Source organism: Prinia subflava, chromosome 8 (assembly GCF_021018805.1).
Source record: "Prinia subflava isolate CZ2003 ecotype Zambia chromosome 8, Cam_Psub_1.2, whole genome shotgun sequence".
NCBI classification, from domain to species: Eukaryota; Metazoa; Chordata; class Aves; order Passeriformes; family Cisticolidae; genus Prinia; species Prinia subflava.
Window position 1 is genome coordinate 22574351 of NC_086254.1, and position 108852 is coordinate 22683202.

General features: G+C 51.7%; 1 protein-coding gene across 1 annotated transcript; it reads right to left on the reverse strand.

Moving 5' to 3' along the window:
• Window positions 1-9627: 9627 nt before the first annotated feature.
• On the reverse strand, window positions 9628-95897 carry KCNB1 (potassium voltage-gated channel subfamily B member 1). The gene is made up of 3 exons (XM_063404144.1): window positions 95763-95897; window positions 94311-94964; window positions 9628-11662 (listed from the first exon to the last, which is right to left on the reverse strand). Exons 2-3 carry the CDS (start codon window positions 94875-94877, stop codon window positions 9641-9643), a joined length of 2589 nt encoding a protein of 862 aa, XP_063260214.1. The 5' UTR covers window positions 94878-94964; window positions 95763-95897; the 3' UTR covers window positions 9628-9640.
• Window positions 95898-108852: the final 12955 nt, after the last annotated feature.

Below are 108852 nucleotides of genomic sequence, written 5' to 3' on the forward strand. Positions count from 1 at the left end.
TTGTTCTTCTCATTTTTAATGGCCATAAGTCAAGGTCTCCATAAATCAGGGGGTTCACATTAGAACTTTGAAGACTCCAACAGAAATAGCATTCCAATATAAAACAGCATTTGATGTAATAAACTTAGAAAATATTCCTGAGCAGTTTGAACTATCCTTGCTCTGATGGCTTGCATAATTTAACCAACGCAGTCTAATGGAGCAGAAGCCCACGGCGGCTCTCTGAGAAAACCATTTCTGTCTCAAGCAGCAGCCGAAGCTGCCTGTTTGTCAGATCTTCACACCCAGAGCTCCTTGTCTCCAAACATCAGCTGCTCTCCCATCTGCATCTGGTTTTGCATCTGCACAATTGCGTGATCAGGACGCTGATCTCCTGGTACAGCGCGAGTGCCAGGGCACACGTGTGTGCCAGGGATTGTGTGTGTGTGAGGGAACAGGTGTGTGTGCCAGGGAACACGTGTGTGTGAGTGCCAGGGAACACGTGTGTGTGCCAGGGAACACGTGTGTGTGTGTGCCAGGGAACACGTGTGTGTGCCAGGGAACACGGGTGTGCGTGTGAGGGAACAGGTGTGTGTGCCAGGGAACACGTGTGTGTGCCAGGGAACACGTGTGTGCGCCAGGAAACATGTGTGTGTGTGCCAGGGAACACGTGTGTGTGCCAGGGAACACGTGTGTGTGAGTGCCAGGGAACACGTGTGTGTGCCAGGGAACACGTGTGTGTGTGTGCCAGGGAACACGTGTGTGTGAGTGCCAGGGAACAGGTGTGTGTGCCAGGGAACATGTGTGTGTGTGTGCCAGGGACTCTGTGTGTGTGTGCCAGGGAACAGGTGTGTGTGCCAGGGAACACATGTGTGTGTGCCAGGGAACACCTGTGTGTGTGTGTGCCAGGGACTCTGTGTGTGTGCCAGGGATTGTGCCCGTGCCCGGCCGGGGTCTCGGTGCCCAGCCGGGGTCTCCGTGCCCGGCCGGGGTCCCGGTGCCGGCAGGGGCTGCGGTCTGAGCGCTGCTTGTGCCGGGCTCCGGACAGGAGGGGTCGGGCTCGGCGCGGCTCTCCCGCCCCACAAGGGGCCGCAAGAGGCGCCTGAGCCTGCGGGAAGCTGCAGGGCTGAACTCGGGGCCCCCCAGCCGGAGCTGTATTTTAGTATGTGTGACCACGAAATAGAGCAATAAGGGCTTCAGGTTTTTCCATTCCTTTTTATTTATTTCTGTAGGCTGTAGTAAGGGACCATTGCTTTAAAACCCTTAGACATTTGGACATATTTTACAAGACAGTACAGTTTCTGAATGTCACACATTGATCACAGTTTCATACTATTACATGCATATAAAGACACGGATTTTTTTTTTTAATAATTTGTTTTACAGAAACAACTGGAGAGGTCAATAAACTTCAACGAAGAATGACTAAATCAAAGTTACAAAAAATGTAAGACTCTAAGTACGCTAGTATATGGCTAATGTTGCTGTAATCACCCCAAAGTGCCAGGGCATTGAAACATTTCTTAAAAGGGAAGAAAACATCTGCTGGTGCATTGGACCAATAGAATTGATGGATTGAGTGAATTCCAATATAACCCAATGGAGAGATTGTGCAAGACATGCAGGATCTGCTGGGCTATGGGGCACAAGCACTGCCCCTCCTCACAGACTGCCTGGACTGGGCTCCCCATTGATTCCCCATTGCAGTTTGAAGAGCAGCTCAGTGCGGGGCAATGGAAAAACCTGTCTGAGTCAGTCAGTCTCAGTTTCCAGCTATAAAAGCAATTGCAGCAGCAGAGCCACAGGAAGCACATTTTCCAGTTTTTATTTGTCGTTAAGTGTCACTTTTTTAAAACGACCCCCCCAGCTCTCCTGTCCCTCAGTGCCTGTGGGTGCCCTTGGGGTGTCCCTGGGGAGCCTTGGCCTGGTCGGGGGCTCTGCGGGCACGGGGACACCCCGGAGCAGCACTGGCAGATGCTTCCTCCCGTTTCTGAAACTGCTCACTGGCCTGAGAGAGAGCAGGATTCTGCTGCAGGAATCGGGGGTGCATTTTTAAATGCTAATCTAGCTGGAAAACAAGTTTGGTTGGTAGCTGTGGCTGGCCTTTCTGAGTACAGGATCATGGCTTCGAAATTCAAAGTAAAGTGGAGATGCTGCTCCCCCACCCTCCCCCCAGACACAGCAGTGGGGAATGGTTCAGTGCAAAAGCCACTTTCTGCACTGCCCACCAAAGAGCCAGAGAATGGGGAAAAAAGTGCTCCTCACAAGCCAACAAAACTGACATAAACAAAATAAATCCCAGGGGTTGCAGGAACCAACGTGTGGCAAATTGTATGTGGAGGCAATAAAACATAGCAGGAAGAAGAGTCATAAATGGCAGAGCTCCTAAATGAAAAACACAGAGTAGAGAAGAGCAGATGAATGGTGTTAAATGCAGGTGACCAACAGGAGCAGAGGTTCTGTGCCACGGTTCAGAGTAACCCACGGCCCATCTGCCAGCAGGGTCCTCCCGGCCTCTGCAGGCCCCTGGACCGAGGGCAGCGTTGAGCCCTGGGCTGGGGCTGGGTCCTGGGGCAGGGACAGTCCCCTGCCACTCTGGGGTGCTCTTGTGGCATCGGGAGGGAGCTGCCTGGGGGTGCTCGGTCAGGACTGTCACCCTCCTGCCCGAGGGGTTCGCCCTCTGCCAGGCTTCCACTCCCCGGCCTCTGCCTCCCTTCCCTCACCCCATGGATGTCCAGGGAGGTGCTGTGGGCAGACACCTCCAGCCCTGAGGCCATACAGAACCATTAATTTTCCATTAGCTTTTAGAGACGTGGGTCCAAATTCTTTACTGATCTAAAGGGGCACAGCTCCATTGGCCTCAATGGGCTTTAACTTACAGCAGCAAAGAATTCGGTATTTCATATAAATTTGGCTCCCTGGCTCTAGTTTTGAGGGGTCTTTGTAGGGACTTCAGCCTTATTATTAATTTTTGAAGGTAATGTCGCTGCAGTCTTAGAAAGCTCCCTTTAAAAATAAAGGTTAATCCTTGTTCAGTCCTACAGAGCATCAACAGTATTATTTCTAGTTAAAAGGAAGCAGGAAGGTTTTGCTTTCTCTTCTAAGCCTCTAAGACTGAAAACTTCTTGTGCAATGAAGCCAGAATCAAGCAAAGCAAAATTTGGAGTAGTATTTACAGATAGGAACACTTGTGGCACCCAACCATTGGTGTCAAAGGACACTTATTGTGGCTTAGGTAACACCAGCAATGCACGGGATACACGTCCTGGATGCAGACTTTCAGTTTTCCAAAGGTTTCCTTTGCCTGGCCCGGACAAAGTTTCAGTGCAAGAGCCTAAAGGTGATCAGCATGGGGTGTGAGATGCATGCTGGAAAATCAACATTTCTTCAAAGGGCTGGGTGGGTTTGGGCCATCCCTGTCCTGTGTGGGAGGGCAAAGTTAAGAGTGGTCTGCCTAGAAGCTTTCTGTGGTTCTATTGGTTATGCTCTAACGAGCTTGCTGAGGTGGAAGGTGCCTTTTGAAGGGATTTGTGTGATCACTGGCAATAGATATGGCAGCCTCTCACATTAATTGCTTCTTAAGAAAGAAAAATCCCACCCAGCTTTAATACCATCACTTGTGAAGAAGTCTTGCTGATAACCACATGCAAAACTGTGTCCACTGGTTATTCCTTTCACTCAAGGGGTACCTGGACTTTCTGAAACACACACCTTTCCAAATTACTTCTGTTTCAGGTTTATTGGCTATTATGGTGAGCATGTAAGAAAATCTCACAAACAAACGAGAGGAAATGGAACCAAAGCTGCATCTTTGGCAAAAGCATGGTCACTGACCACACTGCTGGCCGAATCAGGAGGAAACGCCCGTGCAGAGCTGGAGTGGCTCTGAAGCTCCTCCTGTGCTAAACCTCAACAGGCCATGAGAGCTTCAGGATGAACATTTGTCTCATGGGCTTCTTATTAAATTTCTGTGAATATAGCTGTGGGTACAGCTACAAAGGAGCAAAGAAGATCATGATGAAAGCAGGTACATGGAAGATTTTACCATAACTAAATCAAAATCTGGTTCCTTTCTAAATGTTTGTGTTTCTCATTCTCCCCAATTTTTTCTCATTTCCTGATTTTCTCTGGAACCAAAAGTAAAAATTCCAAAACCCAGTGGGAAATGAAAGTCTGGACATTCATGGTTTAATACAGGAAAAACTTCTCTGAAGGTGCCTGAGCATGGTCAGGTCACAGCCTTGAATGAGAGCCTAGATTTTGATGCTTATCCCAACTCCATCATGTCACTTTTAGGACAATTAGATTCAAAACCTGTCTCTTCTTTCTGTTCTCAGCTTACTCGATGTAGATCTGGAGAGATTGCAGCCCGGGGTGCTGGGTGACCTTCCCCCCGCTGCCACCAAGGCAGAGCCTGGCCTGCTCTGCGTTTGTCAGCAGGAACATCTCAGTTCCCACAGCCAGTCCCTGGTTAAGGTATCGCAAACAGGAAAATACGAAAACACGACAACATCAGACAAACCCCGTGACCTTTCACAGATGCACTTCCAGGAGGAATGTTGCAGGTGCTTATCGGAAAAAAAGAAAATAACAACAACAAAAAGGTTGGGGGATCAGCTGTGTAAATGAACACTGAGAGAGCATCTAATATATTATTCTGTAATACAAAAAGAAGAAATCTGACTTGATTGCCCTATTATAAATTTGCTAAAAATACAGATATATATTTATATTTTTTATATATATATAATTTTTTTTTAAATCTGAACAGAAAAATAGACTACTCTGGAATGCATGAAAGTCACATGACTTTTCCATACATCAGATACTTATAAAGCCAACACAATGGCAAGCAGGACGTACAGAGGTAACTAGAACATCTGTACTCTGTTCAAGAGCTGTTTAAAGCCATATTCTCCCCAGGTGGGGGATCCAAATGAACCCCAGGCCGGACTGCTCTGTGCAGAAGGGACTGCCCAGACACGGAGGGGCTGGGGGGAGCCCGGCTGGCTGCAGGAGGGCACCCAGGAGCTGCGGGTTTGCTTCAGAGCGAGCGGGAGCTCACCCACAGAGAGAACGTGGCTTTACAAACCTTGTCTTTGTGAGGAGTTTTACACAACCTTGTTATTTACTATAAACTGTACTGGTCATAGCTCTGTCCAGACATAAATATACAGTAGGTACAAATATTAACAATACATTACAATTTTACAGAAGAGAATACTGTTTTCCTTAGAAATGTGTATCTTATTAGCTGCAAGGGAAGAAAAGGCTACAGTTTATCACAGCCATAGTTGCCAAACAACCTGACCGCCTCAGATGCGTTTCTCATGACTCGCCCAGGCAGATATTCCCTGGCATTTGACACACGGCATGTTCAGGAGGGGAATGTGCGTTCCACGGATTGCTTTTCCTCTCTCTTGCTTTTGGGCTTTTTTTCCTTTCTTCTACCTTTTTTTTTGACTCTCAAACATTTCAGAAAAATGTGGATTTCACAGGAGACTCTTTTGTTTTGGGTTAGGTTTTTTTCCATAAGTGTGCTTAGATGAAGTTTTTAAGAAAAGGCACTGAGAAATCTACTGCAAAGTCACTGCTTTTTTCCTCTGTTCAAGGCTAAAACTCAAAGAATCTTTAGCCTCCTGGTTAAGAAAGCTGCACCCTCTCCTTCCACACACACATATATATGTATGTTCTATATATATATTTATAGGTATGAGTTAAAAGTGATGTTGATGGTGTAAGATACACACCAGTGCAGACATCACTCACGCAGAGCGGGTCCTTGCAGGTGTGATGTCTTCTGCAGCAGCAGGTCGGGCTCTGCCCGCTGGCTTCACACTTGGTGCACAGTAAATTTGCAGACCTGAATGCCAAATATCAGTGATTAAACTCCACGCTTCAGCTGACTGCAGGAGGTGTTGCTTGTTTTCCACAACCACTATGAGCTTTGGGAAACATGCATCAGACAGAAATTTAATTGTCTTTCTAGGATCTATAGGATCTGGTGAGCTTTATGTTTTCAAAGCCTTTCCTTTGCAATGAGTACAGATTCAGTCTACCATAGCTTTAGGTTAGAGTAGATTTCCCAGTGCTTACATTATATATATGTGTATTATGCACACGCACGCATATATAGATACATACTTTGTATTCAGACTTTATTTCATCAAAATTAATTAAACATACTTCCTTTTTAATTGGGCACAAAATGAGAGCTACATCTTTGTACACAAATAGGAAAGAAATGCTCTTCAAGCATATTATATGCTTAAATTTAAATTATTTGCTTTCTATAAGAAATAGGACTTTGGCTATTCAGACTTAGAAGGAAGATTTTTTAAATGATACTTTTGAATTTGGCTTTCAAAAGTGACTCAGTAAAATGCTACTTTAAAGGTAGGACTAAATAGATGACATAAGGTGTGTGTCATGAGCGACCACGCAAGGCAGACAGAGGGCCTTTGGTTACAAGGAGAGTTGCACCAGTTGACTGTCAGATAAAAAATGATAGGATTGTTGATTTATACATTTTTGTCAGTGCCATCTATAAACCAAATACATCAATTTGGATGAGAGCGTGGTAAATACTACACTATATGGCTATATTTAAATACGTTCAGTTTTGTGATATGTAAAATATGACTTTTTTTTTCCACATGAAAGCATCAGCTCTAAAAATATTTAACTTGGAAATCACTATTATTTTATTAAAAAAAATTCCCTGATTTTTTTTTCTTTTTACATTTGTGCTGATGGCAGACATGACTGATCACTGAAACACAGAGATTATATTAAAACTGTTCTCTTTAAGATTTCTTGTTGCCTGTCTGTGGCTTCAGAAAGCCACAGAATAAATCAGTATTTAAAGCTTATCTGCTGGAAAGTTGCTTTTGACTTTTTCGTGACGCCTCAATCCTAGCCAGTATCTCAGCAACACGTCGGATCCTCTAAGTACACTTGTATTGACTATGGCCAAATCCTACAGTCCTTCGCCAGGCAGAGCCACCGGAGGAGCGGCGGGAGCGGGAGCGGGAGAGAGCGAACCCCGGCAAGGGCCCCGGGAGCACCGGGGGGTTCGGGCACCGCTCCGTGCCCCGGGGAACACCCGGGGGGTTCGGGCACCGCTCCGTGCCCTGCCCCGGGAACACCCGGGGGTTCGGGCACCGCTCCGTGCCCCGGGGAACACCCGGGGGTTCGGGCACCGCTCCGTGCCCTGGGGAACACCCGGGGGTTCGGGCACCGCTCCGTGCCCTGCCCCGGGGGGTTCGGGCACCGCTCCGTGCCCTGCCCCGGGAATGCCCGGGGGTTCGGGCACCGCTCCGTGCCCCGGGGAACACCCGGGGGGTTCGGGCACCGCTCCGTGCCCTGGGGAACACCCGGGGGTTCGGGCACCGCTCCGTGCCCTGCCCCGGGGGGTTCGGGCACCGCTCCGTGCCCTGCCCCGGGAATGCCCGGGGGGTTCGGGCACCGCTCCGTGCCCCGGGGAACACCCGGGGGGTTCGGGCACCGCTCCGTGCCCTGGGGAACACCCGGGGGTTCGGGCACCGCTCCGTGCCCTGCCCCGGGGGGTTCGGGCACCGCTCCGTGCCCTGCCCCGGGAACACCCGGGGGGTTCGGGCACCGCTCCGTGCCCGGCCCCGCGGGGCTCTGGTGCCCCGGGCCCATCCCGGGCCGTGGCTCGGCTCCTCCCGGCCGTGCCCCGCCGGGCCCCGGGCGGCTCCGGGAGGGGCCCTGGGCCGTGTCCCAGCGCCGGGGCCGGGCCGGGTGAGCAGGGCAGAGTCACTGCGGCGCGGGCACAGCTCCGTGCCAGGGCACTGCTCAGTGCCAGGGCACAGCCCGCAGAGCCGTGCTCACAACCCACCCCAGCTCCTGAAACAGAAATGTGCTTATTGCTTTTGTCCGTACATGCTGCATTCACTATTACGGGTTACAGACAGTGCTGCACGGCCGGGACGGACACACGGCTACATTCAGGACTAACCAACACCTGGTTTTACAATAGGAAGGAACAAAATGCAGTGGACTCGAGCGGCTTCGGGGGGTCTTCCTCCCACGTGTGCCCTCTGCTCCCACGTCCCGTGTCTCAGCTCATCCCCGGACCTGCTGCCTGCAGATTGCTACACACCCGGCAGGACCTCAGGGACAGGTCAGGAAACGCCCAGTGACAGAGTTATTTACAACTCAGTTTTACAGTAGAAACAGAGAACAACATAAAATTACCATCACAGTTATCACAGGACAATTTGTGACTTGCTACAAGCGTGTAACAAATCACAGTCACAACAAGAGGCACAAATTAAAGTAGTGCTTGGTTAAAGTGCTTGATTGTTACACTCTGCTATCCTACTCCAGCATTGCAACAACGACAACAAAAAGTCAACGTAAAGTGCTTTTCCCCCCGAGATTAAAAACCAAACACAAATTATTTCCTACACAATTTGACATAACTTTATTGAAACAATATATTTTAAAAACCTAGGCTGGTGGCTGCTAGTTCTGTTCACTAAAATGGTAAGATCTTTTTTCTTTCCTCTTTCTTTATTTTCTTGTTTCATTTAAAAATGACTGGATGTTATTAAAACGTCAGGCCTGATTCTCCTGCCTCTTGCAGCTGCTTGGTGCCCTGCAGGAGCCTCTCCTGGCGAGAGGGAGCACAGCCAGGCCCGGGACGGGTCCCTAACGAATCCCTCTTTTTGCATATTTATGTAACACTTGCATATCTTTCACTGCGCTGCTCGGGCGCAAAAAGCTGCGGACCAAGCTGCCGCCGTGCTGCGGCCGGGCCGGGGAGCGGAGCCCGGGCCGGGCAGGGCCGGGCAGGGCCGGGCAGGGCCGGGCTGGGCTCCCCGGCAGGGCAGGGCAGGGCCAGAGCCGCGCTCCCCTCGCAGCCCTGCGCTCCCGGCCCGGCAGCCGCTTCTGCATGGCCCCTCCGAGCTCCCCCGGGGCAGGCACCGCCTGTTCGCAAAGGTAAGTGCGAGTCTCACTACGGTCTTAGGGCATGTTTGGAATTAGATACAAGTGGTGCAACTCACCCTGCTGATATTTCAAAAGAAAACATCAGGTCCTACAGGATATCAGATTGTTAAACACACAAAGAGCATTTTAAGAATTGGTTTCTCTAGACCATTATACGTTTCAAATGCTTTTCACTTGGCTTTTCCAATAATGCAAGTGTTCCCTGTTACCTTTAAACATAATATCCATCAGAGAAAGCTGTAGATGGGGAACAGCTGCCCTGAAGCAGTGAGCATTGTGTTTTTGAAAGCTTTATACCAACCCCAGCAATTTATTCCAGAGTTCAAATCTGGCTGCCTTGGCATCCTTTATGGAACTAATGCAATTCAGATGTTAGTGTTTCCAAAAGGAGCTCTAGCATTCAAGGGGAATGGATGGATATTTGGTCACATTGGCTTCACTGGACAACATGAAAGGAGATCAATGTGTGATCATGATTTGCAATCATTTTTTTGACTGATGTGGGCAATGTCTTTAGAGTTGTTTCAGAGAAGAACATTTTCACAAACCCACACTGGACCTCCCCCAGACTTTTAGAAACAGGTGGCTTGTTTCAGCCAAGTTCATGCCATGCAGAAGCTCTTTTGTTTGTGTTGACTGTGAAGATATTCCTTTAAACTCTCAGTAAGTTCTTTCAGACCCCACCTCAGATGCTTTGATCATGTGTGTTAGCATGTCCTCCGCTGCCTGGTAATACATGGACTTCTGGGGAAATGTGATTTTCTAGTCTGACAGTCTCCTGATTGCCCTGGGTTCTTCCGGTGATACCTTCCATAGAGTAAATGCAGTTCTGCCCTATTAGCTTAGGAGAGGTGGGTAAAGCAGCAGCTTCTAGATGGTTCTTCTCTGTTCTATAAACATGGTCCTTTTGCTTTAGATAGCCACTGTTTGCAACGCTGTACTTGGGGCTCACATTTCCAGGCGGACTCGAGTCATACATCAGCTGACCTTCGTCGTCAGTGTCAGCGTCTATGTATTTGTGTATGCCAGCATCGTGGAAGTTGAAAGCTATGGCTGCCTGGGGCTCCGGTGACTTTGGGGGGGTTCTCGCACTCGCGGTTGTGTAGATGGAGGCTTCTGGGCTCATGAGAGACCTGTCAGAGAGGAAGGAAGTATCTGTGGCCGCAGCAGTAGCTCCCCGGCCCTTGAGGGGGTCTGGGTATGTTCTCAGTACATTTGATGCTGGTACTAACGTGCTGGTGTCCTCTTCCATGAAGTTGACCTTCAGAGATCTCAGCTTTAACGGGTTACTGGCCTTTATGGAGCTTTTGGGACTGTCAATGAAGAAAGCAGAGCGGTGGGCGCTCTCGGAGCCGGGGTTGGCCTCGGCGTACCTGGCGGCGCTGCCGTCCTGCCTGCCCGGCTCCGGCAGGAGGCCGAGGCCGCCCTTGCAGGGCAGGGCGGTGAGCGGGCTGTGCGGGAAGCGCGCGCACTCGGGGAACTCGGCGGCGCAGCTGATGAAGCTGTCGATGCTGGACATGCTCCTCATGTCCACCACGCCGTCCGTGCGAGTCGCCAGCAGCGGCACCATGGGGCCGGGAAGGGTTTCCATTTCCAGCTCCTCCTTCGGCTTTCCAGCTTGACTCGACTCCTTAGTGTTAAGGTTTGGCTGGGACTGAGTCTTTGCCATTTTGTTGTACATGTCCTCGAGCTGTTGGACATTCAGGTGTTGGGGACTCGAAGATGACCTGGCTTTTTCCGGGGATCCTTGTTCCTTAGTTTCAAAAGATTTACTAGAACTAGTTTCAGAGAGGGTTCTCTTGGTCCATTTCCATTTGCTTGGAGATAAATGATTGTCCTGAACTTTATCCTTTTTGGCTATGCTTTCTCCATTCTTTTCAACCACGATGTCCATGAGTTCTATGCTACGGGCAAATGCATCCTTCATGTTCATGGAAACAATACTGCCATTTCTTTTTGCTCTTTCAAGAGCTTCCCTGCGCTTAATGGCTTTCTCCTGCCTCTTCTGCTCTTTGTAAAACTCGGAGAAGTTATTGACAATAATTGGGATGGGAAGAGCTATCACCAGCACACCAGCGATGCAGCACAGTCCTCCTACTATTTTACCCAACAGAGTTTTGGGGTAAATGTCTCCATAGCCTACTGTTGTCATGGTGATTGTTGCCCACCAGAAAGAAGCTGGGATGCTCTTGAATTTTGTATCATCCTCATCCTTTTCTGCAAAGAACACTAAACTGGAGAAAATCATAATGCCCATAGCCAGAAACAAGATGAGTAATCCAAGTTCGTTGTAACTCCTCCTCAGTGTAAACCCCAAGGACTGCAAACCCGTGGAGTGCCGGGCGAGTTTGAGAATGCGGAGTATCCTCATAATCCGAAATATTTGGACCACTCTTCGTACATTTTGGAACTGAAGTACACTTTTATTGGATTCTGTGAGGAAGATAGTAACATAGTAGGGTAAGATAGCCAGCAAATCTATGGCATTCAGCGGGCCTTTGAAAAACTTCCACTTCTTGGGGGAGGAGAGGAAGCGCAGGAGGTATTCCATGGTGAACCACGCGATGCACACCGCTTCCACGTGGGCCAGCTGCGGGTTGTCTGTGGTCTGCCCAAATTCATCCACGCCTTGTAGCTCAGGAAGCGTATTAAGGGACAAGGCAATTGTAGATAGTACAATAAACATGATGGAAATGATTGCCAAAATCTGGAAAGGAAAGAGAAAACAGTGAGTTAATCTCGGAATACACGACGCTGTCTCTCGCTGCTGTTAACCCCTGGCTGTATTTTCACTCACACGTTGCCAGACCCATCTTGCTCAGCACACAGAAGTTGGATAACCAATGCATCCTGAGCTGAGTTTATTTTGGAAGCTGGTTTAGTTATGGCAGATGCATAAAGGAGAGAAATCTACTTCTAATCCTGTGCTTTCATCTCCGTGCAGTCAAGGAACACGTGAGGAACAGCCAGGATTCCAGGAGGGCCGTGAAGCAGTTCACAGCAGGAGCTTTTGATTAACTACTAATTAGGTGCCCAGCAAGGCCCATCTGGACAACAAGCTCTGAAATTTAAGCAAGAAGGAATGCAATTGTGAATACCTGACTCGATCAGAGCGATGTCCTCCATTTAATGAACAGTTACTGCTGTAATTTGGGGTGCTGATGGCTAATTACAGAGATGTGTGTACAATTCTACTACATAAGCATACAAATAATATGCTCTTGTTTAATGACTCATCTCTAATTTGATTCTTGATGGTTGCGAAAAACATGAAAACTTCACCAAGCTTTCTAAGCCATTTTGAGTTTTCCAGAGGAGGGAGCAATCATCTGAGCAAACCAAATTAGACAACACTGACACAGCCAAGGCAGGGCAGGTCCAGTCACTGGAGGCCTCACACATTTCAAACTCGAGAGAATAAAATGTAAGCCAAGTGTCTCATGGTGAACTGTGGGGAAATTTAGACATTAATTACTTCTGCACGGTGGCGTGTTTCAAAAGAGCATTTCCTGGAGACCAGGTGCTAGCCCTGAGAAGCAGAGAGCCTGATTTGCTTTCCTAGAAGGCTCTTTTGGTGGTTTTGCTGTCATTTCTTTGTTTACAGCCCACCATTTCTGAAGGTGTTTGGGATGTTTTCAAGGGTAATTTCAATTAGTTTTGCTTGGCTTTATCTCTGCCCACTGTACACAGAAGGGCTTATTTGTAGGCTTAGATGTATGTACCTGTTGGGTTTTATCTCCTTCACTTTCAGTGCAAATATTAACACTCCATCTTTATTCAGTGAATGGAATCCAGCAGCAGTAATTGGTGTCAAACCTTCTGTTTCCTTTGATATACCTTCCTGCTTTGAAGATCAAGGCAATGCCAGATGAATATAAATAAACTGGGAGATCTAAGGGTAAAATTTGATTTTGGTTTAGGAGATTTAGTCACAAAGCTAAGCAATAAACAGAGACAGACATTTATCATTTCTCCCACAAATTGCAGCAAGATGTCACTTGTGCTCCCAAGACACAGATTTTCCCCCTTACTCATCTACTGCCACCACATATTTGAGAATTGTCTTAGGCTAAGAAAAACTTATAAATGTGAGTTGGTTGTCCTCAGTTATTCAAGGCACTTTTCAATTGGGAAGTACATAAAGCTGAGATGGAGCACCTCCAGCAGGGTTTAGAAGATCCTTCTCCTGTAAGGGATGCCTTGTCCTGGTGGCATCTACCATCCACTAAAAGCCACCCATGGAGCAGCTGTGCACAAAAACCTGGATCCAGCTGCTGCTGTCAGGCTTTAGCACTGTTCAGTTGCACAGGGCTCTGTCCCAAAGTATTTACAGTCTGGGATTTCAGATTATAGAAATCACCATCTGTCTCTCTAATAAGGTTTCTCATCTTGGCTGTACTGAACCCCTAGCTTGGCAGCTCTTGTACTTCCCACTGTCAGTAATGAGAGGCAGAAAGCTGAAGGGAAGACGTTTACACTCCCAGGGAGGCCTCTAGGAATGCTCTGCTTTGCAGGCAGCCTTTTCATTCCAGTCCTGGCCTTTCCTCTCCCTTTCCTCTTCCAGGTTCGTTTCTCTCTAACAAGAGAAGCCAATGGGACCAACCTGGACTTGAGCAGAAACTCCCTCTGCAGTGCATGAGGCTCCAGCTCTTATGAAACTGGAAATCTTTTTCCTAGTCCCAGTATGGGCAGGATTTCAGGAAAAAACATCTCCTCCACTGAATCAGCTGCTTCACAAAGGTTTTTGTGGAGTGAATCCCTGGATTGCTGCTATGGTTCCTTTGTGGAAGCTAAATAACCCAAGGACAGGCAGGGCAGGGTTTTGGATGAATTTAAAGCAGTTGTCTCAAAATGATTAGCATGATTGTACATACATGCTGGTTATTACACATGCAAATTAGACAAGTGAGCTGATTTTGGGAGCAAGTGCAGCCAGTGTGTGCAACTGCTGTTTCCTGAGGCAAGAAGGATGTGCCATGCTGGCAAGCCTTCAACCAAGCCTTCAACTCCTCCACAGCCCCCCAGACCAGGCAGCCCCCGGCAGCTTCCAGAAATAAACCCCGCCCTGGGCTGGCCCTGCTGCTGGGTGAGGGCGGCCCAGAGATTCCCCTTTGTGATGCCCCGGTCTGTGCTCATCCCGGGGGAAGAGGGCTCCCCCTGCCCAGCAGTTTCCCATCCCTGTCTCTGCAGCAGCAGTTTGTGTCCCCACCCCCGGGTGGCTCAGACAGGGGTGAGTTCTGGGCAGCAGGGACTGACCCAGCAGGGAGGTTCGGTGATATTTATTGCTTGGTTGTTTTCTTTGTGCTGCTAAAAACCCTAACAGAGATAAAGGCATAAGACAGGAGGCTTCCAAGGCCATTAAAATTTATGAGAACTGGCTGTCCCAATCCCATAGATGGCTCTAAAATCTCAGGGTAAGCAGCTGAGATCTCTCTGCTCGTGGCAACGTGCCCTATACTTTTTCTGTCTTGGTACTCGGTAATGAAGCTGATATAGCAGGGAGAAGGGGTGGTGTGTGGGAGAGAGTAGGAGGGTGTTTGAATATAGATTCGATATTCTTGGAAATACGATGAGGAAATTGTTATGTAATCAAGAAGTTCAATGATGGTTTTGTCTAATGTGGTTTTTAGCTCCATCAAGGCCTGCAGGATAAAGCTGGCATCAGGAGCAGGTTTCATTCATGTGCTCCATTTACTAAGGCATTTTTCCTGCAGCCCCTCTGCTTTCCCGAGCTACAATACACTTTGAGCCAGACTGTCCAGCTCCAGCCTGCCACGCCTATGCCAGCCTCTGTCTCCCCAGCTCTGAGAAAGAGAGCAGAGTGTATTTTGAGTGATATCCCACGTGCTGCCAGTGCAGAAACAGATGGAGAGTTCCTTAATCTCCTCCCCACTTGATTCTGCACAGGAATAACATCTCCTGCTCACAGCAGCTATACATGTCTCTGGTATTTATTGACAGAGACTTGTTTTAGGAAACATCTCTTCCCTAGAAAACGCCTGTTTATTCATAAACTGGAAGAGTTTGCAGAACACAGTCACTTCTGATGTCAGGATTCTGGCCACTGGACTTGCAGGATGATTCTTCTAGAAAATGCTGAAGCCACAGTGAAAGGGAGCACTTGTTTCTTGCATCATGGCAAGTTGAGGTAGAAGTGGGGGATATGGTTGCAAGGGAAGTACAGGAAACCTTTAATCCACTTTTTTCACGTGGAAGGATGTTAAGATGTAAGACCTCAAATCTCCAAACCCCTTAAGTCCCACTGGTTCCTGTGGAGTATAAACCTCTGCTTTGGGGTTTTCCCTGACCTGGCACTTTATTTGTCACTTCCAGGCGCTGCCCCCACAGGGTCCCTGGGCATCCTCTGCCCCAGGAGCTCTGGGGGGGCCCTGCACACCCAGCTCAGCTCCCTGCAGAGCCCGGGCACCGTGCACACAATCTGCAGGAAGGCAAACCCCTAAACTCCTCTGCAAGCCCTGCTGCACTCCATAACATCCATAAAAACAAAATCAAGATAAAGCCACTTACATTTTGCTTTGGAAACACATGAGATCTTAATTTTGACTTTTGCCTGGAAAAGCCAAGATTGAATAATGCTTAATTATTTGATTTCAATTATAGCTGTAATAAGTTTATCTGTTGAGAGAGTAAGTCTATTTGGTTTAAAAGAGGATGCAATACTTCTGCTGATTCTGTGTCAACGTTTCATTTGCCTACAGGCACCCAGAGAGCTGCAGCTACAACTGCTGCTGACTAAGGCAGAGTGGGCAGAGAGTCGCCTTCAGGCACAGCTGGCTGTAAACTCTTTAATACTCTTAAGAACATGTTTAGTTGTCAGAGAGCTATCAAACCCCATTAAATGATAAATGGTGTCAGTCTTCTTTCAGAGCAAAGCCCTGATGCAAATGGTGCGCTGGAGAAGAAAATGATAGATGAATGAAAATACTGAAAAGGCAAACTTGAAAGACGTACACTGCCTTTAGACATCAGTGCAGTGACAGCTCTCAGGAGAGGATGAGAGGGAAGCATGTCCTATTTCTGCTGCTGCTAGCATGGGGGAAATCAAAAAAGAAAACAAATGAATGGCACATGGAAGCTGAAGTTTCCCATTTTTCTCCCGGCCTTGCCTTGTGCCCAGGATGATGCAACCCCAGCAAGCAGCACTGCTGGGAGATCTCCACCTCACACTGGAGCTGCCTCCACCTCACACTGGTCCTGCCCTCCACCTCACACTGGTCCTGCCCTCCACCTCACACTGGTCCTGCCCTCCACCTCACACTGGAGCTGCTTGGGAACAGCTCTGCAAAGGGGCCTTTGGGATTTTACCCTGCACCAGGGAGAGACGATGCTTGTGATCAACTCCCACCATGGAAGCAGTCTGCTCAGCCTCAGACACTATTTACAGGGGATGCTGGGCTCACAGTGTTGCTGTTTGCAGGAGTAGTTGTGGGAGGGTTTTTTTTTAATGGTTAAATTCAATCAGGAATGTGCCAAGATAGCATGAAATCAACTAAATGTAATTAAGCAAAAACTATTAGCTTGATTGCTAAACCAGTCTTCCTCTCATGAATATGCATGAGAATAATTGATATTAATTCTTCTCAAATCTGAGGCAAATTAGTCCTGCATATTATAGTGTAGAATCTTTTGGAAGACTAAACCAGTTCCACTGCTGCTTTCTCACCAAAAGGCATAACGAGTCTTGCTGCAGGGAGATTCACCGAGTCATTGGTACCATCCTGAGTTGCTGCATGGAGAGGAAATTAGAACAGAGCTCAAGTGATGTTTTGTCTGCAAAAGACAACGACCTGTTTAACATTTCTTCCAGAAATGTGTTAGGAAAAGTGGCAAATCCATTTCCCAGCATCAGCCTCACTAATGACATTCTGAAGAGACAGGGAAGCCTGCAGGAGCAGCAAATCCCTGTGGACAGAAAGGCAATACCCTGTCCTGTTTAATGTGTTTGGTACCAGCATGGCCCTGCCAGCTGGGGGTCCAGGGGTCCCCAGGCTGCTCCCTGGGGCTGACTTCAGCTCCCTGGGGCTGCTGCAGGTCGTGGGGCTTCTTCACTGGGTTTCAGAGGGCATTTTTTTTAAAATGGATGCCTAGACTAAGGGTAAAAAGTTTAGGCTGAGGCATTTCTGCTGCCTCACGAGCTGTGCTTGGGGTGCAGCCTCCCAGCAGTGTTTGCCTGGACACACCCAGCCTGAGGTAAGGAGAGCTTTGGTGGCATCCCTTGCACGGATGGGAGAACCTCGGGCTCACACAGGGGATGGCAGCTGTTACCCTTGCAGTGCCCAGCAAAGAAACTGAATATTAACATTCTTCTTTTTTTTTCAGAAGAGACTTATGAAGCTTCTGCAGCTGGTGGGAAACAGAGTTGCAGGATCACTTCAAGCTCTCAGCACCTTCCCAGCTCTTCGTTCTTTCTTCTGCTAAAACCTTTTGCTTTCTTCTCAGCTTCTTGGCTCTCCACCATGCCCACACCCCTCCTCCTGTCTGGCAGGCAGAGCTTGTGTCAGACAAAGGACTTTGATGCAGGGACACTTCCACACAGGAGTCACCTCCCCAAGCCAGGGTTCCCAAGGCTTTTCTCTGGAGCAGAGCGTGGAACCCTCGCTGACAGCTTTGGCACAAAGTGAATGAAGTCTTTTAATCTCAAGCACAGATGGTTCTTCCCTTTATAAGCACCAAACACTGGATTAGATGTCACATATTTAATAAATAGCAACAACTGTATACAAACTGTTTACAAAAGCAGCTAACAAGTAATCCTTGGCAGCAAATCATTCATATTAGCATGAGGCTATAGCAAGTGGTAAGTGGAGCCAGTGGACAGCAAATCTGAGTGAACATAAAAGCAAAGGCAGCTCTACATCAGCAGTTCAATAAGAGAGTTTGATCTTGCCTCACTATGAGAGTTTTGGTGTATTCCAGCTATAAATATAGAGGATGAAACAGAGCTATGAAGATATGTATCTTTGTTGGGATTCTTCCCCCTTTTTTTCTGTTTGTTTATTGTTGTGTTGCTTTTGAGGTTTTTTTAAACTCAATTTGAGCTCAGAAAATGCTCAAACTGAAGTGTTTGCTGGCAGTCTGGGAATAATCACTCCATGCTCGCTGACTTCTGGACATTGACACGAGAACAAACCTTTCCAAAGCACAGGGGATGAACTCCTGCTTGGACAGCCCTCGGCTCTCCCACAGCTTTGCCAGCCCTTCCCACCTCCCTGCAGCCCCACGTGCTCCCAGCACGCACAGCCCAGGCAGCGCCTGCCTCACCCAGAGCAGCCCCTTCCTGCTCCAGCCCCCTGGAATTGCATTTACAGGAGGAAAGGGAACCAAGCCCCACTGGCCGCTTCGATGGGGAGCAGAGCTGGGGTTTGTTCTGTTTCCTGGAGGGGTTGGGCTGTTCGATTTTTAGTGGTTGGTTTATTGATATTTTGCACTTTCTCCTAATAAAAGTCACCTGAAACTGTTTGGAAGATGCAGGTGCTGCCTTCTAGTGAAGGTTTATTGGAGAGAGGGGAGAGGAAGATAAAGGCTTCCTGGAAGTGGCAGCTGAACAGTGCCAGGTGGTACATCCTATTTTAATCCAAGTGGAGAATTGCAAAGAGCAGCATTGAAAATTAAGGGAAATTATACACCTCACTGGGTTTTAGTGCATTTTTCAGTTACTTTTTTTTTTTTTTAATTTTTTTTAAATTTTTTTTTTAATTTGGGGTTTCTGTGTTAATATAGGATGGTCCCACACTGTACACTGGGTGTACAGTGGTACTGGGTGGTAGAAATTAATCTTGTCATGAATGTACTTCTCTGAAGGGCTGAGCCTTCCTGAGCACTTAATTTGAGCTGATTGGACTGGCTCATTAGCATAGCAGCAGATTTTGGAATAGCAAAGTCAGACCTTACTTGAACTTGTTGGCTACATTAACACTGTTTTTCTTTTTCACCCCCACCTCTGTCCATGAATAATAATACCCAGTACCCCCTTTTTTAAAAACCCTACCAACTGTCCTAGTAACTATCTGCCAAACAAACACACACTGACATTAAGAGAAGCACACTAAAGCGCCTGAGTTTTGTTTGGCAGAGACAGAACTTGTCATTCCAGGGAAACGTGCGGTTTTGATGTCCTGGGAAACTCGAGATCTTCTGTCAGGCACAGGGTCCTGTTATCTCACCCATGGAGCACACTGTGAGTGCAGCAGCTTTGGGGTTTGCAAACACACACAGCGCCTGGCCTGGGGCCAGGTCCCGGCTGCTCCGTGGTTCTGCTCTGGAATGCCAGAGCTCTGGAATGTCACTGCAGCTCAGCTGGACACCCTGGCCCGGCCTCGCTGCTCCTCTCAGAGCAGGGCTCTGCCTGACCCACCCTGTGGTTCAGGGCACTGCAGGGAAGCAGCCCGAGCGTGGTCTGGATGTTTCAGTTCTGGCTCTGCTTGGCCAGCAGAAAACCCCTCCCCGTTCCCCTGCACAGCCGGGAACAGGGGCTGGGACAGGTCCAGGTACCAGCGTGTGCAGGGCTGTGCATCCCCTGCAGGCTGGGACAGGTGCAGTGCATGCAGGGCCAGCGTGTGCGAGGCCAGCGTGTGCAAGGCCAGCGTGTGCGAGGCCAGCGTGTGCAAGGCCAGCGTGTGCAGGGCCAGCCTGTGCAGGGCCAGCGTGTGCAGGGTGTGCATCCCCCGCGGGCTGCGGGCACTGCAGGGGCAGAGGCTGCCCGGGAGAGCCCCTGCCCTGCCGGGCAAGGTCAGCACAGCCTCCGCCTCCCCCAGCGGCTGTGTCTGCCATCAGGCTGCATTATCCCTAACGAGCTGTGGCACACGCTCCGGCTCCCTGCTCTGCCATCAGGACGCGCTGCCGGGGCCGCTGCAGCGCTCCTGCGGCGGGGGAGCCTCCCCAGCCTCCCTGCGGGCAGCAGCGCTGCCGGGGCTCCGCAGCTCTGCCGTGCCCGCGACCCCAGCGGGGTTTGCAGACCATCCCCGCTCCGATGTCGCCGCTCAAACACGGCTCCCCCTGCCCGCAGTGCCAGCACCTCTCACTGGCAGCCTGTGACCCTCACTGCTGCCCGGTGCCACCTGCCCGTCCTGGCCAGGGGGAAGCTGCTCAGCAGGTTTGGAAATGGAACACAGGGAGAAACCTGCTGCTGAGGGGGAAAAACAAATCCAGTCCAGACTGGGAGCTGTTTAAAGAGGGCAAAATAATAAGGGAAAAAACACTCACGTGCCAGGGAAATGAGTTTATAAGAATTATCAAGGGATGTAGAATAACCTTTCAACGGTTGCAGTCTGGCACAGATGTGAATGAGCATCCCTGGCAGCTGAGGGCTCTCTCTCCATGTGTTCCATGGAATGAGCTGGCAATTCCCACGGCCGTCCTGAGCAGCCAGGCTGCTCAGAGCAGCTAATATTGGCTGATGGTTTTCCTTTATTTCTTGGAAAGAAAAAACAGTCCTAAGGGCAGTGACACTGGAGCCATGTGTCCCAATTAACCTGCTGCAGGTTGTGTCAATCTGCTCCCTGCTGCATCCCCTTTGTGGGGCACAAAGCGTGTCTGTTCCCATGGCCACTCTCCCCTGGGAAAGAGAGAGGAAGCAAAAAATGTGCTGCTTTCTATTTATGAATGTCCTGCCTTTCCTGCAGCCAGGATGAAGGGTCTGACTTCTTTTCACTCTCTCTCTCTTTCCCATTTCTCTGTCAATTGATTGCTCACTGCCAAAGGGCATTATTGGCTTCAAAAGCTTCATTTTCTGGTTCCTGAGCTGCTCATCCTCTCCTGGCTCATTGCTGTTACTGGAGGTCACATCCAAGCCCCAGAGTCTTTAGGCTGTTTTGGATTTGACCTTGAGAGCTTCTTTTGCTCACCCCATCACATGAAACAGTCCTTTGATCACTGTAGGCATATACTTAAAAAAAAATAAATCCAGTGGGCAGAGATTATTTAATTGTATCCGTGGTTAGTGGAAATAAGCTGGAACCAAAACATTCCCAGCCAGGTTTGAAGAACAGCAGTGCCAGGGGCACCCCTGCTCTCTGTGGGGTCAGGGTCTGTGGCACACACCAAAACTGGCTTCAGTTCTGTACCTGAGCAGCAACCGTGCAGGGCCGGAGAGGGAGGGATGGGTCCTGTTCAAAGAGGTCTTAATCAAATCCACCCCCTTCTACACCTCAAGGTTTTGCTCCGAAGTCGAGTTAAACCACAAAGCTACTAAAGATCCCAATTAGCAAAGGGAGGGATAATGAAGACACAAGGAGGAACATTAGTGGCAAAGCTGTGCTCCTGGATTGTTTCGGTACTCCACGGGGGAGCACTGAGTTCCTGACAATTTACCTTTCAAATCTCTCAAATAAACAACTCCTGGAAATTGCCAAAACATCATTAACACGAGCAGCAGCAAACAGCAGGGTGGCTTTGTCAGCCGCCAGCAGAGGCTGCTCTCCCCAGCCGCCGAGAGCAGAGGCTGAGGCCACGCCGGCCGCTTTGGCTCCTTGTGCAGGGGGCACGGCTGTGGGACCCCTCCCTGCACCCCCGGTGGGAGCCCACCACCCCCACTCACACCGGTGTGCCCCTGCTGCAGCCCGAGCACAACTCCAGCAGCCTAAACAGCATTTTGAAAGATCGGAGTACGGGCTGGAACGGGTCTCCCCTTAGAGCCACCTTCTGCAAAACCTCTTCTGTCTGCCCGAAAAAGGAATTCCCAAAGAAATGAGCTTGAAGCTAGTGTGGGACCACGGTCAGCCCCTGGAAAGGCAGCCTGGAAGAAGGGGTCTGGAGTGCATCTTGCAGGGCTCTCCCTTTCTCTTCCAAGACTTCTCCCTCCAGGTTTGGATGCTCAGCAGAATCTCACTTGGATCCTGTATCCCCTTCCAAACCTGCTGCTTACAGAAAACAATTGCAGCCAATTTTCTTTTATGCGAATATGGTGGAAGATGGAAAAGAAATGGGGGATTTGGAGGGGATTGGGCAGTTTCTCAAAGAAAAATATGTTACTGTTAAAAAATTCTTTTGAAGAAAAAGTAACAATCACCAAGTTACTGTGTTTGCAGTGCAGTGGCTGTGATGCCTAAAGATTTTTTAGCTTTTTAGATATTTTTCATATATTTGTAGCCTTGTAGGTTTTTAATCTACAGTTCCGTGGTTTCTAGTACTTTTCCTGCCTTTTCTCACAGTAAGCTAACCCTTACTAACACATTCTTGAAAATCTGTTTAGTCTTATTCTTAAGAAGATAATTTCTGACAAAATCTTGTTTTCTACCAGAACTTAAGAGACATAACAAGAAATGGGGCAAAGAAACCCCAGGACCAACTCCAAGGGGCTGACCCAAGGGTGGGTTACTGGGTCAGCTGATCTATTGGATGTACCTGCTAGATATACTAATTAATTAACCTTATAAAATTGTAGAAATCCTTTATCACGTGTGCGCAGAGCCATATTTGTGCACCTGAAAGCTTTCACCAAGGAGTTGCTTTTTATATTATCACTTTTAATACTGATTGGAAAGTTTGTGTGTTTTTATTCCAGGCAACAGCTGCTGCTTTGAAATCAGGCTCTGGCAGATGTTATTTTGGGGTATTTAAGCCAGGCTCTTGCTGTCACCATCTCAATGTTCTTGGCTTTGTTACTGTTTCTCTGTTTTATTATTCTGAAGAAAATAGCTCTGTCAGTGTTCTTTTTCTGGCGAGGAGGGGCCGAGCCGGCAGCACATGGACGGGCTCCGGCAGCGGTGCTCGATGCTGTCCCTGCCTCCTGCTGCCGCCAGGTGCCTCAACCCCGGGATCCCCTCCCGGGGCTCTGCGGTTCTGTGCCTCAACCCCGGGATCCCCTCCCGGGGCTCTGAGGGTCCGTGCCCCGTCCCCGGGATCCCCTCCCGGGGCTCCGCTGTCCGGTGCCCCTTCCCCGGATTCCCTCCCACGGCCCTGTGGGTCCGTGCCCCGTCCCCGGGATCCCGTCCCGGGGCTCCGCTGTCCGGTGCCCCCCGTGCCGCCTCCCGCAGCCCCCGGTCCGAGCCGCGGTCCCGCGGCCGAGCCCTGCCGGGGCTGCCCTGCCCGGCTGCGGAGCTCCAAAGTCGCGGCGCTCCAAGGTCCCGGTGCCCCCGCACGGGGCACGGCCCAGCCACGTTTTCACAGAGAACAGCTCCAGAAGAGCCGAGTGTGTCTGCCTGGGGGAGGTTCCTGGGCTGCTTCTCCTCCCAGTTCAGGCTGCTCCAAAAAGCAAACACAGAACCTGCTCTGCTCAACGTTTCCTGACACAAAGCCACTGCTCTGCTGTGTTGCTTGTGACAGTGCCACCACAAAGTGTCTGTTCCTTGTGCTCCCTATTCTGATATCCCAGCCTGAGGCTTAAAAGTTGGCTTATTCCCCCTTTCCCAGCCGTCTCCCACATCACCTCCTATGGGGCCAGGAGTACAAAAACACTAAGCCTTGTTGCTAATGGCCTAAAAAATGATTTGATCAGTGATGTAAAAGGAGTGACGAGCCTGCAGGATGGAAAAAATGCCAGATAGACAGTAAGACTAATGAGGCAATGCGTAAATCCAGGCATTTTCTAACAGACGGGACACGGCAGCGTTGACATGTATATTATTAAAAGGGACATTAAAACACAGACAAAACAATAGCCCGGGTTGGCCATAGCTTGATTTACGCAGTGGAAACATTTTTTCTTCTGAAGGCAAAGGCAAGAAACATAGAAAGCTACGCTTGGGAGTAAAGCCACAGCACGGTGAGCAGAGATGCTTGGCTGTATCCAAGCACAGCTGGCTCTGCAGCTCTGGGGCCAGGCTGCTCCTGCAGCGTTCCCTGGGCTCCACGAGATAAACCAGCACTGTGTCCCCACAGGGAAAGGGGAGCCAGATCCCTGAGACAGCTGGGGGACAGCTGGGGGGACAGTTCAGGGGACAGTTCAGGGGACAGCTGGGGGGACAGTTCAGGGGACAGCCCAGGGACAGCTCGGTTCGGTAGGCACGGGGGCTGTCGGCAGCAGCAGCCCTGGAGCGCAGGGCTGGGGAGGGGAGGAGAACTCCTGGACGGGAGCACGGCTCACTATGGGGTGTCTAATGTGACAAGTCTGTATTTTTGCCTGCCTGCTTTAACTGGAGAACCCCTTGGAAATTCCAGTGGTAAAGTGCAGAAAACCGTACAGCAAAAACCCTGAGTCATCTGTCTCAAACTGTCATAGCAGCTTCCCCTGTCAATCCACATGACCCACTCAATTCTCATCCATTTTCCTCCGTTTTGGGGGAGTTGTGAAAAATAACTACAACCATTCCAACTGATTGGTTATAACATATGCTCAAACTACAGTGATTTGGCCAAATTTTCCTAAGGCTGTGCCACATCTTAGGCTTTTTATAATCCAGACAAGAGCAGCAGACACAATCAGGGGACTTGGTCTGTGCCCAGGGCAGACAGGCCACAGCTCAGTGCTCTGCAGCAGCTCAGACAGGGGAAAATATAAAAAAAGAATGTAATTACTAATGTCATTTTCCATTGAGATAGCACATGAAATCAATCTATCATGCTAAATCTACAAGTTCCAATCTGTATACATAAGGTATATTAAGGGCTTTGGAAAGATTAAGACTAGCTCCTACGTGTCTGTGTGCGTATAAGCACCGATTGTTTTATCTGTGAATTACCTGCCTCTGCAGACAAGGCAAAGATAAGGAAAGCAGCCTTGTGGGGAGCAGCATCTGTGGGAGTGTTGGCTCAGAGCTGAGCTCTGCCTCTGCTGATGTAAAAACATCCAGAGCCAGGGGAGCCCAGAGCAGCTGCCCTCGGCCGTGTGCTCTGCCCCGAGCCTTGCTCCCTGCCCAGCCATGTCCCCAGCTAACCAAGGTGTTCCTGACACCTCTGCCGACTGCCTCCTCCTCAAAAAAATATCACTGATCATTTCCGTGTTAAAAAATACAGCGTTGATAAAATACAGCATTAAAATGCCGTAGTGACTGGGGCTGCTGGGAAGAAGCTCCTTCCTCAGAGCGGGAGGGGATCCCCCGTGGCCTTTCCAGGAGAAATTCCTTAAGGAGCACCTGGGACAGGCTGAATGAGAGCTCAGGACTCGGTGATTTTCACACTCCCTCTGGTTTGGGGGCTGCTCCCCTTGCCCCGACAGCCGCCGGGGTCTGTGGCTGCTCCCAGAGAGTGACTGGGGCTCAGCCGGGCTGTGGGCCCGGCTCTGGCAGGGCTCTGGCAGGGCTCTGGCAGGGCTCTGGCAGGGCTGTGGCTCTGGTGGGGCTCTGGCTCTGGCTGTGGCTCTGGCAGGGCTGTGGCAGGGCTCTGGCAGGGCTGTGGCTCTGGCAGGGCTGTGGCAGGGCTCTGGCAGGGCTGTGGCTCTGGCAGGTCTCTGGCTCTGGCTCTGGCAGGGCTGTGGCAGGGCTGTGGCAGGGCTGTGGCAGGGCTCTGGCAGGGCTCTGGCTGTGGCAGGGCTGTGGCAGGGCTCTGGCTCTGGCTCTGGCAGGGCTCTGGCTCTGGCTCTGGCTCTGGCTCTGGCTCTGGCTCTGGCTCTGGCTCTGGCTCTGGCTCTGGCTCTGGCTCTGGCTCTGGCAGGGCTCTGGCAGGGCTCTGGCACAGCCTGCCTGAGGGAACCCGTGCGGCTCCTCAGAGCTCACCTGGGCTGGCCCCAGCCCAGCAGAGCCCTCCCAGCACTCCCAGCCTGCGGGCCACCAACGCCACCCCTGAAAAGATTGTCGTGCTGGGTAAAGGCCCATTACCAGGACTTCCTGGCTTAGGCGGCTGTATATAGCAGCAGCAATCCTATTATGCTGATCCTAAACTGTCCTCCACCGAGCAGTGAAGTGAACTTTCAGAACACCAGAAGCCTAATTAAGCCTGCAAGCCCGCTGTGAGCAGCTCGATTCTGCCTGTGTGCAGCCGCGGGGTCAGGTTATGGCAGGAAACACAAACACCTGTACCACACACACGCCAGGGGCTGCTCCCTGTCCCCAGTCTGCTGCTTCGAGGAAATGCAGTGAGTTCTTTGTAGGAAGAGCTGTCCTACTAATTCTTTATGACAGAGAGCCCAAATCCATGCCCACATACCCGCGGCAATGACTCTGCCCTCGCAAATGGCTGTGCCAAGGCTGAAGGCTCACACGCTTCTGTATTTTTGTTGCACAGCTGTGAGATTAGAGAAACCTGGTACTGATCAGCGAGGCCCTGAGCCTGGCCTTTCTGCAGAGGCTGTGAAAAAAGCAATATTCTGCCTACACCAGTGCAGGGCAGCTGGGGTGCAGCAGCCCTGGTGCCTGAGCAGCTGCCTCAGGCTGTGCCACAGTGTCAAGGCAGATTGGAACGGCCTGGCTGCCTCAGCCTGGCTGCATCAGGCTGGGTGACAACATCCGTGTTTCTCCCAAACAGCTTTTCACACCTGACAGTCCTTGAATGCCTCCAGAAAAAGCTGAGTATGGAGGAGCATTCCTGGGCTCCAGAAAACCAAAGGGATGAGCAAGGGGGGAGCAGCTGCAGCTGGAAAGGGCTAAATGGATGATTATCCTAAAATTTTAACATTGCTAACTAATGTCTTAGAGATTGCGTTAGAAACCCCCGCACAGCTCTCAGTGCTGCACACAGCTCATCTCTCCCTGCTATGGCACTCTGTGAGGCATGGGCAGGAGCAGACCTGACCCCAGGGTGTCACAGCACATCTGAGCACAGCAAGAGGTGCTGGCATCACCCTGTGCACGGCCAGCACGGCTCAGCTGCTAACCACCACTAAACGTGGATTTCTGCAACTTTTTCAAAGCTTCCTTGTGCCTTTTCCTAATGGAGGGCACATTTAGCTCTAGAAATGAATATCTTCAAATGCTTGCTTTCTTGGTGTAACAGACTGAGACAGGCTAAATATTTGTGCTCTTGTCTTGCCTGGCTGGTAACCCAGATTCTATTAGTGAAGCACAACTGGGTCATGAGAATTAATATTAGCATCTGCGTTAGCTGTTTTATTTACAGCACTGTGGCTGTCAAAAGTTGTGGTAGCTCAGAAGGAACGTGGTTTATTCATGCTGACACCAGCAGTGCAAGAGCTGGATGAAGGCTGGCTGGCTCCTCAGGCCCAGGCTGGGCAAACGCCCTGTGAGCAGCCTGGGCAGTGTGGGGTGAGGGGGACAGCTCGTCCCAGTCCTCATGGGCCAGCAAAAGCCTTGGCTGGCAACAGCCCAACAGCATCCACTGTTCCTCTGTACTGCCCAAACCAGAGCCAGCGCTCCTGAAGAACAGGATGGAAGGACCCTTAGGTTATGGTTCAGTTATAAAAACTCTGATCACTGCTTCAATATAATTAAGGAATTAATTAACTTCCAGCTCAGTAATTATGGAAGCTCCAGCCCCATGAAGCAGCAGCGCATCCCACAGGTCCTGTGGGGCTGGCAGTGGCCAGCGGGGGGGACACCCCACAGGTCCTGCCTGGGGCAGAGGGGTGGGGCTGCAGCAGCCTGGCAGGAGCCGGGCACGCAGGGCTGGGGGGCAGCACCGCTCCTGTGCTCACCAAGGGCAGAAGATGCACTGGAGGGGGGCCCGTGGCTCCTCTCCCCACAATGCTGCAGCCAGAGCTGTGCATGCACTGCAGGGCCAGCCTGTGCCTCCCCCCTGCAGCCTGAGCTGTGGGGCTGCCAGCAGTGCAGCTGCAGCCCTGCAAGGTGGAGCTCCACTGCCGTCTCAGGCAGCTGCCACCTCCCTGCCATGCTCTGTCTCCTTTCCAAAAACACCAAGATTGATGACCAAGGGCCAACCATCCTGTAAACAAAGCCATGCTGGGTTTCAGCTTTATATGAACTGAGATAATACAAATTTCTGAGTAACTGAAGTCCCAGCAGGGAGGTCTTTAAATAACTATTGTCAGGGGGCTTTTTATCAGCAGAATTATTAGAAATATTTTATCTTATCAGACAAAACAGTATCAATTTATCATTCAGTCTGCTCAGAAAAATCATGAACAAAGAAAACTAGAAAACAGTTTCACAAACTGTCTTTACTAGGCAACAACACCGTCAATTCTCTGGTAGCTAAAAGTCATGTTAAACAGTATAAAACAGCAGAGCAGAGCTTGAGACAGCCGTGCCAGGCAGGAGAGGAGCTGGGCTGGGCTCTGCTGGTGCCCAGGGGAGCTGCCTTTGCCTTGTGCTCAGGCCAGGGATGGAACGAGCTTGGGAGCTCAGGGCAGGGCAGCACTGCACTGAAATTCTCCCTCAACCACGGTAACTGCACTGTCCTTTCACCACGGGGGCCAGGACATCGCCTCCTGCCCTGCCTCCTGCCCCTGCCTGCCTGCTGGGCAGCCCAGGGATCACTGAACTCACCAGAGCATCCTCCCACGTGGGCCACAGAAATTCTCACACTGCTCTCGTATTCCTGTCTCAGTTGTTGTATGGATAAATTCTTAAGCTATTATATCACAATAAAGGCAACATCTATTTTTTAAAATGAGGAATCTGGTGGTCCCAGAGCCAGAGGTATTGTTCCCTGTTGGATACATCAGCTGCTGAGTTTCTTTTTTCCTTCAGGACACACAATTAGCCATCTGGAAGCTTCATCAACACTCTGAAACAGCAGCTATAATTGTGCTTATCAAAGAAGAGCCTAAATCTGTCCCAGAGAAAGCAGAACTCTCCCTAGCACAGGAACCCCTGGCAAGTGTGACCTCCCGTAAGCAGCAGTAACTGGTGAGAAGAGAAGCTGTGCCTGAAGCAGGAGCTCTGGGGAGAGGGACGAGCCCCCTGCTCTCAGCTTTGCTGGGACCCACCGAAGCCTCCAGCCTGAGCACAAAAACCCCCAAACTGCAGAACCCAGCAGCACCAGTGACTGCCTCAGAGCGTGCTTTACGTGGCAAGAAAATGCCACTCCTTGGAATTCTACCGGCCTGCTTAGGCTGAGGATGAGCAGAAGAGAGGTGGGAGCACTGGGACCTTCCCCAGGGTGTGACTTTGTCCTCGGGAGCACCGCAGGGACAGCACAGCAGAGCCTGCACCTGGCTTGGCAAACACCCAGTCCAACCACGCCCTGCCTGTCCCACCACCTCACCCCTGCTCACTCTGCAGACCTAGATCCCAAAGATCCCACTGTGCACGTCAGTGGCAGAGATTTGTCCCTAGGGGTTCTGACCACGTGTGGTAGTGGGTAGCAGCTATTTGCATACAAACAAGTCTGGTTAACCTCGAGAATACATTACTGCCACTCAGCTCCCCAGGACCACCCCCAGCCTCCCCCCAGCCCTGCCTACAGCAGACTGAATTTCCTTGAACAAGAAAATTTCCAGAGACCAAGGTGATGCTTCACTGCACCCCCTCCCACAAGACCGGCAGATCCCACCTAAGGATTACACAGAATTCCTCCCAGCAGTAAAAGCTCCAGGAGCACAAAGTAAAAGCATTTGGAATACTTGAAAATACTAACAACTGCTGCTCCTGGATCTGAGGAATGAGCTGGAGCTGTTCTGTTGCTCTCTGCATTGCTGTTGGGGCCAAGAGATTGGTCCAGGGGCTGCTCTCCTCATCCAGAGGTTCATGGGAAGGAAATGCAGGGAGAACAGACAATATATGAAGAACTGGTGGAAAAAAAGAGTTGCTCTTTTCAGCTGGTTATTTCTGACAGAGAGCTCTAAGCTTCTGCTGGCTTTAGTTTTGCTAACTGTACTTTTTAATTCTGGCAAGGATGCCTGGAGCCCAGGAAAGGAATGTACTGTATATATAATTATAAATCAAAATATAATATAATACAATAAGTAAAATGAACACTGAAGAATACCACTCACTGGCTGCATATGACATCTACCTAATTGTTCCAAGCTGTGAGTCACCGCTTGAATTAAAGAGGCGCAGCGAGGCGGAGCGGGGCCAGCTCCGCACAGGGCTCGGGCTCCCCTGGCTCCCACCCCGTGTGGAAGTGAAATCCGAGCACTCAGCGTCCCCCCGGGCCTGAGCTCAGCCCTGCCTCACCTCGGACCCCGCAGAAACCCCAGCGCCAGGCTCTACCTCCTGCGATTTATAGGCAAGGGTTAAATGCCTGAGAAATGGGATCACGGACCTGAGACCAGCCCAGGCAGCCAAAGGAACCCCGGGCTGGGGCAGAGCTGAACATCACCGTAAAAGGCAGGCACTGGAACGTCCAGGGGATGGACACCTATCCCAGGGCAGTCCCTTCCCGCAGGAAAAGAGGGAGAAAGAGAGGTTGTTGCCATGCCCTGAGGGCTGGAGCACGTGTTTGTGACTAGAGGAGCCAGTCCAGACTCTAATCCCTGCTCTGCCAGGCTGGAGCAAACCCTGCAGGGAGGGAAACCATCTGACAGTGCTGCTGAGCTTTGGTGCTGGGTCATGGAGGCTGCGAGGAGCAGGAAAAGCTGGTGCAGTTGGTGTTTTTAAGTGGCCATTTAATCACAGAATATCCTGAGTTGGAAGGCACCCACACGGATCACTGAAGTGCAGCTCCTGCACAGGACAGCCCCAACAGTCCCTCCGTGTGTGATCAAGGATTTTGGGAATGGAAATGTGAGGGTGAGAGGGACAAGGATGCAAATTCAGCAGGTTTCTGCTGCTGACATTTATGCCCTGAACGAAAGATCAAATTTGCACAAAGGTAATGAGCAGGAGGATGGGTGTAAGAGGAAAACATCACCCCCTGTGCAGTAACACACTCCCAAAGACATCCGCACACGCAGACCTGCACCCCGAGCTGGAATGCCCCGGCCAAGCCACAGCCACAGGCAGGACCTTTCCTGAGCCCCCTTTCCTGCCTGTGGACTTCCAGAAACCAGCAGTGCAGAATAATTTAGTGCTGCTTCTCTGCAAGCTGTCAGGACCCCATAATGATAAGTCATGATGATTTCACAGCAACTTTAAGCCAGTTTCCATCCTGCTGTCAAAGCCATGAGTCCTTGGCTTTAAAATGCTTTCTCCCCACTGGAATTCAGCCACTCTGCACTGGACACACTGGGATTTTTTAATCCTGTAATTGACAGCATCAATCCTGGCCGCAGGGGCTTCCCTGGGAGCGAGGAACATGCTGCACCATCCTTCAGTTGTGTTTTCAGACAATCAAATATTTCCAGCAAGCTGTTAATCTTTGAGAAGAGAGCTGGGCTTTGGTCATCATTACCTAAATGGAGTGGATGGCAGAAGGTAGGTACCTGAAACCTCAATAAAAACCCCGGCCAAAAGGTGTGACTATTGCATTCCTCTGCTAGAGCAGCAGCTACAGGACATGACAGTGCTGATGGCTTGCTGCCTTGCAGCTCTGGCTGGCCAAAACGAGGCAAAAAAACCTTTATTACACATTTTTCTTTTCAGGATTCCAGAAAAGCTCCTGGTCTTTTTGAAACATCAGCAACAACCTGAGAAGGGCAGGAGTGTTTTCTTTGCAGGGTTTTAGTTCCTGACATACTCTGTGATGCTTGGGATGGGAATGACAACCATTAAAACCCGTACATGGAGGCTCCCAACACCTTGTGTGGTTTCAGTGGAGCAGATTTGTTTATGGCATATTAAGGGCACGGCGAGGTTTGAGCATTTTCCCAGCTGTTCCTTGTGGTTTTTTGGCAGCTCTCAGGATGTCATTGTCATCCCCAGCATATCCCAAGGTGGCCCTCAGGACCCCAGGGAATGGCAGCCGGGCACACTCCTGGAGGTTCCTGTGCCCTGCACACTCTGTGTCTTTGTGAAGGAAAATCCTTCTCACCAGAAGCTTCTGGCTTGCTGAGAGAAACAAAAAGATATTAACTGCAATGCTGACAGTAGAGCCCCTGTCCTCAGGCTGAACCTGGACAGGGACTCTCCAGAAGATCTCGCAGCACACCTGGTTTATGTGATTGTCCCTTACAGTCACTCTTTCTGATCTTTCGACCCACATCTGCTTTCCTCTGCAGGAAATTAACTGCTGTGCTTGGTGGCTGCTCCTTCATCTGCTGAGGGATGGATCTTTATGGTTCTCATAAGACCTTCAAGATATATAGGCTGTAATTTAGATATTTCCCTTTCTTGCCCATCAAATTAATTTTTGATTTTCTCCTGCTATAGAGATTTTTATGTGGTTTGTTAATGTATTTTCGTTCTTCATTACTAATGCTTCAGGTGACTGTGACACATTTACCTGTGAACTCCAGCAATACAGAGCACATTTTGTCCTGGGACGAGGCTCACCCACTTCTGCAAGGAATTAACTCAGATACTGCTGGTGCCCATGCTGATGCAGTACCTGCTCCTGACACTTTCAAACATGATTACAGACAAAAGGGCCCTTGGCCACCAGGATAACCAGAGACTGAAGGGCTTTACTGTGTTCACAGACCAAGCTTATCTCAGCCACAGTTTAGGCTGATGAAAATCAGTCCCACTATTTCACAGAACTTCACAGCTTTTAAGCCCCTGTCATTATTAAAGGTCAAAAAAAGCTGTAGTCTCTCATCTCTTCCCAATGCAAAACAGAGCACAAATGAGTACAAACCCGAGCCTCAACACAAGTGTGTAATTTTCATTTAGAGTGCTGAAGAGCTGAACTCAAACCTACCCTGAGGACACGAGTGTGCAGTGACACTGCTGAGCCAGAAGGGAGATGTGGGTATGACCAAGTGACAAAGGGCCTGGGCTGACAGGGCAGGAGGGGTGGAAAGCTGGGGAGAGCCAGCCCCAGCGAGGGGGAATAGCACTTGCTGTGGAGGCACACAGACTGCAGCTGGGCAGTCTGGGTCCTTTTCCCAATTACGGCATTCTGGATTTGTTCTATGACCTTGGGTAAATAATTTATTCTCTTTGTGCACAGTTTCCTCATCTCTCAGAGAAGGTTAATGGCTACTGCTCAGAAAGGTTGGCTTTTCCTGGCTTAGGTGAATGTGTGAGTCAGGGCAGACTTTGGCAGATGTGCTAAGAGACACCACAGAGGTAAAAAGTGCAAATCATTACTATTTCCTTCACAGGTAGGTGTTAATGACAGACGTGTCAATGATGTAGCACTGACCAGAGGAGCTGCCAGCCATGGGAGCAGGATGAGTTGCCAGGCCAAGAAGAATAACAGAATATTGCATTTTCTCTAGGTTTTCTCCAGCCTAACTGTAATGCACAGTAGATGTGCTCACTTAGGATCTTGTGAGCTGGCTGAGGGTGACACAAAAATCCCTCACATAGAGCAGTTTGGATGTGACCACGCTTTCAGTCCCTTTCCACAGCAGTTGTTGATCCTAGTGCACAACACTCCTCCCCTCAGAGCCTTCCTGTCTGCTTTCAGGACCTAAAATGGATTTTTGGGGTCCAAACCCGACCATTTTTACTGCACTCCAGAGTAACTGTGAGGAGTAACTCCAGAGTAACCACCACGCAGTGGGATGTGGATTAATCACACAACATTCAGTGACTTGATCAACACAGCAGCTGAAGGAGCTGACACATGGTCTGACCAAAGCACTGAATGCCTGTGAACAGCCACATTTGCACCAATGCACCCCAGCAGAGGATTTATCTCCCCACAGATAGAAACCCTCTAAAGTCAAGCTATAATGCTGATGGTCTGTGTAACTTCACATTCCCTTCTTGTTTCTGGCAGTGTTGGTGACGTACAGAGTCTCCTTCATGCCAAGTGCCCACAGAACACTACAAATTCACTGTTCCACTCTCCCTGCTGAGTTAGTGGTGTGAAAATGCAGAGCCCAGCTCGTTCTCAGTGTGCCAGTGCTGGCCTGAACCCCTGTGAGGCTGCTCAATTCCATCCCGGTGCACAGCACAGGGAAAATCCAGGAGCAGCAATGCTGCCGTGGCATCAGGCTGTGTCTCACCCAGGGGACACGTGGGGACACTGCACGGGGGCAGAGGGGACAGAGCTGGGCTGGCAAGGCAGGGCCCCCCGCTCTGCTCCTGTGGGGTGTAAAACATCCACTCTGTGCCCCACAGTGAGCAGGCCGTGCACTGCTCAGGCGAATAATAAACCAGCCTGGACTGCAGATGGTTTCCCCTGGTCATACAACAGCCAGCAGCATCCATATAATTTTATGGAATTGCTTAGATTTCTGTATCTTTTACAAAAAAGAAGCTGTGTGTGCATATAAGGGAGCTCACATTTTAGGAGTTTCCTATTATAGATGTCATTCCCAATGGTTAACTCATCCAAGTGTGACTGGAGTAGCCCACATCATCAATATTAAATGTGACATTTACTATCAAGAGCAGAGTTTTGGGGCTGCTGCCAGCCCCACTCACTGAGCTGTAAATATTTTGATCAGGGAAGAGGCAGGAGAGGGAGCAGCACCGGAGCTGCTGGGTGATCCCACAGAGCCCCCAGCACAGCAGGGCAGCCCTGGCAGGAGAGACCAGGCTGGGAGCAGCCCTGTGCCCAGGCTGGTCCCCGTGTGCTGCTGGGTGTGTGACGGGCACACGGGGAGGATGGAGGTGTTCCCTGCACTGGGGCACACCGGGGGGATGGATGCAGATGTTCCCAGATGTTCCCTGCAGTGGGGCACATGGGGAGGATGGATGCAGATGTTCCCAGATGTTCCCTGCAGTGAGGGCACACAGGGAGGATGCAGATGTTCCCAGGTGTTCCCTGCAGTGGGGGCACACAGGGAGGATGGATGCAGATGTTCCCAGCTGTTCCCTGCAGTGGGGGCACACAGGGAGGATGCAGATGTTCCCAGCTGTTCCTGCACTGGGGGCACACAGGGAGGATGCAGATGTTCCCAGGTGTTCCCTGCAGTGAGGGCACACAGGGAGGATGCAGATGTTCCCAGGTGTTCCCTGCAGTGGGGCACACAGGGAGGATGGATGCAGATGTTCCCAGCTGTTCCTGCACTGGGGGCACACAGGGAGGATGCAGATGTTCCCAGGTGTTCCCTGCAGTGGGGGCACACAGGGAGGATGGATGCAGATGTTCCCAGGTGTTCCCTGCAGTGGGGGCACACAGGGAGGATGGATGCAGATGTTCCCAGCTGTTCCCTGCAGTGGGGGCACACAGGGAGGATACAGATGTTCCCAGCTGTTCCTGCACTGGGGGCACACAGGGAGGATGCAGATGCTGCAGCATCGCTGTGGAACTGGGGAGAAGAGAGGCCCCTGTGAGGGACCCCCCATCAGAGCCTTCTCCTCGGTTTCACCCTTCCCAGTCACACCTCTCAGCACTGCAGGCCCAGCTGCTCCTGCCTGCAAGCTCTGCAATGCCTCCTTTCCACACAAAAAGGAATATTTTGACAACTACATGATTTTCCAAAAAATACATCGCTCAGCTATGGCAGTAAGGAAACACCAAAGAAATACTGGTGAATAGTTGGGGATTTTTTCAGGGGTCAGTATTTTAAGGGGAAGACTTTTTGGAGGACTATCAACCTTTTGTGTTTTTGTGAATGTGACCCTACAACTGCACATGATGAAGTCTGCAAAGTCTCATTACTAAGGAATGGAAAAGTATAAAAACTGCAAAGACCAAACAGCTTCATTACTTCCATTATCATATTTTATCTTTGTTTAATTGTATGTATCAATTTTTAATAAAGAAACTTCATGTGCCCATGATTTAGATCTTCCTGAGAGAGGCTTTCATTGACTGCAGGAACACAGCCAGGCTGGCTGGGTCATGCAGACAGAGAAACAGGGGGGAGCAGGGTGGAGCACCTTGGTCACTGAGGAACAGAAACACTTGTTAAACTTTACTCGGTGCCATTTGATGTTATTAGCCCTCCTGCACCAGAGGGATTTTGCTGCTCCTCCAAATAATGACAAATGGTGCAGCGGGACAGAGATGAGCTGCTCGCTCCCGTGATAATTGCTGCACAATGATACTAAAGAAGCAGTCACCAAAAACTTCCCCAGTTAATGATGTTGAATTCATTATTAAATGCAGCTCATTACAGTTGGAAATAAGGCCATTTAGCAGCCATCAGCTTTGCTAATATTGCTGAATGTCCTGCAGTGGTCAGACAGCAGGGGGGGGAAGGCAAGTTTTAAAAATATATTTTCACTTCAGAATATTGGCTGAGGTGCCAATTTCCTCCAAGAAGGTAGCTCAGCACTAATACACATCTTCTGAGCTGAAGAAATGCACAGGGTAATGTCAGGTTATAAAACAGGCCCTTGACTTGCCCTGGTTTAATTAAGATAATGAGAAGTGTAGGATGATGAGCTATGGTTCCAGACAGCAGGAAAAAAGGATGAAGAGCAATTACATTTGGAACAGAGAGAGAGGAGTCTATGGAGCTAGGATCTGGGGAACAGGCTGTGACAAAGGGGATGTCTACAGGAGATTTATTGGTACTGAAAATAGAGCAGGGCATGACTGGGTGACTGGAGAAGTTTGGTGAAGCAGAGCCTTCTGCACCTGGAAGGAAGGTACTGGTGCAGCCAGGAGTGTCTGAGAGGTGGAGGAAAAAAGAGCTGGCAGCTCTCACAGGTCCCTCAGAGACAGCCATGGGCAGGTCTGTGCAGCACTGGCTTCTCCCTGAGCTTCTCCAGCCCAGGGCAGCACTGGCTGCCCCTAAACCTTCCCCAGCCCAGGGCAGCACTGGCTGCCCCTAAACCTTCCCCAGCCCAGGGCAGCACTGGCTGCCCCTAAACCTTCCCCAGCCCAGGGCAGCACTGGCTGCCCCTCCCAGCCCTGCCCCAGCCCAGGGCAGCGCTGCCGGCGAGGGAACCTTTGAGGGAACCCTTTGCTCTCAGGGATGAGGGAACCCTGTGCTCTCACGGTGTGTTGAGCACTCCCAGCAGGCTCTGACAAACAGCCTGAGCATGTGTTTGAGTCTCACAGATTTTGTGGGACTCGTGTGGACCCAAGCTGAAGCATCTGTTCCATCGCTCTGCTGAGCTGAGCTCAGCCACTCCCAGCACCCAGACACACACAAGAACATTTCTTCCTTCATGCAAAGTGCTGGGAAACCCTTACCATCTCTGCTAGCTCTGGATCAAACCCAGAGGAGGTTCAGTGCTTTGTAGTTTAAATATAACCTGTCCTCCCTTTAGCACAGCCCCGTGTCTTATTTCTGTCCCAGCTCAGAGCCCACCATGACAGAATTTGGGTGAAGGTGTGAGAGAACCTGATGCTTTCCTTATTGCAGTAACCACAACAATGTAGTGACAGCAGCCCCGTCCCACCAGCTCTGGAGCTGGTGTGCCTGAATTTACCATTCTGCAGCGAGTGATGTTTGCTTCTCCTGCACCACCATTGCCTGGAGAAAGAGACCCCTGAGCCTCAGATCTGCCCCGTCCCTGCTTACCTTGGAGAACAGCTCGGGACTGTGCTCCAGGAAATGAGGATCACACGCTGCACTGGACAGAGGGGAACCCCAAACGGGTCTTTATGTGAGTGCTGCAATTCACCAGCACCACAGTGAATCCAGATCACGTAGCTTTACAAGAAGTGCTTCTGCTGAGTAATTAAGCTTATGAGTGAGCAGACTGGGTTCAACTTCAGAATTAAAAGAGCAGTAGAGAAACAACTGGGAACAACGGGTGTGAAGAGGAGAGTTTAGACAAGTGACAGTTGATCAATATTGGGGTGACATGAGACTGATTATAGATCTCCTTAATAAATATACATTAATTTCTGGTCCACTGTATCAAACCCACTTGTCTGACACTGTATTGCATTACATTTCTATGCTGTCTTTATAGGTTGAGTCCCAAGAACCATAATTTATTGACACTACTTTATAAATCTTTAAAAGGGCAAGAGAGACTGACCTAATCAGAACGAATCGTTTCCCTTTTGTTTGGACTAGTTTAAAACAAGTTGCTTGCTACTTGAAACAATTTAAATGACTAATTATGACTTGATTTTCTCCCCTCCCTATCCCTTTGAATCACTATCAGTGCTTTCAGCTAATGAATTTACCATTTTCAGAGCACTATTAAAGAAAGACTTGGTCTTCTCTGTGAATAGTCTTACATATACAAGCTCCCCATTGACTTCAGAGAGCCGAGTGATTAATTCACAAATAATTTATCTGACAAATGTTGCTTCCCCTCTCCCCCTCCCCAGCCTTGCAAACTGCCTGTGGGCGAGTTCGAAATTTCTCAATTATTCATTATTCAGAATTCTTGCGGGTTTTTCCCCAGTAAATGATTTTTGCTCTACACACTGAGTAGCTGCCGTGCTCGTGGGCACGCTCTGTGCCCCGGGGCAGCTCCCGAAGCCCCTGGCCCCGTTTCCTCGGGATGCTCTCCACACCCGGCCAGCACAGGAGCCAGGGGAGTGTCACCTTCTGACACACGAAATTACAGCTGATTCCGTATCAGCTTCAATTATTTATCTATAGGCACACTTTGAAGTATTTTAGGCAGGAGTTACATAAGAGGAAAGTATTGTCATTCCTTCGGTGCCCTCCTTTTCCCGGGACGGGCTCTGCGGGAGCAGCTCCCGGCAGGATCCGCCGGGGCTCGGGGAGCTGCTGCTCCCGTCCCTCGGCGTGCCCAGGGCAGGGAAATCCCGTGGGACCCCTCCTGCCACCCCGGCACTGCCGAGCCACGGGGCGCGGGCTTTAAACGGGATGGACCGGGCTTGTGGGGCTGTGCGAGCCCAGTGACAGCTCCGGGGACAGCGCCAGGGACAGCGCCAGGGATAACCCCATGGATAACCCCATGGATAACCCCAGGGACAGCCCCGGGGACAGCCCCAGGGACAAACCCAGGGACAAACCCAGGGACAGCGCCAGGGATAACCCCATGGATAACCCCATGGATAACCCCAGGGACAGCCCCGGGGACAGCCCCGGGGACAGCCCCAGGGAAAACCCAGGGACAAACCCAGGGACAAACCCAGGGACAAACCCAGGGACAGCGCCAGGGAGCCGCTTATTCCGCTCTTTGTGGGAAAGGTTTTTCCACTTTTTGGACCTAGTATTACATGGAAATACAATGGATTTATGTCTGGAGAGGAAGCTCCTCAGTGAAGGGAAACAACCAAGGTGTGCAGAGGGAGCTTTGCCAGGGAACATGTGATGCCTCTCCTCCAGCAAGGGGCTTCTGTAGAAAACCCTTTGCTGGAGAAGTGCTCGAGGCTAAAAGAGCTTCATCTAATTTAAATGAAATAACTCCCTCGCTTTCCCTCTGACCTCTGGTTCTTGCTGGTTGTCATGGAAAATGGACAGATTAAACCCAGAAAGAATTTGCAGGAGAACTTAACCAAATTGGAATTGTAGCCCTGGAGCCTTGTTTCTCAGCCTGCTTCTGTGGTGGTCCTGCTGTTAAATAATTGAGCAGTGACACTTGTTAAGCACTCGGGACAAACCGAGAGGAGGGGGGCAGGTAAGTAAAGGCAGCCTGTCCAGCGCTCTGCCCTGTGTGCAGCCCAGCACCCCTCAGCCTGTGTGCAAGGGCAGCTGGCGTGTCTGGCTGTACCTGCACACCCTTCTGCTGTCCCTTCTTGCTGCCAGAGTGAGGGGTGGACAGAGGACAGGGACCTGAGCCCTGTCAGCTGCACAGGGGGGAGATCTGCAGGGCTCATTAACAAGGGCTGGGAGTTCCCTGCCACATTTTATGGCCCCTCTGACCCTCTCTTCACTTAGCAACATCAGGGGAAGGGGGGAAGAGAAGAAAAGCAGGTATCTGTGATGCATAAATAACCTCGTTGCCATGACAGCAGCAGGATCTGCAAGCACTACCCGTATTGAGAGGTTCGAGGTAAATGAGACCTGACCCTGCTCACAAAATGAAACTCCTGGGTTAAGCAGGTGAAGAAGAAGTCAGGTCACCTGCCAAAGGGCAAGGGGCTGCATAGACGTGGTTTGGTTTTCAGAGAGATTTCTGAACAAATATTCATTCATGGAACAATATTCCATTGCCCTGCCTTTGCAAGGAACCCGTGTGTGAGTGGCAGGCTGGGGGGTGGCACAGGCAGGGTGGCACAGCAGGGACAGCACATCCTGCCTCCCCGTGGGGCCCTGATGGCCTGGGCTCACCCCTGTGTGCCCATCCTGCCCCACGAGTGACACCGGGCACTCATAGAGGAGCTGCTGTCTCTGAAAGATTTTACACTCTTCCCAAGAGCTCCTTTTGGGTTTTGAAATGAACAATGAACAGTGGCACACTCGCTGCAGGGAGAGCCAAACTGTGGGCATGGACATGGCGGGGGCAGGTTTGGTCCATGCCAACAGAGAGGGGCACAATGGATCATCCCAGTGCTCCAGTTCATCATCATCATCATCATCATCGTCATCATCATCATCATCATCATCATCATCATCATCATCATCATCATCATCATCAATCATCATCATCATCATCATCATCAATCATCATCATCATCATCATCTCCCAGGGCAACCACAACCAGACCAGGCCTCTCAGTTTCCCCCTTCTGCTTGCAGAAGCTGCCTCTTGCCTCTCAAGACCCCTTAGAAAAGAGAAAGGGAGTGCAAGGAGAAGATGTCACTGGCACGCTGTGAAGGAGACTGGCCTTTTGCAGAGTATTCACCTTTGCGAGAGAAGGGAGATGCAAGGTGGGAGCTGTGGCCCTGCTTTGTGTGTGCTTTATCTGACTCTGAGCCTCCAGAAACCAAGGCAGACCCGCAGCACACAGCAGCCGTGCTCTCCCTGCTGCACAGCCTGGCTGAGTCCCGAGCTCCGGGTGTCCTCTCTGCCTTTTTAAAGCCCGAGGAGTGACAATCGTGGATGAGGCATTTCCAGCCTCTGGAGGTCCTTGTGACTCAGGTGACCAGTCAGCCCCCCAACGCTCTGGGGTCAGGTTTCCCCTGCCTTCCTGTCCCCAAACACATGCCTAATGAGCTTAATGTCCCAGGTAATCACTTCAGGAGAGCTCATCTGCTATTCCAGCCTGGTTTCAACCCAAACGTCGAGAAATCTCTCATGGATAATGTACAAGGCAGCAAGGACACAGAAGAGCAGCGGCTCCCCCTCACCTTCAGACCCTGCTTCAGGGACCTTTTCCCCAGAGCACTTTTGAATATGATTTGCAAGTATTCAGTACAACTGGGGAGGTTGGTTTCATCCCAAAATGTATTGCTCAGTCTTAGGTTTTGCTTCTGGAGAGTGATGTCTGCCTCAGGGGATCCCTGCCCCGTGCTCTGCCCCCCACTCCCAGGACTGTTCCCATCCCCACCGTGTCCAGCCCCATGGTGACCCGGGCCAGTGCCCGCTTCCAAGTTTATTTTTAAAAACTTTTGCTCTGCGTGGTCACTGGTGCCAATGCAAATCTCTGCTGGTCCCAGATGGAGCAGAGAGGCCAACAGGTCACTCCTGCTGCAGGAGAGCCTTTGCCAGGGGAGCTGAACCCATGAGCTGAGCCCTCTTGTGACCCCTCTTGTGTGAACTGATGACTCCAAATTTTCCATGCAGAGTACTCCAAGAGAAAATTTCCCTCACTGACTGCTACTGCTCTCCAAGGAGCCACTCCAGAACTGTTCTCTGTATATCCCACTTTGGGAATTACTAGTGTAACTGGTCTGTATTTTCCCCAGGGGAAAAACAGAGGAGTTTTTTTCTGAAACATTTTTTCTCCTTACCCGAAAAAGCTTCACTACTGGAGTTTCAAACATGAGGTGTAAATCTTTCTTTCAGATCATTAACTCTTCCTTAGTTCTTAATTTTTTCAACTGACTCCTAAAGACGTGCAGGTGCTGGAGGAGGGGAGATGTGCAAGAGGAAGCCTCTGCAAGGAGCCTGTGGGGGGAACAGGAGGGAACCTGGTATGAGGCCCTGATGGCCTTTTTGGCCCCTTCTTTGAGAGGAAGGGGGATCCAGATGTAAGTCAATCTGTGATTTGCAGCTCATATCTTCTCATTTAATTTTAGCAAAAATCAGCAGGTATCAGAGCCCCCTGCACACTCTGTGGCAGCCAGCAGGGTCTGGTGATGCTGCAGAGCCGTGGGTGCTGCAGGTTTCTCTGGGGAGGACACAGGGAACAGACTCACCCTGGCTGCACAGGGCACTCAGACTCCCACAGCCCATGGGATGTGCTACACACCCCTCTCCTTTCTGGAGGACAGATACAGACCCACGAACTACCAAAGGAACCATCCACATTCACCTACTTAAGGCACAAATAAGTGCACCGACTTAAATGGGAAACATCCAGCCTGCTTTTCCCAGCATGAACCTCTCCTTGCACAGTAACCTTATCACAGCCAGCCAAGTGACCAGTGCTGGCCTTGTTTAGGTTTCTCAGCACGTATAAGAAGATTACTATATACATCTTATTTCTGTGGTGATAAGCAGCTTAGACAATATGACTAAGGGTCACTGCATACAATGAGCCTATGGAATTATTGTAATTTTCTGGTGGGCAATGAAGTGAGCTGAAGGTTTCCAGCATGCAGCCTCGGGGCTTTGCCATTAACCAAGCAGCTCCATGCTAAGGCTGGAGCCTGTCAAGAGGCTGATTTTTCTGTTTCCCATAGGAAGTAAGGATATATTGACATTTAGCACATGACAACATTTCTGAAAATAAGGACAGATAAATAAGAACATGTTGAGAATACCGAAGAAGTTTGTTCCAATCATGACCTTAAGAAACGCTGTGTTACCTGTGTGATAGAAAATAGGATAAACCTTGGAAAAGGAAAGTCACTCCAAAACCAAAGCTGAGACCATCTCAGCTGCACTGAACACAGTATCCCCCTTGCTGTGGCCTTCCACAACACACCCCACTGCCACCTCCTCTCCAGGACAGGCAGGCAGCACACCTCACACCCAGGGCTCAGGCAGGGCAGCAGGACTGACCAAGCCCACCCTGCCCCACAGAACCCTCAGGGGATCCCAGGGCTGCTGCCCCTGCACTGGGTGCAAACCATTTCTTGGCCTCAGCTCACAGCCGAGATCTGCTCCTTTGTGAGCTGCATCAGCCCAAAGTAATCCCAAACTTGGGACCACAGCAGTGCAGAAAAACAGCCAAAGCAGCTTTTAGCATGAGCTCCATGGGGGCTGGAGGAGTTCTCAGGAGCCAGGCAGGTCCAGGCAGGAGGCACTCTGCTCCTCCCTGGTTCCCAGCCTTACACAATTCCTTCACTCAAAGCTGGAGCCACTGCTCACCTGCACTCCTCAGGTGTGCTGCTATCCTGCAGATGTGGCAGCACTTCAGAGCTGCGCTCTACCCCCCAGCAGCATTTGAGGCTGCAGTACAGTGCATTAGGAAACAGGTCAAAGTGCCGCTGACTGAATTTGTCAAGGGAAAAAGCAGTGGAACATTAAGGAATTCAATAGAAAATGTGGCTCCAGGTGCAGGCAAAGCCAACTGACCCGTGAACACTTGCAAATGTCAAGTTATGGGTTGCTAAAGGAGAACCTGGGGTGTTTTAACTGTACCAAGACATTCTGACTCTTAAAATGCCACCCCAGGGACACCTTGGCTCCCTGCTCCAAGCCCTGTGTGACCCCAGGGGTGACCCCAGGCCCTGCTGCCACCCTCGTGCTGAGGTGCAGGGTCTGGGGGCACTGAGCAGCCTGTGCCACAGCTGCAGGGCACCCAGGGCTGGGCAGGGGACAGGGGACAGGGGGGCAGGACATGCCGGGGTTTGGGGAGAGAGCAGCACAGGCGGTGGATGGGATTTACAGACAGCACATTCCCACTGGGAAGGGGACGGTGTCTTTGAGAGGGAGCAAGAAAGGGGAAAGGAGATCATGTTTTCTCAATGCTCTTAGCTGAAGCAAACCCTTAATAAGGATTGGGATGAGCCTGGATAGAAGGGAGGGTTACCTGTGGTGTGGTGAAGAGGTGGTGGCAGGTGGGGGCAAGTGTGGGGCTCAGCTGGCCCGGGGACGGGCTGGCAGACATCACCCCCAGACAGAGGAGCACAGGGCACCCTGCCATGCCAGGCTGCACTGCCAGCCAGCACTGCCCACTGCCAGCCAGCACTGCCCACTGCCAGCCAGCACTGCCCACTGCCAGCGCCCCTCGGCCTCCAGAAAGGGTTGGGATGCTTCCTGGGCTGATCATGACCAACACTGCCTTGGGTGAGCGGAGCAGGGTCCAAATGAACCCAAACCCCAAGGATGGGGACAGGATGCAGCAGGACTCCTCTGGCACCTTCCCTCTCCCCTCACCAGGACCCCCAGTTCTCAGCACTGCTGGTCCTCCAGTGGTTGAGCTCTTGTGGCTCTTAAGGTTTTGGGGCAAAAGGTGAAAATTCAGTCTTTTTTGATAAAAAAAGTTCTCTCTCAATCTCTAAAGAAAGTTAAGGCAGAAGTGTGCAGGCTTTGTGGTATTTGATGTGCTGTAAAGAGAGGCCAAGGAATACAGGAGGTCTGGGAAACACCTCCATCAGCAAAGTGCTTTCCTTACAAACCCAGCGTGGGAGCAGTGGGACAGGGGAAATTCGCAGGCTCCCCTGCAGAGCAGCAGACACAGCCCTGAGCTCTGGCACCAGGGGCTCAGGGGACACTCGGGGGGGTTGTGCCCAGCACCCCCTGAGTTATCCTGAGTGGATCTCCATCCCCTGCGCTCAGGGGCTGGCAGTGACTCCAGCCCCTCCGTGTTTCCATCCATCCTGAGAAGCTGCTCTGCTGACTGGAGGCCAAATATAGCAGGAAACATCAGTTGTGACAGAAGTTTCTCTCTGAGGGCTTGGAGAACTCAGAAGTGCCATTATTTCCTGCATTTAAAATGACTGGTAATCAAAAGCCTTGTTTGGGAAGCCCCATTTGTGCCTCACACAACTCTAGGCTCTGATGCACACTAAAATATCACATTAATTATGCATAAAATGTACATCTTTGGCTTTTAGGGACAGAGGAAACAGTTTTGTCTTGGGAATAACAGAGAATTATTTTGGCCTGGAGTCAAGAACACACAGCCCAGTTTTTGTTCATTTCATTTGGTTTTGGGTTCCTTTCTAAATGCAGGCAGCTATTTGAAAAGGGCCTGTTTCCTGCAGAAAAGGAAGTTATTGTGCTCTCCGCACATTCTTTCAATGCACCATTTCAGAACCTGAGCAGGCAGAGCCCTGCCTGTTTCCCTGGCCCCAGGGCTGGAGTGGTCTCAGGTGACTCCAGAGGAGATGTCACTCTGTTCTGGGTTTTATTCCACCCCTCTGCATCTAAAAATCCAGCTGGGAATCCTCCAGCACCTACCAAGCAGTGGGCTAAGGAGCCTGGACAAGGACTGCAAACGACAGAAGTGATCCCCTGGGATCCTGGGCTGGAGGGGGAAGATCCCCAGGGGCACAGGGGGACACAGGAGGACACAGGGCCCCCTCAGACACCAGGCTCCAACACAGCCTTTGCCTTTCCCCACCTGCACAGAGCAGGCTCTCAAGAGGTGAATGTAAAACACCCAAGGGCTGTTACAGTCCGGGGCCTCCACAGCCACGGGGGGCTGTTCCCTCACCCAGCTGGGCCACCCCTGGGTTTTGGTGGATGTGGCACAGAGGGGACATTCCTCCCTAAAGCTGGCCCGAGCAGAGGCAGGGAGGGTGCAGCACACCCTGCAGCAGCGCCCTGCTCTCACCTCAGCCCGGGAGCGCCCCAGGAGCTGCCCCTCTCCAGATGAGGCTTCCAAGGAGGAACAAACAATGCAGAGCTGCTGTGATATATTTAACGATGAGTCATTCTCTTAAAAATGATCAGCTGTGAAAGGCTTTCACCACTCTGGGAATAATGCAATGATGTATTCCATGTGAATCAGTGCGGAGCGTATCCATGGCAACCCCATCCTTGCAGTTTGCCAACAGTTGGGGTAACCGGCCTGGAAGAGTTGCAGAAAATAAACCCGCATATTATGGGCTTTGAAAGGAAAAATCAGGCTTGTTTTGGGTTACAAGTGTCCTGTCTGTGTGCTTAGCTTAGGCTGGCTGGGTTGGCACCTTGTGGGACCTCCCAGGGGTGCCCCCTCCCCAGAGCCCCGTGGCTCCTGTCCCTGCCGTGCCACCGAGCTGAGCCGGGCATGGTGCCGGGCTCAGCCCTGCCCTGCCCCTGCCCAGCCCGACCGGGGCACGGGCAGAGCCCAGCCCGCCCCGAGGGCACCCAGCAGGGCCAGCTCCGGCCACGGGCACAGCCTTTCTGCCTGCTGGGAGTCCCAGAGCAGCTGAAACGCCTGTGCAACATCTCTGCCTGCTGGGAGCCCCAGAGCAGCTCAAATGCTTGTGCCTGCCCAGAGCCCGGGCTGCAGCCGGTGTTCCAGAGCCTGGGTTACTCGGGAGGACAGACCCTCTCGGGGGCTTGATCCACAGGATGCGTTTTCCTCCTGCTGTGTTCCCGGTGTGAGCTCCAGAGAGGTGGTTTGTGGAAAGCTGCTGCCCCTGCTCCCCAGAAATGTAAGAGCAAGACACAGACATGCCCTGTGTGAATGAGAAGTTGTTCTGAGCAGCCTCTTGCCTTACTCGGGAGCTGAATTTTGAAAACTGTACATAAAGCATTGTGGAAAACCTCAAAGAAAAAATGCATTCCAATGTATTTGGAATGACTCTTTGCTCTGGCACAGGTGTCAGACTCTCCCTGGTTCAGCAATGTGGATCCTATAGAAAATGAAAAAAGGAATTTTTCTGTATGGTAGCAGGGTTTTCATGAAGTTGTTTAAACACAGCACCTCCAGGAAGAGTACCTGGTCTTGTTTGGCACTTGCTGGGTCAGTCTGGGGTCTGCGTCTGCCCCAGGAAAGAAAAAGCAGAGAAGGACAAGTTCCTTCGGGGGATGAGAGGTTTGATGCAGATCTCTGGGCGTTAACAGGCTGCCCTTGGTGTGCTCCCTGCAAACTCAGAGCAGGAATGCTCAGGAGGGGGAGACCAGCAGAGCTGGGCCATCCCCCCAAGTGCTCGTCCCTCCCGAGCCTCCGTTCATCCCGGGGCTCAGCTGAGCCCTGCTCAGACCCTAATGGGTTTTGTGGAGCTGGAAAGCCCAGCCTGAGGCAGCATAAAACACGATTTTCCCTTCAGTGTTAGGAGGTGAGTGACTCCAGCCCATCTTTATTTTCTCTGGAGCATTATGAAAGACTAAACACTCCAAGAAAATGGCATCCATTCACAGCATGCCAAGGCCACTGGCGTGCTGATAAAAATTCTAATTGCAGGAGGGTAACTATCAATCTCTCTGACTCATGCTACAGAAGATGCTGAAATGGCACTCTTGTTTTCCTCTCAAGCATTCTGCTGCAACAATCGTCTCTTTATGATAACACCCATAAAACACACGCAGTTCTTGATAGGTTTCCTAATTTCACTGAACAAGTACTTTATATTTCCCTATTAAAAATAAGGAAAAACAAACAGGGAAAGGATGAAAACTGGTACAAAGAAGAAAATGGGGAGAAAACTGGGTAAAGGAGGGTTAGGAAGAGAAACAGTTTGGATCTGCCAAGCCAAGATTTTTCAATGTTATAAAAAATTAGAACCAAATATTTATCCATTTCTCTACCTCTCCAAAACGTCACCATCCTATGTGCCAGCAGGTCAGCCGGGCTGCCATGCCCACACATGCCACCTCCTCTGCCACAGTGGACACGAGTCACTTGTCTGCAAGCACTGCTCAGGGCTCCAGTCCCTCTGCCACGGGCAGAATCTCCAGGGTGCTTGGATATACCCCAAAACCAGCAGACCCAGCTCAGGGAAGTGAATTTATGGATGAATCCATTATCCTATTAATCCCCTGACTAACTCCCAGACAGCAGAGCTGTGTCTTGGCACGGCCCCAGAGCTCCTGAGCCCATCCAGGCTGTCAGCAGCGCTGCCTTGGCCCCGGCCAGGACCAGACAGCCTCAGGGAACAAACGTGAGCAAAATTAATGTTCTGCTGGATCCACCTGAACTGTACACCAGGAGCTGGGTTTCTGACTGCTTGGTAGGGCGTGCTGGCACTGACCAGGACAGCAGCTCTGGAAGTCCTGGTCAGTGCCTGTCCCAGGTGGCAGGAGCTGGGTGAGGAAGAAGGGATGGGCACAGGAACTCAGAGCCAGGAACCTCCATGGGCAGCTCCCAACACTCCTGCTGCAGCACCAGAACAGGATCTGACTGGTTTTAAGGAGCCTGCAAAGCTCCTTGGGGTGCAGGACTGGGACCTGCAGTGCTGTTTCAGGGCTGTGTTCTCCTCATATTCATACCAGTGCTGGATCTGCAGCAGGCAGGCAGGCAAGGCACAGAGGGGAGGTCAGAAACAGCTTCTCTGAACACATACCCCAAACAGGGCAGACCGAGTTTCAGCTGTTGAGATAAGCAAATTGAATATGACATTCTGACAACACTATTTTCAAAAGGTGAGTTTTCCTCTGGAAGCTGCCACCCCATTAATATCTCATATCCAGGTCTTACCTTCCATCACTAAGTGGCACCTCTGGTGAAGATAAACTATCCACTGATGACACTGGGCAATCCAGTGGGCAAATGACTTTATCAATGTTCTATTGATAAAGACTCCATTGCTCTTTACTGCCTGCTTCCTTCTAGGTACCCTGAAGCCTGGATTTCCACCATGGCTGAGAGCAAACTCCTCGTGATCTCAACCCTCAGCTCCCTGGTCCAGCCCTGAGGACCCCCAGGCTCCCATCAGAGAAGGTGTAATGTAATTTCACAGAGGAGCTCAACCATGTGCTTTTACTGGGTTGCTGTAGAGCTGCAAAAGACAGTCATGGCTTAGTTCCAAATGCTCACTTTTTTTTATCCCTCTGATTTTGTTTGTTTCCTGGACTGTGTAAATGGCAGCTTGTACTTGTGGGATTTTAAAGATGGGTTTTACAATAATTCTTTGCAACCAGTTTCTCCTAGGGACCAGTTGAGAACAGCTGACCAGAGCCTGAGGATGCTCTGGAGGAAAACAGCCTGGGCATCCTCTCCCTGGTCCTCAGTGTCACCAAAAGCCAAAACTCCCACAAGGTCTCTAAACCCTTCTACTGCTGAAGGTCTGGCAGCTAAAGAACCATCCATTTCCTCAAAAACCAACCTATGAAACGAATCATTTTGATAAGTGCCGGGATAACACTGTCCTATTTTGTAAGAATTCATGTTCTGAAATGAGTTGAGCTACAAATGAAGTAAGTAAAAAGCAGAAAGATATGTGAACACAGATTTACATAGTTGGTATGACAACAGGGATGTTTTGTTCAGATAAGACTGAAAGGCCTTGAGAGGAGAATGAAAGAATATGTACATCAAAAAACCTGCAAATCTGGAATGGCTTCCCCAAGACAGACAAGAATTTATTAATAATTTCCTTCAGAGAGAAGATAAGGCTGGCACACAGGAGAATTAACCTGAGACTCGTCAGTTCTCAGTGAGCTGAAGCCAAGCAGAGAACAAACCTCTGGTTACATCAGAGCTGCAGCAGGGAGGGATGGTTAGTTATTAATTGTTAATTGTGTGAACATTTCCTCTGCCTTTCCTAACAAAGTTCAGTGTGTTTGAGAGATAAAGAGCTGCAGCCCTTCTGAACCATTTACAGCCAGCCTTAAAAGATCCCCCAGGGTTCAGCTTTGAGTGTCTATGCCTGGAACCTCCAGGAATTCCCATTTTTGTGGGTGGAGCCCTGGAGGTCTTGCTGTCCCTCACAGGGAGGCACAAACTGGGGAAACCCTGCAGTCAGGAGTGGCCAACCTGGCAGAGTAAGACAAAAACCGGCCCCTGGTTTTGTCATTTACAATGAATTCTGGTTTCAGAGCTCCCACAGGAACAAAGCACCAGGGCTGCCTGGAGCAGCTGCTGCTTCCCAGCGTGGCACTTGCATGGTGGAGAAAACCCCACGCCCTTCCCAGGAAACTTGTGCCGGGGCTGTGGGGACGGTGGGCGGTGGAAAACGCCACCAGAGCAGGTCTGTGCTGCTCCCGGCTGCAGCAGAGCAGACACGGAGCCAAACCTGCCCGTCCCTCCCAAGCCGAGAGCTTTCCTGCTGGTTCCCCTCCTAACAGCCTGGGGGGCTCTGCCCCTCTCCTGAACGAGGAGGAGCTGCGGGGAGGCAGGGCCGGGGCTGTTGTCCCCTTTCCCTGCGGGGTGCAGCAGGGGCTGTCCCTGAGCCAGCCCGTGGCGGCACCAGGAGTACCCCCAAGGAAATTCAGGTTTTCTGTGCACAGCAAAACCACAGGCACGTTCTGATAAGTACCCAAAGACACTTCTGATGGGGGAAGATGGACAAACTGCAGTGCAGAGTCTGAACATTTCTCACTCCGTTATCCCCTGATTTTATGAGCAACAAGGAACTTTCAGTTCTCCAAACTTAACAGGTATGACTGTTTTTATCTCGAATTTAGCAATGTTAATCAGAAAAATCTGTTTTGTGGAAAGTTGTGATACTCTGGAGAGCTGTCATTTTTATGTTTTCTTTGGGGCAACGGAAAAGAGAGCACGAGATAATGGACTTTGATAATGCTGAATTGTTTCAGTTTGATGAATTATGATGTTTTGTGCTAAAACTACAAAGTCAGACTCCACTGTAAAAAAACCTAAACAGCTTATGTACCTTAGACTCTTATACATTCCCATTTTAGAACTTGTGTTTTCATCTGCCTCAGAAGCCAAAATGACACAAATTGAAATGATCAAATCAAAGGGAAACGTTTTTACCTCACCAAAATGAAACACCTTTGATGTTATTGAAGCTAAACAAGAAAGTCAAAATGATTTGACGTTTCCCATCCGAACCCAGTGCTGACACACTTCTGTGAAAGGTTTCTGATGTGAGGATTCAGGAGGCCCTGTGCCCCCCCAGCAAAGCCCCCCTGTCCCCACCTCCTGCTCCCTTCCTGTGTGCTGCCTTCATCTATAGCATCCTGTATTTCTTTAAGAAAGAACTTACAAACTCTTGTTTAAGAAGGAACGCTATGCTTTGTAAAATCCTGTAGAAATTTTTATGAGAGACCTAAGAAAGGAAACAAGAACTGGATATTCCATCTGATGCATTCAGTATCCAAGAAGCATCTTAATAAAGTTAGAAAACAAGATAATGCAGTCCAAAAATACTGAAAGTCCTTCAGTCCAGGCCTCCCCGATACAGGCTGGTTCAGGTGGAACAAAAAGAGGAATTAGTTGTAAAAGTCATTAGTATGTGAGTTTATTCCAAAATGCTCAATATTTCTAGGCCTGCCCTTCAATATTCTAGGGAGGAGAAATCTTAAACTCTGATTTTTGTGTTTTGACTTCAGGGAGCTCCTGTTTACAGAGCAGTGTCTGAATCAGCCCATGATTGAATTATCACAACAGAGACATCAGCTCGACCCTGACCCTGTTCAGCTGTTCCTCTACCTGTGCAAGCCCAGGGTCTCCCTCTTGCTCTGGGGCTTTTCTCTGCCCGGCTGCTAAAGACACAGCCTGGCCAGAAACGCTGCTCTGGGCCCCTTCCAGCCCATTCCCCCGCAGAGGGAGAGGAAAACTCATTTACACGCGATTCTTTCCCGTGCTTCCATGAGAGCAAGAGGGACTGGCTGTGCTGCAGTCACCAGAACCAGGGTAGAGCAAACAGAGGTAAGAGTGAGGTCAGAGGCAGCCTTTAAATTGTTAAATAGCAAACCATGCTGGCTTCATTGTTTCATTTAGTGACACATGAACTATGGAGTGTGGGAGTAGAAAATTAATATCTGGAAAAGCCAAGACTCGAATGAAAACATTTTATCAGACAAAGATTCTTTTCCTTTCTTTAAAAGGCTAAAAAAAGAAGAGGGAAATATCCAGAATAATTAGCCCAAATAACACCATTTATCCTGAGCAGGAAAAGACACTTGTTCTTCCAGGATCCCTGGAGTGGGATGAGAACATTTCATCCTATGCAGCGTTGTGATTTCCCCTGTTTACTTGTTGCACATTGTATGCTCCTCTTCCAACAAGCAGCAGCCATTGCCAGTCCTTCAGCAGAGCCCAGCCTCGGTGCTCAGCTCGTGTTCATCGCTGTTTCAGAGCCAAAATGCTGAAAATAATCTACACTGGAACTTGCTATTCTCTGGACTGCCAGAGCCAGCTGCTCTTGCTGCCTAGCATCCCCTGTCAGAGGAAACTCGCTTCTTCTCCCAGCCTTGGGTCTCCTCTCACACTGGTGGAAGCAGGACAGTTCTGAGGCCAGTGGAGCTGTACAGGTGTGATCTTGAGGCAGGTGAGAGGCATTTATTGCCCTGGGGGCACAGCACAGCCCTGGGGGCACAGCACAGCCCTGCAGGCACAGCACAGCCCTGGGGACACAACACAGCCCCGGGGACACAGCACAGCCCTGGAGACACAGCACAGCCCTGGGGGCACAGCACAGCCCTGGGGACACAGCCCTGGGGACACAGCCCCAGCCCTGGGGGCACAGCACAGCCCTGCAGGCACAGCACAGCCCTGGAGACACAGCACAGCCCTGGGGGCACAGCACAGCCCTGGGGACACAGCACAGCCCTGGGGACACAACCCCAGCCCTGGGGACACAGCACAGCCCTGGGGGCACAGCCCCAGCCCTGGGGACACAGCACAGCCCTGTAGGAACAGCACAGCCCTGCAGGCACAGCACAGCCCTGGGGACACAGCACAGCCCTGCAGGCACAGCCCTGGGGACACAGCACAGCCCTGCAGGCACAGCCCCAGCCCTGGGGACACAGCACAGCCCTGCAGGCACAGCCCCAGCCCTGGAGACACAGCACAGCCCTGGGGACACAGCACAGCCCTGGGGACACAGCACAGCCCTGGGGACACAGCCCTGGGGACACAGCACAGCCCTGGGGACACAGCACAGCCCTGGAGGCAGCCCCAGCCCTGGGGACACAGCACAGCCCTGGGGGCACAGCACAGCCCTGGAGGCAGCCCTAGCCCTGTGCCCCTCTGCCACCGCTGGCATCATCCTTCAGGTGATGTTCCTGCACTGTTTGGTGCCTGTGCCAGTCCTGCCGGGGTCTGGAGACGGCCTCAGAGTGCCCTGCCAAGGATCCAGCTCCAGACCTGTCCTTCACAGCAGCAGCAGCAGCAGGGAGGGGAACAGCCCTGGCCTGGGGCTTCCCCCCGGCACAGGCTGGAGTCTGCTCCCAGCACCTTCAGTGCTTTATTAGCCACATCAAACACCACAAAGACAAGCCTAAGCCATGCTGTGGTCCCCATGGAAACAGGTCCGAAGAGCTCTGGTTGATTATTAATCAAGATATATGAATGACCTTTCTCTTCCAAAGGTCCTGCTGGAAGCCCCAGCAGCAGAGGGACAGCAGGACACACACCTGGGACAGTGTAGCTGGGGCTGGCATGGGGTTTTACCTGCTTTACCTGCAAGAAAATGGAAAGAGGGAAACCTGTTCGAATCTTTAGCATGTTTCCAGCCTTTTAATCCCAGGATGGAATTGTTTAGAGACATGAAGTCACACTCTGTGTCCTTGGTCTCGTTCTTGAAAGCCAGAGGTGGCATTTTTAGGGATGGTATTTGGGCTGACAAAGTGTTTGTAAGCAGGGGTGAATCATTTCCCTAAGGACACCCTCACACTCGTGTTCAGAAGAAGAAAATGTTCTGCCTTAGGTCTTGACAGCCTTTGAGCATCTCCCGGGTCCACCCTGAGACACGTCAGTCACGCACGGTGTGGGCCCTGCTCAATACCAAACACAAACCTCAGCTCCAAACAGGAGCTCTGGGGCACCCCTGAGACAGCACAGCCAGGAAGGGCCTTTGGACAGCTCAGAGCCCTTTTCCCTTGGAGCAGATGACAGTCCCCAAGGAACTGTGCTGGCAGGAAATGTGTGCCCCCTCCTCCACCCCTGTCTGCTCCCCAGACTAAATTTGCACTTTAGAGTGATGGAAAATTTAAGTCTATATCAGAAAATAAGAAAAAAAAATCATATAAGCAGGATAATCTAAATTTCAGATCCCTATAATTTCAAAATATTTATGTAATGTAAAAAGGTTAATTTTTAATATTAATTTTTAGCATAAATTAGCAGAAGTTCTATTGTAAAAGCTGTTTTGAATCACACATCACAAAATAATTTCAAAGCTTCTCTTAAACTGCTGTTTTAAATTTGTTTCCAAGAAGGGAACCCTGCAAACTGTCATTTTCCTGTATCAGCTTCAGCTTCACCAGTCATCTTCCAACAAAAATATTTTGCCAGAAAGTTCCCAAACAGAGTTTCTACGGCACCACATTGTTCCTAGAGCTTAAAATAGGAGACTTGGGGTTATCAATCCCAAAGCCTTTCTTGGTCATTAACACTTCTTTTCTCGAAGGGAAAGCAGAGTCACGAGCACCTTCCCCAGCTGGTCCTGCGGCCCCTCCGTGCCTGCTCTGCAGGAGATTCTGCAGGAGATTCTGCAGCCCGGGAACCGCCAGGGGCACGGTGAGATGGGGGGTGGCACCGGGGGTGGCACCGGGGGTCACAGGGAGCGGGGGTGACACCGGGGGTGGCACCGGGGGGATCACAGGGAGCGGGGGTGACACCGGGGGTGGCACCGGGGGTGTCACAGGGAGCCGGGGTGGCACAGGGGATGGCACCGGGGGTGGCACCGCGGTGTCACAGGAGCCCGCAGGGGCTGCACCGAGAGCAGCGCCGGGGCTCGAATCAAACGCCGCCCCCCGAGCCCCCCCAGGTGATGGCTGTGTGCTCTGAGCCATCACTCGTCCTTCGAGCAGTGACACTGGGAACAGGAGCACGGCAAGCAGAAATGAGAACCGGGCAGTTTTACAGAGTGACACTCACTGCAGCTCAGAGCGGCTGCCCAGAGGACACGCACGGCTCCTGCATCCATCCTCAAGCTCAAACGGGAACTGCTTCCCCTCTGACAAGCGACTCTGTTCTCAGTTTCCAGGTAAACTCTGAGTCAGAGGCATTTTTACAAAGAAAAGAAAGAGCCATCATCTCCTGTGCCACAGATGGACAGCTGGTTCAGGGTCAGAACAGGTCTGAGTTTGCTATTTCTAGTCAAAAGCTTTACAAAATAACTCTGTGCCAGCAACTCCCACAACCTTCTTGGCATGGAAAGGGCAGTGACCTCCTGGCCAGCTGAAAAATGAAAATACCCAAGGTTCTTCTGACCTCTTTCCTTTCTTGCAGAAGAAGAAAGTCTGGAAGAGGAGACGGAGCCCACGGTGACTGGGGGACATCCAGGGTGCCCTGTTACCCTCCTTCCAAATGACTCCTGGATCCAGCCAGGCTCCAGCTTTTCACAGCAGCGTCAGCACAAAGCAAAACACAGAGCTAATCCCCAGAGGCAGCAGCTGAAATAACTGGAGGTCAGACAGCCACATCCTGCTGGGTGTGTTTGAGTCTTCCAGAGAATGATGAAGCTTTTCATAGAAAGAAAAGGTTCTGTCTGAGCTCCAGGCTCTGCTCAGAACTCGGGAGTCCTGGTCCCTCCTCGCCACCCTCTGCTCTGCCCTGGAGGGAGCCACAGTTGAGTCCATAAGCCAAGAAACAACAAAATATTTAGATACTTATGTCCTAGTTGGACTCACAGACATGGGCTGTTAGGCATTTGCATAGGAATTAGGGCCATTAGAGCCTTTCAAAACTGGACTTAAAATCTGTTTTATCCTTACTGAGCAAAAGCCTCTGGCATCATCACGAGAACAAATCACACAGGGGCTGGCTATTTTCCACATCACTGCCTTGTCCCTTGGGCGTTAACAATTTTGAAAATTCATGGGAAACGCACACATGAGACTGCTGTGGGCAAAAATCCCTGGCCTTACAGAAAATACAGTGGGGAACAATGATCTCAACATAAAATTAATGACCTGAGAATATTTTTTACTTTTCTTGCCATAATGATGAATTTGTTGAACTAATAAAGACAGTGGATAAATGGTTAATGTTCCCCTGCAGATGGTCACACTTTATTACTATTATTACTATATTATTATCATAATGATTCAGAGACTGGCAGGGAGAACCAGCAGTGCAAAATGTCCTGGAGGTGAATGTCCCTTTTAGTTCCTCCAGAACTGTCCCTTCTTTAGAGTTCTCTAACAGTAACTGCTGCACAAGAGCCTCTCCAAACATTTATCCCTATCGTTTGCCTGTGTTTCCTCAAGGAAATAGAAATAGGAATTTCTGCAGACAATTTCCTTTCTGAGCAGGCACAGGCCCACAGGTTCTTGCCAGGGATCACTGGCAAAGTGTGGTGGTGCTTTTCAACCCTAGACAACTGAAAGGAAGAGCCATTTGTGACCTGTCAGGATTTTAAATGGGAAGCAGAACTAAAATGTTTCATAGCAGCAAAGTTTCCTGAACTTGACTTCTAGCTGAGCAGCCTTCCTGAGCACAGCTCAGCTGTCCTTCCCAAAATACAGCGTGTACTGAGCACTCTCTGCTGTGTCTGGACAGTTTTACTGCTCTACTTTCTCTCCAAAACCATGCATATTCTATGGTTGTTTTTCTTTAAATAGTCTGGTCCGGCCTGGCAGGAATGAAAGGCACAGAGGGACAGGCCAGTTCTCTGCTCATCTCTTTGCCATAATTCTGGTCGTGGTCCAGTCTCCTGCTGAGCAAGAGGGAATCTTTCAGGTTAGGAAAAACCAGGGCCAGGATCTGAGTTCCACACCTGGGGGAACTGCTGCACAGAGAAGAGTTTCTCTGGAATCAAGCCTTGATCCTGAGCCTCTTAGATCAGTGCCTGGCTGACAGCATCTCCTTCCCTGGTTTGTCCTGCTCCTCCACCAGCTTTGCTTACTCAACTTTGAGCAAAGTGAGATAATTCAGCCAGAAGAGAGGCCTTGGGAAGTCTCTGTGTGTTCCCAGCCAGGACAGACAGGAGTGATTTCCACTGCTGCCAACAGCCAGAGGAGCACAGGGAGCTGAGAGCTGCCAGGAGCTGAAAGCAGCAGGGCCCAGGAGAGCCAGGAGCTGCGAGGGATGGGATGGACCTCATGTCCTCATGTCCTCATGTCCTCATGTCCTCATGTCCTCATGTCCTCGTGTCCTGATCTCCTCCTCTCCTGATCTCCAACCAGCACAGGAGGCACTCCCCAGTAAAGGCTCTGTGACACTGCAGCCGTGAGCCCCCTGCTCGTTCCTGTCCCCGCCAGCCCAAAGCGTGTCTGATCCTCTCTGCTGGGCAGGGCTGCCTGTGTCCCACCCGCCGCCCTCAGCAGCTCAGGGACCTGCTCTGCACCACCTCCCCCTGACACTGGATGTGATTGTACTGTCCCCAGGACACCGCTTGTTATACAAAGCAAGAAATAAAATTCAAACCAAAATAAAGCTGATTTTCATTACTCCAGAGATTTTAATTTGGTGGGACTGCCTCCTACTACTTACCATAAAATGTTACATTAAAATCAAATTATGTTACAGAGTAAGAGCATGTTGCAGAGTAAGAGCGTGAGATTAAAAGCCAGCTGTAATTTTAGCAGTCTTGTCTGTAACACCAGTGCTGCTCGGCCTCTGGATGAGGATGATGCATGTTTTACAGACACGCTTCTGCTGGCTGTAATTTATAGCCTGAAGCACCATTGTCTTTGTATGAGAAGAGCAATTCTGTTTTTCAGTGAGCAGAGAGCTCTCCAGAAGGCACCCAAGTCCTCCAGAGAGAGGAAAGGCAACAAAATGTTTAAGGCAGAATAAAGAATTTACTGCTGGACCAACAGAGACCGTGCATAACCTCTTCTGCCAGTGACCTGCCCTGAGCAGCACCAGCGACAGGCTCCAGCCTGACAACGAGACACAGCAAGCTGCTGCTGTGCAGTGTCCCAGGGGACAGCACACTCACTTTTTTGGCAAAAAGGGACGTGTTCTGTGCAAAACACCAGCTCTGAGCTGCCCTGCAGGGCAGCAGCCCGGTGGGCAGAGGCTTTCACAGTGACAGAAGAGCCCTGAGGGGATCCTCACCACGGTTCTAAGGGATAGCACTGAGCACCAGCACTGGAAGAAAACCACATTTTGCAGAACCAAACCCAGCCTCTTTTGCTCCCCAGTAAAAATGGATTTGTCTCACATCAGTTATCCAGCACTAATAACCCATCTGAGCTCTAACTAATAAAGAGGTGAAAAACATTCATTTCAAACATGCCTGTTTCCCAAAAACGGACCCAATTTATGCACATTTAATTACTGCCGTTGCAGGATAAAATAGCCTTTTCCTGTATGTTCCCAGTAATTGCACATGGTCATTTGCATAATCTATGCATTAAAGAACATCTTAATATTTAGTGGTAAAAATAGTATCAGCTCTGTGGATGGTAGAAATGAATGGCTCTGAAGTTCTCACAGTTTACTTCCAGTAAGGATTGCTCTGTAATTTTTAACCAATCAACGTATTTTTGGTTGACAAATGTGAGCCGATATGGATCATGTTGCCTTGTGAGGCTCAAAATAGATTTTGCAAATGTTTCAGGCTGCGGAGGTGGCTCATGCAGGGGAAGCAAACGACGAGGAGAGAAAAGATGGACACGTTTGGTTCCCCAGGCTGGGCTGGAGTCTGTCTCATCTGTCTGTGCTCATTAATCAGTCCAGAAAGGAAACACTGATCCCTTCCACAGAGTGCACTGGGGGCAGGGAGCGCCCCTGGGAGTGACAGTGCTCCACACGCCTGCAAAGGACACAGCAGAATCCCCACCTCGGTGTCCTCCCGTGCCACAGCGAGGGAAGGAGCAGCATTCCTGCTCAGGATCCAGCTCTGATGGAGCCTGCAGCAGTGACTTTAGAAAATATACATCTAGAGACTTGTAGGGTGAAATAGAATTTGACAGAAGTGCTTTTTCCTTTCCACTCACATTCTGCACATACGAGAAATGTAGAGAAGGGCATTGTTGAGGTTACACACACCAAAACCAGGCTTAGTCAGACTTTCTGCAGCCTGGGGCAGCACAGTCCAGCTTGGGGCAGTGGGTGTGGAGAGCCAGGGGCTGTGTGTGTGCATGGACAGGGTGAGGATGGAGGGCCCAGGAGCATCACACAGCTCAGCTGAACCCCACACGCTCAGAAAATCTGGTGTTTAAAATCTGGTGTATCTCAAACCTTCTCCTAAAACTTAAGATCCAAGGTAACCCTAATATTCTCTGAACCCACATAGAAACTGGAAGTTTGATTGGGTTTTAGTTGGAAGACAATTTCATGATGTAAAAACAAATCTCTATTAGTGCTTAATATTTTGTCATACCCCAACTTTTTGTTTCTTCTAGAGAAAAAGAGCCACTTCATTGACTTGCTCATTCATTTCAAGAAGAACAATATTTGGGAACTCTGAAAAATGTTCAAGAGCAACTTACATGAAGAGCTGTAACAGCTGGAGTGGAATCATTACTTGTTCAAAACTAAAATTTGCTACAACTCTATGATTTTACGTCTGGCAAAATATAGTAAAATCATTGCATAATAAATTACTTACAACTGACCTATTTTTATTTAGAGCAAGCAGAGAAAAAATATCTGCAAATGAGCTGGAGGAGGAGGAGGGGCTCAGGGAGTGTCTACAGGAGCTACAGGGAGCGAAGCCCATTGAGGGAGAGATCCAGGAGAAACCAGCCCGTGTCTCAGGGATGGGGCAGCCTGCACTCAGAAGAGAGGGGAGGGGAACCTGGGGATCCAGTTGGACAGCACGGGCATGAAAAGTACCTAACTGAGCAAAATCTGCATGGCTGCCTTCCCCACAGCTTTGATTTGGTAAAATTCCAGTGGGTGGCTCCCAGCTCCTGGTCCATGGAGCCGTAAGGGAAGAAGCAATTTCATGGGGCTGCAGGACCATGCACAAGGAGCTCCTGAAAGGGCCTGGCCTCTTGGCAGGACACAGGATGAGGAAGGAGGGGGCTGTTCAAGCTCCCTTGGTGAAGCCAAGGCAGCTCAATGCCTTGTGTCAGGCTCCAGGGCCAGGGAAGGGCTGGGGAGCGCCTGGGGCAGCCACCCTGGGAGCTGCTCCCGTGTCAAACCTGGGAGCTCACAGGGCCTCAGCCTCAAGGAAAGCACGACAAGAGAGCAGACAGCTGGCTCTGAGGTCCCAGCCCATTTGTACGCTGCAGAGCAATGGGTTTGTTTTCCTATGGTTTGCTAGATTAATTATAAAGTACCCACCCAATTTGCCACTGAAATTGTGCAGAGGAAAGTGAGCTGAAGCAGGTTCTGGAGCTGTCTGCTGGTGACATCCAAGCCTGTTTCAAAGTTTATGATCTTAACCAACACACACTGCTCTGTGCCTAGGACACTGACACAGTCAATCACATTCTCAAAGAAAGCAGCAATTTTCTGCCTTTCTCCTGTTACTCAAACTAATGTAGACACTAAATGGACTTCTGTCACATACCTCAAAGAGTCTGTTACATACCAGCACCCACCGCTGCCTTTAGCTTGGCTTTTCTCAAAAATCAAAGGTGCAGTCTTAATTCCATTAAAGCTGAGGCAAAATCCCCAGTTTTGGTGTTACATCCTTTGTGCTTAGCCTGCCAATGTGATAGGAAGAGATACAACAGGACAGGAGCAGAATACATACACTTTGATGGGAAATGCCCTTTTTCAAACAGAAATTCTCCAAGTTAAATTTTATCCAAACACTGCCCATTGAAAAAAAACCCCATCTGTTTTATGGTTGCAGCTCGTTCCTCCCATGCCCCCAATTCTATTTACGAACGTTTTTTAGAAAACCCTTTTCCCATTAAAGCAGCGTAGCATTGAATTTTTCTGAGTGACAGTGGAAATGCATAAAGGGGGAAGGAGGGAGAGCAGGGAGGGCATTTCCATTCCCACACTGCCCGTGCTCCCGAGGCACAGCCAGCAGCAAACCCGCACAGCACAGGCAGGGCCAGGCTGCTGTGTCTGACAGGAGGTGGCACAGGGTGTCACAGCAGCGCTGTGTCACACAGGCAGGGACAGGAAACCGCAGGAGACACCTCCCAGCTGCCCGGACTGAGGTTTGAGCACTGCAGGGGCAGAAACTTCTCCTCAGGTCTCTACAGAGCACGTATCCTTCTATTCATGGCAAAACCGCACCAGAATTAGACACATTCTTCTCCGGAGCTTCCTTCTCCTCCCGTGTATTTATAGCCCCTTTCAATCCAGATAACGTGGCTGACAAAGCAGGATTGATTTGATTAGCATGTAAATAAAGCCTCATTGCTGCTCCTAGCTTGTCTGTCACGGTTATGTTTTGATGGGATTTCTGTCTGCCTTTTCTATTTACATCTGCTTCTTAGAATCTTAGAACCATTCAGGGTGGAAAAGACTTCCCAGATCATCAGGTCCAATTATTAACCCAGCACTGCCAAGGCCACCACTAACCCGTGTCCCCAAGTGTCACATCTACACAGCTTTCAAATCCCTCCAGGGATGGGACACCCCCAGTGCTCTGGGCAGCCTCGCTCGTGGCGTTCCTGAGCCTGTGTTTTGGGAAGGGTTCGGGTCTCTGGAAACAAAGGACACAGCAAATCTCTTGAGATTTGGCACTTGCTCCTGACCCACTGTGGGAGCAGGGTCCCATCAAGGCCATCCTGCACCTCCCTCCTCATGAGGGACAGTGAATACTGGTACACCAATGTCTCATTTCTCAAGCAGAAGGGTTTTGAACAGCTTATGGGGGAAATAAAGAATTCAAGCACGTTCCAGTGAATGCCGGAACAGAGCAAAGGGAGCCTCAGATGGAGAGGTTCCAGATTGCACAGTTCAAGTAATGGTTAAATACACGCTCCCCAGAATTAAACAAACAAGTCCCCTTTCCAAATAAATTCTGCCACACCCCTGTCACTTCCAGAGCTGGGGCTGGTTTGAATGACTAGAGTGAGGAAGGACAAATCTGCAGAATTTTCTAACAGTAAGAGCTCCAGGACTGGATCCTGCCAGTGAAAGATGGTTCACAATAACCTGTTAACAGGAGACAGAATCCCAATAAATGGAAGTGGCAGAAATCCACAATACAAAGCAGCAGACTGTGAGCTAAAACTGATGATCAGATTAGCTGCTATTACCAACACAGGACTTTAAAATAAACACAGAAATTGTCTTGCAAAACTATCAGAAGAGATGCTAAGCGAAGGATGGGGTCTCTCTACAGAGGCACGTATGTGCACACTCACACTCCAAGGATGGGCTCCCTGGAATCAGATGTGCAGTCAGCTGTTAGATCAGGAAAAACAGAACTTCTGATTCAAACTGAAAGGAAGAAATCACATTTTTGAGGTTTACCCGGAACAGCACTGCAGAAAGGTTTTGTTACAGCAATGCCACATTAGTTTGTTTCCAATGCTGGAGCAGCCAAGGGAATAAACATGCTGAACCTTGACACGGCTCACTCTGGAAACACAGGGGAAAGGGTTCATCTCATGTGAGGAAGAAACAGAAGGGCAAAAAATAAGTTTAACTAGTGTCTCTCCAAATAAATCCAACAAAGCTGTGCTTTCAGATGGAATGCTATTCTTCAAAACCTACTCCTTTTCAATCCCTGAGGAAGCCCAGGGGAGGACCCAGCACCTGGGACACTCCTGGCCCTTCCATGCACTGCCAGGCTCCTCAGGTGACGTTGGCAAAGCCACCGCTGGGTGCCTGCTGCCCCTTCCTGAGGTGGGATCGAGGCTGTTCTGCAGTAACCCGGTCCCATCCCAGGCTGCGGGCAGTAACCACAGCCAGGGCAGGGACCAGGGACGAAGGAGCCAGCCCAGCTCTTCCACCTGCACTTGCCTATAACCTCCCATGTAATGCTGGGGGAGGGATTTATTGTTATTAGCCCAGCAAAGAAACCACCTCAGAAGCACTCCCTCACTTCTGTGCCACTCTGGGCTGTGGAAATGACGGGATGTTGGTTTGTGACCGTGGGCAGAGCAGTGGGCTGCTCCTGCCCAGGGCAGGACCCAGGAGCTGAGCCTTGGCTGCTGCTGGGGCTTGGTGCTGCAGCCATGGCAGGACGCAGCACGGGGGCTCTGCAGCACCGGCCCTTAGAAACTCTGCATGTGGACAAATTTTTTTATGAGATAAATCACAATATATCCAATTAATCTCCCTGTTTGTGGCAGCAGGGTTGGACTGCAGGCTGACGGCCTGCATGCTTGGATTATATTATCCTGAGGAAGCACCAGCCAAAGACTGCCTAATGTCATTTTCCCTCATTAGAAGGTTGTTAGTGATTGCACTCGCAGTGCTGCACTGCACCCCGGCGCTCTGCACTGTTTCAGGGGATGGCATTTCCCACTCTCATTTACAGGGAAAGGGGAGCGATAAAAGCTCCCCATCATCAATCTCTGGGCAGGGAAATGTTCATCCCCGCCTTGCTCACGTGCTCCTGGAATCAGGGGTCCGTGGCCATCGGATGGCAGGACACCAGCAGGACACTGTCAGCAGGAATGTCCCGGGACTGGGCTCAGGGGAGGGACAGGACCTGGCACACCCCGGTGGCACCAACGGCCCAGGCAGGGCACGGGGGCTCCTGCTGCCAGCAGGGTGAGCAGGGTGAGCCCAGGTGTGAGCAGGTGTGACCAGGTGTGAGCCACACACAGGCTGTGCCCAGCTGTACCTGGCTGTGTCTCACTGTGTCCCGCTCTGGCCCCCTGTGTCCCTCTGTGCTCAGCTGTGTCCCCCTGTGCCTGGCTGTCTCCTCCTGTGTCTCACTGTGTCTCTCTGTCCCCCTCTGTCCCCCTCTGTCCCCCTGTGTCCCGCCCTGCCCAGCCCAGCCCCGGCACAGCCCCGGGATCGCGGCTGCAGCCGGCCCCGATGGAGCTGTGCTGGCAGGGAACCACCACTGCCAGCAGCAGGAAATCCGGGTTATTATGGCTTTGGTAATAAAACCCTCCTGCCTTGGAGAGAAAAAGCTCAAATCTTGAAATTTCCCAGGGAATGAAGTTCAAGGAAAAGCTGACTCACTGGAACGCTGTGCTTTAACCAGATTGGTATGCATGATATGAATATTAACTGTAATAATGAAATTACAGTTAAATACAATATCCGTATTTAACGTAAAATTAAACAAAACAAGACCATCAGTTCATTTGGGCTATTCCAGTGGGGAATTCAGACTAAATTAACACAGCCCACAAAGCATCTTAATTTGAAGATGTGACTGAAATGTTGTGGTTCTGTTGGCAGATTTCTTAACAAAACCAAAGTTTTAGCTAAGTTATGTGGCTTCAACAGTAACCCCCTTTTTCCTGGGGCACAGTCCTACCCTAATAAAACCCTGGACAAGGTCTGAACATCTCCAAAACCAAGGACCGTTCCCAGCTGGTGGGAACACAGTCCCTGCCCGCATTTTGCTCTCCCACAGCCTCCTGCTGACATGAAAACAGGGAGCAAAACACCACAGTGAAGCAGACATTATCCAAATTCTGTTCAGAATAGTTTCTGCTGGTTCCTCAGGGGCGGACACCTCTCATGGCACGGGTGCTTTGAGCCCCTCCTTCAGCTCCTCCCTCGCAGCCGGGGCTGCAGCGCTCAGACACGGACACGAACCGGGACAGGCAGCCCGGGGCGGGCACGCCTCTCCTCGCTGCGAGCGTACCAGCTATTTATATCCATTACAGAGAGCGAAAAAAAGGGTTTGCTTCTATTTTTTTTTTTTTTAATAAGAAGTACTTCAGGGAAAAAGAGACTGCGCCGAAGCCTTCAGTGATTTCTGAGCCGCTGATCCCCCGCACTCAGCGCCCGCAGCCCCTTCCCCTGCCCGCCCTCCGCTCTGAGCAGGGACTCCACGGGAAGGGCCGGGGGGTTCCGGCTGCCTGCGCCCCCCGGGGCTGCTCCAGCCCCCACCACAGCGTGCCCCAGCGCTGCTTGCCATTTTTGGCAGTCAGGCCCAGAAATATGCAGGAGACATAAATAATTCCTTTTCCGCGGCCGGTCAAGAGCACGGAGCGCTGGCGGGGCAGGGCGGGGCGGGCACCGCGGGCACCCCAAACACCGCGGGGCTCTCTGCGCCCGCCGCTGCCCACCCCCGCCCAGGGAACCCAGGGCTCTGCCGGCAGCCCTGGGACAGAAGGTGTTCTGATCAGGAGTCGCTGCGGGAGCGCTGGGCAGGACAGCAGAGGCTGATCCAGAGGCACCGCAGTGCCGAGGGTCCCTGCCCCGCAGCGCTCCCGGCCAGGATCTGGGGGAGCAGAGCTCCTTGGGCTGCCCTGTGAGGCAGGACCTCGCCGTGGCTCAGGCAGGGAGGGGTTTGGTGAAACGGGAGCCGCTGCCCATCTTGCCCGTCTCTTACATCTCACCACAGCTGCTCAGAGGGGTTCTGTGCTGGAAAAGTGCCCCTGGAGAGCGAATTCCCCTTGCCTCCATCCAACCTGTGGCATGTACCTGATGCTGCCACCCACCCTTGGCTTCCCCACAGCTCTGCCTGCGGGAGGCTGCAGTGAGGGTCACAGGCAGGGAGAGGCTCCCGTGTTAGGGAACAACCGCTCCTCCTCCCGTTGGAGCACGGCTGAGCCTCACTGGGACATCCGACAGTGTCCCTGGGCTCTGAGCCTCTGCAGGGCGCACTGTCCCTGTGCAGGGCTGCTGGCACCAGGCTCTCTGCCTCCCCGGCTGGGACAACAGGGGCGCTGGAAGCTTTGGCTCCCCTCCCGCTGCTGGGGTCCCCCAGCCTGTGAGCACCACTACAGGAGCTGCAGTGGCATCAGACCCCGGCTCTCAGTGGGAAAGTCTCAGCCAGAGCATCTGAGCAGGTCCCTGAAAGTGGCCTGTGACCAAGTGACCAAGTCTCATGTGGAGAAATAACCTCCCCCCTTGAGGGACCCTGTGACTCCATCAGCTGCCAAGGAGCCTGGCCAGCAGAGTCCTGAGCACTGAGACAGCTGCTTCACTCCACTGTTTACTTCAGCTCTCCAAAGGCAAGAAGAAAAAAAACAACCCTGAAATATTTTCCTGGTGCCCTGAAAACAAAACACTCCGGAGTTTTGGCCCCACTTGCTGATCCCTGGTAGGTGGAGATTTGTGCTGACTCCAGCTGAGCTCTGCTCTTTGACATCAGCACGGGAACTCGCCTGCGCCTGCAGACGCCCCCCTTGTGCAAAGCCACTGGGAGCGCTCCCTGCTGCTGCTCCAGCGGCTGGGCAGCGCAGCCCGCCCCGGGAGCAGGGATGTGCCGGGACACAGGGATGTGCCGGGACACAGGGATGTGCCAGGACACAGGGATGTGCCAGGGAACAGGGATGTGCCAGGGAACAGGGATGTGCCGGGACACAGGGATGTGCCAGGGAACAGGGATGTGCCGGGACACAGGGATGTGCCAGGGAACAGGGATGTGCCGGGACACAGGGATGTGCCAGGACACAGGGATGTGCCAGGGAACAGGGATGTGCCGGGATGTGCCGGGACACAGGGATGTGCCGGGAGCCCTCCTGGCTTCTCAGCTCCTGCCCTGGACACACAACCTTCCCTTGAGATGTGGGAAAGGGATTCAGGAAGGCAAACACCCAAACTATCCCCTGAGTCCTGGAAGAGCCTCTCGACAAGAGCCCCTGCTGTGAGAGCCATGCTCTCGTACCAACCACCCAAGTTTCACACTGAATTTCCCGGCGTATTTGTTGTTTTAATAAGTTCTGTGGAGCCTGAAGCAAGGACAGCTGATGAGATCTGTGTGAGTTTACCGAGGCAGCCATCAAGGGAGATCCTGACAGACTGGTAAGCACCCAAATGTAATTCTTGTGACAAGAGTTACCAGACAGTTTAAAGATTAATGAGCAGCAGCAGCCCCTGTGAACAAGGCCTGCAGAGCTGTGGGGCTCTTCCAGAAGACACCGAGCCACATCCAGGACATGCCCAGACTGCAGGAACAGGGACAGAGGTGGGGAGGAAGCACCAGACACAAAAGTACTGCACAATTCATCACACGGCTTGGATTTGGGTTTCTTCTGCTCAGCATTCAGGTCATTCCACTTGCCTCGATGAGAGGAGGGAGGAGTTCAGAAGCCAGCTAGAAATTATTTCAACCAAACCATGCACGAGCGTTGCCAGAGCACATTGCAGGCAAAGCTGAGAGGGCTGGAAGGGAGAGGAGAGGCCACTGTTCGTTTGTTTGAGCCCAGGACATCATTCTGGGTTTCAGCACTCACCTGTGTGGCCACGGACCCCTCAGCCTTCTCCCCATCAGCCAAGAGGGCTCCAGGCTGCTGCTCAAACACCACTTCACTGCTGGCCATCGAGGGGAAGGTCCTGCAGCAGCACAGCGTCAGCCCGGGGTACGCCCCTGCCATCCATTCCTTTGTTCACTTGTTGTGCCTGGCTAATCTGTCTTTAATCACTTTAAATTATCCAGCATTCAGAGGAGATGCCATTTATAGGCTCTAATTGCCAAGCTCCTACCAGTTCTTGTTGCTGCAAAGCTCTTGTGCTGTCACTCAGGGATGGTCCCTTGCTGCACGATAACAACGCAAAATTTCACTACACAGAAAGAGACCTTGTACAAGATTGGCGTCCAATTACCAGGAAGAATCTAGAAGTTGGTAATATCTTTATCAGAACAAGCATGTTGGACACACAGGGTAACCAAGGCTTAGGGCCCAGGTTTGTCCCAGTGCTCCCTGGGACCTCATTTAATTATCACGAGTGTGCAAGTCCTGGAAACACACTCACCACCAGGATTAGTTCCCCATCCTGTACCTGAGGGAGGCAATGAGCAGCACCTTCCTTCCCGCCAGCTGCAGCCAGCACTCGGCCCAAAGCTCCTGCTGGAGCACAGCAGGGTCACACAAGCCCCAGAGCTCTGTCCGTGCCCACGCAGGGCTGCAGCAAGGCAGGGAGCGGAGCAGAGGGGCAGGGCCCTCCCTCCCCACCTCCTGAAGCCCTGGGGGCTGGCTCAGGGCTGAGGTCCCCATGCCAGGAGAGGGATGTCCCTGTTCCACTGCAGATCCCAGCACTCCTGGGTGGCTTTGGGCTCCTGACTTACAGGCCAGACCCAGCAAACCTGCTCCAGGCTCAGCAAGGGCCACTGGGGAAGCTCCTGTGGGCACCTGGAAATACCTGGAGTCCAGGTGGGCTTGCTCTTCTCCCTCTTTCTGACTCCCCAGCCTTGGTTCCATGATGTCCCTCCAGCTCTGCAGCAGAGCCAGGCACTGTCCTGGTGGCTGGGAACAGTCCTGTGCTCTGTGCTCAGAGCTCAGCACATAAGTCCCTCAGGAATATCTTTTCCCTCAAAGGCTGCTTGCATGGAGACAGTCTGACCTCTCCTCAAGGCCTCCGTGGGCTGGCAGTAAAGAAAATTGCAGCAGATTCCTGCCCTTGAGTTAGCTGGGCTCATTCCATCCAGGATCTGATTGCTCTTTGCCTGTTTTCCTTCTCTTTTGCAGGGGCTTTTCCAGCCCCTTCCCTTCCTGCTGGCGAGCCCTGCCATGGCCAAAGCTCCTGTGACTCCCCAGTCCCCAGGGACTGCACCCAGTTCAGCTCCCCTCCCTGCACAGGCTCAGCTCTGCCTGCAGGACTTCCACAGCCTCCCTGGGAATCTTCCAGATGCTCCTTTAACTTCTCTTTTTTTTTGAAGCCTACAGCTCTTTATTAGAATTTGTTCTAATCTTATTTTAATTCCTTCTGCAAAGTCTCTTGCTGCCTTAGATCTACTTTAATTCCTTTTGCAAGATCTCCACCTCTCGTTTTATGTCTCCATTTAAGTCTTTTGGCCTAAGGTCTGGGCTCTGTGCAGGGCTCGGGTGTTGGCTCCATCACAGCTTTGCTCCTGATAGCCAGACTCATGCCTGTTTGATCTGGATCAGAGTCTGGGGCCCCACTAAGATGACCCAATTAATAGGAAAAACTGACAAAACACTCAGGCATTTCTCTGATGAAACCCTACTTATTTATGCAGATTGGACAGCCCCAGTTCCCTGAAAAGAAACAGGAGTGAGGTTTCCTTTCTCACAGCTCCAGGCATGCATCGAACAAGACTCAGTCTCCCCAACTGCTCCTTTAAACTTTCCTGGGATAACTCCCTGGATGACCCTCCTGATTTATTCCCCTCCCTGTCTCTGTTTCTCCATTCTTTATTCTCCTCGTGCCTAGATTGATGAAAATTCATCAAACAGCTGCCTGGAGGTCTTCCTCAAGCTGTACCAGTGAGCAGACAGAAGGAAAGGGATAAATTTTGGAGGCAGAAAACCAAGGGGTCAGCTCCTACTGACCCTGCAGCTCCCACCAGTGCAGCCCGGGGTGAGTCACTTCTTCCTTTGAATTACATTCTCCTGTTTCAAAAACCAGGACATGACAAACAAAGCCTTCAAGAAAATTTTGCTCTGGTCTGGACAGAAACTGCAGAGTTTGTAAAGGAACAACCCCAGAGTGTGCAGCCAGCTGTGCCAGAGCAGGTGCTGCCCCTGCCCCGCACACATGTGACCATCCCCGGATCCTCCCGGCATCTCTCTCTAAAAGCAGGATCTCCAAATAACATCCCAGGTTGCCAAAACCCCCTGGAAGCGACTGCAGGGGGAATTCTGCAACTGCCCGGCCTTACAGAGGGGAGAGAGGGAAGGGAGAAGGGAGCTTGGTTTTCTGCTTGTCAGCTTTTGGGAGTGAAACCAGCAGCATGAAGAACTGCACTGGCAGACAGAAAGACAACTTTTCACTGGTGGTAAGACCTTAAAAGACAATTGTTTATTTAAACTAATTCAAGGTCGCAGAGATGTCCAGTTTGAGAGAACTCTTTTTTTTTTTTTTTTTTTTTTTTTTTTTTTTTTTTTTTTTCCCCTCAAATTCTGCATCTCTATGGCTGAAGGGGGGAAATTTGGAGCAGTCATGTGGCAGAGAAGAGGTTTGAGCCCTTTCTTGGGAAGAAACTGCCTGAAGTGTTGGAATTAGAAGGTGTCTGGAGAGAGCTTGGAAAATCAGATCTTGACTGTAAGCAAAACCAAAGTGAAGCCTCATTTTGTAACTGAAAAGACAAAAGTGTCAAAGCTCTTTGGATTTATGGCTACTGGAAGCCACCTTCCAACTATTTTCTAAATTGGTTCTCTCCAAAATCAAAAAGAAGCTCTAAAGCTCTATCTCTGCAGAGATTTTGCTAAAGAGGAAAAGCACAGTTCTTGGGATTTAAATTATTTGTTTTCTCAGGGATTGGGTGATTTTTTTTCCAGTACAACAGAAATTGACTGATGTCAGTACCATGGGAAATGGAAAATGTTTTATAAGAGTTAATTCACTATTTTCCTGAGCTTTCCTTCACGGGTTTATATCCTTGGGACCGTGTGTTGAACAGACCCATGACTTAGTCACTTCTTGGAGTCCTGCAGACAAAATACCTCTTCAGCTGGGCCCTTGCATGGCACAAAGTCTTGGGACTGTCCTGCTGCAGTGCTGCAGTGAGCAGACGGGAGCAGCAGGCCCTGGGGCAGCTCGTGCAGGGCACGCCAGCTCACACCTGCCTTGGAGCTTTCTGCCCCTGCTGATCGCATTGGGAAGGAGCTGATCAATCCTCCTAGCACTGGGCTGTTGCTCCACGCACACCAGTCAAGGGCAGAAAAAATCCAGTGACGGATTCCCAGCCATTGGATGGTGATGGGGAGCGATAATTAAAAATTATGGAGCAATGCAATGCCAGAGATATTGCATATGCTTTCAGGATAAAGCTGAATGGCTCCAAACTGGAAATTGTGCTGTCTTCTCTTGCCAGAAAACGTTTGCAATTTTGAACCCATCTTTTATCCTGACTGGTCAAATATCCACATCCACATAAATCTGCACTTGCAGCCCTCAGCAGCTCTGGGAATTGCCCTGCAGAACAGTCTCTCACTACAGGTAGATCTAGGGGGAGCACAGCCTGTGGGTGGAGCAGGTTTCTGGTGTTTATAAATACAGGTACTGTATATGTACCTGCTCAATAAATAGATATCTGTAGTCTTTTGGTCCTACATAATGAACCACCTCAAAACCATCCCCTACCCAGGGCAGTCTGCAGACACTAAAGCCTTCCACGTGCCACGTCCCAGCCTGGAAACCACAACTGTTTCATTTTCCAGCTCTAACAGCCCTGACCTCTCCCAGCCTTTCGTACACTCCCGAGACTCATACTTTTCTCAGGATCACAGTGAGCTTGTGTTTTTCATTCTCATGTGATTAATAAATTATGCTCTACAGATATTCAAGCGGCTCGTGTTTATTTTTTTGTCAATAGAAAGAGAATGTTTATTTGATCTGGGAGCACTATTTTCCATTGTCTGAATTTAAACTTCAAAACAAAAACTTGAGATGTTAGGTGATTTATGAGGCTCTGCTAAAAATAGCTCAGCTCATTCTCATCAGTGAATCTCCCATTTTGCTCTCCCAGCAAAGCCATGGGGAAAGAGGAATGGAAGTCCCTGGCTCCTGGTAAACTCTCAGACCTTGAGTGAACACAGACCACAGACAGTGACCCTGCCCCAGCGCTGCTCTGACCACACCCTGCCCACGTGGAGGGACCCCCAGACACTGAGCAAGGCCCCAGCTCTGACTCCCCAAGAAACATGAACAGGCTTTGTTCAGGTCATGAAAACTCACAGCTTCAGTTCTTGGATTCTTATCCTCTCAGCTGTGGCATCTAATGTGTGAATACCTCTTAATTTAATCCTCACCTCTGGGCAACAACTCCTGAACTTCCCTTACTGTGTGGATTTCTCCCCTCATGAACCTCTGTGGTACCCCAAGGAGAGTTTGTTCAGTCCTGGGATCTCAGAGCAGAGGGAGGAACAGGCACACAAGGCACTGGACTACAATTCCCACAAATCTCTGCAAAAGTATTTCCAAATAATTCCAGGTTTTTGGAAAAGAAAAAATCCCAAATGATCTACAGGGGAAAAAAACCCAAGCGAACCCACTCCCAGAAACAGCCCCAACCCCCTTGTTCTGCTGGAATACAGCTTTCAGTTGGAAAAGAGCTTTTCTGGCCATTTCCCCAGCACCTGTAGGAGCCGTGCCCCAGGGCCTGGAGCAGGCTGGAGGGTGATGAGCCGCTGTGGCCGGGGCAGGGAGCCAGAGCCCGGCCTTCCTCCTCCTCCTCCTCCTCCTCCCGGGAAGGTGCTGGGAGCCCTGTGCGAGGCAACCCCCGGGGCGGCTGGGGAGTGCGGTTCCCACCTCTATATAAAGAGATTCCCCGCGGTGCCGGGCGCGGGGGCGGGATGATGTTTTCTGTCAGGGATGGCAGCGCCGGGTGAGCGAGCGCTCCCCGCTCCAGGCAGCGCCGGGACGCGGCGGCTGCCCGAGCCTGGAGGGGAGCATCCCTCGGGACACGATCTGCCCCATCCCTGGGACACGATCTGTCCCCATCCCTCGGGACACGATCTGTCCCCATCCCTGGGACACGGTCTGTCCCCATCCCTGGGACACGGTCTGTCCCCATCCCTAGGGACACGATCTGTCCCCATCCCTGGGACACGATCTGTCTCATCCCTCGGGACACGATCTGTCCCATCCCTTGGACAGGGTCTGTCCCATCCCTCGGGACACGATCTGTCCCCATCCCTCGGGACACGATCTGTCCCATCCCTGGGACACGATCTGTCCCATCCCTGGGACACGATCTGTCCCCATTCCCTGGGACACCCCCTGTCCCCTCCCCTCCCTCCCCGAGTGCTCACAGCTCACCGAAACGCTCAAACTCCCGCTCTGCCCCGGGCAGGGCTGGGCTCTGTCCGGAGCCCCTGCCTGGCACCCACGGGATAAAGAGCAAAACACAACAGGTATCCACAGGGCGAGGAAGGGCTCCACGGTGGCAGCTTATGGGATAACTCGTGGAAAGCAGACAACCAGTCTGCTGGCAGAGCCCAAAGCTGGAGAACAATCCTCAGCCATTCTCACAACAGGCTCAAACTCAACAGCTGGGTCCCCCCAAAATCAATCAGGTTCTTGGCTGCCCAGCAGGGGCAAACTGCCACTGTTTCCTCCTGCAGGGATGCTCATCCATGGATAACCTGTCTGGGGGGCAGTTAATGGCTCCCACACTGCTCCCTCCAAAATCCACCACCACCAGCTCCTGCTCAATGCCAGCTGTGCTGGTGACAGGGATTCCTCCCCATGGAGAGGGGACAGGACTGTTCCCCCCTCTCTGTGCTGGGCATGGCAGGTCAGATCCTGTATGGGGAGGGAGTCAGGGGTCAGGGCTGTCGGGATCATCCCCCCCAGTAACTCACTGGGGTGGGCAACCCAGGCTCACGCTCTCTTTCAATCCCTAATTTCCAGAATACGTCAGAAAACTATAATTAAGGAGCCCTCCCCTTCTGGTGGAAGTCTGCTTGTGTCAACAGAGAGACTGGAGTATTTAGCAGACTTCTTTTTCCATCCTGCTAATTTTAGGCCCTTATATAACATTTCTTTCAATACAACCCAGTTCTGTAGCCCACTGAAGGAACGGCACCTCTCATTTGTCTTACACCAGTGCCCAAAATATTCCCCAGAGCCGGAGGGCTGGCTCTGTGCTCCCCTCCACGCACGGGGCCAGCTCTGCCCACCACAGCACGGTGTTTGAATGGCCCAGGCACACACACAGAGCCAAAAGAGGGGCAGTGCTGGTGCAGCAGCGGGATGAAGAAAAGCTGGTCACCCCTGTCCCTCACCACCCCAGGCATGAGAGAAAAGGCTTGAGGAGGTGACACCTGACACGCTGATGCCTGAGCCTCCCGGTGAGCACTGAAGCTCCACATGGTGATGCTTCAGCTTTCAGCCCTCACTGCAAATTCCCTCAGCCCCTTCCTGCACTGTCATCTTTGATGAGAAGCGGTTCTTACCTTCCCAAGTAAACCTCAAAGTTTGTGATGCTCCAGAGCACATCAAAAATACATCAAAATAACTCAAACTCCCTTTGACAGACCACATAAAGTTTGCAATTTGCATTTCAAAGCCACAGTAAGGCATGGAAGGCAAAAGCAAACAAGGCAGCAGCAGACACCCAGACCTGTCAATTATCCCGCTGTTTTTTTGCACGAGGCTGGGAGAGCTGCAGAAATTACTGCCTTGGGCCAAGCTCATCCCTGCCCTGGCGCTGCTCTACCTCAGCTCAGTGGCTCTACACGTGTAGACAAGGTTTAGCTTTTCTGCAAACTCTTCCGTGTGAAAGGGCTGCTGATCAGCATCACTGTGCGGGGCAGCCTCGGACACACCGGTGTAGCACAGCTGACAGGCCAGGGGGGTCCAGCCGGTTCACTGGGTAAAAAGGAAGGAGTTTTCACTACTACTGAGGGGGAAAAAGGAGTTGGAGTTGTCTGAAAGCACAGAGAATGCTACGGAGATGCCACTGAGACGCAGTGTGTGAACGAGTGTCAGCAGTGGGAGCAAGGTGTGGTGGTTCCCCGGGAACAGGCTCTTCCCACGCCGCGGGTGCGGCTCCTGCTCTCCCCGGGGGCAGCCGCTCCTTCCCTCCCTCCCTCCCTCCCTGGGCCGGGCAGACTCCACCCCGCTCCCTGTCCTGCCCACCCGGTCACACCGCCCAGCACCGAGGGCTTCTAGTGAAGCTTTGAATAAATAATGAGCACCTGATTTCATTTTACAGTAATTAATCTAGGGGATAACACACCAATTTGCCAATGCTGGGAGCATTTATATTCTCCTCAGAAAGAAGTTTTTCTATGAAAGAGTCATGGTAAGCCAGCAAAATCTAAACCTCTGTATCCATCTTACAGCAGTAACTGGTTTTAGCACCAGCATGGAAAGGGAATATTTTCTCTGCAGCACAGCGGTGTGGTCCCCTCCCCTATCCAGGAAAGCAAAAGCTGTCTCTCCTTCCCAGCATCTCCTAAGAAGGTTTGGCAGGAAGACAAATGGTATTGCCCAGCCTTTGTGGGTGACTCCTGCCTTTCCCTGCCCTTCTCTTTCCTCCTAGAAGCACCAGTGCAGCCTCTGGGCCAGGATGCTGTGCAGCACCTCACTAACACAGCAGGCTCCTGGCCCAGGGCTAGACCTCCCAAGCACTACCCTAATATAAATAAATATGATTCATAAAGTCTAACTTCGAATCTGGCAACTGATCCTCTGAACAAAGCTGGTGAGTCAAGCTCTGAAGAGGTGGAAGCAGCCACAGCCTTCACGATCGTGTTAGTCAGCACGGAGGAAACCATTGCAACTGCTCTGACGTGTGGACTCAGCACAGCTGAGGTAAGCACTGGCAGGAAAGTATTTGCATCATAACCCAGAGCTGCTGGGCCGTCTCACTGGAGATCAGACCAAGGAATGTTCTCTGTTCCAGCCACCCAAGCACCGGCACTGCTGTGCCAGGCCCCGAGCCGGCGTCAGTCAGCACAAACTGCACACACGGCGGGGCTGGGGGCTGGGACACTGCAAAGGGACAGAGGGGTTACCTGGCCACGGCCCTGGCACCTGCAGGGCAGGAGAGCTGTCAGTGCAGCTCCGAGGGCGGCACCACAGCTGGCACCACAGCTGGCACCACGAGCTGTCACATAACTCAGTGCCTTGAACCCCGCGGGCTTTGGAACCTGGCACTGAAACCTTCCCCTCGTGTCGGGCCGGCGGAGCTGCTGCTGCACAGGGCGCCTTTCTCCCGGGACAGGCACGGTCACTCAGGTGCTGGAGGGGACAGCGAACACCCTCAGGCGGGGCAGCCTCGCTCCCCGCTCCGGAGCTGGCCCGGGGAGCTCCCGGAGCCGCCCCGCGGGGCTGCGCTGGTGCCGAGGAGCGCAGGGACACCCCGGGCACTCTCGGGGACAGGGACACCTCGAGAGCTCCCGGGGACAGGGACGGGGACACCCTGAGCGCTCCCGGGGACAGGGACAGGGACAGCCGAGCGCTCCCGGCGGGGCCGGACTCGCCGGGCAGGAGCCGCGCTTTGTTCTCAGCTGAGCTTCTTATTGTGACAAGTGAATCACCAGGAATGAATCTAACAAAGACAGCGTGGTAAACTTAACAGAAAAATTATATCCCTCTGGATGTGTGTTATATTTTGAGAATAAACCGAAGAACAAGGCATTCCTGTTTAATCCATGTCCTGGGTTTGCCTGGGGTAAAAATACAAACCCTACAAACAAGCGTTGTTTTCATGGGGAATATTCCTGATTTCAGGTAGCTCCTGCAGTTTGGGGGTGTGGATGGGTGTGTGGGGGAAGTGCCTGCATGGGGTGCCCCAGATGTCCCCTGCACTTCCCTGCACTGAGGGAGATAAACTCAACCCCAGAGCTGACTGCCAGCCTCACGGCACCCTCATCTTCCCAGCCAATACTTATAAAGCTCAATATTTGTGCAGTGTTGTGCAAGGGGAGGAATATTAACCACCATGTCCGTGGGGCATCCAGGAGAGCAGCTCTTGCTGCGGGCCAGGCACGGCCCCTCCCTGCCGTGGGCACCACTGCCACACAGAGGGACGGGATCATCACAGAGAGAGTCTGAGCCCTGGGCATTTAATTCAGGCTCCATGTGCAAGCGTGGCTGCAGAGATAAAGGGCAGCCAGGATAAATCCCAGAGCACAGCAAAATGGAGTTAAAACACTGCCACGTTCCCAGCACCTGGAAATCCGGCCAAGAAACCAGACTTTAGGGAAAGATCAAAGGATAAGAACATCTCGCCAACATGTTTCTTTGTTGGTTTTTTTTTAACTGTGATCAAATTCGCAGGAGTAGAGCTGGGTTTTGGAGAGGCAGGGCAGGCTGTCCCTCCTGAGGGCTCCCCCCTGCCCTGCAGGAGCTGCATTAGCTCTGGCTCCGGGAGGAGCCCTGCCATGACTCATACTTTCCACTCCCCATAATCCCTCTCAGTAGGGTACAGACTTAAGAGTTTTCCTCTGACTTCTGACTTCTATTTTGTTTTAATTTATGCACCTGCTTTGGAAGAGCCTTTGAAAAATCTGACAGTGGAGAAAAAAGGAGCCTGTTTTATCTGTCTGACGGGCAGGCTGAAAAAATGCCCCAGCGCAGTGAAATTCTGCATTACCAGGAAAACAACGTCTGCATGCACAGCTTCCTACAGGCTGTTAGCAACAGAAACTAAACTACTAGAAATCCTTTGTCAGAACAAGGGCAGCGCTTCAGTGAAAGAATAAGCACTTGAACGGAGTCAGAAGCGTGTGGCTGACACAAGACAGAGCAAAAGTCTTTTTAGAAAACCACCCCAGTGAATTATGGCCAAGCCCAGGCCCAGAGCCTGTGTCTGCCTTGCAGTGGTACCAGCAGCAGCCGTGCCGGGTCCCACACGCCCCCCGAGCCTCCGGAGCCAGGCACGAGGCAGCAGCTGCTTCTGTAAAAGGACTTCTTTTTGTGGGTTTTGGAAAGGTCAATAAATAAGATCTAGGTTTTGACATGCCAGCTATTTTAGGAGAAGTGACTTTTTTCCATTGTCCCTGGGTCTGGAACAGGGAACACCACTGCTTAAAGCCCCTCTGCAGCTGCAGCTTTGTACACAATGCCGGACTGTCACCACTGCAACTCAGCCTGCAGTAACGCGGGACCCTCCCCACTCCAGGGGCCCCCACAGTCAGTGGGGCTGATCCCTCAGAGCCTCTGCAGCCTGTCCTCAGCACAGGCAGTGGGGCTGATGCCTCTGAGCCTCTCTGCAGCCTGTCCTCAGCACAGGCAGCGAGGCTGATCCCTCAGAGCCTCTCTGCAGCCTGTGCTCAGCACAGGCAGTGGGGCTGATCCCTCAGAGCCTCTCTGCAGCCTGTCCTCAGCACAGTCAGTGGGGCTGATCCCTCAGAGCCTCTGCAGCCTGTGCTCAGCACAGTCAGTGGGGCTGATCCCTCAGAGCCTCTCTGCAGCCTGTCCTCGGCACAGTCAGTGGGGCTGATGCCTCAGAGCCTCTCTGCAGCCTGTGCTCAGCACAGGCAGTGGGGCTGATCCCTCAGAGCCTCTCTGCAGCCTGTCCTCAGCACAGGCAGTGGGGCTGATCCCTCAGAGCCTCTCTGCAGCCTGTGCTCAGCACAGGCAGTGGGGCTGATGCCTCAGAGCCTCTCTGCAGCCTGTCCTCAGCACAGGCGGTGCAGCTGAGCCTGCAGCCAGCCCCTCTGCAGCTCAGGTTCCTTCCCTGGCTCCTGCCGCGGTCCCAGGGCGTGGATCTGTCCCCGGGCCCCCGCTCCATCCCAGCTCCCTGCTCGGTGCTGCAGAGGGGAAACACAAACTGCCCCTCCTCTCGGGCTCCTCTGGCAGCAGAGCCCATCTCAAAGGACAGATTTCACTGCTCACAGCCCATCTTAAACCTCCCAAGGGCAGCTGCCCTGCTGTGTCCCCTGGCTGTGTCCCCATGCTAAGGGATGTCCCCAGAGCACTGCCCACTGCCCCCCTCCAATAAAATCCTGCCCTATAACCTTTTCTGCCCTACCCAGAAGATAAAACTGTAATGAGGAAGATTTCCTTGACTTACTGTTTATTTAACATCATTTTACAGCTCTGTTGGTCTAAGGTGTGTATTTTTAGTGTCTCAGATTGCTTCTTCCATCTAGAGAAATAACACTGAGTACACAACCCGTGCTGGAAAAACAAACAGTTTTACTGCTGGCTTTCTGGAAGCTTTTGGTAAATATCTGCACCTGGTTCCAAGTGTACTTTGCTCTAAGCTGCTGGTGGTACCTGCCTGATGTCATTCTCTCTGAGGTTGCTAATTAAGAACGTTGTGTTTTATTGGCGTTTGCATCTGGGGTTGTGTTCTGAATGTATGAATGAATGGTGCCCCTAGAGAATATTATTATTTCTCCTGGAATACAAATTGAAGAAATATATGAATAATAGAGACAGATACTCTTAAAGCAGCTCGGTTTATCCGATCCATTTCCAGAAAGTCATATTATCCAGTTGAGAGTACATCAATGAGAGGTGGGGAGCTATTTCAGGATATTCCAAACCCAAGTAATAACATCTTGGTACTCCTGTGATGGATTTATTGAGTGCTAATCCTTCTGCACACCCTTGTCCTGCAGTCAATGAGCAGCTCTGCTCTGAAAGCTCAGGAGCCTTTAGCATCTGATGACTGCAAATCCCTGTAACGGGGCAAGCCCCGGGAAGGGTTTGCAGCTGTAGGAGGGTATGAGATTTTAGGAGTACTCCTTTCCCTGGAACTTCCCTGAATGTTAATAATGGGAAGGAGGCAAGAGGGCAGTGGGAAGAGTTTTGGAAGTTTGCTGGTCTGCATTAGAGATGGATCTCAGGTAACATCTCCACGTTACCTTTGACCTTCACTGTTGTTAGTGCTGCTGATATAACACCTTACTCCACACAAACCACCTTGTATCATTCAACAAATCTAAAAGGAGCAAATTTGACAGTTTAAGCACTTTTATAGCCTTCCCCCAGCAGTGGGGGAAGCATTTGCTCAGAAATCTCAACTACAACCCTGCTCTTATCTCTATATTTAGACCAGTTGGGTCATTTTGAACGCAGCGTGCGTTGCTCACCTCAAACAGCAAACAACCTTTCATTCCAGCCACCCTCTGTGCACCTCTCCAGAGGCTCGGGAGCCTGGCTGCCCGTGCGGGGCCGTGCCCTGCCCCTGCACTGCTCTGGGGGTGCTGAGCAGCCCTCGTGGGCTCCAAGCAGCTGCCACAGGGGAAGGAGGGAGCTCGGGGCTGCTCCTGCAGCAGAGGGGAGCTGAGGGCTCACTTCAACCACTGCCACACCATCAACTGCTGAATCCAAAGGAAATATTTTTATTTCCTCTTTCCCTGAAGGTATGGGACAATCCCATGGCAACCAGCCTTTCAGAGGGGCTGTCTGGTCAATACAGCTCAAGTCATCAGTCAGAAAGCCAGGTCCTTTCACCTCATCTGTTTCTTTGTAAAGAAGTAATTTGGCCTGTACAGATGCTGTAAAACGTCCCCCTGTGTGAGCTGTTTTGGGATAATGTGCAGTGGGGTCACAGAGCACAGAACCTTTTGCTGTGTCAGACTTTCCTCCAGCCCCAGTGAGTGCCTCAGTGGCAGACCATCACCACCCCTGCTTCACCTTCAGCAGCTTCCAGGGGCTCCCCGGGGTGGTGGTGGTGTGTGCTGGGGACAGTTTAATCCTCAGCCCTGTTTGAAGCCGTGGGGACCGGGCTGCAAAGGCCACCCCGTGTGTGCCCCTTCCCCAGCACGTGCAAACCTGCAGTGGCTGGCCCCGAGTCCCTGTGCAGTGACCATCACAGACAGGCAGGGTTTGCCTGCCTGTACGAGGTGAGGAGGGGAGGCTCTGCTCTCCCAGACCTGGCCATTCCCTCACCTCCACAGGGCCGTGGCTTTCCAGCACAGCCTCCCCAGGAGTCTCTCTCAGCAGACAGCAGACTCTCGTGCTTACAGTCTAACACACAAGCATGCAGAAGGACACTGTCCAGAAGGAAAACAGAGCCCAGGATGCATATTAATTACTGGTGGCACAAAGCCCAGGCAAGGCTGCTGCTCCACAGTCAGGCTGTAAATCTGTCCAGAGAGGATTCTGACCACATCTGCCCTGTTTATATTACAAAATTTTATGGCCATGTGATTCTTCACCTGGAGAGGAAGAGTATCCTTGCAGAGCCAGTTAAGGGCTGAGATTTATTACCTGGGGAGAAGGGCCTGGCTGCTCCTTGGCTGGGCAGTGCCCGTGGTGCAGTGCTCCTGGCACGGGGGCTGCCCCTGGGACCCCCAGACCCTGCCACCAGCTCCTGGAGAAGTTCTGTGCCTTTGTTTTCCCCAAAAGCTTCAGAATGACAGAGAGCTTCGAGCCCCCAGCCAGGCTCTGGAGCTAAGCAAGCTCCTGCCAGGGCACCCACCCTCTGTCCTGGAGCAGCCTGGCCCAGACTTCTGCCACGGGGATTTCTGCTTTCAGAGGCCTTGCTGTGCAGTTTGGGAGGGTATTTCCCAAGGAGGTCAAGAAGTTCTCCCCACTCTCCTGCAATGCCAGAAGGAGAGAGAATCAAGGGTTGCTTTCACCAGGGAAGGGAAAGGGCTTGGGCTGAATATGCAGTGGCACATTGTTGAATTAGAGAAAAAACCCATGTTTCCTTCCCTGTGTCAGCCCTTTCTCACAGCTGCTGGGCCCAGCACTGTCACAACTACAGGCACAAAAAGCAGATGACAAGAAAGTGTCCAAACAGACAAAAACATAAAATAAAATTCAGATTGTTAAACATCTGTTCCACAGAAACAAATCTCTGTAGGCTTCTTGGATGTTGCAGATGCCACATTAACCTGAAGCACCTGAGAATTTTAACTAGAGGAGGAAAATGTCCCTGTTTTTATTGAAAATTCATCAGCACATGCTCCTGGCCTCTTCAGTGAAATGGGTCCTTCAAATGCACCACAACAGGCTCCCTCTTTGCTACATGCTTAGTGTTAAGAAGCTGTTAAGACCTGTTGACCTTGAGGAGATCACTCCAGTACGGAGCTGTGTGTGTGCTGAAGATTCCCACTCTTGGCAAGGGTTTCCTTTGGCCTCCAGGCAGGTGCAGGCTCAGCTGGACCAGAGCCCTGCCGTGCCAGAGGCAGAGGGGATCAGCTCTGCCCAACACTTGCTCTGGAGGCAACTTTGAAAAAGGGTGGGGGAAGGCATCTTCCATCCCTTGTTATTACATGAACACATAGCTCCAAAAAAATCTTCATTCTGTGCTGTGTCCCAAAGGAAAACATTTGAAATAATCCATATTCATTGGAGTTTTTAATCCCTCACAAACCAGAATTCAGCAGGCAGCTAATGAAGAAGACAATTATGCAGCACTCCACACAAAGAGCAAACCAGAACAGGTGCAAAGGCTGGAGCACTGCCACACTGCTCTGTTCCTTGGCACAGGCATGGGTGCTTTACTCAAAATGTATTCACACATCCCAACAGTTTAAGGACTCAGTCTGAGAGGAAAAGAGGTGGCATTTAGGATTAATCATTAGCTGTTGACCACCTAGGACACTAAATCAGAAAGGAGACAGCTGCCCAAACTCAGCTTATCTGTGCTCCTTCTGAGGAACACGGGCAGGAACGGTGCTGTAGCAGCAGGGCAGTGAAAACACAGATTGTGTTTGGTTTGCTCCTCTATTGGGGCTCCAGTGTACAAGCACAGGGCAAAGAGTGGTGTCCAAAGGGTTCAGGTCCAACCAGACAAGGAGGGGAAAAGCAAAGAGAGAGTTTCAGTCTCTCAAAAGCAAAGAGAGAGTTTTGCAGATGTTGGTCAGGGGTGCAAGAGACTAAAAACCCCCTCTTGGAGCTGGTGCAGGAAACTCAAAGCAGAGCCATGCCCCAGGTGTGCTGAGAGCAGGGAACGCCCCAGGGAGCAGGAGGGAATGCCCAGGGAATGCCCCAGGGAGCAGCAGGGAATGCCCAGGGAATGCCCCAGGGCTGCTCGGGGTCAGCTCTGAGCAGCAGCCCTGGGGCACAGGTGAGGGACCAGGCACAGCCGGAGCACTGAGCTCCTGTGTCTGCCCCACTCCCTGCTCTCAGCCCCACTCCCTGCCCTCAGCCCCACTCCCTGCCCTCAGCCCCACTCCCTGCCCTCAGCCCCACTCCCTGCTCCCAGCCCCACTCCCTGCTCTCAGCCCTGCTCCCTGCTCTCAGCCCCACTCCCTGCCCTCAGCCCCACTGCCCCTCAGCCCTCCGTGCTCCCCAGAGCCCTGCTGGGATCCCAGCCCGGGGCTGAGCAGTGCTCAGGCACATCCTCCTCCTCCTCCTCCTCCTGGGGAAGCAGGCCAGTCTGCTAACGGGGTCAGCACCCAGGGACACTAATCCCACACCTTTCCACAGCAGGTTTGCTTTCTCTGTAAAACATATTTACTGCTCCTTTTGGGGTAGCATACACGAGCTGTGAGTCAAGACCCTGCTGTACTTAGTGCTGTATAAACACAGAACAAAAAGACAGAACTTCCTTCTAAGAGTTTATGGGTTAAATTAATTACATCTATAACTCCTGGAAGTGGCATTGCCATGCTCAAGTTATCTGGACCATGAAGCAGATTTTCCAGAGGACAGTGCAAACTAAGATGTGTTTCACAGCCACTTTACAGAAGCTCTTAAGAGCATCTTTAAAAATAACTATTAAGTCAAGTGGGTTTTGTTCATGGCCATTCATTTATAGCCAGAAACTTCTGCAAATGTGTTCTTTAGCTTAAGGAACATCCAAAAAAGGTGGAATTGCACCTGCTCCAGTGTTCAGCAAAGAGAGGCCAAAGGCCCCTCTGGTGAGACCCAACGCACTCGCCTAGCATGATGAAAATCTGATATTTGAGCAGGCATGGGCTGGAGCTTTGCCCAGGGCTGCAGATGTTAAACGAGACCATTCCCTGGGACTGGAGGAAGTCTAAAGTTACACCTACAGAATGACAGTGTGTGGAAACACAGACAGAGAGTGCACAAACATGTCAATTAGCAAAATACACCTGATAAGCTGGTGTGCTCTAGAATGCAGCACATCTCATGTGTGGGGGAAATATCTCCTGCTCAGGACAGCCCAGAGGGCCCCGTCCTGCTGAGCCACAGGCAGGACCCTGCAGCCAGGACTGCTCAGTCACAGCGGGCTGGGGCTGAAAGCACCTTGGGGCAGGAAGGGTCCCTGAGGCTCTGGGTCCTCAAAAACCCCTTTGACAACTCCTGCTTTGCCAGGGCAGGGCTAGCAGAGCTCTGAGCAGTAGGAATTAATTGTAATTCTTAGACTACACTTCACCTGCTTCAAATTTACTGTAAAGGATCAAAAGAACAGTAAGCAGGATGCAATATACCTGGAGTTCCCAAACCCACCACTTCTTCAGAATAAACCAAAAGTAAATGCAGTCATGTCACTTGACATCCCCTCCATGAAGAGAAATGAGAGGCTGATGTATCTGAGAGCTCTCGTGGCACCCCAGGGTGTTCAGCACTCCTGGGAACCCAGGCCCAGCCAGCCCCCAACACTGACATCACCTGAGGGCACCCCAAAACCTGGCAGATACTTCCATTGCCAGCCCAGCCTGCTGCTGTGTGAGCCCACCTGCCTCACAGGAACAGGAGCACCTTCCCAGGGCACTGCAAACCTGCTGACATCAGCCAGACTCTGACCTGGGGAGGATTAGAGGCAAAGAAATCTCTGTGGTCACTGCCCTGAGTTTAATTCAGCAACAGGTGGGAGCTGCAGCTGCAGACTGAGGGGCATTTGCTGGCAGAACATTGGTGTTCATTTGCTTTTCCTCTCGGTTCTACCCTAACAAAAACTGCTCCTGAGGGGTGCCAGGCAAGGTAGTGAGACAGAGTTCTGCCCAAGGCCCCAAGGAGAGAACTGAGGTGAGCTTTGCAGCCCACCTGTGCAGGACTTGCCAAAGCTTTGTGAGCAGAAGAGAAGGAGAAACATTGTGTGGGACACCACAAAGCCTGTGAGGGTCCCCTGGGTGTTCAGCTGAGGGTTGAAGAGACCCTCTGTGGGACACTGCCTGCACTTGCTGGCTTCCCCTGAGGGCCCCTCCTGCCCAGGGTGACACACAGAGCCTGGAGCAGGGGTCAGTGAATCCCAGCTGAGGCTGCCCCAGAGAGAGCTGCTGCCACCAGCCCTGCTGCTCTCCACAGGACACAGCTCTGCTGCCAGTCACAGTCACAGCTCTCCTCTTGCCAGCACAGAAAACACTGCACTGGGCAAGAAAATCTCCTGTCTGCTGTGCCCAGCCTGTCCAACAGCCCTGAGCTCCAGAGGGAGCGAAGAACTGCCAGGGAAACTGCTGGATTCAAAAAGTCCAGCCCCGGAATGATGGCATCTGCCCCAGCCTGCTCTGCCTTTCCATACCAGCTTTGCTCCAGCCTGTCTCTGGAAGATTTTCTTATTTACTGTGCCTTCTGCACTGTCATATTTCAGTGCAGATTGATAGCAATAGTTACTGCACCAGGCAGGCGTGAGGATTACTTAATTAATGTTTGTGAAGCACTTTTAGATCCTCACATGAAAGCAGCTAAGGAAAGCAACATATAATTATTATGTATTATTAATAAACTTCTGGCACATTGACAGGAGGGAAGACAACGCTTTTTTTTAAATCCTTTTATTTTCTAAAAAGATTCAACTTTTATGCTATGAAGGACAGATTTAACAAAAATTCACGAGCAAGTAAACAAGGAGTGAAAGCTCCTTATTCCTCCAGGAAGGCAGACAGCAAACACTGCCTGAGGAAGAGAGTTCCACTCCTCCTCCACCCAGACACTTGAGGAATCCACAGTTTTTGAGAGTAGCCAGATATGGAGCAGCACAGGGTGCTGCAGACATTGCTAGCAGTGCAAGTGGTCAAATGCACCCGTTACAGGGAGCAGGGGTTTGTTTAGTGTGTGGTCACTGTGGCTGACAAAAGCATGTGCTGCCGCAGCAGTGAGGCGTGCAGAGCGAGGGATGGACATTTCCAAACAAACAGAGGAGTCACAGCTGTGTGAACCAAGCCTGTCAGAGCTGAGAACGTGCCAGACACAAACCCAATTCCCAGAAATGACAAAACCCAGCCTCAGATGGATCCTGGGCAGCTCCATGGGAGGGGTCAGCTCTCGTACTCCAGCTGCTGCTGGAGCTCCTGTGGCTGGGATCCAGCTGCACCAGGGAAAAGGGGCCCAGGGATGAGGAGTGGATCACAACTCTGCCCCTTTCTCTGCCACAGAGCCTGAGAAGCCTCTGCACCCTCTCCAGATAACCCAGGACAATCCCACTGCTCCACCTGACAAGGCAGCTGGGAGGACAAACACGGGATGCACTCAGATGGCAGGAAAGCCAGGGACAGACAGACACCAAACCACTGCAGAGAGGGCAGGAAAAGAGCAGGCAGTGACACAAAAGGGTCCTCAGGGATCCCAGCTGCTGCTCCTGGGGCCTTGTGCCACATTTCCATTCCCTGTTTCACTGCCATTTGACACTACTGAACCACCCAAGCAAGGCTCAGCTGGCACATGGAAAAATTCCTTGACATGGGAAGGGAAGGTGCTTACCACAGTTCCTGCCTTACAAAAGGTTTTAAGTGGTGATGCTCACACCTTTAGTTTATTCTTTTAGCAAAATGAGGGGTTTTTAAGAGATACCCACAAGGAATCCTGAGTCTGAACATTTGGTAAGCGTAATCACGCTTCAGAAGCGTTTTGCCTATCAGTACCAATGAGAGAGCATTTCTAGTGTTTATGCTGTTTATGTACTGCAAATGAGATTTACAGCTCCATTTTGTTCAAAAATGAGCAAGAGCAAATGGACTTAAATAAAATAAAACAAAACTAATCTGTGCTTTTGGCTAGAGACTCTGCACGAATCCTAGTCCAAACAGCATTGAGTAAGTTCAGCTCGTAATAACAGGAACTGATTATGTACAGTAGAAAAAAACTTTCAAATAAATTGTTCCTTCGATTTGCTTTGACAATTTGTTCACCAGCTTTTGTTAGGGACGCAGGTTTTTTATCAGACCAGACAGGCACCTGGTGGGTGCCATCAGTGTTAGCTGAGTACCAGCAAGAGGCTCTGCTGTTCATTTTTCCTGCCCAAACACACAGCCAAGAGCCCGAGTGCTGAGCTGAGGCCACCTGCCCCCACTGCAGAGCCACCAGCTCAGGGGAGGGTCACAAATCATCCCCAGCCCTTGGACCAATGGTCCACATCGCTGGCCCAGAGTAACTGCAAACCTCAGCACAAACTCACAGGACTCACAACAGGACTTGTGAATAGAGAAAGGGGAAACACACCAAAGAATGCAAATCCACCTTCAGGGCCAGGCTGGAAGGAGCTCCCAAGCTACCCGAGCCTTATTAGCTCTTAACTGAAAATAAATGCCTTCCTTAAGAGGTTAGGTTTGGTAAAAAGGAATCTCCACACAGATGGACAGGTTTAATATCTGTTCCGCCATACCAATATAGAGTGGAGCAGATCTGTATCATGATTTGATCATTTCAGGTTTTTCTGTGTGTTAGTCTGACATCTGCGCTCCCTCACTGCTCAAAACACTTCAGCAGCATCCCCTTCCTGGAGCCAGAGCTCTGTGCAGTACCCAGGGCAGACCTTCTGATTTAGATCCAGCCCAGGAAAACCTGCTATTTTCCTGTAACCACTCATCCCTCAGGGCTGGCAAACACTTCCAGCACTTTCCTGAGCAGGCTGGGCCCATTTCAGTAGGAATACCTGAAACAATGAGTGGGTTCTTTTCTCTCCCCATCCCTTTGGATAAAGTGTCAGAGGGCTGCCAGCCCCTTTCCCTCTAATCAGACCTCAGGGTGGGCAGTGCCAGGGACCACGGGAAGCTCATCCAGGCCATGGAAATGTCCTGGTGATGTGGAGGGTGGAAGCCAGGGTCCCCCAGCCCTGCCCTGCCCTCCTCGCTGACCTTGGGCAATGGTCACTCCTCAGGTTAAGATGGGGATAATACAATATCACAGGTTTGTCCTGGCCTTAACTAATCCATCTTTTCAAAGCACTTTGGGAGCTTTGCTTGATGAGCACAGACATTATAATACTCATCTGCTCCCAATACACTCAGTGGGAGTGTTACCCTCCAGCAGAGGGGCTGCTGGTGTTATTGGGGACCTAGAAAATAAATCTGCTTGGGAATCCAGAGCTTGGGGCAGGGCACAGCCGGGCACCAGGGCACAGGGCTCACCTCAGCCCTCTTCCAGGCTGTCCCTACAATAAAGGGTGGAATTTCTCATTAGCAATCACAGCAAGACCTCCCCCAGGCCTGCTGCTAACCATGTTCAGAGGGTGCCAGGCTGTGTGGGAGACAGGAGAGGCCAGAAGAGAAGCCAGGGCAGTGGGGAGAAAGCAGAGAGCAGCCAGCTCGGGGGGAAGGTCTCTACAAGGTTTGCAATTGCTGCACTAACTGGGAATGCCAGGAGGCAAACACGAGGCTGCTGACCCAGGGACTGAACTCAGGGCCAGCCTCAGGATGAGGAGTGCCAAGGCTAAAGCAGCTGGGGCAGGCCAGGGGCGTGTGGGGTGTGGGCAGGGAGCCCTGGGCTGTCACTAGCCCCTGGCACAGCAGCTCAGTCACCCCCAGCCCCAGCTGCTGCTCCCAGTCCTGGGGCAAACCCTGGGAAACCAACCCAGCCCAGGAGGAGCTGAGGCTCCAGATGACCCAGGAACCGAACCACACACGCCTCTCATCCCATCTGATCCTCGTCTGCCCTAACACACCAGCACAGATGCAGAGAGAGAGGGCTCATGTGAATGCCTTGCTCAAGCACAGCAGCCCCATTGTGCTTCTGCTGCTGCCAGATCCCTCCACAGAGTAAATCACAGTGACTGTGTTTATTGTAAGAGCTAAGTGATCAGCTGTGAACTTTCTTTGACATAAATATTTTGCCATTAGCAATGACAAATAGCAACGCTCATGTTGTAAAAGTAACATTGGGTTATTCCTCTCCGTGGGGCATTCACATCATGAGAAATCTGGAGGAAATTGTGGTTGGAGAAATGGGCAGAAGGAGGAATGTGACGGCAGGGGTATTTATCCACTGTGTAAGAAGAGTTCAGAGAAGGATGGGTTTTTCCACAGAGCTCTGGAATGGCTCTGCAGAGCCAGCTCTGGACACTGCTGGGCAGGGCAGGGCAGGGCCACACGGGCAGGAGCTGCCCACGGGTACCTGCCAAAGCCACTCCTGCACCCCGTGCACCTTACACCACCACACCTGCAGATCCTGGGGGGCTGGGCCCAGAACTTTTCTTCTGAATCCCATTGTTACTAAACCTCTGCAGTTACAGCTGAATAAAAAAGGAATTTTCCATTGTTACAAGATCTTCTACTGTTTGACTGGTGATGCTGGCACCTCAGACCCTGTCTGCTCTCAGGCTGAGCAGGATGGGAGAACACTGAGCAGTGAGGGGAATTAATTTCTCAGAGATTTTTTCCAAAGGTACAAATGAGAGCTGGTGCTTTAAAAATAGCATCAACTATACTTCTGTAGCACACGTCCTCCAAGGAATTCAGCCCAAGCATGTGAGCTTGTCACTTCCCTCCAGAGGCAGGCAGGCTCTCCTGGATGTGGATGCTCAGGCAGCACCACAAACTCACTCCAGCCTCTCCTAGCAGGAAGTTAGAGAAGTTAAAAACCCAGGAGTGTGCCAACACACACGTTTGTGTGTACTGGTACTCCATGGGCTGGATGGCAAGAACATCAAACCAAGCACAAGGCCCAACAATTAACTCTCTTTTTATAGAACTCTGCAGAGATTGCAGAGCTGCAGGCTCAGGTCAGAAAGGGCTGAACCCAAAGCATCCCCAGCAAGGAGTGCCAGGCAGCAGCCCGGGCCCACGGGCTGAAATCACAGCCTGGGGAAGGGGAGAGACCCGCCTGGGGGGCTCAGAGCCGTGAGCTGGCAGCTCCATCCCGTGCAGGGTGCAGGGCCACAGGCCAGGCCGCGCCTCAAGGGCTCCCAGCAGGTCTCTGGAGAGCCAGGAAAGAACCCCAGCACACAACTGCCAAGCTGGCAGCTTTACTGGGAGTTTGTGGAGGCTGTAATGGAGAGGAGCTCTGGGAAGGGCAGCACAGCAGCCCATTGTGGGAAGGTCCAGTGGTGAGACACAGAGAGGGCACTGCAGGGAGCTAAACACAGGAATTAGGGCTCCCCAGACAAAAGATTTAAGTCCACTGGAAGAACAAGAGCCAGAAAAGCAGCTGCAGGATGAGAAGAGATTGATCCAGAATAGGAATCACTTGTGTGTCCACAGGACAGGGCTGTGCTGGAAGCCCAGAGATAAGCTACAGACCAAAGTGGCAAATCCCCAAACCCAGGGGAGAGGCTTTGGAATGAGGCTCTGCTTTTGAGGACTGCTGCAGATACAAGTTCATTTTGGATGAAGGGAAAAAGTCTCCTATATATAGCAAAAAAGCCAAGGCAGTAGCTGCATCACACTTAAAAAAAGTTACAGATGGAGGACAAATATGGGCAATCTGCCTTTAATAGCAAAGTCAACATCTGCCCTGGGATGGGACCCTTGGAGACAGACAGGACACGGCTAAGATGCGACCCCTGTGATTCAGGAGAGGGGTTTCCTCTGCCAAATGCTAAATTCAGGCAGGTTGGGAGATGAATGAAAACTGCACACCATAAGGGAGGGCCAGGAATAGAAAGCCCATGTGGGGGAAGAACGCTCTAGATGTAGCAAATGCATCTCCAAGAGGCTTTTATCATTCTTATTTTGTCACTACTATCAACAATAACAAGAAAAGAGCTTACAGAGCATCCTCCCCAGTGCCTAAGCCATGCATCCAGAGATTAGCAGCAGAGAGCAGTGGGCAGCAGAGAAAAGCTGTTCAAGGAATGTAGAGGCATGCATAATGAGATTACCGAGTTGGAGTTGCATGTTTTCAGGGATAAATGTGATATTATTGCACTGGGAAAGCATAGCAGGAGCAAGGGGAAGGATGAGAAATAGCCTGTGAGAAGGGAGGGATCACTGCAGCTGAGCTCCCAACAGGACAGGGACAAGTGGGAAGTGGAGGCAGCGAGGAGGAGAGGAAGTGCACATCCTACTTGACATGCAGATATGCAGAGAAGCTTTCTGCAAAGTGGGTGATGTCATCGTGTTTTTCTCAGCCTTCAGGACAGCAAGAGAAAAATAGATGAAACCAGCACATGCAGAGGAGTCTGTAAGACGAGCAGACTTCCCCCCCACCCCATGCAACACTAATTGCTCAAATATTGATCGGGGAGATCATTTGTAAGGACTAAAGGAGGAAAAGAAATACTTTCCTCTTAAGAAGAAAAAAGGGCAATGTTCTTGCAGAGTTGCTGGAAAGGTCCAGGTGATCAGAGAATTTCCAGAACCACAGACATTAATCTAAGATGTTGAGTTGGTCTAATTTGTTATTTGTTTATACTTGAGAGCTTGAACAACTGCAGTCTTATTTTTCAGGATATCACATGAAGTCTGGTTGGAATTCCAGCTAGGCTGGTTCTCCAAGGGCCAGGCAGGTGGGACCCACGGATCTAACAAGCCTTGGTCAGTGGAAGCAAGAGCTTCAGAGGGGGCTTTGGCAAGCCAGGACTGGCAGCTGGGCTGAGGGTGACAGGAACCAGCTGCCCAAGCTCGGCCTTGGCAGGGGAAGCAGCAATTAGCATCCAAAGCCCAACCCAGAAGCTGGAGCAGCACTCACCACTGCTGCCCTGGCAGGGACCCACGCCCCGAGGAGGAGCAGCAGCTCTGCTGGGCTTCGGGAGGGCTGCTCTCCTCTCCTGACAAAACTGCCATGCGACAAAGTGTAAGAGCTACTCCAGAAAATATCTGCACCTCATCAGCCTCTAGAGTAAACCATGACAGAAGTGAGCACCAGAGTTCTCTGTGGTTAAAAATGGATGTTGTGAGTACACCAAAGTACATGAAGAATACTATTTAAAAAACAAAACCAAGAATCAGCCACCAAACTATTAAGATAGACTGAGGGAATGATAAAAATAAGCATGAACATGCAAAAACAGTGATTGCAGGAAGAGTAGAAAGCATCCACAAAGCCTGCAGTGAATGTTTCTCAGGGATATGCAGGCAAATAACCACAGGAAAAGGGACAACCAGATCTTTAAAACATATTCTAATGTTAGAGGGAGATGAAGACAGTTTTGTTTAATAACAACCTGATATCTTTTTCCATTTGACAGAGGGCAAGTCCCTCGAGTGCTCCCCCTTGCACACAGGGGTTCCCTCAGGGCAGCACAGAGCATCAGCCCGAGGCACTGGGGCTGAACTGGAACCAGCTGGGCACAGGGTGCCCCTGGGCCGAGCTGGAGCGGGGCTGTGGGTCCCCAGGGGGACAGAGGGACAGGGCTGTGGGTCTGACAGCTCCCAGGGGGACAGAGGGACAGGGCTGTGGGTCCCCAGGGGGACAGAGGGACAGGGCTGTGGGTCTGACAGCTCCCAGAGGGACAGAGGGACAGGGCTGTGGGTCTCACACCTCCCAGGGGGACAGAGGGACAGGGCTGTGGGTCTGACAGCTCCCAGGGGGACAGAGGGACAGGGCTGTGGGTCTGACAGCTCCCAGGGGGACAGAGGGACAGTGCTGTGGGTCTCACACCTCCCAGGGGGACAGAGGGACAGGGCTGTGGGTCTCACACCTCTCAGAGGGATGGGGCTGTGGGCACAGCCCGAGGGAGGGCAGCCCTGCCCCTCTGGTGGAGGGTGACAGTGGGGCTGCAGCCCCAGCACCTCCTCTGCAAACCTGGGGCCTCTCAAGGAGTGGGAGTTGGAAAATCCAGGAGTGCTCTCTCCAGTCACGCACAGGGCAAAGCCTCACACACAAATAAGACCCTGCTTGCCATGGGGTGGTTTGTTTAGAAGCCAGAGTATCAGAAGGCACGGGTAAACCTCCAGTGGATAAGAAAGCAACAAAACCCTAAGGTCTGCGGGACTCCTCTTATTTGAATGTTATTTTACACCTTGGGGTATACCACATATTGTCTCATTTAAATAAATAATAAAAATAAAATCCATAAAAACCAAAACCAACCCAAAACATCTCAGAATCAAAAAAAGGCAACTCCAAATCCCTGAAAATCAAACAAATGAAAAGCAACTCTGTCTGCTTAACTGGTCCCAGTATAACCCTGGAGTCAGCTGGTATGGAGGGGCCAGGGGAGGTGCTGTGCAGAAAATGTTAAAATACAGCCAGTGCTGGCAGCCAAAGGCCCCGGCTTGGCCTGGGGGAGAACCTGCACCTGTAGCCATTTTCTGGACTCCTTAAAGAGAACATGAAGGTATCTTGTGTTTGTTGCACAGAAAACCCTTTGCACTGAGTGGCACAAGTCTGAAGAGAAAAAATAAGCAAGAGCTGTTCAGATGTCCCCAAGGGCAGTTTCAGGATCTTGCGTGACACAAACCTCCCAACAGTTTACTTTGTTCCCTTTCCATAGGAACAGTCTGAGCTCCCAGAGCTGGCAAAGCAAGGGAGTCTGGCTTTAGGAGAGTGACAGAAGCTCCCAGAGGCTCCAGCTGGGGAAGGCTGGCCAGGAGCTGTCAGCCAGGGCTCGGATTCAGCACACACAGCCTGAAAGGGAGCCCGGCCACAGCTGGAGAGGGCACACAGCAGGTCGGGCTGCCAAGTCCCCATGTCCTTCCACCAGAAGTTGGAGAGTGAGTCCAACCTATTCGATATCACCTTCCCTACTGAATTCTCGGGACGGTGATCAAAGCAAAGGGCACCCTCTGGCACGGGGGAAAGGCTATCCAGCAGCAGGGAGCAAATGGGATAAAGAACAGGCTTAGCAGAGCTGCTGTCCCTGCCTGCTAAGCTAATTGTTCATCAGGCCTGCTTGCCCTGCTAACACATGAAACGAGTGGGAATCTGTTTGGGAACTGCTGGAATATTTGAGATTTGAGAACACACAGCATCACTTCCATTGCAGTAATGAAGGCACAGAATGGCAGCTTTAAATGCTGAGGGTAATGATGCATTACCATTCCCTCTCAATTAATCCAGAGCCTGCAATGCCGGCTGCACTTACTCCTAGAATTTTCTCAGAAAATGAAGCTAGAGTATTTCATTTATAAATCACAAAAGACACTTATTTGGCAAGAATGACCCTTGCTCATATACAATAAATCATGAACATCAACAGTCTCTAATGGATTTTGAGTCAGTGCCACAGACAGCAAAGCCTGGGGCCTGTGTTTCAGGATTCCAGGACTGTGCCAAAGGAGCCTTATAAATTATTAATGTGCTCATCACGGTGTCATCTGTGCCACCGGAGAGACAGAGACACTCTGGGGCTCTGTTTGACATTTAAAAAAGTGATAATGGGTTCAGCAGGCAGGCCATGCCTCCCCTCCCCGTGCCGAGCCAGTCCACACCTCATAAAATCCCTTCCCCAAAGTTTCATACATGCTCGTGGTTCATGATGTGCAGCATTTTGAGAAGGGGAAAAAGGAGTTAAAGAAGCCAATTCTCACCAGTGGCCCATCCAACCCAGACTTCCTAAGGGATGGAGCCGAGGTCTTGTTTGCAGATGTTTGTACAGAGGCAGCCAGGGCTGCCTGTGACTTCTCTGCCACACAGTGAGGACGTGGGTATATAGAAAACTCAAGTTTTGGTCCCCACTGCTCAGTCTCTCAGGCTTTTCAGTTATTCATCCCACAGTTTTCAACCTCTCCCCCTTCACTTTTGTCCCCATGGTTACTGAATCACTGTTCGCAGAGATTTTCCTCACTAAAGAAAATGTGACTAACATGAGGCAGCTAAATTATCAGAGCCAACTCTGACATTGGTTTCTCCCAAAATGGATCTTATCTTCAAAATGCCTTCAAGTAGATCTGTCCACTGGAACCAACTTCAGAGTAAGCAGCACTTCAGCTATTGACAGAGACAGAGCTGCATCACTGGCACAGGGAAGACTTAAAAAAGGCTGGAATCAGGTAAAGGATGAAATTCAGACACCAGCTTTAGCAGACACGCAGCTTAGGAGTGCGTGATACAAATATATAGGAGATACATTTCACTACAAAAATAACGAAATTAAGCCCTGGAATGGAAGACATTATTTCCTCACTGCACCTGGGTCTAAGAGTTCAGGCAGAAGTGGGTTCTGGAAAGCCAATTTGGTTAAGCACAGAAGACACACACGTTTTAGGCCCAAGGAAATCTCTATTACAAACTGCACCAACGCAGGTCAGTGGGTAACAAGACTGAAGTGTCCAGCCACAGCAGCCTTGGCACGCTGAGCCACTGCTCAGAGGAGCTGCTCCCACACTGAGCAGCCCAGGCTGCCCCAGGGACGCTCAAACCAGATCCCTTCCAAACCACCAATAAAACACCCCAAAACACTGAAATTCATTTGTATATGAGAGCCCTTCCTCTTCTTCACTCACGGCATCCATCCAGCCACAAGTGCCCAGACACTAAAGCAAGGGCAGAGACAACACCTCAGGTAAGCATCACCAGCCAGGAGCCCGCAGACAACAGAGAGGTGGAACGCTTACCTTGGCCGCTACGGAGGAGTTGGGCTTCTCCAGGAGGTCCCAGAGCTTTTTCCTTTTCTCGGCACAGCAAGTGTTATCGAATTCCTCCCCTTCCCTTTCCCTCAAGGTCTCTGCTTCTCTCTTCAGCTCCTCATTCATCTGCTCTTTCTTCTGGTGGTAGCGGGCCTGGCAGCAGGACTCCAGGTAGATCTCGTCCACCCCCCAGTAGTCCAGCTCCTGGCTGAAGGACAAGGCGCACATCTCCTCCATCATGTGCAGCTTGCCGGTGCGATAGAAGTTCAAGATAGAGGTGAATGCCCCCGGGTGCCTGTCGAAGAAGTACTCGTTCTCCTCCAGGTTGTAGTCGTCGCAGATCTCCATGAGGGAGTCGTGCGTGTTGCAGTCTCTGAGCTTACCCAGCCTGGTCCGCGGCAACCTGTCCAAGGTCCGCCAGAGAACCTCGTGGGCCAGCCCCCCCACGTTGAGCTTGACCCTTCGGGAGCAGGCCTTGCTCCTGACGATCTCGGTGGGGTCCGGAGGCAAAGAGGTAGTAGAGCGAGATCCATGCTTGTTCATCCCCAGAGGCATCGCTGGTCCCCGTCAGGCTGGACGCTGGCGGCGCGGGGCAGGCGGGGGCCGGCTCTGCTCACCTCTCCCTCCCCTCCATGCCCGGAGCTGCAAGAGAGGCCGCGCGTGGGTCCCCGCCCGCCCCGCTAATCCGCGGGGGGGCCGGCGCTGTCCGCCCGCCGGTGCTGAACCGGCCCGGCCGCTCCACGTGCGCGGCCGCTGCCGCCGAGCTCCCCCGGGCGGCGGCCGGGCTGCCCCCGCCCCGGCGGCTGCGGAGCCCGGCACGGCCCCGAGCGCCGCTCCGGGGGCCGGCTCGGGCGCGGCGCTGAGCCCCGGGAGGCGCGGGGCCGCCGGCCGGGGCTGCGCTGCCACCGGGCCCCCATCCCGGAGCGCCTGGCCCCGCCGGAGCCCCAGCGGCTCCCGGGAGTGCCCCCCGCCCTGCCCGGCCCTGCAGGCTGTGGGGAGACGCGGAGGCTTTTAGTAACTCCAGCCGTAGAGATTTCCCCAGGAAAGGGCTGGGGCAGGGAAAAGGGAGGATTTACAGCCGCTCTAACGACGCGCTCTGCCTCTCTGGGCTGCCCAGGGACGCCCCCCCAAACCCCCCACACCGGCCTCTGCGTAACCGGGAAAGCAGCGAAAAGGGAATGAGAACAAGCCCCGAGCCTGCCCTAGGGAGCCGGGCGGCTCCTGACAGCCCCGAGCACTGTTGCTTACACAAGATGGCACGAAGAGAAACCCCGGCGCAGGCAGGAGCGGCTCCCGTGCCCAGCCGGCACAGCCCCGGCTCGGCCCCGTCCCCGCCGAGCCACGTCCCCCCAGCCCCAAAATCGGACCCCGCCGCTGCCTGTGGCCGCCGCGCACGGGAAGAGGCTCCCGTGGCCCGGCCCGAGCCCAGCCCTCACCTACCTCCTCCTGCGGGCTCCCGGCGAGGCGGCGCGGGGAGTGCGGGGCCGAGGGCGGCTACATCCTGCGGCGGGGCGGGCGGCAGGGGCGGCCCCGCTCGCATCCCCCCCGGGCAGCCTCGGGGCGGAGGGATGGCGGCGGCGCTCCCGGCTGTCCGCGGAGCCCAGGGGGAGGGGAAGGGAAACGAGGTAAATCGGATCCTTCGGCAGGAAGCTTTCCGCGGCCTTCCCTCGGCTGCGGCTCCTCGCTCCTACCCACAGCCAGCGCCGGAGCCGCGTCTGCGCCGCCCCCCGGCCCTGTCCCCGGGCAGACACGAGGGAAGCGCCGGTGCCTCCTGCGCTGCCCCGGCGCGGGGATCAACAAGTGCGGCCCGTGGCGGAGGGCTCGGGGCCGGGGCCGGGCAGCTCCGCCGCCAGCTGGAGCCCGGCATCGCAGCGGGGCCGCTCCGCGCCCGCCCGCCCCCTGCCCGCGGCGGCGGCGGCTCCCGGGGCCGGCAGCCCTGGAACGGGAGCGGTGCCGGGGCAAGGCGGGAGCGGAGAGAGCGGCCCGGGCCCCGCCGCCCCCGCGCGGGTCCGCGCCCAGCCGGGGCACCGGGGCTCGGGGAGGCCGCTCATGGCCCCGGTGCCAGGGCGAGCCGGGCCCTCGCCCCCGCCCCGGCTGCCCCTCGGCGAGGGAACGAGCCCGCAGCGATGGGTGCGGATATTCGCAGAAACAGATAGGAGGAATAGGAATGGATCTCTGCTGCTGGTTAGGACTATAAATATAATGTAAAGCAGCATTTACTAACCTGAAAACACAGCAGAAATAGAGGAAACGTCGACTTTCCAGGCAAGAGCACAGCAATCGAAATACTCCTCTGCCAGGCTGTCCCTCCTGTGTCTTTCCTTCACTCCCACCAGGGGAAGTGACCCTCACCTGCAGCCTGGAGCTCCGTCCGTTAGTGCCAATTTTATCACTTAATGCAGTTCACCTGTCCGGGCTGGGCTACCAGGGGCACACAGCTGTGCCCTCCTCTTGCTTGATTGCTCGTGTTCCTGGACTCCAGTGACAGTTCCTGTAATTGGAGCCCGGTGTCTGATTTTGTGTCATTAACTAGGAAAAACGACCCCCGGTGCTGCTTTTCCCCATTTTCTATGCTTCTCTTGCCCCTGCCTGATGCCCAGTGCTCTCAATGTCAGAACTAGACAATTACATTTGGTGTTTGAATGCCTACCTCTTCCTGAGAGGTCCCCTTCTGAAATCCCAGACAGTGCTTTTGCCCAGTACTTCACACAACTGTGTATCAGCTGTATATTTAGGAATTTCTTACAACAAGTTGGTCACGACCTTCCTTTTGGAGATGAGGAAACTAAGATATAGAAAAGCAGGATCACCCAGAAAGGGGTGGAAGGAAGAATTGGGAATAAAATCTGTTGACCAGCTTAATCCCAGCCCAGTGCCCCTCCAGTGAAGAGGCTCCTCCTACCTCATGAATACTGCCAGTACAGGACAGGCATTAGGGCAATATTCAGAGCACTTCAGCTCTCCTGTTGCTTTGTCATCACCTCCAGACCCTACTTTACTCTTTCGACAGAGCCAAAACCCCTGATCAGGGCTAGGAAGCTCAATCTGTTAATGATTACAAAATGCTTTCAAACTTCCAGCTGGCAGGAGCAACAGGACAGCAAGGGTCTGTCAGCACTGACCTCCTGGACATGCTATCTGCCCTCGTGGTGCCGGGAGGGAAGGGGACAATGGCCTAATGCAGGGACATTCGCCAGTGAACTCACGGGGGAGAGGCACCTTGGCTTTGTTGGCAGGGGGGAGAGGCACCTTGGCTTTGTTGGCAGGGCGTTTGTACCTCCCTGTGCCCTCCGGGCTCCCCTCCGCTGCCGTTCACATTCATGTGCTGCCAAGAGGCTGGAGAAGAGCCTTGGAGGGGGCACCAGGAGGGGCGGGGGCAGCTCCAGAGCCGGGGCTCCCCTTCCACACAGCTCTTCTGGCCAGTGCTGGAAATGGTGCTGAGGCAGCTGGGAGAGGGGCCCTGCCCCGGGCAGTGCCTCCAGCTGGCTGTGCCTGGGGTGATCCACGAGGCTGGGGAGAGGAGAGGATGTTTCCACCCCCACGACATCTGTTCCCTGCAGCATTGCTTGTCCCACACGGAGAGTTTGTCAGCAAGGGGCAGTGCAGGCCTGAAGATGCAGAAATGTGCATCCTGCTCGCTCTTCTCCAAGGTTATTTCACCCACTCTTGGTTTGGATACACATTTCAATTGATATTTTTGTACTCTGAGCTTTGCAAACTCAATTTATGGTTTGTTATTTCCCCAGCCTATGGAGCCAGCCAAATGTTTGGATGCAGTTTGTGCAAATCCTGTTTCTCTCCAGGTATTACAGCAGCTATTGACAAGGAAACAGCTTAAACCCCAAGTCTGTCAGAGGAAATACGCAGAGCACAGCACAGACGTGTTCTCCTGGGCTTGCATTCAGTGGCACAGACACACCTGGATTTCCCTGCCAGGAGGAACAGGTCTGCAAGGCAGTGTTTGTTGAGCTGCAACAAGAGAGGGAAATAGGCTGAGCCTAACTGTGGAAATAAATATCCCTTTGCTGGTCTGCAGTGACTCCTCTGCCTGCTAAGGAAAATACCACATCTTCCCAAACACCTGCGCCGTGTGACAGTCTGGCATCTTCCTGTCCATCCTGCGAAGCAAGAGGGAAGGCTGCTTTCCATCATTTCACTGCCTGCAGGGAAACAAGGGGCTGTGAGAGAAGGAGGGCTGCTGGCCCGTGTGCCAAGCAGCGCTCAGCCCCGCCAGAGCAGCGGCACGGGGGACAGGGGGTCTCCCAGAGAGGGGAGCAGCAGCTTTGGTGGCCCCCAGGTTTTGGCTGGTTCCCCATTGCTGGGTTTCACATTGTGAAATGAACCCTAAGACATAACAATAACTCATGTTGTTCTTGAGCCCAAGGGCCTCGTGCTTGTCCCTGGGAGTGGGAAAGGCAATCATGCACAACAAACTGCCTCTGTTGCAGAGTGTTTCCTATTATGTCCCTTTAAGGCTTCCCTCGGTATCCAGGGATTTTCTTTCCAGACTGGAAACACTTTTGGTACAATGGAGATTTTCTTTTATAGCCCAAAATTTTTTCCCTTAAATGGGAAAATTTATCAGGTTCTTTGGCAAAGGTCCATAACAAGTGTTGAAAGGTGCAAAAAGACCTGAGGTAGACAGTGCTTGTGCTACTGAGAGCCCAGGAGCATGGACACACTGGAATGCCAGGAGGAAATACTGGGAGCAGACAGCAAAACATGATCCAAAAAATGAACCTTAAAGAAAGATAAAGAATTGAAGTTTCCAGCTTGTCCAAACTTTTTGGATGCATTTTGAAGTCCCAGAAGTGCCCCAAACGCCCTCGTTCCAGGCTGGCTTCCCTCCCTGCTGCTGCCTGGAGGATCTGAGTTGCCCCAAGCCTTGAATAAACACCGTCCTTCTCCCCTCCTTTGTGCCATTCCACAGTAGGAGGTGGAGATGCTTTGGGGTCAGGAAGCCTCGTACCAGTGGCTCTGAAGTGACATAGTGAGGATGGAGTCAAGCTGAATTTCAATGTTTTAACGTTCCTGCAGTGCTGAGGAAGCCCAGCTCCCCTGGGAACAGGGTGCTGGGCACCTCGTGGCACAGCGGGGCTGGCTCCTGGGGGGAGCAGCTTTGATCTCAGTGGCATCCAGTCACAGCACAGGAACAGCAGGAATTGTCTCTGGGAAGGGCCACCTCCAGAGCTGCGAGCACAGGCCCGGGAAGCCTCCCTGGCACAGGGCCCTGCAGGGGAGGTGGCACCCGTGGGCAGGGGCACCCAGCCCAGCCAGGGCTGAGCCCTCAGCCCAGCCAGGGCTGAGCCAGGTGCAGGGGTGAGACCTGGTCACAGCAGTCACTGCCTGGGGCCCTCCTGTCCTGTGTCCTCCCTGCCACTCAGACTGCAAGCTTCTGGCCACCCCCGTCCCGTGGTCCCTGGCACACAGAGGTTTCTCTCCCTCCTCCCAGCCTTTATGTTCTGTCATTCCAGTAACCGAAGTAACACCAATACAAAGATTCCTCAGAATTGTCATAATAGAGATTTTTATTTTAAGAGAGTTGTCAGGTACCTAACAGCTATTCAAAGATTCCTCGGGATTGTCATAATAGAGATTTTTATTTTAGAGGCATTATCAGCTACCTACCTTTGTCTTTTTCCATTCATTAAATATTAACAACATAATTAACAACAGCCAACGTAATGCAAAATTTAAAAAGCCATCAATTCAAGCTGTTAAGCCCCATTAAATCAGGAAGTCCCAGCAAACTCCCAAACTTGACAATAACCATCATATTTGAAAAGCAAGCAACCATTAAGGTATTTCACAGCCGTTCTCCAAAACACTTCGATGGCCTTTCAAGTTCAAGCTTAGCCTGCATTTTTAACTGACCTCCTGCTCCTGTTGCTCTGCAGACCTGGGCAGGGCCCCTGGGGCTGTGGGAGGCTGCTGAGGGCTGCCCCACCCCGGCTCTGCCCAGGCATCGCCACAGCCCCGAGCAGCCACGTCCTCTGCCCGGGCAGCTGGAGCTGGGGGCATCAGCTCCCTCTTCCCTCTGATCCCCCTGCAAGAGCTGTCTCTGCCCACAGCTCGCCTGCTGCAGGGAGGGGGTGCCTGCCCACCCTCACCCCACCCGTGGGCAGCGCAGGTGGAGAGGTTCTCTCCGGTTTTCCTCAGCTCCCTCGCCCTGTCTCTGTTTTCTGGCATGTTCACAAAGGTCAGCCACAGTCTTGCACAAAACCCCAGAGCACATCCCGGCGCTCCCTTGGCATCCTCCTCATGGCTGCCCTTCAGTCTTTTTCCCCTGCACATAAAGAGTGAAGGTGGTTCTCCATGCAGATCAATAGAGGAGGTTAATTAAACACCTCTGCCCAGCGCCACATCAAGTTCTGCTCTGCAGGCCCAGCGAGAGTGGGTGCCTGCCTTGGCCAGGACAAGCCCTTGGGCTGGGGAAGGGCTGTGCAGGGGCAGAGGCAGCCACGCAGCTCCTCTGGGTAGCCAGGACAGCACAAGTTCCATTCCAGGAGATCTTGGGCTGCAGAAAGCAGAGACAATTTCTTCCCAGCCTAAAGCTCTTGGTCCTGCGGGGGCGTTTTCCAACTCTCTGCAGTAAAAGTCCTGATAAAATGTGAATTGACTTTTGGGGTGCTACTCGAGGGTGCACAAACCCTTCCTGCTTCTGAAGGAGAGGAGGAGGGGAGATGGATGGCAGCAGCGTGAGGCTGATGTGGGCTGAGTGAATCTCAGGGGCTGCGGCTTCAGGGAATGCGCCACCTCAGGGAGGGAGTGCCCACGGCCCGGCAGCTTTTCCCTTTGAAGCAGCCAATAGCCCCCAGAAGTCCTGCAGACAAGGGAATTCCGTGAAGATGAGTTGTAAAAAGTCAGACTCAACAATGTGAACAGCGAGGCTCTGAGTATCTGTTCCTAAAGCATCTATCTTTGTGGATTTCAATTCAGTGAACCAAAAAAGATCAGTTCAATTTTGCAAAAAAAATTGACTAAAACTAGAGTTTCCCTGTGGAAAAAGTTTAATTAGGATAGGAACAAGCACAAACAAGCAGCATTGTCTGGGGAACCACCCAGGGACTTCAGTGGTTTGCTTTACAAGTCTGCAGTGCAATTTGAAACCAAACCTCCCAATCGTTTGCTTAATCAAGAGAAATGTGATGCTCCAGCCCTAATATGGACTAAAGTACATTTTAGGGGGGTGACTTTGTAGATACAAACAAATCCTTTAGCCTGCTCAGTTTCCAGGTTTGAATTCAGTGCTCCTGGAGCCTGGAGGAGCCCCTCAAAGAGAGAGGAGGCTGAATCAGCACTGAGCAGCTGGAGAGCTGCAGCCGGAGAGGAGACGGACCCCGCAGGCAGTGCCCCCAGGAGGGCCCCTGCAAACACCCATGATCACAGCCCAGCCCTCCAGAGCCTCCGTGGCACTGAAATCAATCAATGTGCAGAGTTAATTGCAAGCTGCAGCCTTTAGATTGGCAGTTGTTTTCCCTTGAAACGCATCTCCAGGATGAGCCTCCAGTGCGGGCACTGGGAACGAGTGCAGAGCTCACCAGACACCCTCAGACAGCCCCGAAGCTGCAGCCCCACAGCTACACACCTGATGTGAGCAAACGTGGGCTGGATGCAACCTTTTCCACCCTTCATCATCCCAGTGCACTGCTCAGTTCGTTGGTTGGGTTAAAAAGTAACAAATCTCAAGAAACAGAGAAGTGGAGGATGACAGCCAGGTGATGGAAAGCAAGTCCTTGCTGTTTTGCTCAATGTTCAATTGATATTGAACCCTGATGTCCTTTTTCAGGCTGTGATATCCCAGAGGTGTCTTTCCTTGTTAAGCCCCGAGATTTATGACCTATTGTCTTCAAATCCAGTTCAGAAGAGGTCAACAGAAGGAAAATGAATGTGAAGGGATAGAGGAGTCGGTGTGGAAGAGCTGCCTCCCATTGCTGCATTCGGGAGGCACCTGCCTGACCTGCCCAAGCTCTCTGTATTCAGTTACCTGTAACTTTGCCAAAGTTAGAAATGCTCAGGTTGGAATTTTCCACCATTGTTTTGGTCTCTAGAAGGAATGAAAGGCCATTTCAGGGAAGTTAGCTGCTTTCAATGACTCAACCAGGAGAAAATTACACAATATTAAGAGGGATAAGATGTTATTGGAGATGGTAAAGAATAAGGGATTCATCTGACATTTGCAGGTTGCACTTCTCTGTAGATTAACAAGGGAGAGGAATTAGGATTTTATGAGAAAACCTTAATTTTAGCATTTCATACCAATCAGCAGCTTTGTTTTGCAATCCAAGCATCCTCCTTACAAACTAACAGAATGAAATTACTTCAAATACACCACCATAATGAAACCAACACAGTACAGCCAGTGTTCTGGGAGATCTCACTATATTGCACCAATAAATAATTCCTGCAAGTTTAGGGCTCTTCCTGATCCATGGTATAAACCCCATTTTTTTATTAAATAGATAAACAAGGACTTCTAAAAGCATCTACACAATTTGCTGGGCAATAAACACAAACGTAACAGATGGTCTTGCAGTGTAATCATACACTGGAGATACCAAAGGCACACAGTAAATATTCTGTGTGATGGCCTTTCTCTCAGGCTAAGGGACTTCAGCTGGACATGGGACCATCCCTGCCAGGAGAGCTGCACTGTGCCCGGATGGATCTGGGACCATCCCTGCCAGGAGAGCTGCATTGTGCCTGGATGGATCTGGGACCATCCCTGCCAGGAGAGCTGCACTGTGCCCGGATGGATCTGGGATCATCCCTGCCAGGAGAGCTGCACTGTGCCCGGATGGATCTGGGACCATCCCTGCCAGGAGAGCTGCATTGTGCCTGGATGGATTCGGCACCCTCCCACCCCACAGCCACAGCTGTTCCAGCAGTTACATGTTCTCCCCTCCTCCAGGGATCTCCTCTTTCAGCCCAGCCTCCTCGAGGATTTCCTCTGGGCCAAACCAGAATTTGGGCCCCACACACCAAAGCTGTGAATGGAGCAGAACCCCAGAGTCGTGGTCAGGGTCCCCATACCCCACAGCCCACACGTGGCTGTAGAGGGGCCCCCATTTGTGACCTTTGGGCTTCCACAGGTGGCAAGGAGGGCGCCCAGCCCGCCTGCTCCGTGTTCCAGAAGGAAGGACAGAGCGGGGCTGTGGGGTAGAGCAGGTTCTATATTTAAGGGCTGCACTGGGTTGTTATGGCAACAGGAATTCCAGCCACCGCCGCGGGCTCCTCCGACGCCTCCTGCCATCCTCTGCAGAGCCCAACTTTGCATCACGCAGCAGCCTCCTGCCGAACGCTTGGGCTGAAGGGGAGGGGGGAAATGTGCAGCTCATCTTCTCACAGGGAGCTTTTTCCTTCAGGAGTGGAAAGCAAATGAGAACGGCTTTAACAACTGCCTGTGGATACAGGCACCAAAAACCAGCTCCAGCAGCAGGAAGGGTCAGACCCTGTGAGCTCCCACAGGGACTGAAGCCCCCAGCATGGCAAACCCAGCTGCTGTGTCCCCAGGGAGACCCAGGGCTCCTGACGTGTCCTGTGGGGTGGGAATGAGCCTCCTCCCACAGCTCAGCAGGGCAGAGCCGGGGCTCTCAAACACCAGCAGCCACCGCTGCCCCCAGCTTGGTTCCTTTTGTCTCACTGGTGAAAGTCTGCATTTCATCCACACACCCATCTGTGTACTTATATGGTCCTCATCTCCACCATGTCCAAATCTCAAGGGCTACCACGACATTGTTTGCTTTTTTTTTGCAGCTATCATGCTGGAATTCATAAACAGAAAAGAGACACAAGCCCTGCCACCGCAGCCTCGGCTCGAGCCCTGCATCCAAGTTTGGGCACTGCTCATCAAGAAAGTCAGGCCCCAACTGGCAAGAGCCCAGAGGGCAGCAAAAGGAGTGACCAGGGATATAGAAAACGGCCTCTGAGGAGGGGTGGAAGAAAATGGGTCAGCTCATGGAGATGGAAGGCAGAGCAGAGATGGGGTAACAGTTTCCCATTCATAAAAGGCTTCTGTAGAAGAGAGCAGTGGTTTCTGTCCCTTGTCTGGAGGGAATTGGACAAAATATAGTAGGATGGGAGAATTAGGATGACTGTTGGGGAAAAGAGTGGTAAGTCCTGGGGTAGCTTGCCCAAGGAGAATAGGGAGTGGAGACATCATTAGGGCTTTCAAGAAAAATATCCTTAAGCACCTGTCAGGATGGTCTAGACATATTGATCGTGGCTTGGTACAGGGGGAGGGATTAGGGTACATCTCCATCTCCCTCCGTGCCACGCTGGGCCTGTTCTGTGAGAGCCTCACGTGTGCACTGCACTTCCACCCCCAGCAGCCCTCTGCAGCAGGAGGAGGCATCTTGGTCGCAGTGACCGGAATTAGAGCTGGTATTTCAGAAGGTGCCCGAGGTTTTCAGTGTCCCCTGGGCCCACCTCACGTCACTCAGCAGCTCAGCCTGCCCTTCCATGGCCACAGCAGCCTGGGAGCTCCGTGTGCCACCAGCAGCACTCAGGGGGTCTCTGCTCCACTCCTCTGTGGTTCTCCTTTACCTGTAACTAGCAAATCCTGTTATTAATCTACAGACCCCTTAGAAAAGGCTGTAATGCAGCAACACCTTCCTGCAGCCCATCAGTTCCTCGTTTCCAAAGCTGCTTCCCCTGAACCATCTTGCCTGTTCTGGAATTTACAGCATAGTAACACCAACATGTCAGTCCCAATGGGGGGGCTGCTGAGCAGCAGGGCAGCTTGAATCCCAACTGATTTGAATGGCAAATATTAAAAAGAAAAAAAAATTGAAAAAAAGAAAAAATGAAGAGTTACTGGTAACCAAAACAGGGAGAGAGGAGCACCAGCCCAGAACCACTGCATCACCCAGCTACACCCACACATCAGCTTTGCAGCATGTCCTCTGCTTCAGTCACTTCTTCTAATTCACCTTGAACTGCTGCCACGGCTGAAGGAAACTTTAGGAGAAATAGGAGAAGCCAGAAAAACGCAGGGCCTTCATTACCCTAAAAATAAACTCCCGAAAGGACTCAGAGTTGTTCAGAGGTGAGTGGTTGGAGGAAGCAGAGCCCCCACAAAGCAGCACAGGGGTGAGTGACAACAGCACCGAGGTGACAAACGCAGGGGGTGAGAGGAGCCCCATCCTGGCTCACACGTGGCACCAGGACCTTCGGGGGGCTGTGGGGGAGCCCCCTAACAGCAGAACCACAGAACTTACTGCAGTGTAAGGCTGGGAGGAGGAGCAAACCATCAGCGGTGCAGCAAAGTATCAGATGGACCAGCTCGGGTATTTTTGTTCTTGGTAATAAATAAATAAATAAAATTGTGATGATTAAGTGGAAGCAAAATAGCCCTGTTATCGATACAAGCGCCTTTGCAGTGCATTAAACCCAAGTAATTTAAAGAGCATTTCGGAGACCAGAGCATTTGATATAAATAATTAATTCTTTTTTGGTTAGCACGATGCCACTATAGCTGCCTAAATTCTCAAAGAGGGGGTTACTTTTTAATTAGAATATGGTCATTATCAATGCACGTGGGTCTTTAATCATTCATGTTGGAAACAAGCTGACTTGGTCATGCATCAGAAAGAATAAAGCAGCTCTTATCCCTCTCCAATCACACCCAGCAAACCTCAGGGCTGTGAATAAGAGGGGAAGTCTGCCTTGTGATGGGAGCGGGTTTTCATCCCCTGTGCAGCAGAGTCCTCTGGGAAGACGCGTTTGCTGAGGTCAGACTGAGAAGAGAATGAAGCTCTGGAGAGCCAATCTGATGCAGAATCAACCTGCTCCAGCACCAGTCTCGAAGCAGGTTCTCCCCAGGAGCTGGGGATGTTATGGAGGTGGGCAACCAGAGTGCAGAGGATTTCAAAGGGTTTAATTGCTTTCTTGGTAACAACACTGCAGGCAACGGCCCTCTCCCTCCTTTCCCGGATCTCTGGCTCAGTGGAGAGTCCCAGCTGGTTTGTGGGGTCTGGACCTGGTCCAGGCGAGGACAGGGCTCCGGGAACCTCAGCCCTGAGCAGATATCGTGGGTACCTCCCAGCTGCTCTGCCTCTCCAGATGGAACTTCCCAGAGCATGGAAACAGAAGCCAGAATCCAGGTGCTGACACGGGGCCGTGCCGCAGTGCTCGGGGCAGGTTTTCCCCACCGGCGGATCCGCAGCCCGGCCCCGCAGCCCGGGCGGAGGCGGCTCCGCGGTGCCCCCGGGCCGGCACCGAGCGGCGGCTGCAGCCGTGCCGGCAGTGCCATCTATTGCCGCGCTCGGGCAGGGAGGGAGCAGAGCGAGGCCAATCCCCACCCGGAGAGCGGAGACTTCCCTGTTAGCCCAGACACTGCTCCGCTTTTCCAAAAGCAGAGAGCGTTTAAAATACCCGTGTGTGTTAGAGCACGCTGATCTCAAACCCCGTGATATCCGAGAGCCGAGCTCCCCAGCAGAGGCTGGGTCCATAGGGATCACCTCCGTCAAGTCCATCTCCACATCCAACTCTCTCAAGCCCAGCAGGAGGAACCACTGTCCCTGAGGCAGTGGAAAGCAAGGAGGAGAACAGGGTTCGGTGGGTGCTCACTCGTGTCCAGGGACACCTCAAGCCAAACATCCATTCTCAGGGTGTCTTAAGGAAAACAAACCCCCCAAACCCAGCACCCAGACAGCAGCTGGGTTTCAGAAGCCCTGCCCAGCACTCACTGCCCAAGGCTGTCAGGCAGTGTCGGTCTCCATCCTCCTCCCACAGCACCACCAGGACCCGGCAGAGGCAGCTGGGGCTGTGCAGCCCCCACGCCCTGCCCGAGCAGGCCTTGGGGTGCACTGGACAAAGAGAAACATTCCTCTTCCTCACTTCGCTTCAGCCAAACACTTCAGCAGCTCGTCTCTTCCCTCACACATCTTGCAATACTTTGTCACCATAAATTGACTCTGGTTCATATTAACTAAAGCCCTCTCTTGTTCAGTATCTGGTTTGGAAAATGTTGGCAATAAGCAGATTTATACCCACAGACTGTGTGGAGCACTGGAATGAGTTTCCCAGAACATGAACCCAAGTTTACCAAATAAGAACACGAAAACTTAAAGAACTCGTTCACTTCATCCAGCTCACACATGGCAGATCCACGAGGGCAGCGGGAATCCAACAACACAAACCACAGGCAGACACTGCAGTGCTCGTGGATATGGAAGAAAAACGCAGACTGCAGTGTCTCAAGAGGAGACAGAACCTGAAAGGACAGCAGGATCCAGTTTAAAAATTCATCACATCCTAAACTGCACCAGGTGGGACACAGGAGATGCCTCCAGGGGATCAGCTGCTGCCACTGGCTAGCACAGGGCTTGGGAGCAGGGACAAGGGAGTTAAGCCCTCAACACCTTGATTTTCCAGGAGGCACATTGTTCCCAGCAAGCTTCCCACTGGGGAAAAAACCTCTAAAGATAGAGTCATGGAATGTGCAGAAACACCTGTCTCCTTTTCCAAATGCCTTTCCAGACTGTCCCACCTTACACCCCAACCTCCTGCTGTGCAGTCCAACATCTGGCTTGTGGGCCAAAACAGGAAGGGAAGGAAAATAGAGGAAACTCAGAAATGTTCAAGCTTTAAAAGAAAAATTATTTTTAAAAAAACATTTTTTTTTGTTAAAACAAAGATATGACATTGTTTAAAAAAAGAAAAATGTTGTGTTGATAAATAATAATAGAGAAAAATACTAAACTGAAAGGTAAAACAGCACAAATATGAAACATAATTTTTGAGTTTCGGGAGATATCTGAGCTCTCGTTAACTCAGAACTTCACCTGGTTTTGGTCAGGGGGCAAGAAAATCCCCAGCAGACCCAGACCTGCCCTGTGGAGGGGCAGTGAGAAGGGGCATCTTTACTGGGCAGGCCAGTTAAATAGCTGAAAACCAGTTACAAGGATTTCCTCTTGGTGGAAGGTGGCAGCTGCAGGAGCAGGGAGAACTCACCCGGGGAGACTGAGGTGTCACCAGGGTGTCTGGGAGCATCCTCAGGGCCAGGCCAGGCAGCAAAAGCCACCAGCTGCTCCCCAGGGGCTGCCCTGGCCCGTGGGGACTGCGCCTTCCCTCCGCTCGGTATCGCCGAGAAACCGGGAATTCTCCCCCCGGCAGGAACCGGAGCACGGACACGCTTGGCAGCCCCGCAGGAGGGGACACGGGGACACGGGGACACGGGGACAGACACGCGTGGCAGCCCCGCAGCCGGGCCGTGCCGTGCCGTGCCGGGGCCGCTCCTCCCGGCGCCGCCAGAGATCGCTGTGGGAGCGCGCTCCGCCTCGGGCCCGGCCCTGCGCAGCTCGACCCGGCCCGGCCCCGCCGCTGAGGGCCCGGTTCGGGTCGCACCGAACCTCCAGCGCACCTGCGGCGTGTTGAGCTGAGGGGGCTGCGGCTGCGGGGGCCCGGGGCTGCCCTCCTCCAGCCCCCCGGCCGGTTCGGGGCTGAGCTCTTGCTCCTCGCCCCGGAGTCCCCGGGGCTGCCCAGGTGTGCCCGCGCAGGTGACACCGCAGCCCCGCCTGCAGCCTCG

Coding starts and splice junctions, on each gene's coding strand:
- KCNB1 (XM_063404144.1), bottom strand. CDS start 94,877: ATGCCTCTGGGGATGAACAAGCATGGATCTCGCTCTACTACCTCTTTG. Junction 11,663..94,310: donor ACTCCTCCGTAGCGGCCAAG/GTAAGCGTTCCA, acceptor TTTCCTTTCCAG/ATTTTGGCAATCATTTCCAT.